The sequence below is a fragment of the Galleria mellonella genome, unplaced genomic scaffold, assembly GCF_026898425.1.
Source record: "Galleria mellonella isolate WM207_F2 unplaced genomic scaffold, CSIRO_AGI_GalMel_v1 utg32, whole genome shotgun sequence".
Taxonomy (NCBI): Eukaryota; Metazoa; Arthropoda; class Insecta; order Lepidoptera; family Pyralidae; genus Galleria; species Galleria mellonella.
In genome coordinates, this window is record NW_026442075.1 from 6,858,782 (window position 1) to 7,002,960 (window position 144,179).

Consider the following 144,179-nt stretch of genomic DNA (forward strand, 5'->3'; position numbering starts at 1 on the left):
AAACACAACCGCTATATTGTTTTTCGGTTATCGCATTTTGTGTGTTGTTATTGAAGTAAAGAGTAAATTTAACAAAGTAATGTTTATGAAACTTGTAACGACGACCCACAGGCTATATTTTTACCTACTATTACGTATTGGTTGGTTGTTAATATCGTAAAAAAAATACTATAGATAGGCTATCACTTTAAAATATTTTATTATCATCTAAAAATCACATTCGATTAGACAGTATCTGTTCTGTCAACGTCGATACGAGCTCACTGTTTTCTCCGTGCCAGCGCATTTAATAATTTGTTAATCTAAATTATAGCGTGTTAAGAATTGTAGCTTTAATAAATTTCGCCTGGCAACAATATCGTAAAAAAGAAAAAAAAAGTCTTGTCTATTGTTATCGAAAGTGTCGGTAGAACGTGAGTTCGTTGTCGTCGTTCTTGTTTTCGAATATTATTGCGCACGTGCATATATTGCCGCGAATATCGTATAAATCAATATATATCGTTTCGTATCGCTTTTAATTATATAACACATAACCAAGAGGCTGATTGAGAGGAGGGCATTGCACTGCTGGTCAGTTCAAGGCGGTGGGTAGGTAACCCGGATCTGAGGGTAAATTCAAACGAGCCAGAAGTTCTGGGAAGCCTAAAGCCAGAACCGAATTCTGCTAACTACAAAGCTTCAGGTCAGTGGTCTCCACCTTCATTGTCCTCTTGTGTTCATTATTTACCTACCATCATCGTAATAATTTTCATACAGTCCACTAATAACCGTTGCCAGACGATTATTAGTTTATCTTATCTATTATTATCTTATTTTATGAACGGTTAACACAGCGAAAGAAATGTCTTTCATTTGACGCCTATAATTTCAAACATTTTAATCAGATATTTATATAATTATTAAAGTTATTCAAATTCTACGTATGCAAATAGTATTGTGTACATGAATATTCAATTAGTGCGACTTCCATACTTATATAATACTAATTTCCTCCTTTATGTTATAGATTACCGTAGAAAGTCCAAATATTTCTGTTTTTAAAGCGAAGGTTTTAGCTAGAAATAGTAGTTTTACGTCAATAGTACGAAACGAGATTACTGCAGTAAACAAAATATTGATGTATACTATAATTTTAAGCTTGCAGCCTTCGTCTGTATTTGCATAGGTATCTTTGTGTGCATAACTTTTTTATAGGTTGACTTAATTGGATTATCGGTATACATACGTTTGATGAAAATTATGTTAATTGAATGGATACTTTTTATTTATAATAACATGCAGACTAATAATTTACTATATTGACTATTATTTTAAATAGGCATTTTTAAATGAATATCTCGAACAGTAAATAAATTTAGACTTCCAAAAAGTTTAATAACATGTAATTTACCCTGAAATAGAGGCATTTTAATAAACATTTTATTTTATATCTACTCAATTATCATTGAAAAAATACTGAGGCAGTGAATGGCAGTCTACAATATAAAATCAATATTAAATGTAAACTTCGAGTACACTTACAGATGTTTTTGCTTATAGAGTTTACTCTATAGCTACGAGAATAAACGAGCTAAACCTTGTGTCTCTGACAGGCAATTAACGTCGCATCCATTGTAAGATCATCACCAGCGTCTGGACACTGATACAACCGAATGTCGAAAATGACGTTATCGAAAAACAATTGGTATTATTATTTGAAACCACTGTTGGTAACGGTCATAAATGATGGCAATTTTACCTCAAAAGCTTTTAATTGTCCTTTTTATGGTCCTTTTTAATTGGAACATTCAACTTCGAATTGGTCGTTTTAGATTAGGTTTGTGTCAGTTTAGATATTTTAACCCTGTAAGCTATTTTAGAGAAACTAAATAATAAAAAAGAACTGAAGTAACTAAAATAATAGAGTAAAAACTATAATATCTTAAGTTTAGGAGCACTTTTTTTTGTTACAATAACTTAATTAGCTAACATTTTCTTTAACTATTCATTAAAAAATGGCTACTTATTTTTAATAATAATATAATATGGCTGGTTACTAACAACCAGTTATTTTCTTATTATTATTTGTTATCTGTATTATTATATTGGTTACACAATTTTGAAGTACTTTTATATAATAACAAAAATATCTATTTGTATATAAATCTATTTGTAAAATATGTAAGATAGCAAAAAACAAAATATTCCTTTCCTCCTGCCCATTTGTATGCAGAATATAAAACCTGATCCATTTACTACTTTTCGATAAGACCCGCATACACATTGTTGTAGTGAAAATATCAACGTAGTATCTAGTTTCCTTTGTAATTCAACAAGTTCGCACCAGAAACGGTACATACGGATATTTTCTATATCCGTTTACAAATAACAAGATCATATAAATGAAACAAAACACATCCGGTTACGAAATTGGAACATTCGTAAACGGAACAACTTGTACACCGGTAATCTGCTTTGAGGGTACTTTTATACTGCATTACTATATTTTTGATCTCTCGATTACTTCATGTTTATTTAAGCTATGTAAGATAATAACTGTCGAAAAATGTGTATACAAAAAAATATATAAAGGGACTACTAAATATATATTGTTATTTCAATATCTTATTATAACGCAAGCACGCACGCACGTTCGCACACATACACACACGCACGCACACGCGCACGCACACGCACACGCACACGCGCACGCACACGCACACGCACACGCACACGCACACGCGCACGCACACGCACACACGCACGCACACACGTACGCACACACGTACGCACACACGTACGCGCACACACACACACACACACACACACATACACACACACACACACACACACACACATTTTATTTTGTATATTCGTTTTCACAAATTTTAATTTTTTTTTTTTTTGGGGGCCTGGCTTGCTACGTTTTACCAGACCACTTTAATTATACATACATATATAATGGCAGAAAATAAATAAATAATAAATAAAAAGAAAAATGTGTATACAAAAAAATATATACAGGGACTACTGCATCTTATTATATCAGTAGGTTCAGAAAATGTTCATGCATGAATTTTATAATGGAGTAGAACAACAGAAAATTGAATCAGTAGAATGAAACAATAGATATAGCTTGACCGCTTCATTCGTATCACTTTAAATAAAAAAAAATCCCGTGATCTTAGTAATCCTGAAATTTTTGAGCCAAAGTACGTCACTAACGGGATACATACACAGTGCTGTGTATATGGTATATTTGATTATTACTATTTCCTTTAAATATATAGACTTTTAGGAGAACTGTCCAAGTCATAACTATTGAACATAAAGATGATGTATAGAATCTGACTGATACTTATCTTTAGACCATTCTTTTGGACAGAGACAGAGAGACAACTGCAAAAAAGACGAAAAGAAGAGAAAAAATAAACATCTGATAAACTAAACAAGAATATTAAATTTAATATCAAGTTCTTAGTAACACAATAACTTCAGTAAACTCTATTTGTTTTCTTTAATTAAATATTTCGTGTTTCGCAAATGTGTTCTTTTAAATTATACATTTCATACAATTTTCTGATTAACATTTGACATAATTTCTCACAAGTCTCAAAACAAGTAAACCTATGTGGTGAACACATCTAGCAAGGTTAATCCCTGTTTATCGTCTTTAGGGCTTTACCCTTTCAAATTATGTGTTTCAATCAACTTGACTCAGAGCGTAGAATTCTGTTTATAAAATTTATGAAATTAACTGAGTCATTATTTATTTATTTACACTTTACTGCACCAAGTAAAAAGAGAAATAACAAATACAGTAAATATTAATGAGAAGTGATACAAAAGACAGCCTTATCGCTAAGCAATCTCTTCCAGACAACCTTTGGGTAGAGGACATCGAGGAAAAGACAAAAGGTAGGTAGGTAGGTAGGTAGGTAGGCGCACTATTATATAAATATTATCATATACAAACATATATACATACATACACATACATATATAATATATACACAATCAAATATATATATATATAATATATATATATATATATATAACATACACCGAGTAATGATATTCCAAGCTTATCATTATTTGACATTTGACATACAATTTGATATCTATTAAAGATTTGATATCCATATCATTTGATATGATCTAAGATTATAAGCATTCTGTGTTAATTCAAAGTTATAAAAATAGAAGTTAACTCATGTAACAAATTTTCTTTAAATGTATTCAGTTATTTTAGTTTGATAAATTATTAAACATCTAAACAACACTAAGTAACTTTTATAATATCAAAATGGACTAGTTATTTATCAATAATTATTCTACAAATCAGAAACGGTATTGAAAAAAACAAAATTATTTTTTTAAAATATATTGTGTACACGGAGTTGTACATGCTATTCACAATTTAATTAAGCCTAACATTACCACTGGAGAATTGTTGGCGTTTGTTATCTGTATCTCTAGCTTTGAATCCGGGCAGGTCTAAACAAACGGGCGGCAATATTTGTTCGCAAACACAGCATTGACCAAACAACGCCAGACTGTATCTATATATAATGTAGATATATCTGTATATAATATAGATAGTATATAATTGTGTCCAATATATTTAATTAGATGTTACATGTTTATTATATATAAAATACTTAATTTTTAGATTTGATGAAGTCTATGTTGCAACTGTATATTTTTACTATTAAAGCCATCATTATCTCTTCACACCAGAGGGCGTTACTCTTACACGTGGAACGAGCTATAGTAGTCAATAATTATTTCTACGAAAAGTAAATATGGTTAAAAATAAAGTAATAAAAAATGATAATAGTAATAAATAATATATACTTAAACATTGAAAATTAATGCATGATTATCAAATAGAGACGTCCTAACTTTGTTAAAATATGTTATAGGTACAAGTATATAATCCGAAAGATATAGTAAATTGTCATATATTTACTCAACTTACATAAATATTACTAGTTTACTATAAAAAAAACTAGATTTTTATATTTAATATCTTTTCACTATCGCGCCCAAATAAAAGAAAAATACGCTTCACGTAAAAATATAAATACTACCTAAAGATTCGATCCTTAAAGGTGTGTTTATCTAATATCCAGCTACTCGATGTACCTTTTTATTTGTAGATGTGTAGTCAATATCAAGGTTTGTTTATACAGGAGATTGCCAGACGTCTGGTATCCTAGACATATGTAAAATAAATCATAAATATTATGCCCACAAATATTTTTTTAGCTATATTCTACAGTTATACAAATTGAATGAATTTTCGTTCACTAATGGTACGTATTAGTAGGTACGCTGGAGTAGAGCAGCAAGGAACAGAAATTATTGGAAGAAGTTGGAGGAGGCCTTTACCACAAGGCATTCTGTGCTACGAGATTTAATTTGATGGAAATAATAATATATATATATAACATATAATTTTGATAATATAATTTTACGATTTTATTAATTAATTCTACAAAAAAATAATAATACAATTATAATATATAATTTATTTTAGTGAAAAAAAAAATGTATGCATGCAATATTGATTAAAATCACAAATTTTGTATAATATTAAGCGCAGAATAAAGGCTTCTTTATATTTATTTTAATGGTACGTATTTGATGCTACTATTAATATTTACCAGAGGGAGACTTTGTACAAAAGTCGATTGCTTGGGTACCTCTGTCCTTCTCGTGTTTCAACCGTGAAGCATTTGTGTTTGCATGGCTGTGTTTCGGTTTGAAGGGTGGGATATGGCGTGAATTTACTGGGTACAGAGGAATAACACCTGAGTCCTCAGGAATGGCAACGCGTGGGGGGTATCATGGGTGAAATAGTATACTCTGTTATGTCCATGGTACTGCTTATGTCTATAGGTGACGGTTACCACTTTCCATCAGGTGGGCCGTCGGCTTGTTTGCCGTTTTGAGTTGTATAAAAAAAAATATTTGCAAAATAATAATAATAAATATACTCACGACTATAATTCCTAATAGCAATCACAAGTATTTCTTGACATTTGTAATTATATAATGAAACAAGGAAATTTATAATATGGCAAAATAAAATCCTTCTGTATAGAAGTGAAATTTATACGTAAAATATAAATAATTTTATTAAAGAAGGTACTTATTTTCGAAAAGTTATAAAGTATAAGCAGAAATTGCTGTGTGATCCCGGCATAGAATGGGCCATCCCTTCCTTTCCCGTGGGTGTCGTAAAGGCGACTAAGAGAACTTAATTTAATGGTTGAGGAATAACAACAGTGTCCCTTTAAAAACACTACCCAATACCAAACTGGGATTGTCAATCCGCCTGCTAAGTATAGCAACTACTAGCTAAATCCCCTCAATAGTAAACTGCCCTGTTCCCTATGACAGTCTATGGGAGAAGTCTATGTTCAGCAGTAGACAGATAGCTGGTATGATAACGATAAGTTAAAAATTATAATGCAAGTATATTGGCTTCCCACTGATAACATCACTGGTTTAAAATATATTGACATTACTTTATTGTGTTAAAAATATATTTGCTGTAAAAAGTATCATTCACATCAGATGCCTTTGTCACGCTAGTAATTAAACGAAAACAAAGCGGTCCTGTATTACGTTTCACATAAAAATATCGTTCCTTTTATTTTCGTTTTGTTTCATTATATTATATAAATCATTTAATATATCCGTTTGCTTTTGTGAAAGGATAGCCTTTGAAGTTTCATATTAATAGCAATTAAAATACACGGGTTCGGCTTGAATAACGTCGCCTTTTATAAAATTTTCGTTCCATTGTCAAAGATGTAATTTTCGGTTTGTATAACTACATAAATACGTAGTCTCATCTTTTTGGTACCTTACCAAAAAGATGAGACTGCGTATTTGTGTAATGTTATTGTATAAATGGTACTTTCTTTAATGGGTTGAAATGAATTGACAAATCTGTCTCTGCTATAGGTTTACGCTAATGGTGTTAATCAGTAATAAGAAAAGTATGTACTTCTGTAGCAATTAATCCAACACATACTATTTGAATTGTCGGAAGTCATCTACGTATACTTATATACTCATAGTACTGTCAAATAAAAACTCGAAACTATCTGGAAACATATTTCAATATTTAGAATTAATTTTTTTTATTAAATTCCTGGCATGGTGTAAAGCATACTTTATAATTCAATAAATTATTTGGATCAATTTGATCAAAATCTGTAACCAAGTAAATAGAAAAATAAAAACACAACACTTGTTTCATATATTTGTATTAAATATAATTTTAAGTCCGTACAATAAATTCAGACAACATAAAAATTTCATTATTAATATTAAAATGTAGGTCAGTCCGATCAAAACTTAGGCCTGGTAAATGGAAGAATATAAACTATTATTATCATAACTCTACTCAATGTGACCGAAGGCGATATCACACCTGGATCCAAATTACAATTGTTAATTTGATTTTGCAGGCCTCGTAAATACTAGCAGGAATCCAATTAACGGAAACACACTTAAACTTTCAGTTTTCAATAATAATAAGGCCCTATCGGCTCCATCCAAAACATTACGCATCTGGTGACGGACCGAAAAGTCTGCAGAAACGGCAAGTTAAGTACATCTGTGTACGTGACCGGCCGGACCTTAACGAAATTACATGGGTTGAGAGACCCCGTTTACTGATAATAACAAAAACTTACCAAGCATAAATCCACAATGAGTGAAATATTCAGTACGTATTGAGAATGAAGTAATCATTAAAATAATGCATGTAATTAACTAAAATTTACTACATAATGATGAAAGAAATACGAGTATTACTGTCGATAAATCTCTTAAAATGAATATTGGAATTCAGTTCATATGTACCTGTGATAAAAAAATAACAGAAGTGTGAATTAAAGAGAAGAAAGAAAATATTATTTATAAAGAACAATATTTAGAAGAATGGAGTTAAAATCCAAGAGAGACACTTTAATTACCTATTGTTTTTAATATCAAATGACTAGTAAAAGAGGCAAACAAATGAGAAATATCACTAGCAAGGTTATATATTTCAAATATAATACAATAGAATGCATCGGTGCTTCGAGCTTAAAATCAACTGTCAGGAATATATTGACTGCAGACATAAACTCTATCGATCCATCATCTTGGATAAAGCCAGATATCTGGAGAGTTTATATTTAATAATAGATGGATAGAGATTAAAATTTACTATTGAAACTAAATTTCTATATTAATTTTGGCTACATATTTTAGTTAAGACTTTTATTATTACATTTATCAATATATAGTTATTAATACAATTAACATTTTTTTTTTCATATATATCTAGACACCAAGATACAAGTGATATAAAAAAAAGAAATTACTATCATACACAATATAATTATAATTTAATTATAACGTAATCTTTATTGACAATGAATATTATTTAATTCTTTTTAAAATAAACATAGAACAATACAACTACTAGCCTATATATATAATTAGAGATAATATATATATATATATATATATATATATATATATATATATATATATATATATAGATATATATATATATATATCTTTTAGTTTAAGTTTTCAGAAGGGAAGAGGTTCTTGAATTTTAACTACGTTACCTATTATATAAGTTACTTAACATTATGGTCAATATTCTAAACTCTTTTAATTCTTTTTGTAATTTACAAAGTTTACCAGGAGCAAACACGATCAAAGTTGATACCTCTCTTTTTTTCGAAACAAAATCTTAAATTACTTTACACGAACTTGTATTCGTAATTAAAAAAATCTATCAAAAAAAAATATATTTAAATTTAAACTCGCAATAAATTTCTTTTTGTTACTTCAATCTTCCATAATTTTTTTTACCGATCTTGGTAATACATTTTGGTTACTTCGCTGGTTTCATCATATGATAATTCTATTCTATTTCACAGGTTCGATTCAGTTTCATAAGGTAGTGGCAGGTGGACAAATAGGTGTGAGAACAAAGCACTTTATGAGGGTTTCCGTTTTATTCCCAGCGAACAGAACCCATAACGATTTGGGAATTGAAGTTGTGTAACCCGATATACGATAGCGTGGAAATTGTAGGTATTTTGTGTATTATTAAAGGTGTTACTTACTAAAAATATATAATAAATGTTAAATTTAATTTCAATGCCTATAATTTAGTATTTATTTATATTATAAGTAGAGATTATAGTATCAAATAATATGACGTAGATTATCATAACAAAAAAATTAACTTTATTTAATTTTATTATTTATTAAAAAAATATTAGGTTGTTTGTGGCAATTGGTTTTCTGTACTTGGAGATAGACTGGACATATGCTATGAAGCCTTTATGATAAATGGAGCAAAATATTGACTGAAGGATACCCTAGAAACGGGAAACTAAATAGAGGTTGATAACACAAAAGATGGGAGGATGAACATAAACAAACTGTAGGTTACAACTGGAAAAGAGTTACAAACGACAGAAAACAATAGAAGTTGTTATGGGAGGTCTTTGCCAAGAGGCATATCGAACTTTGAATCATATTACAAACACAAAAAGAAAAAGAAATTTCAATAAAAATCACACATACATATATATTATATGAAAGAAACTTCGAGATATAAAGGGTATTTATTGTATTGTATTTATTGAATATATTGCAATAAAATTTTAATTGTATTTTAATAAATAGTAAAAGGTAGTGAAATTTAATAATAACTTGTACATAGATTGGTAAAAGTATATGTTATTACAAAAATTATGTATATGTCGTATAAACATTTATAAATACCGTGTACACACATTATATCTTTCTATTTATTTTTTCTCTATAGTTATTTATGTGAATACCACTTGTCTAGGGATTTAGGCTAAAGAAAACCTTACATAATATATTTCAAGATAAACTCTACGAAATGAAATGTACTTATATTTTATTTTTTAAGATCTTTTTTATTATTATTGTCGAAAAAAAAAAGTCATTGTATTTAAATGTTTAACGATATAATATCTTTCACTGCATTAGTAAAATTACCTGATAAAATTATTATAACCTTTTTTCACATCGGTTCCAGAAAAGTAAGAATGAAAATTCCTGCAACAAAATATATGTTAAAACCATTTCTAAATACGTTGATACTATATGAACTGTAATCTTAGTTCAGATAATAACTATGAGAAATATTAAAAATTTCATGGTATAACCTTGAAATTTTAAACAAGCTACTTTGATATAATTTTACGTGAAATTTTTCCCTCATTATTTGTTGATGGCCTTTTACTTGTGTGTACTGTGTTCATAGAACGTTATATATTTGTAGTATAATACCTATATGTATCAGGGAATTTCTTCTTCAACACAAAAAATAAACTTTTGGGTGGAACTTTCTCAAAAGACTATAAAAAACTAATTCATTAGAATAAATGTATGTACTTCATAATAATAAATACCACTGGTTTTGTCATATCTCCTACTAATTACAATAATCGTTAAACAAGCCGTATGCTTGATCGTCACTGTTACAATAGTTAAATGTTCGTGACAAATTCATAAGAAAATAGTTGTAAGATTTCGAAAATTCTCACAAAATTTAAACAATAGAATATTTATAAAATAAAACAATTAATACGGAAGGAAGCCTAATTAAATTGGCAGAAGAAATACATATTTACTTCAGGACTGGCATCACTAGTTAAATTATCGATCAGTTTAAAAGAAAATCGTCAAATTAAGAACCTCCATCTTTAGTAGCTTAAAAGGTATGATATTCTATGATAATGCTCTTAAAATTTCAATCCAATATTGACAAACTTTCTATAAGAAATCAGAAATGCGCCTACACAGTAACAATACAGGTTAATGAAATACAAACAACCCGTAGAAGCTTTCACAACAGCTTGAGCTGCAGCGTCTTCATTATCACTTCAATAAGTGACTTTAATAAGACGCCGCCTACGGGTGTTTGTGCCACGTTTCACTCAGCACCGACACTTTAATAAGACTTTAAAATACCTAATATATTTTATATTTGTTTTCTATATATTTTTATGGGGTAGTGTAGCAGTTGAACAAATTGCCTCACCTTTTATAGGTTGCGGTTTCAATCCTAGTTCAATATAAATATTTGTATTCATGAGCAAGTATACGTGTTTGAATTGAACTGGATATTTTTTGTATATTCTAAGTATATTACATAGAATAAGTTTACAATTATGGTAATCAGCGAGCTATATCATATTTTTTTAAGTTATAATAACAACATTCTAATTTTAAATATGCATAGATTATTTTCATTAATGGTCATTATAAAATCTGAAATATACTATATTATGATAAAGAAAAGAAGATGAGGAATAAACACATATTTAAGATGTATAGGTAAAATTTAAATATCAAATTATTAGTAAATCAGACTTTTAATGGATACTGTTATTATATTATTAATAAAATATAGAAATTGCGCTAGCTGCTGTTTATATTTTACTATAACTTCAAGGCACTAACTGAATGCTCTTTCTCCGGTAAAAGCGCATCTCTCCCTTGAATTTGCACAATTAAATTTTGTGTGCCAGAACTTGCCAGTATTAAAATATATTTAATAGAATTTATAATTTAAAGTTAACAATAATAAATTAATGTATAGAATAGAAATTTTAAAAAATATATTTTAAAATTTCTATTCTGTACATTAATTTACATACGACTTCTGAATGTAAATAAATATATACAATATATTAAATTCCTTAAATCAGAAAGTTTATTATAGATATAATCATCATCTTCTTACCCTTATCCCAATAATTTGGGGTCGGCGTAATATGATTTTGTCCATATTACAAAAAGATTTGGTTTTTAATTTTACGACCGGCCACCTGCCTGACGTCAACCATCTTTGGGAATTTATTATAGATATAATAAAATATGTTACATAATATATATAATAAAAATAATAAAATATGTTATCCTTAAAAGAAATTTTATACAAAAAAAAAAATAAACTGACAAATAAAATAAAAAAAAAGAAATAAATTGAACCTTTTTAGCCTTTACTAAGCTTCTAATCTAATCTAACCAACTTTGAGTCGGTGCCAAACAAGTAACCAACATAGCTACGGGATCAGCGCCCGCAAGACGCAGCAAGTTTTATAAAAAAAAAAAAAAAAAAAGTTCCTTATGGCATTCGATGTACGGTAATGTTGGTGATTGTAGAATATTCACGAAATGAATGCAGATAAAACAAAAATAAACATATACATAAAATTATATTTCTTTGCTAGTTATTTAATGATTAATATTTAAAAATAATGAAAAACTGATATAATAAAAAATTGCCACTAAAACGTGGCTACGACAATGTTGATAACTATATTTATTTTTCTGATATATTTTTTACTTTTAACATTATTTAAAAAAACGAAAGTAAAATAGTAACAGTATTATAATTGTTATCAAAAACTCAACACTTTTCTACTTTATTGTGTTCTTTACTTTAAGTATAAGTCGACACATTTTAAACCATAGCTAGTGTGTTTTTTTAGTCATTGGAAATCGAAATTTTAGTTAATACTCATACACAAGTTTAAAAATTTGACAGAATCAATCTCGGGACATCTATTTTTTAAAACATCTAATGCATTTTAATAGAATATTTACTCCTGAATATGAAATTACTTTTATTATTTTAGATGTATAAAATTCATCTATTACCTCAATTAGTTAAATGAAAATTTTCATTTTGAAAGATACATGCAAAGCATTGAATTCTGTAGCCGTAATTAAGAAAGTCCTGAGTGATTGAAATCTGTCCAAACCAAATAGGGTAGAGGGAATAAGCCATCATTAAAAGGCGAATTACCTTTTAATTAACGTGGGTGAGTATCTGAAGCTTTACTAGATGCTCCTTTTAATTTAAAAGGGCCCAAAAAATCAAACTTATCTCGTAAATTCCAAGTGCGGTCTTATTCAGTGGTTACAGATACCGACGTGTCCCGAAAACTTATTGTTGTTTACTGATTTCAATTATCCTCAGCCCATTTTTCGGGATCAAACCTTTAGACTAAAGTTTTGTTGAGTGTTTCATAAAACTTTTACTGTTTATCTGCTATTCACAGATCTTATACTGAAATAAAGGACTATAATTCTAATAGAATTAGCAAATTTAGATATTTATTACATTAGAGGAAAAAGAAAGCAAGAGGCTCTTTAATTAATACAAAAAGTATTTCTTATTAATCTTTAATTTAACGGGTAGTTACGGAACATTCTTACCATGAATAAAATGTTGGATTCTTACTGAATTTAATAATTACCTATATATATTTTAAATTTGAATAGTGTTAAGCATTTACTTTGAAATTTTTATCTATAACTAGAAGTTATACTATTTTACTCATATAAAATAACTATGATAATTGAAGTCGTTAAGTAGTATCAACTTAAAATAATTATTAATCGTGGCCTAATATTGAATCACAGTACATAAATTTATCTACAAGTTAAGACTCGCCGCAAATAAATTATAAAATATTTAGCTTACATGAAAAAATTGTTACTACTATTTTGTGGAAATGAAGTCACTTACCTAATATATGCCTTGCTCGGGGAACCAAATGAGAGGCTTAAGGCATACAACATACGACCAGAATGGCCTAGAAATTCATGGTATTATGTAGAGGATGCCTAAATTATATCTCTATATAATTTAAGCTTTCAATTAAATTAAATTCTATATAATTTTAACTTGCTTGAAAGTTGAAGAAAAATAGACAATTATAAAATTCACTATTTTAGCCTCTTAACTATTGTCAGTCAATCATTATTTAATATTTGTTATATCTTTCGATCATATTTTTATTTTAGTTTAAATATCGTAGCAATTTCCATGTCTGTCTATCCTTGCCATTTGATAGAGAAGCATGAAAAGATGAAGAGAAGACCTATGTTCGAAAATGAACACGACAAGGGCTGTAATTTCATTATAATTTGTTGAAAGTAAATAATGTTTTATGCATTTTGTGTATGTAAGAAATTTTATAAACAATTTTACTGAGATATAAAATATCTTATTTTTTATTACCATGATTGAAATCTGTAAATACTCTCATTTCTTATTGAAGTTGCTAGATGCCATTTTTTAACCTTTACTAAAATTTAATTACTTAAATAAGTAGACATAAAGTAACATCCCAAAATGCTAGATTGTTTTTTATCCTCCTGTCACTAAATGAATGATGTATTCCAGCTGACGCGTTGTAGAATTATAAATAGAAATAATAATATAATGGATAAGATAATTTAGGAAAATGACGATATATCTAAAAGCTTTAATTAAAAATGTTGTTTAAGCAATTATATATGTAAATGATTTATACAGAACTACTCCATCTATGAGGAAAAAGAAAAACAACATTTCTTTAATAAAAATATTCATAATTAGGGAATTTATCCAATGCAGATTATATAAGTGTCATAAAATATTTGCCATGTCCGGAAATAAACGATACATTAAAATTTATTATATTAAAAACTCTCCAAAAATTGTGCAGGCATTAGATAGTTCTTAGTACAGAGCTCTTGTTTTTACTAGTCGTCCACTTATTCTTATGCTGTGATTCTGCCATGTCTGGATCAACCTTTGTTACAACCTGATCATTAAAGTTATTTTTTATATTGTAGTGAATGCAATCTCTACACACACATTTCTCACTTTTTTATTTTAAATATTATCTTAAGAGTAATATTTATATCTTATATTTATTATATTTAAATAAATATAATGACAATATTTAATAAATAAATATATTCTAATGTACTCCGTCCGTATCCATATGGTCTGGGCATAAAATAAACCACCCCTTCCTTTCTTGTGGGTGTCGTAAGAAGCGACTAAAGCAGGGCGAGGGATGGGCAGCAGCGTCCCTCTTAAAACATTTCCAAAGCTTAACTGCGGTTACCAATCCGCCTGCTAAGCGTGGCAACTACTAACAAAACCCCCCTAGCGAGAGGCTTATGTTCAGCAGTGGATAGTTAGAAGCTGGTATAATTATGATAATGATAATGTATGCATTCCGGTACCGTTATGGTGTTGTTAATAGATTAATAAAATTGGATTTCAAAAACCAATTATAAATCGACGCGAAATTAGAGTAGGTGCCATAAGCATTACACACGCACAAAAAATACAGGCGAATTTAAAACCTCCTTCATTTTAGTAATACCAATAGCTTTCTCATTTTACATCCGCTATTTTTTGCCACTTTAATACGGTAAAATTGTTATTTTTGTTACGAAATACCCTTTTCGTAACGTGGGCGCGATTCCAGTCCTAAAATACAGCTGTGCTTTTACAGTTGTTTACGTCGTTTTTTAGTTTTCTATAGCGTCACCACCACGGTGTCAGCTTGGGCTGTATGAAAAACACTGCTGTATTCAAAATTAGCCACTGTATACACAGGTCACGAATGGTAGAGTTTTGCGTACAAAACTTGAACAAGAATTTTAATAATATAATAAAATGCTACTTATATGTTTTGTATATTTACTAGCTATATTCGCGGGTAAAAATTATCCTATAAGGTATTAATATTAATATTACATTAAATTTCATACAAATCTTGCTCAACATATAAGTATATTTAAATAACAATTATCCAAATAGATTTACAAACTTCTTCACTACTTTTTATCCATAAATTTATATTTCATTTTTGAAAACATTCCAATTGATTAAATTTAATTTTAGTAATATTTTATACCTTAATCTTATTACATATTATAATATGATACATATATTAGATTATAATCTTGTACATTATGGCATAATTATAATGAAGTATATCTATCATTGACATGGTTTTTTTAACTTGCTTAAAAAAGAAAGAGTTTCTGAATTCTGTTATATATATTTTTTATATGTTTGTTACCTTATAACTCCGTCAGTTGTAAACTGATTTGGATAGGTTCTTTTTATCTTAAAGGAAATACCAGAGGGCAACTTTGTACAAAAGTCGATTGCTTGGGTACCTCTGTCCCATTCGTGTTTCTACCGTGAATCAATTGTGTTTGCATGGCTGTGTTTCGGTTTGAAGGGTGGGATATGGCGTAAATTTACTGGATACAGAGGAATAACATCTGAGTCCTCAGGAATGGCAACGCATGGGGTATCATGGGCGAAACAGTACACTCTGTTATGTCCATGGTACTGCTCATGTCTATAGGCGACGGTTACCACTTTCCATCAGGTGGGCCGTCAGATTGTTTGCCATTCTAAGTTGTATAAATAAGAAAAAAAAAACTTACTGATTGGTCGCATATTGGAAATTTTATCAAAACCAGTTCAGTGATTTAGTTTTCAAATCAAAACAACAAATTTTGCTACAATTGAAGTCGGTTTTTTTGTGGAACACAATTTTATTGTATTAACATTAATTACATATTTAATTATTAACACTTTAAATAATATAAAAATTTTATATGCAATAGAATGTGATGTTAAACATAAGTGTAACCTGTTTAATTCTTATAGAAATAAGAAAATATAAACGTATAATGGAACTTTACCCAACGATGTCATTCCTCTATAAAGCAACAAAGTTGACTGTAAGTGCATAAAATACTCCAAAAAGTAATTATCCAAAAAGCTCTTACGTCTATTATTAAATCTGAGATATACATAACAACGGTCATAGATCACGGAAGTCCGGAATTTCTCGAAAAGATCGTTAAACATATTTTTATTTTGATATTTAAATTAACATTGCTGAATGTTTTATTTATTGAAAAACTGCCACACATATCTTCATATCTAGTGTTAAAGAAATTGTGACATATATTTTACATCGGACTAAATTAGTCATATATAGGTAGAAAAAATTGCAATATACTAGGTATGTTATGGTAGGTATGTATGTTTGGGCATATATACTTTTTTGCACCTACAGATTTTAATATTTTGTTTTAGTCTTCTGTTCGAAAAACAAAAGAGAATCTATTAGATAAAATAATGTTTTTCTTCAGTTCTTTGCTTGTCCTGAATAAATATAGAAAAGTCCCATTATAACAGTCAGTAATCCAGAAATAATTTATTACTTCTCTCCAGGAACTGCAAATGTCGTCATACAAAAACCCGGCACAAACTATGTATGTAGTCATATGACCTATATTATTTGAGATTACAAAGTTATTCTCGTATTAAAATTGAACAATCAAACTTTAAAAATTGACTATCCAGAACATTATATTACATCTAAAACATTATTGACTTTATCTAACACAAAATTTAATTGAAATAAGTAATTATTTAATGCACACCCGAATGACGACAAGCAGGTCTTCTTTTACTGAAGAAGGTGCAAATAAGATAGGTACCTCAAGATAATCTTTTTTATTTCGGCATAAAATTTATTTTTGTAATAATTCTATAGACAGCAATAGGATTGATTTTTGCAGTTACAAAATTTATCACCAACTAGACAAAATGAATGTACAGTGATCAGTTAATAATTTCCTGTGGTTATAATTATTCTGTCTAGAATACATCTGTGTTTTTCTAAGTTTCGAAACATAAAAAATGTTCCCAAAATTCAAAAAACAAAAAAGTCTATGTATTAAATTTTTTTGTTAATTTAATACATAGATTTTCTAAGCGCATCCAGATAGTCAAAGTGACTGTTATTTAGATCTGTAACCGCGTTGTTGTACCAAGTTAAATTAGTACGAAAACGTGTTCTGGTTTTATTATCCGCCAAGCGAAATTTGTACACTGTGTTACACTCGTCATAAAATGTTAATACCGTTATTTCTTATTTCACAAAGTATAATTTATGCTATTGTTTTGTTTAAGTTTTGTAAAGTCCACTACATATTTTATCTTCTTTTTTCCAATTAGTTACTCTTTTAAAGTCAACCACACGATTCCACGGTACAAAAATACAATTTTTCGTTGTGTTCTTTGAATTCTATACAATGTACAAAATTTTATTATTGAACTTTAATAAAACATTTCAATTAATAATATACAAATACACGTGGATTAAGCTTAAAATGATTTTGAGCTAAATCTTAGTATAGTAGAATAGATCTATTGTCATCGAGGCTTTCTCACAGTCACATTTTTCTGTAAGAAAATCGTTAATTATTGTGTTTAATATAATTCTGTATTCTTACTGATCAAACATACTCCTGTTTAAGAAAAAGTATAATTCCTAATTCATATGATTTGAAGCATCTCACCTCAGCTGAATCCGTGAAATAATGAGATTATAAAAAGACGTTACTAAGGATTTTTAACAGCAAGGGAATTAAATTTTAAATTGAAATACGATGTTTATAATGTAAGCCATATTTGATCTTACAACGTTGTGGGTTTATAAATCGAATATACTGCTATAGTTTGCTTCAATATAATATTATAAAAATGTAAACGATCGAATTACTAACCTAACTAAAAGATAATCAACTGATGTTGAATTAGTACTAATAAAAAATCGATTAATTATTTCAATTTGTTACCAATTTCATTTAAGGATTGTTTTTGTATAAATTTTGACTATCTTTTCATTATATAATATTGAAAAACTATACAAGAAGCTCTGAACATATAATATTGAATATAGTTATAATGTGGACTTATTTATCTGTCGATCTTTTTGCCGTATTTTTACGTAAATATAGTATTTTCGACATTATTCATATATCATATTCTTTCAATGTACTTCACAATTCTTAACCTTATTATCCAGCTATGATATTCCCTAGAGCTTTGTATTAAATTGTATTGAAGTTGAAGTAGGTAATTCAACTAGTTTAACAATGGAGTTAGATGGAGGCTGCTCTATACTTAGCAGTGAATGAAGATAATTGGACCGAGAGTAATGTGGCCAATCTAATTAGGTACAGTGAAGGCATTCGAGTACTAGTTATTTTATATTAAATGACTCTTGCTATGAGTTTACATATGTTGGGTTTGGAAAGCTATAGATATCAAGGTTCAAAAGGACAGCATTCTGTAGCCTATTTCATAGTACATTAATTCACTGACATATGTTAAAACTCGTGCATAAGTGTTATTTTAATTTTGTTATGTTACATGTTTTACTATTATGAAGTACGTATGTTTAATATTGCTTAGTTTACAATATCTGCAACGAGGTAAAATTGTATTTTAAAGTTCGAGTGTTGATTACTCAATCACGCACGAACTGGTAAATAGGTTTGACCGTTTGGCAGGCAGATTGATGATATTCTAAATCAGTTTATGCATATTGTGTAATAATTCACAATGTTCTTTGTTCGATATTCGTGGGCAATCTCGCAATCGATAGTATATATATATGTATATTATTTAGAGTAAACAAAAAAACTAGAAAAGATTGTTTATTTCTTAGTATCTATCGGCGAAAATACAGTAGGTATCTATACAAAACAAATATGATTAAAAAACATTTAGTTTACATTATACTGTATGAATATTATCTTATGAGTTTTTATGTTTAGTAAATATTAAAAAAAAAATGGACTTGAAAATACTATCATAGTTTTCATTAGATCTCTATTTTTTATACTACATTGTATGTGAGATTTTAGAATTGAAATCAACTGAAGTCAGTTACACTGTATTGAGTCTTGGATATTTATTACAACAATTAATACTCAAAATAAAAATTGTAAATGTACATTCAGCAATTTTTAAAATTAAACCATTTTATTATATCTACACCCGTGCATTATCCTAATATTATTATTGTAAAAGTGACTTTATTTATTTCCTTATAACACTTTAACGGCTTAACAGATTACTAAGAAATTTGGAAGACATGCTATATGGAGATGGAGTAACCTATAACCTTATAGGTTACTTTTTATCTCGATCAGTGAATACGCGGACAAAGCCACGAATAAAAGCTAGTATCTCTTATAAATAACATAACGATGGAATAATTCATATCGTTACGCTAACAATATAAATTTCAATTTTACTTCATAAATAACCAATTTTATAATAAACATCGTATATAAAATGCAACTGTTAATTAGGCTTGCATATATTTGCAGTTCACACACGTAAGTTAATGAGTTGTAATGAAATAATACGATAAACAAACGCTTGTAAATTGCGAACAAATCGAATTTTATTGATGCGTGGCCAGTAAGTGCTGATTATACTTAGTTGTCCTGGTTTTGATAAATTAATTTGGTATTGTTGGGAGACAGGCATGACAGACATGTATGTATGTAGGTATGTTATTATTTACATCGATTTTACTCTCATATTAACTTTGAAATATCTGACTTCAATTAGTACCATTAAATAATAGTACGTATTTCTTATATAATTAGAAATATTAATTTTATTATTTGATTGAAAATTTTAGTGCAATGTCAAAGTTCTTCTCTAGATGACAATTTAAATATATTTTACATAATAATAATATAATATACTGTAGTTATGTATTAAATTACACACTAATATAAAAACACACACACAACACGTATAAAACGAAAGTTAAATGAACAAAAAATACAACGACAAATTAAAATTTCATTTTAAATACGAGATGACAAAAATATGTAAATCGTAAAATGTTTTTATATTTGATTTATCATATGTATTATTTAACTTGTAACGGAACATTTTTTTGTATAGCATTTTTTACTTTAACTTTTTGTTCACTTTAAACTTCAAATTTGTAGAGCATGGATTTCAACAATAGGAAAACTAATGTAATAGACTACTTCTAGGTGATTTATCAAGATAAAACACATGAGATTTTAAGTTAATGTTCAAGGACACAAGTATGGAAACTGCATCCATTATGAATAGATTTTAGAGACAGGCAGACAGACAGACAAACACAAATTTTGAAAATTATTGTTTTGGTATGTGATCAAATCATCTCGCGTTTTGCCGAGGGCAGACAGGTCATCAGCATAGTTGCAAGCGCACGCGCCCACTGCGTTCCGTAATTTAATTGTCGGGCTAAAGTTTATAGTTAATAACCCAATAATTATTAAAACAGCCAATATTATACAGTCCACTCTTATTTTACTCTGAACAGTATGTGTGGATCTTATTAAAACGCCAAATATTATTTTTTCTTAAAAATCGTATGATTACAATTTTATTATACTTATTAATAACACTTTTAACGATTTTAATCAAAATTATAATAAAAAAGGTATATTCGCTAGTATAGCAATATTTAAAATTTATATGAAATTAAAATTGAAAGCACACAAACAAAATCATATTAAATTTGTTGGGATAAAGATTATTGTATTATATTTGATAAATGATAGCAAGGGTAAGAAATAATCGGTATACTTAATCATTTTATTTCAATTGTTTTGTTATCCTGTAACCAATTGGAATCTTTTATTGGCACTTGGCAATATTTTGAACACAATAAAAAAATATTTATTTATATTCTCTTTTATTGCTTCATAAAATACATATTAGAATTTCATATTTTAATAATACCTTTAAAAATATCAAGAGAGCGAAATAAGTCAATGATTTCAATAAATAAAAAAAGAAACGTTACAAGTGATTTTATTACATAGTCCAAAATCACAATACTTACTTTTTATACAGAGATCAAACGCTGTTTGTTAAATTATTGGATTGCATATATAGCATAATAAGCAATTATATAGCTTGCGTCTAATAAACAAAAAATATCTAATAATCTAAATTAAAATATAAAGTAGATAAGAAAATATGTAATAACAAATTCACGCATTTTAAATAAAGTCTCCGATATGCAAAAGTGAGAGTAGCTTGATAATAAATATGCTGAATATATTACATTTTTTAATTATATAACATAGGTTCATAAAGGATACAACGAGATGGTGAAACAAATACAACGTGGACACGGGAGGAAGCAAATACCTGTGAAGGAGTATGTACTTACCTCATCTCTGGACATAAAAATATTCTATATAAAATATTCATACTCTTTTGGAAAAGTTACATCCAGTAATGTTCGACATCCGCAAATACGAGTACTATATATAAACTTAATTTTCTGATGATTGTTAAAATACCAAGAAACGAACAAATAAATTAACGGGCGTGCGTATGTGTGTTTTACAAGGTATATTATGTACAAAATTTTATCTTTTATTAATTTTATAACAACTGCAACATGTACATGCATCCCTAGTGTTGCTGGCGTCCATAAGCTACGATAACCGTTTACCATCAGACGGGCCACATGCTTATTTGCCATCAGAGTAGCATAAAAGAAAACAATTGATTGCTCTTTTATTATAAAACAAAGCTTTTAAATGGATACTTAAAAGATACTTATAAAATTAAATTGTAAATAAAACAATAAAGTTTTGTTAGCATTGCAAAATATTATTAAGTACTGACAGACTTCTTCATTAAAATAAAAATACATTGCTCAACATAAATAAAATAAAAAATAGTATAAAGATGATATTTTACTGCATATTACTTTGCTTTTAATTTTATAAACGAATTTTAATTAATATTGTTCATTATATTCAGCACTAGAAATAAATGTTTTTGTCAAATGAAAATGTTTTGTATAAAATTATTAAAAATTGCTTAAGAACTTTTGTATGGACGAGTGTCGTCTTTTTTTTACAAAGGTTTGCAATTTTATTTTGAATGCCTTTTAGTATATTATACTTTGTAATACTCTACAAAGTTCAATATATACATCAATAGTAATTTATGTATATATTTCTGATTAACAACGTTTTTGATAAGTAATATCGTAGTTTAGATAATTTAGTCTATAATTATACAAATATAGCGCACTGATCATCTATACGATTATAATATACGACACCCGCGAGTAAAAAATGTAAACGTTATGTTGCGAGTAGCTAAATAGATAAAAAAATAATTATTGGTCCCAACTATACTAATGATAGTGGAAAGGATATAGCTTTTTAAATTATTATATTATTTATTTTTATTTAATTATCAATGATCATTATGTACAAAAAAAAAACAAGCATTTTAACCACTTAAACCTTTCGGGCTTTTATGTGACACTAAATAATATTCACTTTCTTATATTAATAAGAGAAGCACTTTTATCGGTAGAGCTCTTACCGCTACGATTTACAGCGAGTCTCTTCACCTTTTAGTACGACAGAACAGCAAGTTTTTTCTTGATCTACCTGATGTAACTGTGCCTTAGTCTACCCATCCCCTTCTTAACTTTATCTTACTTTCTATTATAATTTTTATAAGTTCCTCGTATCATATCAAGTGTTCCAAAGTTTTCTCCCTTCTGATTACAATAGTTTATGCAATTTGTCTCTTTTCTTTAAATTTAAATAGGACTTTTTCATTACTAACTCAATCTTTCTAGCTGATTTTCTCCATCCTTTTCAGCTCTGTATTTCAAAGGCTTTAAATTTTTGTTTTATACTGGATTAATGTCTAAGTTTCATAAGTAGTTTTTAAATATTTTTTCCTATTTTATCCTACAAAAGGTTTTTTTTATTATTGTTGAAGGCTAGTTTGGCTATAGCTACCATATTCTTGCAACTATACTCGGAGTACATCTGAAGTTATAGTTTTGATCAAACTGCCTAAAAATTTCAATTTATCTACGTATTCTAATTGAGTACTGTTAATTTTTATAATATTAATGAATAGAGGTTTACTTTTAGCTACTGTTATTATTTTGGTTTCTTTGCTATTAATTTTAAGTCCATATTTATTACATTGATTATTAATAGTTTCTGTAACTTTTTGGATTTCTCTGTGAGTTTTGCTATATATATTCTGCTATATTATCTACAACTCCAAAATAAATAGAATTTATTTAATTGTATTTTTTGTGCTTTTTATAAAAATTCTATTAATATAATAAAAGCAAAGGTTTTTTTTATGTGTGAAAATGGAATGATAACCCCGCCTGCGCTAACGGGATACGCTGGCGGAGCACCAGTGAAGGGTGGTCGATGAGGCCAGTTAGCCTATCATGACAAATTTACAAGGAATTAACCATGATAGTTTGCAGTGAGAACCGTGAGTAGGTCGACCTGGCTGGGTATATTGCTAGCAATAGGATTTTTAGTTTCCATCACTAACAATCCCTTTCCCCCCTAAAATCAAAAGTTTGAAACGATGGACAAATAAATGTTTGTTATTCTTTTACGTAAAAAACTACTAAACAGATTTAAATGATATTAGGCACACGAGTAGTTTAAATCCTAACGTAGCATCGAATACTTTATGTACTGCTTCAAGCGGATAGAGCCGCTGGTATCTTCAAGTGGATAGAGCAGCTGGTAATTCAGCTGATATTGAATATGAGTGATGAGTGGACAATTACATTTTCCTGTAAAGTTGATAAATAATTTGCTGTAATCTAATCCTGTATTATTCAAAATTTACATCACTTTTTCAAATTTACGTTGTCGAATGCTTTTCCAAGTCTACAATTTCAATTTGCGTATTCATATCCATCTCCAGGATTCTGTCTATAGTAAGACGTAGTCCTAGAATAACTTCGCATGTTCCTTATTTTATCTAAAAACCATATTGATCCGAACTTATAAAATTTGCTACGAGAGACCTTATTCTATTTTGGATTATTTTCCGTAGTATCCTTGAAGAGTTGTTGTATGTAATATTAAACTTAAGGTTCTATGTTTTTCATATCTTTGTATTTTAACTGTTTTACTAAAAATTATTTTGGGATTATACCAAATCAAATATTCAAAATGTCAAACAATATCTAATTAAATATTATTAAGAGACGTACAATAACTGCCTTTAAAATAATATCTTAATGGAACTGAATATACACGTTTTTTAAAAATAAAATATTATTTAAAATATTTAGTTCCATAGTATGAGTTATAAAAGTTGAGGAAGTTAAATATGTACAAGAATATGTATGATGAGGTCTTTGGCACTCGACTTTCATCTCCTACCCCGCTAAAGTTTTAGCGTGAAGATGGAATTTTCATAGAATATTCATTTCATAGAATTCTAAGCCTAATTTTAAAGAAAAAACTGTAAGTAGTTCCTAAGTATTTTCTATGATCAGACATCAGCGTGTTATAATTTTATTGTATGGATGGATTATTATTAGTGGATTTTTATTGTTTATTTACAGTTTATTGACGTATAGTCTCGTTTTTATTATTCCTTAGGAAATTACGCTTAAGTAAATATGTGTAAAATTAACAATGGTATATTATCCTTATAGGATATATCCATGTTTACTTAGGTTACTTGGATTATATCTACTAACTGCTTAGGGTATTATAAATAACCAATCATAATCAGTTAGTAGATTGTGTTTAGTACTATGGCAAAATCCTACCCCATTACTAATATGGCAAAACGCACGACAGTATATATTTTTAATTTAAAATTATCATTATTTTTTTATGTTATTTGATTGTTTTTGATTTTTACATATTAAGAACACTCGACTGCTATTGTTTAACATAATCAGTATAATAAACAAATTAGTTCAATAAGTGTTATCTCATGTACCCACTTAGTAAAGATTTGATATCAATATAATTAATTGATATTAGAATTTTACTTAATTAAAAGAAAATGCACTACCTAAGTGGGCTTAAAATTATAAAAATTTGCAAAGGAGTTTTATAGAAGTAACAACAACATTATTATCTTTATATATAACAAAAGGAATGTTGAGTTACTGACTAATTGCCCCATATATCGCCGCACAGCCGACACCGCTAAATCTATAATATATAGTACATACTATATATACAGGTTATGTATATATTACCTATACTATATAAATAACCTATATAATTATTCTTATTGTTTAAAAATTTCTTATCGTTTAAGAAATAAACATTGAAAATTCAGCTAATATCGAAGTAAAACGGGGTTAAAAAATTTGTATGAGAATTCGTCAATTTGGAAGTTAAACACATAAAATTCTAGATTTAGACTCTTTGTTCTTAATAAAAAATAAATATTTATTTGTTTTCGAAGATCTCATCCTTAAAGAAGTTAAATAGAGGATAAAATTTAGTATTACAGTTCTGTCATAACTGAAGCTAGAAGTACGAAACTTTAGTTTTAGGCTAGATAGACTAGATGAGAAATAAATAATATGCTTTTTAGCGTTTTCAGAAATTTCACCCTTAACGGAGTGAAATGGGGGGAAAAAATTGTATAGTAATTTTATTGTTTTTAAAGTTCGAAGTCTGAAAATTTGGTTTGATGCCTTTAATAAAAACAAAACGTTTTCTTTAGGGTAATTTTTAATGGAAAGAGTTGTTTGTAGCCCCGGTTTCATTGCTAGTAATTAATTCTGACATATAGACCACCATGCTAGGTGCTTGGATTCATAGACTATGTAAACGCTTACCATTAAGTGGGCTGTTTACTTGTTCGCTACCTCAGTGGCATAAAAAGAAACATGCGATTGAAAAAAACATGACATTCCGATGTGAAATTATGCTTAATTCCTTGTAAATTCATCACAATAAGTCAATTGATCTAACGTCACTTTCTGTTATTATCCTTCACTGCTGCCCCGCTAACGTATTCGAATAACGCAAGTGACGTTATTATTTCAGTTTCATTTTATTAAAAAGATCGAGTTTTTAAATAATTATTTAACATATATTACAGATTAGGAATAGGTATCGAAATACGGTCAACGATAGTAATACTAAAAGTAAAATAATTAATTTTCTATAGCCATGGAAAATTAATTGCTTTTCGATCATACCTTCTGATAGTTACCAAAGTTTAATTCTTGACTTATGGTCCTTTAGAATTCCAAACTGTATTGAATTAATTAATTACAACGATTTAATTAATAATATAATAAATAAAAATGAAATCACTTGGTTAAGAACCTGTCAATTAATAACACCATAAATCTATACAAATAAAAATAAAACATTATTATATTTGTTTGACATTTAAAGTTCATCTATTTAAATGGATATACGAATATATTACGTAAACTAATGGGAGTCATGTAAAGTATATTGTATTAATTTTGTTCATTTATCTCTATTTATATTATTTCAGTAATTACCTGTATTTAATCTTACGCATGGTCCAATACTTTTCATGTATATAAATACATAATGAAGCCGGATCTACTCATACTAAAAAGAGTGCGAAATAACAGTATAAATATCTATCCAAATCCGATAAGTATCTACTTCGTCAAATGGGAAAATGTTTATATTATATTTCACTAGTCAAACTGTATAATTATTTGAAGTTATATTCTTTTTGTCTATTTATTAGATCAGATTCGATGAATATTATTGTAATTGTGCAAGCCATTCACAAAGCACTTACGGAAAAAGTGTCAATAAAGAAGTCTCCTTATCTGAAGAAATTGGATAGCTCGCACAACAGTCGGAACCACTACCTAATATAGACCCGTACAGAATCGCTTGAAAGGGTATTGATGATAATTCCTGTTTATATCTATCTAAGAGCAGAAGGGAACGGCGATATCCAATTGTTAGATGCCATTTTCGTACTTAAACGACATCCGAAGGTCAATTCTAGCATCAAATTGACATTATCAGCACCATTTTGCGAGATAATGACGTCAATAAATAATACGTTGCGTTGAAAACGATTGTTTCTTGACAGAGCGAGATATAAATTAGATTTAAGGAATCTGAAATCATCAGCCAATACAATGTTGTGATATAATTTGATTTTTTTTTATCTTTGGAATTTAACTGATATATTCACGTAAATACTTTATTAAAACATCTTAAAAAATATAGTTTTAAATCAGTTATCCTAAAATACCACATTGATTTAAGTCTTGTTTTAGTGTTATAAAGGAATAGTGTATTTTGAATCTGACTAGTATAAGTGAACAGATATTGTTAAATACATAAATTTAATTATAGATAAGCGAATAATAAACAAGGGAATTGTTCGGATTGATACCTGCTGCTGACTTTTACCATCGTATAACCCGCTGTAAACTAAAGTTTCATCCCAACCATCTGGATGAATGGTGGTCTTCCACTCTTCGTTTTTAAGGTACTTTCTTCTATGCATAACCACTCTTTGGAATCAACTTACAACAGCAGTATTTCTAAACTGATACGACATCATAACCTTCAAGAAAAGAGCATATATATTCCCTTTTAAAAAACCTGCAGCACATCTGCAATACCTTTGACGTTGTAGGTGATCATGGACAGCGGTAGTCACTTACCATCAAGTGAGCTGCACGCTCGTTTGCCCCATGTGTTGTAAAAAAAGGAAAACATCAATGGACTAGGTATATATAATAAACTCGATAACTGATGGAAAAGAAAGGTCCACAAATAGCGACTCCATACAAGCAAACGATGTGTAAGACAACCCCCGTCTACTCAACGATGCGATGACCTAAGATATGTTGCAGGGAGTAAAGAAGGAATGAAACAAATATTTTTATTCAAATATACTTCAATTTAATCATTTTTTGTATACATATAAATTTTTTATGATCATTATGTATAGTATTAGTATAATTCAAAAATTAAATTATGAATTTGTGTGAATACAGGCTAATAAACATTATCACATCATTATCATATCATAATTGACTATTTTAATAATGTTGTTTTGCTTTATATTGCTTTTGTTTTGTTATTATATAATAAGATAAAAGGTGTCTCATCAAAATTTATAACTTTTTAATTAATATATATATATATATATATATATATATATATATATATATAAATTATGTTACTACGCAAACATGAAAACGATTCATGGCTTAACATAGATATAAATTTGATTATGTATTGACAGTCAGCTGTACGTTTTCCAAATAAATAAATAATAATAATTAAAATATTAGTATATAGTTAAAACAAATTATTTAATTAGTCAGTTGCAGTGACCAGAACAAACCAGTCACTACAAGCAGCACCCGGTCACGAGTATGACGGATGAGTCAATCATGATTTCGCTATCTGAATAATATAATAAATTAGAAATAAAAAACTAAATTAATATAAAAAAATTGGTGATTCTTACTACAGAAATTTTCTTAAAATTTTTATTAATTTTTAAAATTAATTCTCCTTTTCATTATTAGTACATACTACATGTACTAATAATGAAAAGGAGAATTAATTTTTAAAAATAAGGATTATTATTTCTATTATTTCTGTAGAATATAATAGAATAATACAATTTTAAAAATTAATCGAAACATAATACTTAGTAACTTTATTAGCTCAATGAATAGTCTGAAGCCAAAAGAAATATACGCCTCGAGTAGAATATCGGCACTTAATTTTTAGATTTTGGTCCTATTTTTCTGTACAAAAGAAACTGAAATTTAAACTAACTCAAAGTACCTAAAATATTATTTGCAGATAATGTCCAATTAAATGCAAGCTTTTAGTCTTCAAGTTGAAAAAACAATACGTATAAATTGCTACTTAATAAATAGTTTAAACTATAAAATAAAAGAAAATTAAAAACGTTAAAAAAGTGAGAGCACATTTTATGCATTATTTCTATTTTACTTACTACACTTAAAAAACTTTTATCCAATTTCTAACTTATAACACAAAAGTTATGCGAAACTATTCAGGAAGTGTATACCGACCTTTACAAAGTGTCAATTTCGTGAAAGAGACAGTGACAAAGTTACCTTGTAGAAAAATACTACGGGCAAAGGACGCTTCAGCATCGAAAGCGGGCTGATACAGGTAATTTATTTTCAGAAGAAAATTCGCATTAATGTCAGACGCAGGCAATTTATCTTGGCGTAATTCGCGTAAAACGCTTATTGGCTGTCGTGGTCCTACACGGAGATAACATGATTTATATCCGCCACCTAATTATTTTATAGATACATATTTTTTTCGATAACGCACGTACAAAGATGAGGAACCAGGACGGAAAATTTAATTAGCGGCGGATCAAAATAAGCAACGTTTTCATTCTGAGCTATTTAACATGCCAATCATTTTATTAAATGACTGCCACGAAGCTACTTTTCTACTGATTTCAAAGAAGAAAATTCTAAAATCGACTTTAAGTATTTTGTTTATGTTGTAAGTGATTTCTAAATAGAAGCTTTCCTTAATTAGCATGTCTTTTTTACTTAATTACTCTTAAACAACTTAATGGCTTAAAATAAAATTTAGTACATAGACAAGCAATGTCGTAGTTTATCAATTAACATAAATTAATCCAGACTAATAGTAAAATTTTAATAAGTAAAACCACAGAATAGAGCTAATATTTATATGAGACAATATTCGTACTTATCCACAAAGACTACTTAATGAAAGTGATTCTTCTGGAAAAGCATATGCATTTACATAAAGGAACACTTGTATCCAAATATCAAACACAATGACATTTATCGCTAAGTCTATAAAATAAGATTACTCTGTGTTATGAGATACCAGATAAAGAGAATTCAAAACTATAAACGAGGTCACAGACTTGGACCAATTTCAAAATTTTTACTTAAATTGGCATAACCGAGAATCAAATTTGAGATTTCCTTTATAAAGTGTATCATTTGGGCCTCATTTCCATCAGGTGAGCTGTCAGTTTGTTTGCCATTCTAAGTTGTATAAAAAAGAAAATGTCAATTATAGTATTATTATAATTAAATTGTCAGAATTTTACTAATTTCTAAATAATTCAAAAAGTTTCTACGTCCATCTGGTTTTGTTCTTTTAAAGTATGCGATAGATTTTGTTATAGGTTCCTCTGTCATTTTATCATTTTTTTACGGAAGGTTTTACTATTAGTAGATAATTGCATCTATGCAATACGGATGCAGGACTCTATTATTATATACAAATGTTAAAATTTGTGAATATATTTAAAAGTTTGTTACTCAATTACGTATTTGACAGTTGTAACAATAAAATATACATTATGTTCGATATCGTAGCTTATAGATAAATATACAATAAATTGTTTTTATTAAAGTAAATTGCAATTATTTTATTTTCCAAAATAAATGTTGGAGTTTTTGTCTGTTGCTGTTAAGGCACATAACGTAGGCAGTCATAATTGCACATCGTGTGACGTCATACGAGTATTTTTAAACTTATCTCATAAAGATCTACGACCGTCGTAGTAATTTTTATATTTGTATTGAATATGACGTCACAACTCAATTTTGACGTAAACGACTGTTTTTGTATGTCATTTCAAATTAAGATCGAAGAAATATGTTCTCTTTCTTTTACATAACACTTTTTAGAAAACAAGTCATTGTGAGAAGTATAAAATAAACATTAGTAAATTTTAAATTAGTTTTCCCAAAACTACCAAGTAGACAATTATGCAAATGACTAGAAAAAATTAAAGGAACTATATTTTTAAGTATCTTTACTTATATATAGCGTCTTAAGTTGGCTCTTACCAATAACAAATTTTTTTTTTCGTTAATCAACAAAAAAAATTTAATGTGCTATATATAATATATATAGTATGTATGTATTTAGGGGGCGAAGAACATAAGCTTTTAACTCGGTCAATCAATATGTCCCAGTCACGTGGAAGAAGTCGAAAGCACAGTTAGTAGTCAATAAAAAACTTTTGTACAAAATCCGCTTACTAGTATGAGTAACTACGTAATAGATTTACTCAATTTAATATATTATGTGGTTTCTATATTCGAAATAGTTTGTTACGTGTTCGACGCTGAACAACTAATGAACACCGAACAATGTCTAATGTTACCTCGAACAGATCAACTCTTGTTTAGCAAACTCTGATAGCTAGCAATGAGAAAGGAAACCAACGACATGAATTGTACCAGTCAACTGACAAACACTATTCGTTCTCACGTCCACTGGTCTCAGATTTTCTGCTGTCAGCTTTTATTATTTGTTATTAGTCAAAACATTTGTTAGTAAAACTTGTTTCTTATGGCTAAGTGAGTTATTGGAACACAAAAGCTTTTTGTCTGCTAATTTGATTTATGAAAGATAAAATAAGGTATAACAGGCGAAAATACATTTTAATATTCATTTACTGGGTATTGAGGACCTGTGTTATTTAAATTATTGTTTATTTCATAACTAATTTTTCCACGCGACCTCGTCCTAGTGATGATTACGTTCATTGACTGGATTTACGCCAACACCTTTTAAATAATATTTACAAAATAGTTAAAATATTTTTTTTAACTTACCTTACCTTTTTCTATGTTATATGTGAGAATTAATAAAAGCTAATTTACTTTTTAGTTTATTCATATTTGGAATAAATTTAGATTTAGAGTGTTTTATGTGACACATTACCGTGTGACTCCAGCAAAGAATGGGCCACCTCTTCCTTTCCGTGAATATCGCAAAAGGCGATTAAGAGAAGGCGAGGGATGGGCAATAGCGTCCCTCCTAAAAACGTCACCAAAAGTCAAACTGCCGTTGCCAACTCGCTGGCCAAGCGTGGCAATTACTAACAAAACCTCCTATGGGACAGGCCTATTTTCAGTAGTGGATAGTTAATGACTGATATAATAATAATAATAATAATATTAATATAATGTGGCACGTATATAATTTTAGCTAGTTAGAAGTTAATGACGTTTAACTGAAGCAATATCCTTCTTCATCCCAAATAGTATGTGTATACTACATAACGATTTGGTTAAGCCGCTATGGCTCCAAGAATAGCGAACAAATAAATTTACTTTCGCATTTATACTTATTATTTGTTCGAAGTTGTTGTGAATATGCTCATGGATTATCTTTTTGACAGTAATAATAATGGATAACGTTGTGATATACTACTGTAGTCATCATCATCATTATGTAAGTAAGTATTCACTGGTGAACATAAGCCTCCCCCAAAAAAGGGTTTTGCTAATAGTTGCCATGTTTGACAGGTGGGTTAGAAACCGCATTTAGTATTTAGTGATGTTTTAAAAGGGGCACTGCTACCCATTCCTCGATCATTAAGTTCCTTTAGTCACCTCTTACGACACCCACAAGCAAATAAGGGGTGACTCATTCTATGCTGACACCACTCGGTAATCTTTGTGGTATTTTTTCTATATATGTCAAAAAATCAAAATCATTGCTTGTCTAGTCGTCAAAACTTTACAATCAGTAACATATAAGAATTAACACTTTTCTATGACTTTATTAATGTGATTTTTTGGAAATTATTATAATTATTATAATTGTATTTAATAATATTTGTACGTCCAATAACAGAAAAACATAGTGTTCGACTTATGTAAAACAGAAATATTTTTAACAATGTTAAAAATATTATATCCTTTTATAATTAATATGTTTTATTGGAGATTGCGCATGTAATCATTAATTATTTTTTTGATAAAACTCCAAAATAATTTACTTCATATTCACACCTGAAAGGTACCATCCCTAGATCCCGATACACTGCATTTATTATTCTGTTGACGCACGCTGGTTCGCTATCGAGTGCAAAATACACCGAGCTAATAGCAACATGGGTTGAGTATTGCCGGGTATTGCTCCATTCTACGCCCTGTGGATAGATCCATCTGAAAAGTTAATTGCCCGCTCCGCAGTGCCTGTCTAGAGATCCGTAGGGTTGATGGTTTGATGTTATTACACAAAATTAGGTTATTTTTGAGATAATAATTACTTAAATAGATTTATCTGCACTATGAAAAAATCGAAAATTTGAGTTAGAAAGTCAAACAATACAAATATCAAAACTAATATAACTATAATATGATATAAATATATATGATGATATAAAATAAAAAGCTTTGATTGTTTGTTTGTAATGGATAAACTAAAAAACAACTCAACGAATTTCAAAATGTCTTTCCCCAGTAGAAAGCTACATTATCAGCGATATTATATTATATTTCCCATTTTTCTTAACAAAATTTTTTGTTCTATTGCTAAATTCTAATGTTCATGGCACACATTAAGACGTTTTTAGAAACAAGAATTATATTTATTGTTTCTTTAAAGAGCAATCGTTAATGAGTGGACCTTTATGGTTCACCCGTTTTTATAAATTATTATAATATTATTATAATATAATACTATAAATTATTTTTAGTCGTTAACCATATCTGTATTAATATTATGGTTTATCGGCTCTTCACATGTATTATTCAAATGTAAATAAACTATTTACGTCACACGATGCTCTAATTTATCTCACGAGCAAGCTGAAAACTAAATAGTGTGATGATATTACCGGTAGATGTCAATAGTTTCTTTATAATATTATTCCAATATCATAACTACTTTTTGGCATTATGTAGCATGAAAGCCCTAGATTCATTATGACTGCATCGGTTTTTTTAATTTGATAATACATGTTCAGTAAAATCTGGACACGTTTAACGTTGGGATAATAATCATTAAATGTTTCTGACAACCCTGATATTGATTATAGTTGTAAGTTGTGATACATGGAATCAGGTAAGTCTGAAATATCTATATATTGTATTTACTTTATCTACATATTGGCCCAATATATCATATGAAATTAAATTAAATGAAGAACTCTACGGCGTTTGACTGCGTACGCTGGGATTGCCTGTGGGTGGTTCTACGGGAAATGGGAGTGCCTTCGCATTTGGTGGCGTTGGTTTCTGGGCTCTATCAAGACGGAGTTTCAATGGTACGGGTCAACGGGGTCATTTCGCAAGACTTTAAGCCGGAGAAGGGAGTAAGACAGGGATGTATACTCTCTCCTATTCTCTTTAACATATATGGCGAATACATAATGAGAAAAGCCTTAGAAGATTGGGAGGGAGGCGTCTCTGTCGGGGGTGTAAAGATCAGTAACCTCCGATATGCTGATGACACCACACTTTTCGCGTCGTCAGAGACGGAACTCGCCGCATTATACAACAGAGTGAAATATGAGAGTAGAATGGTTGGACTTGATGTCAACAAATCAAAGACAAAAGTCATGCTCCTCGATAGAACCAGCCAACTATCTAGGACTGGTGAACTCTCTGATCTGGAGTTTGTGAGTGAGTTCGTCTAACTGGGATCTCTCCTGACCAACGAAGGAGGAAGCGAGCGAGAAATTAGAAGAAGGACTCAAATAGCAAAGACCGCAATGAACAAATTAACTTGCATTTGGCAGAACAGAAAAATCTCAAATGCCACCAAAATAAGACTAGTCCATACTCTGATTTTCCCGATATTTTTGTATGGAGTCGAGTCATAGACAATAAGAGCAAAGGAGCGAAAAAAGATTGATGCTCTCGAGATGTGGTGCTGGAGAAGGATGCTGAGAATTTCCTGGACAGCAAAGCGCACAAATATATCTATCCTGACGCGACTCCGCATAAAAGATAGGCTCTCGACGGTCTGCTATCGGAGAATTCTTGGATACTTCGGTCATATTGCTCGACGACAGGCCGACAATCTGGACAAACTAATGGTTGTAGGCAAGATAGAGGGAAAAAGACCACGCAGACGATCGCCTAATCGATGGTCGGACCAAGTAACCGCCGTTACGGGACTGTCGATTGCAGCTGCCCTGCGAGAAGCTGAAAACCGTGTAAAATGGAATAACATCATAAGAAAGGCAACAGACACCTTTCAAGGACACGACCTTCAGTAATGAAGAGGACGAAGAGAGAGAGAGAGAAGAACCCTATTTAAATATATGTACATGTGACTGATATGGACAATATCAAAATGGGTGTTTTCCCCACTATCACAGTCCAGAGGAACCTAATACATAGATAGCGATGCCGATATTATCCATGCCTAGATTAAGGTACTCATATCTAAATTTATGTACAATACGGTATCATGATGTGCAAATCAGAAAGTTGTCATCAACTGAAAAAATATTTCATGGACGAAAATAACATCGTGAATCAAAGAGACCTATTCTGTACGCAAATTTAGGTGACATATTTGGCATCCCGCCAAAAAAAGGGAAATAATAAAACTTAAGAGGGGCGGTTTTTTACTGATAAATTCTCGATTGTTTATTCCGGATGCGTGGCATAACGATGCAAATGATCCCTGAATTGTTTTCTTGGTTCACGGTTTATTTCAAATGTTCTCAAAAATTACTTGTGCTAATAAATATACATTTGATTAATAAATAATCTTAGGGATTATTTAGTTAATGTAAAAAAAAAAAAACTCATGGACTGTTTTTGTTTTTTTTTATTTATATGTTAAACGTTATATTAAATAACAGATTTTTTTTTCATTGAAACGATTTTTGTGTTGGTTAAATATCAATTTTATTAAGATTATAACATGTATTTTATATCATTGTTTTCTATTGTACTGCTATAGAATTGGTATCGTAATTATATTCACAAAAAAATAAATAAAGCAATCTTTGAAAGAAATCTCTGCGATAAAAGAAAAGATCAAATTGAATATAATTCGTCAATTCTTTTTTTAATGTATAATTCTCGTAGAATAACAATTCCACAATGTCAACAGTCATGACATGACCTCAATTAGTATTCACTATGTTCGCTTCATAATTATTCCGAAACCGTGTTCAAGTCACAAAACAAACAAGCGCAATAGGCAGTGGGTCCACTAATTTTATCCAGTCAGTACTCTGATAAAGTTAGTTGTATCAGAAACTGTTGAAACAGTAGTATGTTATATAATTCATTTTTCTAAGATTGTTGTAAAACAAGCAAGTTTTTGCCCTTGAAAAAAAAATGGCGATTTCAATGGTCATTAATACAATAAAACAATAATTAATATTCACTAGTAATTAATATTCACTTAATCTCATCATCTTCCTACCCTTATCCCAATTATTATTTGGGGTCGACGTAATATGGTTTTATCCATATTACTAAAAGATTTGGCTTATAGTTTTACGACCGGTCGCCTGCCTGCCTGATGATGATGATACTTAATCTCACTGCACTTATTTTAAAATAATGAAACACGTCTCTGAATGACGAAATGATTTGTAGATATAAATTTATATTACATTTATAATATCTAATAACATATTTTTACATATATAATATATTTTAAATTTAGGACGCGGAATCGTGTGCAAGCGGATTTTAATTCACAACCAATAAAAATTTATAAAATATTTTGTCTATTGAAAAAGAATTTATTAAATATATATAATATTGAGATCCCATTCAATTGGAAGTCGCTTAAATATAAAATATAAGATGTGAACATTTGTAAGTGTCGTTTGATGTTTAATTATAGACACGTTGAATAAGAAACAAGCATATTTTTTTTATGCAACTTTGAATGGCAAACAAGCTGACGCCCATCTGATGGAAAGTGATAAACGTCTTAATAATACATAACAGAGTATATGCTTCGCCTATGATACCCCTCATGCGTTACCATTCCTGAGGAATTAGATGTTATTCTTCTGTACCCTGTAAGTTACAAGTACTCTTTAAATTTTTACCATATCTCTATCTTTAATAAACTCGGGCTACATGACCGCTGAAAAACGTTTTTCCTTGCAGTAGGTATCTATAAATCACGTGCGGTTTCAACGGAAAATGTAGCTAACAACAGCTCTCACTTCTATAAATCTGAATCCACAAATTTTCAGCGCATATTTGTAACACAGATACATATAATCTGCCCTTACTTTTGTGTTTAATAAAATAATTTTGGCATTATATTTAACAATAAATTACGAAAAAAGTAATCTATAATAATATTATTTAACTAAAAAAACTTTTTAAGCGAATTCCAAACGTATGAGATTTGCATTTCTTTTACGAGTTACAAAATTAAGTCGAAACTTTTCCACATCCTAAATAATCAATAAATGTAAGTAAATATCGAGACATTCACGATAAAGTCACTGTTATTGCAAAAAAATAATATGCACTATTTTTACCTCAATTGATAAAAATACATGACAAGATGTTTAAAAAATAATGCAAATAAAAGGAAAAAAGAATATACCTGCATCTTTCGATACAGAAATAATACCTACATTATAAAGCAGGTTGTGCGCTAAACAGAAAAGTGATACAAACTGCATTGCGGGCTGCAGAAGTGCATAATTGTGGGAAGCAAACTCGACCAACCTGGTCCATTAATGCACGTCACTTACCTGCTCTCGTTTGTTGTTTTATTAAATTGAATTGTTTTAGTTGGGTCTCAAATATATTACGTAATTATTTCGTGTAAAATCAAGTTTATTATTCAGAATGTTTTAACTAATCCTATTGGATTAGTTAAAACATTCCATTCTGATTTGTTATTACAAAAGCACCAGGTATTGAAATAATACTAAATATTTTGTTGAATTTCGCGTATGGGTCCAACATAGAATAGGCAACCCCTTTCTTTCCCGTGGTTATCGTACGAGGCGACTAAAGGAGGGCGAGGGATGGGCAGCAGCGTCCCTTTTAAAACATCTCCAAAGCCTGCGGTTACCAATTCGCCTGTCAAGCGTGGCAACTACGTGGCAAAACCCCTTAGGGGAAATCTTATATTCAGCACTGATCAGTTAGAGACTAATATGATGATGATGATTTTGTTGAATGCCAGTGGTACTTTCAATTTATTTACAATTACAGTAATTTTATTTTTATATTATAGCGCCTAACAAATTTCGAATACAAAATTGGATGCAATAACATTTCCAAGCCCATTTCCAATATGGAATAATAAATTAAAAAACAATAAAGTACAATTGCTAAATATAGTAACTAATACTATCGACTGTAATACTCATGGTGTACTTAGAGGCATTTATAGTGAGCTTGACATGCTATTATAGCGTTAAGAAATTTGATGAATCCAAAGGGACCACAAGAGATAAACCGTATATGCCGTGTTTTATAATGATTATTGTATTATAGACCTAACAAGGTCCTTAAATAATTAATGAAAGTAAATGTGTTTGTTTTAACTTCACGCCTTAATGAGTCAACCAATAGTCATGAAATGTATATACAAGTAGTTAAGGATATAAATTAATTTTTATCTCGATCAGTTAACATAACCCTGACACGTGGACAAAATCTTAAGTAAAAACTAGCTTGCTTAACTAAGTTTGTTTGTTACTTCTTAACGATTTACCGGCTAAACTACTAATCATGAAATTTTAATAGGTACGCATACTATTTTCTTTTACGAGGATGTGTTATTTTATAAATCGTTTTTATTTTTATTGTTAGCGAGACAAATAATCAAATGGATTTAATCTACGATAATATTATTAATTTCATATAGTGTAATTATATTCACACATCACTGACAAAGGGCATCAATAATTATTTTTAATGCGTGATTATGCTACACTTATACTCTGTAGATTTCGATTACAAATTATTGGTATTTCGAGTTCTCACGAAAGAGGCGCTTAATCAAAAAACTTTATTTGACGTTTTCGTTCGCATTTAAGAAGACCTTTTCAGGGACACCAGTTTATTTAATGACATTCAAAGACTTTTTTTATTCTGAATTGGAAATAAGCATTCATGATTATTTGCCATACTCAGTATTAGATATTTTATTTAAGAAAATTTTACTATTTACTGTTTGTTATAATTAATTATTTCTTTGAATTAATTACTTAAGTTATAAGTGACACACACGCATGGTGAGAATGTGCATTTACCTATAACGTATTTAGACCTAACCTAACGCTACTTATTAAAATGATCAACAGACTAAATTGTCAAGTGATCAACTCTACGAAGTATGGCTACGAGAACATTATTAGAGAGGTGATAGAACGAAATAAATAAAGAACATACGCGGAAGACGAAAAGATTTTTTTCAACGGACATTTCGTTATGATTTTCTATTTATTAAAATGTACAAAATAAAACTTAACTAGCTAACTTCTTTTTCGTCGATCTAGCTAAAATCTGCTAACGTAACCGTTGCTATATATTTAGTTCGCCTGCAGTTTGCGTTGTCGACTATCTCAATCCGTTGCAGCCATAAACATTCCTATTAATTACTCTAATATATTTATAACGCTGGTTAAACTATCCCTTCAAGGAATAAAATTGTAAGCAAAGTCAATCCCAATTGATAAATAAGACATATTATAACTAAGATGTGATATTGTAACAACCCGTATCATTCGTTCACGAAAACTAAATTAACGTAATTGACATGCATTCAGACGGACCACTGCAAGTACGTCAATTAAACCTTAATCCATTGTTGAACCATCCATGAGACCCATTAACCATCTTTCTGCCCCTGTGTTTATCTATTCTGCTCGTGTCAGTCCTAGTGCAGACTATTTGCGAGAAAATTAAAATTAATAATTATAACTTAGAATTTGAAATATTTGCAAATTAAAAACTTTTAGAATTTTAAATATTCTATTTTTGGTATTTATAAAACATTTAGGTGATGATTTTTTAAATCATAATAATAAACTTATTGAAATTGATTTCAAAATAATTATTAACATAATAATTTATAAAATTTTGGGTTATCACACTCGTACTTTTTAGTCATGTACGTTAATTGGATAAAATTTTAAATAGAACAATAGGCAAATACATTGACAAAATAGGTCTGGTATGCAGATTCTAAGCCTGCTGCGTCTCCATACTAACACTGGATATAATAGAAATCTATTCGCTTAAGAATTATATTATCGACCATCCAGTCTCGCCTCGAGAGCCCGCCCCGCTTCCCGGTCTTTGCCTGAGTCGCCTCCGCGCCCCCATGTAACCTCAGAGTTTTTATGATAAAACAGAAACTAAACCAAAGAGCCCTTGTCTCAAAAAATAAAATAAATGATGTCTTGTCTATAATAAAGTTATTAATTTATTAGTTTCAAATCGACAATCAGCCCACGTCTCCTTGAGAAAGGAATGTAACATCTGGTCTGTGTTTACTTTTTCTTTTTGACCATTTAAAAACTAAAGAGGTACATATTTAAAGACATTGTAATAGAAATACAAACGTTCACGAGGTACTTTTAAGGATCAAAAATATACAATTATAAAAAATAACAACAGTATGATTCATCTACTTGATGTAGCAGTCGATACACCCCAGTGATTATCACAGTTAGTACATCGACAATTTTGTTTAATTTAAAGACTTTTGTATTTTGGAATAAAAATTATGTTATAAATATCTACTACTAATTTTTCTGTGATTCGTTGACTAACCACGATGAAAAATAGCTTATATCTTCTTCCATCCCAATTAGACTGTTTATGCCAAATTTTATGATAGTTGGTTAAGCCACTTAAGCACCAAAATGTAAGAAACAGATTCATACTCATATTTATAATATTTGTAAGAATCTGTGATCTTTAATAAATATATCTTATTTAACATAACATCATGTCAACAAAGAGAATAAATACTCTTTATTTTGGTAAATCAAGCACCTCAAAATTTGTAATAAAACAATTTTACGTAAGCAATAACAAAAACTTATACAAGATTTGTTTCAAATCAGCCTGTTCTACACAAGCGAAATTATACTTTTCTTACTAATAGCATCGGTAATATTTATTATTCACAAAAAAAAAGGAAATTAATAAGTTTATTATAAAAATATGCAAACATAGTGTATGTATTATATGAGGCGCCCACATATATGTCACGCCTGTCTTCTATTGAGTTAAAAAATAATCGAATGCCACATATTTCAAATCAAACATACCTTTTTTACTTCCTCCAAATTCATCACTCTGTTCATACAAGTTTACCATTTACGGAAATTTTTATTTTGGTTCTTTTTTAGCATTGCACCTTTTTGAACATGTGCTGAGTAATATGTGGGTAATTCTCATGAAATCTCGAAATTCCAGTCCTAGTAGTTTTTACAATAAACTTAACAGACTTAGGATGGTATTTTATTTTTTCAGAAAGAACATGATAAAGGCTAAAAATTTTGGTAATAACTTTGGAATCGTACGGGCATTTATGAGGAATAAAAAATATATAGTACATTTTATGTCCCAAACTACAGATTAAAACATTGTATGAAGTTATTATAGAAAATTTCTCAAAAAATCTGTTTGTAATTATGGCTAGTCTCTTGTAAATACAACAACTTTTTAAAATTTCTCTGAATTTAAGATCATAAATCATCAACAAGTTCTCTAATGTTGACTCAACATGTGTCCCATGAAAAATAATCATTCCCTCATATCATTATCAACAGTCGATAAGTAGGTATATTTATGATGACTTCAATAACATTATCATTAGTTTTTGATAGTTGGTAGTACGGTCACTTGTTCGGAATGGTGAATTGTCACTTGTTGGAAATAAATATCCATGAAGTTTTGTAAAGATTATATTTTAAACAATCATTCCATCACAGTGTAGAATAAACAAGGTAATTAAAATATTTGAATATATTACACATGTTTTTGATTCTATAGAAATGTAGAGAAAACAGTTAGATGGTTTATTTATATATCAAATTTTTTAGGTTATGGTTTATTTTGTCATTCCCTCATCATCATTCCCTCATTTTGAATAAAAGTGAGGGAATGATGATTTAAGGAACATGGATAAACATCTTTACAGATTACAAATTTTTAAGTTAATATAATATTAATTCTAAATGTATTTAAAAAATAAATGATACGATTTCATATGAGCAATGAATATAAACATCATTTCTCTCGATCAACGTCATCATTTAAATATTCCATGTTCATAAATTCGTTCAAAAATTATTCTGGGGACCACGATATTTTTCACTCCTTATTACATGAATAATATAAATTTAAGAGAAAATGAAGATCAATTAATTCAAACAATTTTCATTAATTTATTATATATATTTAAAACGTGGAACTCGTTCTAGAATCCAACGTGAATTTAATATATTTGATTCTATAATGTGTCAATATGTGATGTGGTTTATTTATATATCAAATTTAATTTGAATTTCTTCCGACGTCTAGACGTGATAAAGTAAGGAACATATAAACATCTTTACAAATTACAAATTTCACTTTCATAATATTAATAAGATTTCGGAAAATCAAGCGATGCCTCGGGGTAATAAAACAATTTCTCCGAAACGTATCAGAGTGATCCATGCAAGTGAAATTATACCGTTTTAATATATATATATATATATATATATATATATATATATATATATATATATATATATATATATATATATATATATATATATATATATATATATATATATATATATATATATATATATATATATTTCTATTCTTATGAATTTAATTTTTACCTAGTTTGTCCTAGAGAGTAGGAAACAAAAAATATCATATTTAAAAAATCTGAAATCGGTCACTGATTGTCTATTTTTTATAAAGATAAAAATTATTTCTCAGAGATGTGCGAAAAAAGATGTGTGGTTAATGTCTAAATGTATATTTTAGATTTTTTATTTTGTTAGATAACTAGCTTAAGTAATATATAGGTTATAATATATTTTTAAATGACTTTAAGATACAATTTCCATGAATTTTGCTTTTGTAGTTTTAACGTGTTTTGCCAAATTTTACCATTTTTCGTGTGTTAATATATTATTACAATAAATCAATAGCTATATTGAAACTGTTTAATAGTTATTTTTTATTTTGTCATAGACAATGTTAAACGTTGCCTATAGACATAAACAATATCATAAACATAACAGATTATTACCATCTAACTGTTTCAATTTGAAAGACAAATTTTGAAATTCTGAAACTAAAAATCAAAATAAAATTCGATATTATAAAAGATGTGTCTTTTTATTTGAAATACAAATGATGTTTTAGAGGAAAATAAATCTTCTCGATAAAAGGTTTTACAAAGAAAAACTTAACAACTATTTTTAATATCGAATCCGAGACGAAGTCGTTAGCGTGTGCGATATTGAATGAAAAATAATACGGCACTGGTGCATGCATTGTGGCGTACTCGCTATGAAATAAAATAAATTTAACGATATAACTAATGTCTATATTATAAATTATTATAGGTAGTCATCATAATAATAATGCGCTCAATCATAATGCTTTGCTTCCTGTGTATAAATGAATGAGTCAATTATATTCTTTGTATACCACTGAGGTGGAAAACAAGCTTATGGCCCACCTGATAGTAAGCGCTTACTGTAGCCAGTAAACTCCTGCAATACCAGAGGCATTACACGCGTGTTTGCGACTCTGAAGAAACCACTTTACCCCTGTTTTGAACGACCCTATGCTGTAGTCTCTTAAAATTTTTGCATAAGCATTATTTATGGTCTACGTAAATACGATCTCGTCTCCGCTTATATAACAAAATTAAAATGGCTACCAATTCCTGCCTGCCGAATGTACCCTGCCGTTTGACGATGTCCTCAAACTCCCTCAAAATTTCTCCTCACTTGTCTACGCGCTATAGCAGGTCCTGCTAAATATTAATGCCTAAATATTTTTAAGAGTAGACTTGACGAGCACTTTTCATGCTTATGTACATATTTTATATATTTGTATGTATGGATATATATATATAAGAAGAAGTAAGGTTTTTTCGTCCCCAATCCAGCTAACGTTCTGTCGATGGAACAGGGGACATTGCGTATCAATGTCCTCTGTTCCATCGACAGATCCGTATAATAAGCGTTTGCTTACCTTTGTTTTTTTATATTATTATTGTGTATAAACAAAGTATAATAAATAAAAATATTTACATATAATAAAACCATAATGAAGTAATAAACTTTATATTATATAATTTTGCAAATATAGTTTATAGACAAATAGTTCACGTGATACTGAACGGAAAGCAATGTGATGGGGCGGCGTGTAAGTAGCTACTACATATAGAGACTTATCTGATCTTATAGGTGTGTTTTTCTACAAACTGATATAGTCTCCTGACTACAGAACAACATATACCCATAAAACAACAGTACCCACTTACCTGTAATCCAATCCACACGTACCGGAACCAAACTGATGGACGTAACCGGCTGCAGGATATTGAGACAGTTTCTTGAGGAAAATATAATAAACATCACACATGACAATTCTCAACAATTCAATTATTTACATTGCTATATATTTATGAAACTTGCGTGAAGACACATTAAAAAGTATGTGTTTTCATAAAAACAAGGTGAGAATATAATATAATGTAGGGCAGGAAAAAATACATATATATTAATAATAACAAACGACGAATATATTTTTTGAAGAAGACAAAGAGAATTGTTTTATTAGTGGCCAGTCATAATATAGGACTCCAGTATGTATCTCGACTGGAGTACTTGGTCAATAGGTATCAGTTGTCATAAAAGGTATTTGAAGTATATCAGACAAAAGAATATAAATTTGTGGAAAAAATATCTTAGCGGCCTAACCACGACGGTTTTTGAAATTTTTCTAATTCTGTGTTTATAATTTTTTTTTGTGTGTTAGAGGTTAACCTTTCACGTGAAAATGAATGCGCTAATTATCATTAAATTTTTACAGTATTTTGAGCTAAATATATTTAGGCTATAGAAAGTCTAAAAAATTATTCCCTAAAAGAAGTGAAGTAATGTTATAACTCAGAAATCTAAATAACGATGTACAATGCAAATAAAGACGGCATGACTAGTGTTGCTGGCAAATTCATTAACAAAACTTTTTTATAGTATTGATATTTCTTTTCATATATTCTGGTTGACTTTAATTCGTTAGCAGTTTTTTTTTTTTTTTTTTAACTCATATTGTTCGCTCGTTGAAGCTTCTATGAAAAATATGACTGGAAGAGAAATATTTTAGCATTAAGTATACATGTACTAACGAAATATGAATAAATAAATAAAAAATATTAACTACGTATTACCTAATATGTGTTTAATATTATTAAGCGATTTCTATAAAAAGGAATTTCTCTATTGTTTTGGCAAACAATATTATTTACTATTCTTCTTTTAGTAAGGTAAAAATAATTATGGAATCATTTTTAGTTCAAAATTGATAATTATTATTATATTAATAATAAATAACAGCCAAAACTTACAGTGTACGCAAATGAAAATGGCGACCAATTTTTGTTGCATTGCGCGTAATGCAGAATTTGCAGATTGGTAGCTATTATTTCATTATATTAAATTTACTGACCCTGACTATATGACAAACGACGTATATTTGTAATTTTATTTTATGTTAATTTAATTGATTACTATGTCAATATTGTAATATTTTATTAGAGACAGACTATATGCGAAACTATTACTTCTCATAATGAGAAATATTAATCAAACCCAAGTATAATATACAGTTACTAAAAGGCACATCAACTACTACAAAGCCGGTTATTATATATTCATAATTTTTTGCAGTAATTTACAGGTAAAATGATATTTGGGTTAGATAAAGTAGCAACATCAAATATATTGTATGACGTCAGTTGATGATTTAACTCACTGTGTGCTCTTATAGCTCTTTATAGGGAGAAATCTAACAGTTTATGCGAGAAGTCTATTTAGCAGTGGACAATGAATGCATGTAATACGATACTTATGAAGAACTATCACTACTCAAAAAGTAAATTTGATTGAATCTACAATAAAAGTTGATCAAGAAGGAACCGAATACGTTCTAAATTATTAATTATATGTTTGCTAGCTGTAAGTTACATAAGTAAATAAATACTTGTCAGTATCTAATAATATAAAATTATTTTGGACATTTCCACTACCATACACTATTTATTTAAAGAGTGCAACTTGGAGTTCCACCGTAAGCGCGTTACAGTTCACGTCTCTCATTGAGTTATAGACGCCCGCTAAAGAATATGAGCTAAATGGATACTCAGCGAAACTACTCTAATTTTATTATTATAAATGTGAATTTGTTTGTTTGGTACTTCTTGGCGCCTTAAGGACCAACCAATCGTAATGAAATTTGGTATATATTTGGTACTAAGATGGAGAAAGGCATAAGTTTTTATTTATCGATCCATTAACATATCCCGGTCATGCGGACAAAATCTCAGGGTTAAAGCTAGTAAATAATAGCACTTACAATAACACACAATTACATACAGTATAATTTTCTGTCTGTTTGCTGAATTATATCACCCTCTTTCCAATTCAAAATTTGACCAATCAAAAAAGGAACGCATGACGCTCTACACATAGACATTTGCTGTATACGTGTAAATGTAATCTATTTAACATATGTAACTCGTAGTGACAGCCAGAGATTACGTCTTTTTCATAATATTCCGATTTATACCCGAATACTGGTTGTAATAGAGATATATCGTATCAACCAAACAAAAACCGGCCCCATACTTTATATAAATAAAGTGATTTGAGTGAGAACCTGTAAATTACCGATAAAATGTAAAGTTTAAAATACGTAGGTCCAATTGTACGAAATAACCTGCGTTTTCTTGTTAAACTCAATTTTTTTTTAATATTGTATTTATTCATATTTAACTCTTATAAACTTTTAACGTTATTATTATCATAGGTAAGCATTTAGGTATTTAAAGCAAAATATACCTACGTATAGTATGAAGTTGGAAAATCTCGTATGACTCGAAGAACAACAGTATTCGAAATAGGTCAAGAGAATAAAACACTCTGTGGCGTCTTTGAAATTATTCCGCTCATATATATTCTTCTTTTCTTCATTTCTATGTGATTTTGCAATAGTACATTAATAATATATTATTAATATTTTTTGCACGTACACAGCAAACAAACTGACCGCCCAAGTGGTAACCGTCGCCTATAGACATGAGCAGTACCATGGGCATAACAGAGTATACTGTTTCTCCCATGATACTCCCCATGCATTGCCATTCCTGAAGACTAAGGTGTTATGTCCATGAATCCTGTAAATTCTCTACCATATCTCACTCTCCAAACTGAAATACAGTCAGGTGAACATAACTGCTTCACGGTTGAAACATGAATGGGACAATAGTATCCAAGCCAACGACTTTTATAAAAAGTCTCCCTCTAGTAAAATTGTATTGTATTATGTAATATATTGAATAAAAAAAACTATTACTACCATTATTATGAATTATTTAGCACCAGAACAATTTTAGTACACAAAGTCAAACTTTAATAAGGTAAAATAATTTTCAGAGAGGCTCTTCCTACGAATATTTAGACAAGTATGCCTTTTTTGAATATAACTTAACTTTTATTTAAAAAGAAGATATTGTGTTTTCAGAAATGTGTACATATTTAGAAAATAATTAAATATTTGACCATTCAATAAGAAAAATGATGCGTCATGAAGAAAGTGGCTGGCTGATTGTTTTTAGGACGCTTTTTGACACTAGCCACCTATCTAGGTATATATAGTACTGTGTCTCTTGCTCGCACTAAAATGTAACCTTCCTCAAGAAATAATCTATCAAATGAAACAATATAATTTCTAATTCTGACTTGTATATGACAAGATTATATTAGATTCTTACATATGAAATTAAGGTTTTGTCGTACTAACCATTTGGATATGAAATATCTCCTCTTTGATTAAGAAATCCAAATTCAAATTTATAAATTCATTTAGCTGATACATTTGAGTTTTGAAAACAGTCATTCATTTGTTTTTTTCTCAGTATTTTTATCTTGGCATATATCACGATAGAAAACATGAAATATCGGTATATTTACAGGTACGAGTACTACCGTGGCACAAGTGCTGCAGAAACAGCTCGAAGGATTAATTATGTGTACGGCGCTGGTGTCGCAAAAGAAAGCACGGTACATTTTTGGTTTCAACGTTTTCGATATGGAAATTTCAACATTCAGAACCAACCCCGTGGACGGCCGGAGACCAGTGAAAAATGAAGAATTAAAGGCTATAGTGGAAGCGGACCTATCATAAAGCACTTCAGAGATAGCTGCAGGCTTCGGGATAAGTGATAAAACTGTATTAATCCACTTGAAGCAAATCGAGAAAGTAAAAAAACTTGAAATATGAGTTCATGAATTGAGTGAATCGAACTTGCAAACAAGCGTCGACTGCTGTGTTACTTTGCTCAACCGACACAATAATGAAGGGATTTTAAATCGAATCATTACTTGTCATGAAAAGTGGATACTGTACGGTAATCGGAAGTGCTCGTCGCAATGGCTGAATCCTAGAGACCCAGCCAAATCCTGCCCTAAACGAAAATTGACTTAGAAAAAGTTGTGAGTGTTTGATGGACTAGCACCGGTGTCGTTCACTACAGCTTTCTAAAATCTGGCAAAACGATTACGGCAGATATATATTGTCAGCAACTGTAAGCCATGAAGGAAGAACTAGCTGCTAAATAACCGAGATTGGCCAATCACTCAAGACCACTGCTGCTTGACAACAACGCAACAACACCACTAAGTTAGATGAGCTACAATTAGAATTTCTGCGACATCCACCGTACTTCCCGAGCCTTACTCCAACAGATTACCATTTTTTCCGGAATTTGGATAACTTCTTACAAGGAATAAAATTCAACTCCGCCGTGGTAGTCCAAAGAGCTTTCAAATAGTTTATTGATTCTTACCCCCATGGTTTTAATTTGGATAAAACAAATATCACAATTTAATAGAACAAAAAATTTATAATTTCTATGGCAGTTTATAGGAGAAGCTTATGTTCAACAGTGGAAAGATACCGGCTGATATGATGATGATAAAATATTAATATTAGACCAAGTTGCACATAAATTTATTTTGTATAAATAAATGAACTAACCTGTTCGTTTTAGCTGCAGCAGTTGATGCGACAACGTTACGGTCAATAATCAATCTTACTTAGAACCAAATTAAAAATACTCTTTTAAACTTACTTCGCAATTGCTTTCAACTTTATATATTTTAAATCGACTTCAAATACGATTGACTCGTGAACAGGATGTTTGTAACAGCAGCGTCGAAATAACGAGGGCTCAGAAAAATAATAATACAATAGTAAATATATAGTATCGGTTTCCATAATTGAATAGAAAAATGTAATTATACTAATACTAGACATTTTATTATAATTGTAGTAATGTGTGTGTGTGAGTGAGTGTGTGTGCGTGCGTGCACGTGCGTGCGTGCTTGCGTTTACGCGTAAGCGTCTATGCGCGTTTGTGCCTGCGTGCTTGTGCGTATGTGCGCGTGTGTGCGTGTATGTTTTTACGTTTGGATGTAACAAGAATTTTATAAAATTACTATGTTTGTGATGTATGTTTGGCCAAATAGTCCCAACATAGAATGGGCCGCCCCGTTCTAAATGGTAGGGGGCTATTTAAACACTACCAAAACCTAACTGTGGTTGCCGACCCAGCTTTCAAGCGCGGCATATAAAAAACCGATAGGAGGGGGGGGGGTCTAATGGAGAGACCTATGTTCAGTAGTGAACATTTAAAGGCTGGTATGTTGTTATGTTTGTCGTTTTTGATAATAATTTCGACTTCTTCCAGAAGTCTTCCTCGGGATGGGAAAAATGAACATAACTTTTAATAATAATTGTAGAATAATATAATAATACTTATAGATAACTGTATAATAGGTTTAGGTATAAGAGGTATTTATGAAAATTCAATTTCCTTTACTCATATCGAATTTTTTTCATAGCTTACTTCACCCACAAAATCCAGTTTTTCTGATTCCAAGTACAAAAACGTTTATTATTTGGTCTACAGAGAAGGGAAACTTTGTAAGGGAATGTAAGCTTTGAAAACTGATGCGGGTATTCTAAACATGTCCAATGTGGCAGCCCACTTATCAAGCTGAAACCAGAAAAATCTCATAAGTGATAGACGTTTGCAAAATGCCTACTATTTTATTAGCGAGTTAATATCCTGGATAAATTTTACTCGGCTAATAAATAAAGGAGGGTAATGCTATTTTAAGTATATGTATATTTCTTTAGGATATTACGGACTAAACTGCTTGACGAATTTAGCTGAAGAGGTCTTGTCAGTATGTATGTGGTATTGTACAAGATGAAAATATTTTTAAAATTTAACCAATGTTAGTGGTAATTTAAAAAATATTATGATAAAATAACCTCTTAATAATTGAAAATTTGAAAAGATTCGTAACCGCATCTATCAGAGTTAGTTAGAGTCTGTTTCTAATTACACCATGGAAACAATGCAAAAAAAATGAAGGTAGTAAATTTTTCAACCTCTTTTTAAATATTTTTTTTTCTACCTACTTAGTATACATTCATTCAAAACACAACATTTAAGGAAAGTGTAATTAACTACAAACTAATAAGCTGAAATAGATTAATACATAAAGAAAAATAAAATTTTTAGTATTCTTTGAAGTAATTAATCTTGTGAACATAGCAGTTTCAAAGAGAAAATATTTTCATCAGTATTTTCATTGAAAACATTTACCATTTATTGCAATTACTTTTTATCAAGGTAATGTTGAAAAAGCGTGTTTTGCGATAAATGTTCTAAATAGGGCATTGTTAATGTTATTATATGTTTTCATACTATAGATAATCTACAAGTTTTTAGTTTGTTTATTTTTCTTTTATCTTAACGATATATTGTATATATGTATAGAAATTTGAAATTTTTTTGAAAAAAAATCGTTTAGAAAATTACGCGACAATATTCATGTACATATTTGTTCACTAAAAAAATTTTAACTTTAATATAATATGTCAATGTATAAACAATTTTTATTTGTAAAATAGTCATTAAAATCGGTTTACATTTAGCGATAATCAAGAAAAATACAATAGAACTGAAGTTCTCAAGTATACTATTATTTATTTCTTTAAACTTCAATGCATAATTATATACGAAAGGGTACATATGGCGAACTTAGCACCTAATAGCGTTCTCTACCAGTCAATCAAGCAGAAAATTAAATTATTATATATTATTTAAAGTAGTAAGTAATAATAATAATAATAAATTATTGCACCAACAAACAAAAAAGTACAATGTTAATTAGACAATTCAAGTGAGATACAGTTGCTTAAAGTACAATTTACAATATTTATATTGAAAAAGATAAAAGTTTGCATTAACATCAGTCCCCAAACTAGGCTAATTTGTCTAATAATATATGTTATTACGTATATATTGTGTATACTTTATTTTGATTTTGTCATTAACAAATCATTAAAATATAATATTACTTGCTAATCCCCAAGAGGACTATTATAGCCTACCATTACCAAGTTGGCCTAATGGCTTGGTAAAATATTTTATTCGGAATTTTCCTTCTCTTGCCTCATTTCCTTAGAAACCTCTTAGAACATTCTAAGGTGGAGGATGGTTAACACGTTACATTCTTACTACTTCACCGTTTCTTTTGTGAAGTTGGTCAAAAATTTACTTCCTATTGGAAAATCATAAAAACACGAACGGTAACATCATTTATCTAAAGTCAAAAATAAACGAATTATTACAACAAGACCATCGGTACTTGGTTGGTTTTCGTGTTGATGCGTCAAACCGAACCGACAAGATTGATGATTCTCGCTTTGCGATTTCCAAACAAATATTCGGCAAAATGGATAGGTATAATGTAGTTGGAGTAGAACTCCTTTGTTGCAATATTTCTTATAATAACACTATGATACCCGCGACTTTATGCTTGATCTGCATGAATTTATCATCTAGTTGTTGATGTCATACCTACACCCATTTATATATATAATGTACCTATTATCATAAAAGACCTCAGATCATTATAGTGCCATAGTACATCAAAATAATTTCAGTGACTTAGCCATCAGACTACACAATAAAGAAAAGACTATTTATTTACTTAATATCAAAATATTCAATCATACTTTATACAACTGTAAAATAAAATTGAAAGCTCAAAAATTAAAGAAATAATCGATAAGTATCTGCAGCCTAAGATACCGCCGCTAAATTCTGCACACCTTTTTAATGATACTTAATTTAAATGAAAGATGCGTCAAAATATAATGAAATATACTTGCGCTATCGTATACGTTGGAGGGGAACCTATGAAATATGATAGATGAGAATGAAAGCAGGTTAGATAGCCCCTTGTAACGACTTTAACAATAATTTACCAGGATGTTTCCAAGGGAACCGCATGGAGGTCGACCTGATAGCGTGTATTGCTAGCAATGAACTAATTATCCCTTTTCTATCGCCTACTCTGAGTTAGCTGCAACCAAGATGCCAAGTGATAACTCGCTTACGCCTATTTTTCAAAAGTAACCCTATGTTGTGGTTTACAAAAAAGAGTATCTTTACTATAGATTTTATCAAAAAACCAATCTCCTGTAACCACAGAACTATCATTTAAAATAAACCTTTAGATGCTGACAACTCTTACTTACAAACAAGAATACTTACAAACAATAACAGCATCACCAATTCCTAATTATTTACAATTCCCGAAGATTAAGGTACAAAAGGTATATTTATCTTCAAGGTAAATACCACCAAAAACCCACGAGTCCCAAAAGTCTTACGTACCTTATTCAAACTTAAGTAGAATAAATTAAATTGTCTGTGAAATATATTTACTTGGTAACATTATTTCATACAATTTATTAAATCCCTTATCAAACTTGAAGGGTATAAATGACGAATGCCAAAAGGATCAAAAAAGGTATCCGAATGTTAAACATGGTACGGAGAGTATATTTTGTTGTTCGCGAGGAAGTTGTTCGTGAACGTGAAGCAGGCTAAATGTTTAACCACCCCGCAACTTTTTAAACCGAATTGTGGAAGGGCAATAGAGAAAGAATACGAAATAAATGCTTTTTCATTTAGCAGCTCTTTTGTGTAGGTACGGGTTAAAAGCAGAGAGCGATGTATAGGGAACATTAGATGAAACAATGAGCCATTGTCCTAACTTCCTATGTGTTTGTTGTTATATATAAAAAAACTTTTGAATGAGAATGATCGATTGCTGAACCTTTATCATCATCTATTGGAAATTTCACAAGGTTGGTGATTGCCAAATTAAAGACAAAATTTTTTGAATATGTATTTAAATATTTAAAACGACGTATCATCTATACTTTAAATAACATATGGTTAGAGAAAACGTGTGCAAAAATGTTAACAATCGTAGGTATAATACTCATATTTATTTAGATATTAATCCTAAGTTCCTACATGTTTATTATATTAGCCATTAACTATCTGCTGCTGAACATAGCCCTCCTCCTATTGGAAGAGTTTTGCCAGTAGTTGCCATGCTTGGCAGGCGGGTTGGTAACCACAGTGAGGTTTTAGTGATATTTTGAGAAGAACACTGCTGTTCGTTACATATAAGAAGGACATAATATGATAAGGATTAATATTCAAATAAAAGTATCTCCATGGACTTCATTTACAAACATGAAACCACGTGATAAACTACCGTTAAATTGTTACCAGTATAGAAAGGCTGGTAGTATTTTAAAAATTCAATCGTTGTGAATTATTACTATAGCAAAATGCAAACTCTATTTTCATGAACCGTGCAAGTAAAAGTTTAAATTTTTAGTCAGCTTGCCGGGAACTATTTCGAGAGGTATTCGTTTAATAAGTTCTCGATGTGACTTTCATAAAACAATTGTAATTACTCAAATATTGTTGTATTATATAATATTCAAGTATAGAAGAGGTACAATAACTCATCAAAGCACAGCTAAATCAGAAGAAAAGAAACTCTAGAAACAAAAAAATCTGCATATAGTTTCTTATAAATATAAATAAATACCACTTGATATAAGATTGATTATATCTAGTTGGTCCTATAGAAATTTTATCACAATCGATTCCGCAGATAATTTTTAAACCAAAATAACTAGTTTTGCTACAAATGAAGTCGGTCATTTGAAAGACAAATATTACTAGCAAAATTTTAATAGTTTCTATAAATATTAACATGAACTTCAAAATATATATTCACATATAATTCACCAACAAATTAAATATGAATGCTTACATTGATAATCCCATGGCAGAAGTCAGGGAAATTGAAACAAATTATGGTTAATGTGATGTTTACACTAATGGCGGCATGATGAGCCGGGTCGTTGGACTTTCTAAAACACGAGTATGTTTGAACGCAATGATGGCTGACTCATCCGTCATACTCATGTATGAATACAGATTGTATAGACAGGTCTGTAACATTTAGTGTTTGTGTTATTTCAATCGGTTCATAAATAAGACAGTTCATATCAATCTAAAGAATCACATACAAAATGCTATAAAATAACCTATCAGTTGAACTGGCTGAAACTTTATGAAGGCATTAGGTACGTAGTTATCATTTAAGTGTATAATACAATATAAGACTAGATTCATGAAGAGTTCCAATGGAGATAATATATGAAAATTACATAATTAGAAGAAGGCAACGCCGCGGGACTAAGCTAGTACTTAATTAACAGTGAAAATTTATAATCGCAGTGTCAAAAAATAAAAATGAAACAGAATAGTTACAAGAGAATTGACAACAGGCAAACAGCCGGTTGTGGAATCAAAAAACAAAACCTTATGTAATATGAAAGGAAACATGTTACACCGACTCCAAATAATTGGAATAAGGGCAGCAAGATAGTGAAATATAGGTTTATTATCTTTTTTTCTTGTCATTGTCATCATTAGACTTTCTTTAAAAAGGACATTATACTATCGATATTTTGTATTTGATTGCATATATACTAAACTAATTGTGTCTCTCGAAATGAGACACAGATATTGATATGCCCAATTTTATTAAATTTTTTAGCGGTTTTCAGTTATTTAAGCATCATTGGATATAACAAATAATCAAATGTCTTTAAATATTCACAAATTTATAACATGGCACTAGGATAGAAAAAGTTCATTACCTTCAACCGTATGTTGTAGCTTATCATCTTTTCAGAAATGCGTCACTTGCTACTGAACCTTTTTTCTGTAAAGTTTAGTTTAGTTCTGAATAGTTTCTTATTAAAGAAACTATTCTAGGTTATCATAACCATTAATACCTAATCTGTTTTATAGGTAACTTATTTGTAAACAATTCTAGCACAACTTTTTATTACGTTTAAATATGAAACAGACAGTATAAAAACCTTTTATTTTAGTTATACTCATATTTTAAGCACTTTCATTACTATAAAAAGACGTCATGCTAAGATTGTTTACCAAATATGCCAAGTATAAAAATAGATTATAATAGTAGGGGGTCGTCATTTGAGAACCTTTTTCCTCGACAGTATCATTAGGAAGTTCATCGGCCAGTTTTGTTTGTAAAGAGAAAATCCTAATAATCATAATAAATAGAATAAGTATTATTATTTATTAAGGATTGTTACATTCTGTTTTGTTCAACAACGAAATCACGCAGTATCAACTAAACTCGAATAAAATCATAACATTTTGTTTCTGTATTGATCTTAATAAATCGTTATTAGTGGATACACGTTTCAATTTTTACATTATTAATTTAAATAATATATTGAATTGTCTTATTTTTCGTATACACTTTAGAATTAATTATTCCTTTTTAGTTTATATAAACAATCTTGTAATAATTGTAATATAAGAAGGAAAAAGTCTTTTTTTCACTTATATCATGATGGTTGCAAAAAACACATAGCCTGATGGAAAACAGTCACTATAATCCCTACCCTAACCCTAAAGAAACCTTAATATAATCTTTTTGAAAAACTCTCTATTGTAGTCTCTACGGAAAACCTGGACAGGAAGCTCATTCCACAGCCTGAGCGTTCACGGGCGAAAACTCCTTTAAAACAGCAATGTACATGATTATTTATGTAAAATAAATAAACAAATAAATATATTATAATATATACATTACATTAGAACATATTATACTACTAAAATAGCTACTATATTATTTAAGTATTTGTAACTATTTTTGGTAACGTAATTCTAATTACATAATATATTAGTAAATGATATTATGCTTTTTACAAACGCAATAACACTGCTCTGAAATCCATAAAAACAGAAATAAATAAATATTTTAAGGACTTAAAATTTTATTTCACAAAAAAACCAACTTCAATGAAAGCAAATTTAGTACTATCATCTCAAGAGTAAACCCTATTGATCGTAAAAAAGAATCATAAAAATTGGCGCAGAATTTATATAGATACCAGATATCCGTCTCATACACAAATACGATCAAATTGAGATACTCTTCTCTATTCTTTAAAACCGATTATATCGCTATGCGTATTTCATAATCTACTATCTAAAATAGAATTTACAGCGTAGAAACATAAGCAAGCAGAGTAAAACGAGGACAGTAATGCTGCCGCAACATGAAATATGAGCTCGAGAATAAAAGTTTGAAAATGTATACTCGTACAGACGAAACTTCAGTGTGGTTCTGTCCAAGCACTGATGTTTTATTTTAGTTTATGTAGAGTACTCGTACCCACACTTCGAACTCTGTTTCAGCACTCAATCTCGTTCTTTTTTGTTTTCCGCCTACTTCAAAAAGGAGTAAGATCTTAATTTAATTGTACTACTTTTTAAGTGTATTATTCTATATATTCCTTATTTCGTAACGGTTATTGCGTATAGATTCGCGTGGATTTTGATTGGAATTAATTTGATATAGTTTACTTGGTCATATACCGGTACCAATAATATTATAAATGAGAAAATTTGTGAAGATGGATGGATGGATGTTTGTTACTCATCCACACAAAAATATAATATTGAACGGATTTAAATAAAATTTAGTACACGGGCAAGTTATATCCTAAATTAGCACATAGAATACTTTATATACTAATTCACGCAGGCTAAGCCTCAGGATTCAGCTTTATTCTACAGCTACTCTTTCCTATATTGGTCTTATTAGTTTAACTATGACTAAAGTTCTCGTTTTTTACATGAAGAGTTTATTAAAATATACCGATATAGCAATGTACTAATAAATAAATTCTTTATAAACGATTTTCGTTGTTTTTTTTTTTTGTGTAACTGTTTTTTTTTATACCACGAAGACGGAAGGCAAGCATACAACCCAACTTATGCCAACCGGTCACAGTAGCCTACGGATGCCTGCAATACTATGGGTGTCACGTGAGTGTTGCCAACCCTGAAGGAACCTTAATGCACCCTTTTTGAAGAAAGAAATACCCATACGTAGTCACTAAGGAAAACCTCAGAAGAGTGCTTATTTTACAGCCTCACGACTTTATTAACGGAAAATTTTTATGATTATTATTAAAATAATTATACTTATTGTCAGGTTTCCAATATTAAGTAATAAAATTTGATCTACATTTACTAATATAGTACGTCGTCTTACAATATTTTTAACTTCATTAAAACTGCTTCAAGTAATATTATATAACGAAAATTACTTATAACCTTCGTAAAAATAAGAATTCTTCATAAGAATAAATTGTGTAATTATTTTTGTTCTCATTGTTCCCTAGGTAATTTGTAAACTTATTTATTGCCTACTGATAAATAGTCGCTTCGTATATTTATTACACAAATATATTAATTATATAAAAAAATATTCATATAATATCGTTTTATTCAAATATATAACATATTATTTTATTTTATTCATTATATTATATTTATTATTATTTATATTTACATTATATTATTTTTATTCATTATATATCACTTATACTTTTCAATAATAAATTATATGACCTAAAAGTTAACTGACAATAAAAAAGCTATTACCGTTTGTCTCCATACAACGAACCACCATAAGCAGCAATTCACGCAAATAACATTGACGGTGCCCTGTAAAACAAGGGAAAACAATATGTCTGGTGAAAAGGAGCGGATAGTTTTCTTTTTTTCACCCAGTTGAATAATATAGAACGTATATTAGAAGGAACGGCTCGTAATAGAATTTTCGCTATATTTATTGCAACTATAGAAAAAGAAACAATAACGTTCTGTTCCACAAAATAATAATGATCAATATAAAAAACAATTCAAGTAATCCACATTCTACTAATATCGTAAATGTGAAAGTTTATAAAGATGTAAGAATGTTTAAATATTTGTTACTCAATTACGCTTAGACGACCGAATGGATTTTAGGATATACTTTTTACACGGGCAAATTATATCCGTTATATGTTAAGTTACACAAAGGACCCTTTATATACCGTATAATAGTTAATTTTTAATAAGTATTTCATTAAGTTGAATGTATTCTAATTTAGAACTAGGTATTGTATAAATATTGATGAGAAAAAAGCTATTTTACTCATTAAAAACTATAATTCAAATTATCTTAAAAATAATTCCTATTGAATTAACACAGGATAGATTACTCCACACATATAAATTGCAAAGATAATTTTGAAATTAATGAAATAACTGAAATCTATTCAGAACCATCAAAGTGATCATGTAAAAAAATTACAAAAGATATAGATGAATTAAGTTGAATTAAACCTCCTGACAATTGTTATAATATAATCATGAAATATTCTTAGATAATCACTATTAAACTATAACTACCACAGTCTATATAGTTTACTGTATTATTTATCCATTGTGCTACTACTAAGAATTTATAAAATTACAACTTTTTTAATTAACTCAAGTTTTTCATGTAATTTGCTTATTTTCATGTTTCTTCTACTATATAATAATTTTTAATTGGAAATGTCAACTGTTAAATGTAACTACTATCTACTTTGTGGGTGCTAATAGAGGTCACTCAGTACTGAGAATTTATATCTACTCGATATTTATATTATGTACAGTTTCTTTTGATAGTATAAAACAAAGTCGTTATTCATGTTGAGTGTAATACGAAGTGAACACCGACCACTGATGTCAAACACATACGAATCACATCAATGCGTTTGACCCAAAAATGCCAGTGCCATGTTCGTTACATAACATGAACATTAACACCTATATTTCTATAATAATTGTAACTCAATTATAAAATGTAACGGGAAAAATATTTATTATTTAACTTTAACACCAACCGCAACCCTTACGTAATCTAACTATTAATGTCTTACCGATACTCTGCTTACTTTTAAACCATACAACGAACTTTGATACAATTTTCACTATTATTAAAATGCTTTTTGCAGAAGTTTTACAGGTGCCATATGCAATTTGCACCAAAATGAAGCTTTCGCTAGTTGTAATAACTATAGGACTTAATGTCGTTACGTATGTTTAAATACATGAAACCGCTCAAGTTGATAAGACACTATATGGTCAATCATCCAAAGGGTGCATAACCGTACTTAGATTTTTGGATTCTATTAGTAAACATTAACAATAACAGAACCCTGCCTAATAAATATCAAGTGCCGTTATTTCACGCACAAAAAGCATATATATATATACAAAAAAGAGACAAACTAAGAAGAGTTTCTATTATAAAATCGGCATCAGAAGTAAACAACTAAATAATTAACCCAACTGTAAGACAGTCTGCTGTTGTCCAATATCAGTTCAAATCAAAAATCAATTAATTAACTGAATGGTTCGTTACTAATTTCATTTAGAGAATATTTCTATAATAACTTTAACAAATCTTGGCTGTCTTTTCATTAAATTCTATTGACACAGGCTATACTAATTTGTATAATACAAGTTTTAGTACAATAGTTTTTTTTACAGCGCAGGAGACAAACGTGCATGTGGCTCACCTGATGATAAATGACTACCGCCGCCCATGATCACCCACAATACCAACAGGATTGCAGCTGTGCTGCCGACCTTTTAAAAAGGAATATGCTCTTTTCTTGAAGATTATGTTGTTGTATCGGTTCGGAAATACTGCTGCTGGAGTGGTTGTGCATGGAAGAAAGTGCCTTGAAAAACACACGGTGGAGGACCGCCACTCGTCCAGATGGTTGTAATGGTCCCCCCCCACTACAAAAATTTTTTGAAAGAAATATAGGCCATCAACCCTTTTAAACCCTAAACACGTACATATAATTAGATCATAATAGTAAACACTCGATCATTTGGCCAAATTAAAAATGTGTGATCGTCTAATAATGTAGGACCCGTTGTGTGTGTAATAACCAAGAGGTTCTTTAATTGGTATATGACAGGAGTTAAATAATGAAGATGATTGATAAATCTTTAAGGATTAAAAATACTTAATGAATTATACTCATATTTCATGAAACTAGAAAGTTATGTTAATTTAATATTAGACCAGTAGAAGACCTTCCAACTATCTATAGTTCCTCCTCCTGAAAAGACAGGGGTATTGAAGATGCATAATGCACTGGGTAGGTAGGGAGGTACAGAGTTTCTCAGTGAGGCTAATGATCATACTTTACGCAGTGTCAATAACCTCCGACTCAAATTTCCCACTCATTCTTCTTCCTTTTATTCTAAATCCTTTACTGTTCAGGCAGTTCGCCTATGGAACTCACTACCTGCCTCTATTCAGTGCGCTCAAACTCTTACTAGCTCACTCAAACTACTCAAAACTTCTGTTAAATCCTACTTTCTCTCACTTTAGTACTATTTTCCTGTATTCTCTCTTCGTTTTCCTTCATCTTTTTTTTGTCTGTTGTATGTGTGCTGTTAAGTATGTGTATGTTATGTATATATTTAATTGTGTATATATTATATATGTATGTGTATGTATGTATGTATATATATTTGTATATGATAATATTTATATAATAGTGCGCCACCTACACTTTGTCTTTTTCTCAATGTCCTATACCCAAAGGTTGTCTGGAAGAGATTGCTTAGCGATAAGGCCGCCCTTTGTATCACTTCTCATTAATATTTACTGTATTTTTTATTTCTCTTTTTACTTAGTGCAATAAGGTGTAAATAAATAAAGATTCCCTATGTGGCCTGACTTGAACTTTATACAGTTTCAGGCGGTCTTCCGGCGTGAAATACCGTCTCACCCTATTGAGCACTCCCAACTTTTTGGAAGCTATCTTAGCTTTTTCCTCCAGATGACTGCAAAACTGGCGTCGCTAGATATATTGATGCCAAGAATACCCAGACTCGACCTATTATCGAGGGAAGTACCCTAAAAGTGAGGAGATACGACGAACGGAGTCTTTTTGCGGTGAAAGCACAGACTTGGTTGAAGTGTACAAGATTACGTCCACCCCAGATCGAAACTCGATCGAGTGAAGTTTCGATTTCAGAAAATTAGTCCAAATTTGAGAAATTATCCCGTTTAATTATATCCAACTGTATAAAATTAAACGGGGCAATTTTATTCAATTTTATTAAATACGAACAATTTTAAAGCCTTCTAGGCTACCCTTTGCATCTAAGCTCTTACCCTCCTTTAATTGGCAGTTGGCAAATACTGTTGTTTAGATTAAATACTATTATAATTTACCTTAGTAAGTAAACTACATTTCTACTTTACTACTCCTACTTATATATATATATATATATATATATATATATATATATATATATATATATATATATATATATATATATATATATATATATATATATATATATATATACGTTGTTATCATTAATTTATATTTAACTGAATAGTAGATATATGTAAAACACAATACCGAAGAAAATAAATGCAAACAAGCAGCTGCAAATTTATGAAAAAATAAGTTTTATTTGTCAAGCGTAAAATACGATCACTGGATTGGTAGAGCATGAAAATAACACTGAAATAAATACAGTAAGTACCGTGCAGAAAATACATTTATTGCATTAAAACTGATAGTTAAATATAGCATTTCAAATAATGATGGATAAGCTCATTGTCAACTAACCGAGAAGTTATCTGCTCCACTCCAATTATAATTTTCCACGGCAATAACACTCAACCGCAAAATGCGCAACTGGATGTGTTTAAATTAATAGGCTTAGACTAAAACTCTCTACTACCCACGTACTTTTGAGGCGTACTTAATTATCAGATACTGTTCCTTATTGATGACTACTACCCAGAATTGCTAATACCTAATGGAATAATACATACAGAATAATAGCTAATAATACCTCTAATATAGGAATTATTTTATAAGAAACAACAATTTTATTGGAATGAATCTATGTTTATAAAACAAGATATAAATAATTTACTGGTTTCTAATCTATTTGTATAAGATTATATTTTTATTGTTTTTAGTTACAATCTTATTTCAGTGTTTATAATTGCCTATTTCGGTTGCATAATAAAAATTATTGTGTATTTTACAGTACTCGTATATATTAAAGGGATATTGTAACAGTTATTTATTTAAGTACGCTAATCCGTAACCGTGAAAATCTAGTATATAAAACAAAGGTATTACATATTATTAATACTAAGCACTTCTTGCAACTCTAAAAAAATTCATTCATTAATTATTTTATGGCAACAACTCTTAAAATATCTGCAATATCTTGTATCAGTTTACTTTTGTAATTTTCTTTTTCTAGATATTATTTTTTTTGCCATTAGGATAGATGATGGAAATAGCGGAGTTTTTAGATCTAAAGTTAAAATTCATATATTGGTGTAATTTTCGTTTTATAAGTATTGCTGCTAGTGACCCTTTTATGTACATATTTGTACTTTTGTATTATTCTTTCCCATATTTTAAATTATATATATTTTTAACACTCTTTTTTTAGTTAATTCCAATGTTATACTGTTTACGTATACGAATGTTTTATTGTTCCTCTAGTCACAATGAGAATACAATAACTGAAATGCTTTATGGTGACGTGTTTAAATAAATACAACTACTACTAAAAAATAGAATTGTGGTTTTTAACATTCTATTTTTATAGTACACATATTATAATTATATTTTAATAAAACCTTTTACATTAATAATATTTAATACGTGTAAAGCAAAAGAGATGATTCCTAACATAAAATGCCATTTTTTTTACTACAAATTCGGATGTTTTTAAATGAATTGTCACTTGCTTCATGTTTTGAAGGATAGGTAAAGTCATCGTCTGTTGAGCCACGTTAGAGACCTTCGTGTATAACGCAAGCGACCTAGAAACTCGTGACACCACAAGGCCGAGTATTAGTAGTAGAAAAGTAAGATGAAAGTAAAAATTAAATTAATACCAACCAGCAGTATTTTTCTTTTAATACAAAAAAAAATACAAAACAAAATTGAAGATAAATATACTGACACATTTATCTAAACTCTCTTTTCTTACGTAAACTCTTTCTCTTTGTGTGTAAACACATATATTCTCTTTTAATTTTGTTTTCAAGGAAGGTGGTGCATAACAAGATTTTACGCTCGAAAACTTTTGTTGTCGACTTTCGGGATACCTCCGCTTTACAAAAGATCGCAGCCAAATTACGAGTACGTTACTTTGTAGCATTGTTTTAAGTTGCCTGAGCTACTTAGGAAAAGAATTTCAAGTCAGCAATGTTCGCATCATCACAGATATCCATACATTATTATAACTAGTTCTAATTAGATGTACCGTACAGTATAAAGTCAAATAAAATTTAATAAAATCTCTATTAAGTACTTTATACATAGGTACATACATACGTAAGTACAAGAATATGCGATCTCCTTTCTGCACTTGGACTTTATAATTATAATAAAATTTAAGCACTTGGAAACGTAATGAACAAAAAATGTACATATTATAGTTCCTATCGTCAATTATGATCAATTGAAAATTATTACTTAATTCCGGCTTTCTAAAAAATTTGGTAATTTATTTTTTCTTATAAAAAATAGAATAAAACTATTACGAACTTAAAAAAATATGCTTTAAGAGTTCTAATCATTTTCTAGAGGTTCCTAAAAAAATATTTTAAAAGTACTACACCAAATTAAATGCGGTTTTCACAATTATATTCCTGAAGGCATATACGACATATACAAGTGATTTATTTTATTGATTTTCCTGCTTCTGAAATCAACGAGAACGAAGTAGTAGACAAAAATATATTATAATTTGTAGTAATAACATAAAATATATTTAGTAGTCTGTACTCAATATAATTATCTCTCGTCATAATGATGTTGAGGTTTGATCAAAGTCAATTATTTTTTTAATTTCTCTTCATTATATTTCTTTGACTCAATAATTATCAAATATAATGAAATAATTTATGGATATGGCTTTACTATATCTACTTATAACAAAAAGTCGCCAAGCGGGTACCAGCTACGTGCGAATAGGGTTTCATAACAAGTACAATCGTCTTTTATGATATCCAGAGGCATATTGTACATTTGCTCTATCACTACACGAATTTTTTACATCCATACTAAAACAAAGATCATAAAAAGGAAGGAGAAGGGGATTATTGCAACTATGGGGGCTTGTATCTCATAAAGGTGGTAAATAAAAAAAAAAAGTGCATGAATTCAAAGTTCCTTCAATAACGTCACGTTTTCTATATTTCAATAAATCGAGAAAAAACTTCATCCAAACATTTGATGTTATACTTTAAGAGAATCGTCAATATATTCATCTAAGATTTTTTTTTTTTGATTGAAAAATATCAGACAAATGGACGGATAAACACATGATCAAAATGATGAAGTTTCATAATAAATACTTGATTACCAAACCCAAAAGTCTTTGTAATTTATAAAAATTAACGAAAATATAAATTATAGAATCCAATTCTGTAGTAAAAAAAATAATCATTTCAATTCTTTATAAGTATACTTGATATTCAGAAATAAAATTATTATAAAATGAATATCGTCTTATAATTACAATATTTAAGAATATTCCGTTTATTTTTCGTATTCAAATGATCTTTCCGTTGACGCTACAATGCTGTCTACATACAATTCGGTGTGTGTACACTGAAAACGACTAAAAATATTAGTTGGTACCAATGAAAATGAAAAATAAACCGACGGCCCACCTATTGAATAATGGTAATCATTGCCAACAGACATAAACTGCACCATAGACATCACATAAAATACTGTGACATCCATAGTAAATTATATCAATACTAGTTATAACCGGTGGTTTTGCTCACTTCAACTATGTTAAAACTTTCACATGTATATATATATATATATATATATAGCTAAACTATTGTACATTGATTGTGTAGGATTTTTTTTTTTATTTCGATACATCTGCTTATTAAAACGCAATAATTTGTATATGAAACAATTGTTTTTTGTTATTAATTCATTACATTTAATTTCAAACTCAATAATGACAATTAAACAGCAGTGTAAACAGATGGAACCTACCCTGATGTCAGTTCGCTCCCACTCGCTCCCATTTCTAGCCAGTACCAATTCAGTACCACGCAGCCTCTCGTGGAGGTAGCATCGTACCGCGGCAATCGAAGCCACCCCTAGTATAGACTTTAGTTCGATATAGAACGTTTGACGTGTGGAGTGCAGTGTATGTTAATCTTAGTGCACCTGTTTATTTATGAATGCCTAGCATTGCTGCTTTTGAGTTATGAACTTAAAATGTAAGTATAAACTTAATTAGATATTTTTGAAACAGATTTTGACTTAAATATATATTTATACCTTTATTTAAAAAAAATGTGCACTCAAAATTATTGTGTCTTATATATTAATCATGTCTTTTTTTAATGTAAATATACTGAAGAAAACAACTGGTTAAAATTAAAAATATAATAGAAGTAATAATATATAATAGGTAGAAAATTTCCGTAAATTCGGTAAATAATAATTGTGGGCGTCAATTATAAATCAATATTGTGCGTATTTTTCAAATCAATATTTTATTTAGATACATCCATTACCCATTATTAAAAAATAAAAGTGTCCTCGATTTATCATCTTTTTGCCGACGGAGGACGTATGAAACCTCAATTAAAGTGAACCCAAAATATTTTCCATCACATTTGGTTCCATTTATGTATTTTTTATAACTGACAAATCCTTCTACATTGGATTTTACTCATACTTATAAAATATGAATGAAAAAAAAAATTACGTCATTGCAATATTTTTATAAAATAATACCGTATTTATGATTCGAAAATATAAATATCTTTGATTTATAATTACGGTTACTCAGATTCAAATAATAAATGGCCTATTTTCACGTGCAATATTTTATATGCATCGTGTTTTATACCGGTTTTTTTTAGAATATCATTTATCTTAATATTTTTGTTAAGAGTCCAAAAAATTAATTTAATTTTTTACTACTTATTATAGTTTTTTAATAAATCTTTTCGAGATTAATTTTCAATAAAAGCCTACGCTCTACTCTACTAAAATAATATTTAGTATATTTTGTTATTCACCTCAGATGAAACAAATTACTTTAGCATCGGATAATTATCTAAAATAAGTTATTAATTTACTGCCAAGCCACAGTGCAGATGATGGTATTTTCCTTAATTATATAATTATTTTCTTCGAAATTATATCTTCTTCTTGGAAAATATATTACTTTTAAACATTAAACACATACATCTCTCAGAATCAGCTAGTAATAAATAATAATATGCCAAATGCCAGTTTTTTTAAGCTGTGAATCATGGTTCGTATTTCTTTTCAAAATAATATTTTTATATATAATACAATAACATAGTTTTACTTTTTCCGATTCAATTTACGTCAAAGTAAATAAAAGTAAATAGCTTTTATCTACAAAAACATTGTTGAACAAGACAATTTATCAGACGCTGTATTTATACAATTGTATGTTTCTGTATATGAAGTAAATGTTATTTTCCTTAAAACACCATTGTCAATGTAAACGAGCATATAGCTCATCGTATAACACGCAATCATCATAACCTGAAAATATTAGAAACTTTCTATTAAAGAGAAAAAAATATAAATTTAGAAAAATAAAAAATTATGTACGAGTAACACTGTATACTTTATTTGTATTTATTTATGTAATGTTATTCCAATAAAAATTTTAATAAATTACTTAAGCAGTTCACAAACTGCTGGAGTAAATCTTTCTCAAGCTACCTTAGGGAGCCTTTGTATAAAGTCATCTGCATGGGTAACCCTATCTCCTTTATTAATACCTCCAACAAGTAGCTTGCTTACTATGTTTCAGTTTGAAGAGTGAGATATTATTATAACACTGATATTAATATAACTTAAGATTTTCATATGATAAGGGTCGACAACGCTTGAGCGATTCTTCTGTTGTTGCAAGTATGCATGAATTGCCCGTTTACTATTAATACCGTTTGCTTGAAAACCTCTTTTGCTAATAACTTGGTCAGCCAATCTCTTTTTATTATTGTATTTTAATATACTTTTTTATACATATATTGTTTGATATATACATTTTTGACATTGTTTCGTGTGTGTGGATTTCTTTTGACGGTTTTATTTAAAATAATATTTAAGTCTCATCGCCCCTGTCTGATAAACCTTGATAAATGATAATTGTCAGGACATTTTTTATTTATACCAAAAAAAAGCTTCTATATACTTCTACTTGTATATGGATGATGCCCACTGATGTAAAGAAAAAAAACCTTTTTTAAATATATCTCTCACATTGCTTAGCTGACAATGGCTTTATATGTACTGCTAAACATGAAACAAGTAACAATCAAATAAAATGATCCTAAAATAAATATTAAATATTTTGAGCTTTAAGCTGAGGTTCGATATTAGAATCTCCGGATCGCAGTCAAGTTTTACAACTGAAAAACTGTCACTAATAATATCTAGTTCTAATAAGTTCGACGAAATATGGGTTAGTCAAGCATACTTAGCCACAACGATATTAGTTAACAAATTGGTGTATCCTGCTTGTTTCTACCTCGTGCAACTGGGTTATGGAATGTGCTCCCTTCTTCAGTGTTCTAATTATAATGTAGAATTTTTCAAAAGACGTGCTTACAAACATTTAAAAGGCTAATGACGTATAAAACAACTCCCCTCATATTGCAAGTATTTATGGGTGACGGTAACCGCTTACCATCGAGTCCTCATCTACTATCAGCTCGTTTGCCACTCTAATAATAAAAAAAATTCGTTTGACTATTTCATTAAAGTTGAAAGTCATAATTCAAACGACTTGATAGAAAGTTAACTCACATAAACGTAACTAGTAAATGTCATGTATAAGCGGAAATACTCAGAAATTATAATAATTCTCAGAATACTGTAGCGCATATAGCACGCTACATACATTTATAGTATACAAGCTTATATATATACTTTTATGCTAATATTATAAAGAGGAATGATCCGAACGTTATTTCTTGTTTTGTTTTTTGGAAAATTCATTCCCTAAGCTACATTATCAGCAAGTAACACAGGCTATTTTTTTTTATACAACTTAGAATGGCAAACAAGCTGACGGCCCACCTGATGGAAAGTGGTAACCGTCGCCTATATACATGAGCAGTACGATGACTGTACCCAGTAAATTTACGCCATATCCCACCCTTCAAACCGAAATACAACCATGCAAACACAACTGCTTCACGGTTAAAACACGAATGGGACAGAGGTACCCCAAGCAATCGACTTTTGTACAAAGTCTCCCTCTGGTATATAGGCTATACATTATTTAAAAAAAATCCGTCTACCAGTGCGAAACATATCGCGAGTTTCACATAAGACTGAAAATCAAACATAACCTATACAAGTTTGATGTATATGGTTACATGAATAATTTCGATTACTAATTCACCACTCATGGGAAGGTAACTTCCCATGAGTGGTAAATTAGTAATCGTAAGCTATTATGGCTTTCGGTAGATTTTTCTTCTTCTGCTTCCTGCACTCTTTCCATATCTATTTTGGATCGGATTAATATATCTCTCTTTTTCTTCTTCTGTTCATATCTGTTTGTAGTCATCTCACTAATCACTCCCTTTCTGGTCATGTTATATTTTACAAAGTTCATCCGTCTTTTCTGGGTCTTTTTTACATTTGTAACTATATTAATACGTGATACCTTTCTTATTATATTCTTCTTCACTAGGTATCTTATGTCCATGCTCATTGTTGAGAGATTATATTCTATAACAAAAGCCACAATATAAGTAGCTTATCTTTAGATACTTTACTGGAGTAATGCATCACAGAAATAGGTAAAGGAATAGCTATTTTTGAGATAAATGGCATATAATGCTATCACCAATATATCTACTGCAATTTTTATTATATCTCCTACTTATATCTCTATACTACATTTTTTTTCTTTTTAAGTAATGTGTAAACTTATTATATTTCGACATAATTAATTTTAGTAAACAATTATTTCGTTCCTTTTTAAGTTACTACATGGAGAACTTTCCCTTTTTTAAATTTTTTTATTATTTTGAATTTGGAACACATTTATTATCCGTACGTATTCATTATAAATTACAATATAGAATGGGGTATTAAATAAAATAGGATTACAGTGATCGAACGGACCAGTGATATGTATTTTCACAAAATAACACCTAATTCAGTAAAATATGTGCAACTTGCCAAAGTCGAATAATTTAGAATAGGCGACCAAATTAATTGTATTCGAGAAAATGACGAAACTACATTGTGATACTTGTTTATCTGTAATAACAACTGTGAAATCCAACAATAAGCATGGTTGGGCATGTTTTCGATATAAAATTTTGTTAATATTTGCGACATATCTAGGATAGATTTTATTATTAACTTATTTCTATGCTTCTACGACATTTTTTTTAATTAACTGTTATTATTTTTAAACTTAATCGTCCTACTGCAAAACAAATTACTTTCTACCTCCCATTTACTTCAAAAACAAATTTGAAAATTTATTTGACTAAATATATATTAGATTAGACACTCCAAAATTTGAGCTAAGTATATAGTACTGGACTGAATTATTTCATTTTAATAATGTATTTCAAAGTTAATGTTTTTTATCACCCTCATTATGATGAAGATGATGAAAAATAAACTGACAAAGGACTCGATGGCAATAAATTTATACATCGCTTTTGAATTTTTTTATTTAATTAGCATGCAAATACATAAAAAAAAACTATGCATTTTTTAGTACCAGTTAAACCTCTTGGGTCTGTGTGTGATACTTTACATGTCGTTCTCAAATGTCAATATTTACATTGATATTCTGTTGTTTTAGCAAGGTTGGACAGTAAATAAATAAGCTTTTACTTTAAGCTATGTTTTTAACAGTGATATTGCTTCGTAAGTCGGTAGGTAGAGAATTTACTAGTCGCGGTATGAGGTAGGCGCTCGTTCGCTCGCCATAGTAGTTTTTTGCTCGAGTAGTGACTAACATGTTTTGCGCAGCGGAGCGCATGGATTATTTTTGTTTGAATATCCTATTTAAAGGATTGTTCTTTTAGGAGGCAATATTTTACTTTATCATGAATAGGCAGAATTCGATAATTAAATTTGTTATGGGTGTAAATTATGTACATAATTTAGATTTATACTTACGACTTATAAGTTAAGTTTACTTTCTAGAGTAAAATTGTAAAAATTATCTAAATTTTAATGAATTGTTAGGTACATGTTAAATATTTGCTAAAGTATATTTAAAAAATATCGAAATATAGTTATCTTTGTTTAGAATTCGAAGTCTATATTTTTCTATATTAGACAAGTATGTCCAGTTGTATTTATATTGCTTATGATGGACTTTTTACAGTCAATCTTGTACGCCTCAGAAATATGAACTAAACCATGCGCGCACACCAAAATAGATACATTTAATGATGTGGTTCTTTAGCCATAACTTGCTATAAGCTACAAAAATTTCGCAGTCTGATAATATTATCGAAACAAAATAATCTATATCATATTATTTCCATAATAAACTTTTGTAATTTAACTAAACTTTAGTAACATTACTCAAGAGACTTAAGGAATTACCGTTAATACTCGAAACCACAAGTACAAAGTGATCACGTAAAGTGAAAAAGTTTCGTTACTAAACCAAGATTTTCTTATATTTATTGATATACATAATTCCAGACTTTTCGTTAGGTAAGGTTACCTTTATTACTATGCTTTTAGACTTTTTATTAAATGATAAGAAAATAAATAAATGATAAAGAAGATAAATGATAAACTGTTATGTGAAATTTTTATTCTATTTTTCAGTTTTGACAACTTGTCATCTTATTTATCATAAAGACGCTTATTGTCAAAAAGAACTAAAAAGTTTTAAAAACTCCACAAAACGAAAAGACAAAAACAGAATTCTATCATGAACTTCAATATTTTTAAAGTTAAATAAGTTTTATACCTACCAAAAAATATTAATAACAAGTACGTGGGAAATTAAAAAACTGTTAAAAAAACATCACACGTATTAGGCGCATAATTCATAATATTTAACCACAGCGCATCACAAAGTTCATTAAACAGTAGGCTTCTTTTATGTCATTGAAATCCAATCGTGATTAAATTTGGTGAGATAGGTAGTTACTTTCGAATTCTGGGTCACACTAAGTATTTCCACAACCCCTGTTACGAGTTTCTGAAGAAGGGATATTTATCTAGGTGTATGGTTCCACTATATTAATGCAGGGTCTTCAAGCAACAGTCCTATCGCAACTTGCAAGCCGTTTCTCAAAGCTGATAGCCTCGGGGCCTTTTCAAAATATATCCTTAGGAAACTTCAATCAACAAATACCAACTATTAGTCCGGTTAAAACTACTGAGCAGATATCTCTCAGCTTACAAAGTTTCTATTTTTAACAGTTTAAAAGTACGTATTACTATTTTAATTTTAAGTTATATATAGTTTATACTTTTAATGAAATATCCGTTAAACGTCCTCAAATTGATATCTTCAACTCGCTTCTGAATGCTTTCCAAAGCATTTTATAAACAGCCGTCAAGTCCCATTGAGATGTTCATATTTTTATATATTTTTGTTATTTGCATTGACCTGTTCATTGTTATTTAACACATTCATATCCTCTTTATATATAGTTTGTAAGTTAACATTGCCAATTGCTTTAACCATGCTGTGTGTAAACCTGTATGGGTCTCAATCTAGTTTATACTATTGTCTTTCTATAAATATATTTATAATGTTATTGATTGTAACCTGTTGTGTATACCTTTTTAAATGAATAATAATAATTTTAAACATTTTAGACTATATGTTTTTAAATGAAACTGAATTGTTAGTCACTAAATAAAACTTGTTAAGTATGTAAAAAATATTTGAATATTACCATTATTATGAAAAAAAAACCAAATTGCAAATAAATTTAAATTACACTTACTTAATACCTCACGAGCGCCTCTGATACGTTACTATTCCTGAGAAGTAAGATATTTTACTGTTATAATTTTACTAACATATTCCAAACTTTAAACTAAAATACAGTCTTGCAAGCATGTATACTCAGTAGCAGAAATATGAGAAGAATAAAAATACCCATGTCAACTCAGTGTTTTTTCATCGGTATATAATACTAGAGAAAGACAACTTAAATTTATAGAAAAGATAGAGAAAAGTGTCTTTATAAACAGCTGGTTCATTTAATTCATTTTTTTTTATATTGCTTACTCTTTCTACTTTGAAAAAAAATTTTGTTTAGCTAAACTAGTTCTTCAATCACTTTCTTTAATTTAAATAATATAACATAAAATAACAACATGTCTACGTTACAGAAATGAACACTTGTGTTTTAAATACACTGAATAACGTTATTATGTGAATAAAAGCCTCAGGCTGGTAGCAGAAACTCTCACTTTATGAATAATACTCGACTACTACGTCCTTAAGTTGGAAGGGTTTTATTAACAAACTTCTAAGGTCTCACGCGATGTTTATCTTTTAAAGTTATTGGCTATATTGTAAGATTATCTTCTGTTAATATAGAGACAAAGCTACTCTATTTTAGAGTAATCTTGTAGAAATGTTTGAAACAGCTAAGTTGCAAAATTGTAACTTAACATAGGTTTACTAAAGTTACTAGCAGTAATCCTATGTTAATCCAAGATATAGTCCATTTAAGTACAAACTTCCTTTCAAGCCAATTAACCATGTAAACATGACTAAATAATAAACATCCAAACATATAAACGTAGTAGGACAATTTCAGAAAATATTGTACCATTCATAGTATGAGATAAATAAAATATGTTTTATTACAAAAAAAAAATGTGTTTATAGATAAATTGAAGAAATTATATCTAAGTAGTTGCAAAGGCTTACATATAATAATTATCTTTATTTCGGTTTTGTGACTTCGTCTACTTTTTCTAAAAATGTGGCTTTTCTAAATATAATAGTCGTACTGTAAATCTTTTTGACCGCATAGTATTTAAAATCTAAAAAAATAACTAAAATTCATAACTTAAATCTATTAATGTGAAGGAAAAATTGATAAAATGGACTCCTAAGAGTATTTTTTTTTTTTTTTTTTTTTTTTTTTTATGCAACTTAGAATGACAAACAAGCTGATGGCCCACCTGATGGAAAGTGGTAACCGTCGCCTATAGACATGAGCAGTACCATGGACATAGCAGACTATACTGTTTCACCCATGATACCCCCCATGGGTTGCCATTCCTGAGGACTCAGGTGTTATTCCTCTGTACCCTGTAAATTCACGCCATATCCCACCCTTCAAACCGAAACACAGTCATGCAAACACAACTGCTTCACGGTTGAAACACGAATGGGACAGAGGTGCCCAAGCAATCGACTTTTGTACAAAGTCTCCCTCTGGTAAATTAAGTATATTAACACAATGCCAAAATTATCAAAATAATGCTTAAGAGCATAATTTAAAATACAAAACTAAAACAAAATTAGTAAAACAAAAATTATGTAAATGTATATTATAGTCAACGTTTTCTGTTACAATACGGAACGTTCCAGTTAGCTTCATTTATCGATCATTTATTTACATTTATTTTTAATAATAAAAATGTTGTAAAATTTTTGATACATTACCCTAAAAAACTCAACCTTCAAATATTATATATAAAATATTGATAAATTATTTAATTTATGATATTATATTAAAATAAATTTGTGACATATGTATGTTTCTGTTGCAAAAATAAAAGATTGTAATAGAATTAAATAATTACTTGAAAAAAATAATCAAAGTCTACGGACAAAGCAAAAACCGAGGAAACATTTTTTTTGTAATTGCTCAGAAATAATGTTTATCTATTTATTACACGTATATTATTTTCTTCCACAATATTCTATGTTACTACACTACACTACAATTATTATAATTGAGAGAACAATATAACGTATCAAATAATTATGAGAGCATTTAATTATTGTTCATTTGTGTCACCAGACTTGTTCTAGCTTAATTATCAGTATTGTTGTCCAATAATTAGTGTAAAATTGTGAAACTTCATGTATTTTCCAACATATGTTCAAATATAATTAGAAGTGTATTCTGTAAATAGCACGAACTTAGAGTATTCTTGAATGATTATATATTAATAACGAAATTACTTGTAAGTATTTACAACTATCATAGCCAAATCAGGTTGCTGATTGTTCAACATCGATAAATAATAAGCACTTCTTCTTATTTTTAATTAGCTTTTTTTTCACCAAGTCACAGTTTCTACCAGATATTGAAAGTAATATAATTTACTTTATCATTTGCCAAAAATATCCAAACTAAACATAAAATTTACTATATCTTTAATATATTTACTGATTCTGAACCAATTTTTATTATTTATTGCGTAAACGTCAAAATTATCTCCTTTGTAGATTTCATATAACCAATATGGAACAATATTGATTATATGAAATCTATATATATATATATATATATTCTTTATTGCACTTGTAAGTTACATATAAAATAATCTATTTATAAATGTTGTAAGCAAGGGTGGACTTATCTCTGACAGAGATCTCTTCCAGTCAACCCAGTACAGTAAGAAAGCATTTCGTTAGCGGGCAGCTGAAGTGCTACAACTATTAATACATAAACAAATATACAGTTAAATAAAATATTAAAATATATAATAAAATATTACATAAATACATACACTATAAATATATACAATACCTACCTACTTATATAATTTATGTTAAAATAAATTAATATACTACTTACATTAGAAATTTCGTTTAATGATTTTAAGATTTGAGAGTTCAATTAGAAAAATACAAAAAAAAAAAAAAAATATTACTCAAGGGAAAGAAAATGTGATTTCAACCTCTTCTTGAAAGAGGTAATAGAGGGACTCTCTTGTATGTGGGAAGGGAGTTTGTTCCGTAACTGGACAGCTCGATACGAGAAAGAGTTGCCCATAAAGTGTGTCCTACACACAGGAAGTTCAAGCATCCTGGACTGCAGTTGACAGGAGCGTTTAGGACGGACTGGTGGTAGTAATAATTTAAACCGGGAGCGGAGGTACGATGGAGAATTGGGGTTATTGAGTATGTTATAAAGGAAAGAAAGGATGTGCATATCACGTCGAAGTCGGATAGGGAGCCACTTTAACTGGTTGCGAAAGGCAGACACGTGATCGTATTTACGAAGACCAAAGATGAACCTAATAGCTAGGTTTTGTAAACGTTCCAGCTTGTTTAGAAGCTCCTCAGTCACATCCAAAAAACAGACGTCGGCATAGTCAAGTATTGGGAGTAGTAGAGATTGTGCGAGCATAATTTTTGTGTTTACCGGGAGAAAGTATTGGAGTCGCTTGAGAGAGTGAAATGAAAAGTGCATGCATGAGATGAAATAAAATTATATTTCATAAATATAATTTTATTTCATCCCCATTTATTCCATAAAATAAAATTATAAATGATTATAACTTAGCGTCGAGTGGACTACTTGCTGCGGTATATTAGTGAAATATATAAACTATCTCCTTGATCTCCCAATGCCAAACTGTTTCTTGCTTGCTGTTATTTATATTGCATGCTCCGAAACTTCTGCAATCATAAAGTTATGCACCAGCCAATATCAATGAGACCGCAAAATTAAAAAATAATACAAGCTAATAAGATCCATCTAGTCAAACAAAAGACATAAATATCACGTCTGTAGGTATTATTTTATTTATTTGTTTTATGATTTACTGCATACATTACGATTACATATTTACAAGATAATTTGAGCAACAATATGTAACAGGTGTGCTGTTAAATTCCGTAAAATTCTTTTTTTTTTTTAAAGTGATTTCAAAAACAAGAAGATCAATTCTGCTGTATATTTTTTTATGTTTGTTATCTCATATTTCCGTCAGTTGGTAACCAATTTGGATTTTTTTTTTACTGAAAGGATATGCTTAATAACTGATAAATTGATAAGATATAAAATTGATATACAAAATACCCAAGATGCAGAATAATGAGATGATGATGAGAGAATAAAAGACGGCACTATATGACGCATTCACTCATGTGCTCATTTTTTAACGTTCAGTGATGTTTGTAACCAAACAAATCTAATTGTTGCTACACTCGAATTTTAAAACATGACGTACTTATTTATAAAAACTTGATTTAAATAATCAATTTCATTCTAATCCTGGTCAATGATAACTACTTATTTGTTTTAACTCAGAAGTTTTCCAGCTGTAATGTCTGTATGCTGAGGTTTTTTTTTTTAATAGGTGATAATGGAATGGTATCCCCATCCGCGCTATCGGTATACACCGGCGGGGCACCATTGAAGAATGATAGATGAGAATGAAGCAAGTCAGTTAGCCCATCGTGACGAATTCAACAAGAATTGTTCACGATGGTTTCCAGGGGGAACCACGTGGAGGTTGACCTAATAGGGCATATTGCTAGCAATGGGGTTGTCAAACTCCATTGCTAACAATCCTTTTCCCCCTGTATGTTGAGGTTAATCTAGATTATTTATATTTATTAATACAGAGTAATAATGGGTGTTTTTCTCAAGACAAAGAGCATTATACTCCACGCATACCTGTATTACGAGATATGACGTTGAGTGTCATAATTTTAAGATGCGACAGATGTAATTACTGTTTAGTCAGTTTAGTTAGTTTATCTACTTGATGAAATCATAAATTATAAAGAAAATTTTACACGGTAACGGTTTTTTTTATTTGCAACTTATAATGGCAAACAAACTGACGGCTTACCAGATGGAAAGTTATAACAATCACCTATACAGATAAACATTACCATGAATATAATAGAGTCTATCTATCTATCTATCCCTTCCAGTAATCGCACATTGTAAATCTGAATAAGAGCCCTCCCGATATTTATCTTTTTGAATTCAATGTGCCACAAACAACTCATAATTTTGCTATTATAAAGCAATTAAAAAATAAGATCCCATAAATCACTAATCAATAAAATAAATTAATCAATACAATTAAGCATACAGAGACAAACTTCTACAGATGAATGGTGGTTATCAAGATGAAAACGTGAGTTATCTTGACTGCTCCGCCCAAAGTCATGTCAAATCAAATTACTTATTCAGAAATAGCCCACAATGGGTGTCCCTCTATTCCCGTCATACCCGTGTTTGTACCGTGACCTATGACCATTTTACAACTGACAATCCAAGTAGATACAGGTCATTGGTTTTTGTTCTATCAAGGAACTTTAATCGGGATAGAGAAACTAATTTTACTCTCGAATATATAATAGAACTAGTTCTATATCATTAGATTTCTTATAAACGTATAGATAGTTTTTACTTATTTTGTAAGTAAAATATAATTTAAGAAATTTAACATATTTTCTGTTGAAATTTTCTTGGCTAATATAACATGGGAGCCTTCAAAAAGAACGCAATAAAGATTCTGAAGAGTCTGCAATGCACACCTGATATACCAGGCATAGCAACCACCACATTGTGATATAAAAAATGTTATACCTTTCAGGTGTTACTATCCCATTCTGAGTGTTACCGTTAGTTAGCTAACTAATCAGGTCAATGTAATCCAATAATAGTTAACGATATTCGAGTATAATTGTAAAATCGTTTTCCAATGTCAACATTAGAATTTTCAAATCTAAGAGGGAATAGTTTTTTTAAGTTAGACTTCGATAACAGAATTCAAATGTATATCTATAAAATAATTTCACGATTAACAAAGGAGGAAACTTATTCAAATTAAAAATTATAAAAAAAATATTGCGATATAGGTTTGAGTTGATTTGAAATTCTGGTTCTGGTTTGAATGGTGCAAAAGTGAAGCAAGTACTTTTTAAGAGTAAAGCAAAATATAACAACATGATTTTTAGTAGTTTTGATTATTATTGTTTCAAAAATATTGCCTATCTCTCCTTGGGAAGTTCTCAGAAACAAACAAATGCCAATGATCATGCGTATGTATAATCACCATGGTTTATTTAATTTTATAATTATTATTTTTTCATGCATGCACGTCATTTCCGAAAACACTTAACTCCTCTTTTTAATATATGAAACAATGTTAAAAAATGTAATCAATATTAAATTTAAAGTAATAATTGTCTAAATACATAGTACAGTGACAGAATTATAAAAGTGCGTAATATATTTTTTGTAAAACATGAGCAATAAAACTTTTACAATTTCATCGTTGTCTTTCCACTCAATATGGACAAGCATAACAAATGGGTTTTTATAACGATTATTTATTTGGGCGCGCTGATATTTTGACCCTTTCATAAGAGTCATGGTAACGGCGTAGAAGATGAAATGCGAGTATAACTTAACGGCAAACTTTTTTGAGCTAACCTTCTTTTTTCGTCTTGTATGTTTGTTGAGAACAACACTACTAATTTAAGAACTAATTGTAAACTGACACTTTTTACAATACTATTATTAATTAAAAATTATAATTTTAATTTAAAATGTAATGACCGTTTAGCACTGAACTTGACATCTTAAACCTATCTTTATTATTATACTTTATTCTGTTAATTATGTAACGATGTTAAAAAAAATAATAATATCAGGAACCCTTGTTTCTTGTTATCACCTAAAATTAGTCTCATTAAAATTAGGGTGCCACGTTAGAAGCCCTTTACATACAGTTTAGCAAAGTCATTAAGGCTAGCACGACACACGACACCGTAAATAATCTTATTTAGGTATATGACACGCAACCTAATTCTGATTTCATTGATTAATTTACAATTTAGCATTTACGAAATTTATTTAGGTATCAAACAGTGTATTGTGTGCATATTGCTTTAAATAATAATATTACATGAATAATTGTTACTGTGACTGAATAGAGAACAATTTTCACATATACTGTATCACCCATTATACATGAACATTTCAATAAAACTTAATGTAGGTGCAAACAAATTAATAATTTACCCAATAATAAGACAATCTGCTGAAATCTGCTACAAATAAAAAATTTAATATATAGTTATACTGCAATTAGTAAGTAAATAGACTTTTTTGTTCTAATAAACGTGAGCAAAGTTACGTAATACGGATAGTTTAATATTTTGTTTGCGATAATTATTTTTATACTTTTGCCTCAACATTTACTACTTTTCAATAAAAAAAAAAACTATATTTGCAATTGTAAATCAAAATTTTTAAGCAATTCTAAAAATGAAATATTCAGATGCTGCAATTTCAATAGTCGTGGATGAACGCTGATTCAAAATCTATTGACATTAATAAAACATCCAACTCTCAATAGGGAAAACGGCTTGCGACTATTTAGCCCCTGGGATCCTATCTTATATTCAAATCACAGCTTATAATACTTATGTTCACAGATTTGTTTAACGTCTTTTTATATACCGTATTTCCATATATTTTTTGATAATAATTTGTATTCTAGTGCCGGGTACAAATCGCTACAAAATAATATGAAATATAAGGAGGGAAAAGGATTGTTAGTAATAAAGATCTTGAAGCTCTATTGCTGGCAATATATCTTATCATGTCACCTCCACATGGTTCCTCCTTCTATCGTGGTTAGTTCTTGTTGAATTTGTCATAATAGACCAACTGCTGCACGCACCACACGTCCCAACTGCGCATTTGTAACATTTAACCTCTCGCATTTATTCCCGTTAATCTACATCCAACAACACCCGTCGTCGTCTATACTCTTCACTCCACGCGTCATCAGCTTGTCTCATGTTGTATGCATAATATGAATAGTATAAAAATGCTGCCTACACTAATATCCCGTGTACACTGCATGCCCCTTTGTATTCATCCGAAAAACCAACTCACAAATCAAGCAAATCACAAATCGCTTCGCGAGCAACTCGTAATGTTCAGAGCGCGCACGTAAGATGTACAATTCGCACGCGCAAGGCATCTATACTATGAAAATTTGTTGGAAAGTGAATATTTCGCGATACATTGCAGCAATGTAGACCTCAAATTATTTCAATGCATGTCACACTTCATGTTACATTGCACAGGTCTATATCGGATATAATATAATTCACTATTTGTGTTGTGATATCTTGATGGAACCTCTGTATATTGTGAATAATATGTCTGAAGATAATGTTTCAAGACTGGTAGATTGATATGTAGATCCATAAATATTAAAAGTATTTTACTATAAAGATAGTGCAACAGAATATCGACATTTTAAATAATTTTAAATGTAATTAAAATCTGGACTTAACGTGATGAAAAAACCTTTGCAGGTAAATAGTAAAGTGAATTCCGATTGTATTTTAACATGTAATGTAAACAACACAAAAGTTTAAAATTAACTATTCTAATAAAACTCCAACTATACTCAGGAACATATTGTTTCCTCACAAATTTTGCATCGGTAATTTTTATTCATACTTACATACTGTTATTACTTATTATTATAATATTATATTATAATTAATCCATACATGTTTTTATACTAATAATATTTATAATTATTATACAGTACTCAACATTGTTATTATTTCATTTTTTAAAATAAATAATTGTAATCCATTCAAAAAAAAAAAGATATATGCATGGAGAGGCTGACACGCTTCACTGTGAACAAAAAACTGTTCGAAAACTTGGAAACAACCGTTTCTGACAACTCGAAATGTTGAGAGTTTCTGCTTATTAAATTTTCTTAACGAATAGATTTTATAAACAAACCAAAAATATTGTAATGTGCATATGTATATTATCCAGTTAGTTAAAAAAAAACAGTTGTAGTTAAGAAATAAATCTGATAAGTGAGTCGAACATTTTATAGAATATTTAATGAAGCATTCTATAAAATTGATTAATTCTGCAGCTTCATTCACGTGAATAGTATTTAATATATTAATCTAGGAATTAGTCTGCATATAATTTTATTTAAATTTAATTAAGCATTCATACATGGTAGTAGAAATTCGAACCATATTGCTTACCAATGTTGTATTTCAGTTTGTTTATATTTTATATATACAGTTATGTACATAGTCAGTAAATTTCATATGATATTAAAGCTAACTTCATCAAAGAGATGCATTAAGTGTGAGATTACGCACATTTTGCTTCATAATCCTAATCCCGTTTTAATTAATAAACTCTTAACCAACAAAGAACTCCTAACCTTAAGTACCTAAACATTTGTTTGAAGCGGTGACTGATTAAATGGTTAAATTAAATCCCACTTAATATTATAAAAGTGGAAGTTTGTAGGTAAAGGTATTTATATATTTCAATGTTTATATGTTTGTTACTCAAGTTGAATTTGAATATATTAGTTAACATGAAATTTGGATCACAGCCTATTGCCGCAGGCATTATGTTTACAAACTTCCGTATAATATTTTTAACAGATTTTCTTATAATAATTATGACTACATTTAATTGTTATCCTAGTAATATACGCTTATTGCTAAAAATCCAATAAACGCATACTCACTTTATACATTCATGGCAGTTAATTTCGTCCCCCAATTAAATCTGTACGTGAGCAGTAAGTAAGAAATAACACCTTTATCTATTATTATTATATTGCTAAAGGCGACGTAGCATGAATAATTTTTGAAAAATATTTAGCAGAATATCCTATATTGGATACCACAAAGTCATTGTTATAACGGAATAGGATTACTTTGTATGTAAATTTATTATCTGAGTTTATCCTTACCTATTACCTCTCACTTGTGCTAGAGTATACCAAAAATGCTAATACGGAGTTAACATTTCAGAGTATCAATTTTTAAACGTTATAAAATTTAAAATGGCTGTGATTCTATCATAGAAAATTTAGTTGAGAATATAAAATATAAATAAATAAGAAGATATGTTATTCTCTTCTTAATCAATATACTTACCTATAAAATTTTATTTACTATGTGTACTCATACTTAGCAGAGAAAAATTAATGAATTGTTATGCTATGATCTGATGATAATAATACTTACTAATATTACAAATGAGAGTATATTGAACAACTTAACTAATCGTCATAAAATTTTGTATACTAATACGTATTACTTGAGATTGAGAAGAACATAGGCTATTACTTATACCGGTCTATAAATATATCCCAGTCACACACAGAAAAAATCGCGGGTAAAAACTGGTTAAATGTAATCAAGAGAGTTCATTCACCGCAATACTTCATCAACAAAATAAATATATACAGAACAGTATATTATAAGTATGTAATATAATTATATTACTGAAACTGGCTATACCAGAAACAAGGTAAACATTCGTTGCAATTTCAAAATATGTAAATCTTATGTAAACAACATTTGCTCGTGAGCTGAGAAATAAATTGACAATAAATAAAAAAAAGTAATTGTATGATTTCAATTGTGAGACCAGCGATAAGAATAAAAGAACTTTAATATACAATTCATCATAAAATAATATCGTTATAGGTATATATTTAATATTTGAAACTATATTAATTTATGAAAATATTACTTTAGTCTACAAACTAAATTCAGTGAAGGAAGTCTTTTTAATATAAATCAAGTTAATTGGAAATCTGAACATTATAACCTTTGGTTTTGCGTAATATTGTTGAAAATAATAAATGTGTTGTAGATTAATAATTTGAAGAGATAACTTTTTTATGGATTTATTTAAGTAAATACATTATTTTTATTATCTTGATAAATCGCCTATTCATCATGAAAATTGTATCATAAAATTGTAAATAAATTTCCCTAGGGTCATATCAATATCACATTCAAATATTAACCACAGAAATAGCAGACTTTTTACGAATAAAATGAAAATTATATTATAATAAACTTTAAAAAGATTTTTAAATGATCATTATCAACTTTAAAAATTATTTATATTTAAAAATGGATAAATGAATAATAATAATAACAACCTGTCAATCCTTCGTCTATGTTGATAGATAATGAAAATATTATTTGAGCGTGGTAGAGATAAAAAAATGTACATTTCTTATATTCTGTATGATTTCAGTATCAGTACTACAAAACATGGCGGATTCACAATATAAGAATCAAATATATTCAGCTGAAATATGGTCAAATCGAATACTTTTAGTTTTGTTGGAACTGAACACTTCTACTACTTCCACATAATTTATTTTTTTCAAACACAGTTCATTAAGTTCCCGTTATCCAGTTATACGTATGTAAAATGCCTTCTGGGTCGAGCCATTTACATGGTTACCATTACATACTTTGAAACCCTTTTTCCCTGAAATAATCTATCAGTCACCCTTCTTCGTGGAATAATCACACTTAACTCAAACTGCTGTATTCAAGTATTCCTAAATTTTAACTATACATATACTTTATATATGTAGCTGTACTGATTGACTAAAAGATAGATAATGTTGTGATTTAACTGACATAAAAGCAAAAATTTTAATTTTGAAATAGGTGTCTTTCATGACACCAATATCCACCATAACACAAAGATTTTCACAGAAATAGAAGATAATGTGTCCATACTATTGTTTTTTTTTTAAATACAATGTATTCAAATATCGTTATAGTTAAGAAGTCATTTAATCGATAGTTAGTATTGACATATTACTTATTCGCCAATAAAAAAAATCAGTTACGTATATATCTATTTTACGCTAAGAAAAGCAGAGAAGGAACACAAATAGTTTCAACGGCTGAGTCGATACGATAACATTGCAGTTTTCATTATGGGAATCGATAAGGTTTGATACTGGATTCGAAAGACGGTTGCAGGACTTCCGTTATAGTTGAAGTTGTAGTTAGTTTGATTTAAGATTCTCTTGACTCGTACCGATGAGTAGTTGGTTGATAGATGGCGATTAAGTTTTGATTACAAACAAGTGTCTGAAGTTTGTTATGAGATTTTTGTATGAGAGTTACTTTTTCTAACTAGATCCAGATATCAAGATATTATTAACTAAATTGATTGTATAAATTCCATATGGAAAATTAAAAGCACATAAGTTAAAACATAATACATTGATATTGTAAACATTATATCCGAACAATAATTTGATACAGATTTTTTATACCTGCCGAGGAGGTCGGCAACACGCATGTGATACTCCTAGTATTGCAAGTTTTCATAGGTTAGAGTGTCCATTTACCATCATATATGTTATATATCTTGTTTGCCACCTTGCTACAAGAAAATATTATGTAAATAATAGTAATGTGTAAGTCCATTTTAGTTAGATCTAATAACACAATATAGAGATACTGTGTTATCAAAATATAGTGTAATAAATTAATATAAAATTTTTATGCGACTCAAATCAGACAAATAAATAAAAACACATCCAACATAGTTATTGCAGGTTATAAAAACAGGGACGTTAGAAATTACTTAATTTTTTGCCCTCCGTTTCCCCGCACTTATACGTTTTTTTTTATTAATTATTATTTGTTCTTCAACCGTGATTGAGTGAGTGACGAAACGTTATTAAAATTATTATATTTAAATCTCATAATACTTCAAGAATGCAAAAGACATACAGATAATGTTGGCTTGACAACTAGATTCCACGGAACCCTGAAATTAAAACACGAAAATTGGTTTGGTTTTCATATTTTTTTCCTCATAAGGGCAGTAATGAGTTTCTTTGCGTTCTTTGTACCAAAGTAGTAATAACTCACTTTCCAAGTAAATGTATTAAAAATAAATTTAATCCAATTCCCGTTGTTGTGAAGTAAATATTTTTCTTATGATTTATATTGCTATTTAAAAATGTAAATTGAATTCTGTAATCGGTTGGGATGAATGCTACGATTGCTTAGATGGATTTATAGATATCATATAAAAATATGTTCACTCCAACCTATATTCCAATAATATTTCAACAATACAATACCATTCACAACGCACAAAAATAAATATTATCTAAATACAATTCTCGGCCCCTGTCTATCATGATTTCAAAGAGATTTACACAATGTATATTATGGCAGTGTAATCCAAATGAAAAATAAATATTTGCTCTGAAACTTCTGTAATGTCCACAAAGTAGAATAATTTATAAAAGGTACACTTACAAGTTGGTATAAAGTACCTATTGTAAGCTCAAATAATATTAAGACAAAAGAATTATCAAGAAATTAAATAATTCCTTAGAAAAATACTATTTACAATAACCAATACTTAACTAATTAGAGAAAACAGTGAAACGGAAATAAAATAAACTATTGATAATAGTTTTATAAGTTTAAAAGTTCGTTATTAAAAAAATTTAAGTAAATATCTTCTTTTAATTTTAAGAGAAACTAAGCCATCCATAGGATTAGAACAAAATTACATGTTTCAACTTTCATGCATTAAAAAAGGGCGAGGTAAATAAGGATTTATTGAGTTATCAAACTTCTTAGTATGCGATGGAATTTTTATAAGATCTCATTTCGGAGTCTGTTTTTATCTGAAATCAAACATATTGAGTACCTACGCTTGAACGACATTGAATTTGTACGAGATTTGTTACAATGAAAATTCGTCCTGAATTAGTCCTAAAATCAGGGATTTGTGAAGTAACAAAGTTGTAGGTAAATAAAGAATTATATTTTCATTTTAAAGGCGTATAAACTCCTGAATTTGCGTGTCAAAGATATAAAATATTTATGCTGTATAAATTGGGTTACAGAATTTGTCTTTAGTATACTAATTCAGCTTTGAGTTATTGACGTTATACTAGTGTATAAATTTTAAATTATATACTTTATATTTTACGTAATTAATATTTTTTTCCTAATTATAATTAAATGTGCTTATTTTCTCAAACAGGCCTATTTTGTGGCCTACCCTTAATTAAAAAAGAGCATATTGCATAGGGCGTAGATGTCAGTGATTTAGGGCTTTAAAAGTAATCGAGCATTATCGACAAAGTAAACTTTTCTTTTAATTTAATTGTAATAACTTTATATCACTTATTATATGTAGATGTCGCTATTTAGAATCAAAATTTGTATGTCTATATTCTAAATAAATACAAAACGTAAAACACCAAAATAAAATAAAACTGCCTTAAAAAATAAACGCTATTTACTACAAAATTCTAGTAATATACATGCTTATTTATGTTTACATATTTTACATAACTATATATTTTTTTAATATCTCTATAGTAAAATTTTTCTCTTCAGACTAGCACAAAATATAGTACTATTTGTAGTGATAAAATTTAATTTATAACAGCTAATAAGTAGATAAAAAATCTGATAGAAACTGACAACCATCCTCTACAGACATGAACGCATGAACGCAAGGCGTCATAGATATCATCGAATTAGCCGTCCCATCCTCATACTGTACCCTTTTTATAAAATTTGGAATAGCATCGAGCTAATTGTCTACTTGACGGAAAGTTGAAACTGTCGTCTTTAGACATACATTGCTCCACAGATAGTACAAAATATCTTATTTTACCCGTGGTGTCATAAATCTTTCTTACTTATACAACATGTAACTCTGTTAAGACAGCATTAATTTTGCGTCTACATTGCTCTTTGTTTTAAAAGATTCCCGTAGGTGTCGTAAGAGCCGACTACGGGAATTTAATGGTCAAGTGATGAAACAGCAGCGCCTCTTAAAACATCAATAAAGTCGAACTGCGGTTGCCAATCCACCTGCCAAGCATGACAACTACTGGCTAAACCTCCCGAAGGGGAGGCCTATGTTCAGCAGTGAATAGTTAACGGTTGATATGAAGTTGATGATGACAGAAGATTAAGTAACTCGTATATTCAATTTATTTTGCTAAAAGCTTCTTTATATAACACTATAAAAATATATAAATCAAAACTTACTTTAGAAATACGTCATCTGACGAACACAAAACTACACCATCATTATATAAATAGACCCTGTATTGAAAATACTCTAAGTTGAACCTTGAAGAAATATACTATTTGTATGAATAGGTACTTTTGTTGCTATTTCAGTCGAAATATTAGTTCCTACCCGTATGAAAAGTTTATCCTATTTCGTGGAACTCAACATTTGAACGAGACAAATTACATTAGTAAGTCTCAAAATACCAAGCATATTTTATTTCAAAGTAGAGGAATCTTTTGAGTGAACAGAGAATGCGTACCGGAATTACATTCCGATGTTTTGAATACTCAAATAATACGAATGGCAAAGATAGACAATTATATTCTTTGCCTTTTCCAAATTAATTTGTTCTCAGAAATAGTTTCTTTTTATAACAAATAGTAAGTAAACATAAAAAGTACTCACACAATATCCACACTGTTACGTGAAGTTATATAGAATCATTCAACTCTAAATAACAGACAATGAAATCGTTATCAGAAAAGTAAAAAAAAATATTATCATTTGTTTTAAATACTTTTTTGTAGCTAATAAGCTAAAATAAGCTTTTTAAAGATAGTATTAGGCTATATGTTATTTTAGTCATAAATTTTAATAAGAAAACTAAAAAAAAAAGCAGAGGAAGAAGACGAAGACTAAGAAATAACTACATGGGACTGATAAAGGAAATACTGCGTATCATGTCGTACAATGAGATCAAAGATATGACCTGGAATAGAGCTGGCTGGAAGAGAATGAATTTAATGCTCCAACAAGAGGAAACTTACAAATAAAAAATAATTAAAAAAGTATTTATATTCTATTTCAATTTCTTCTTATTTCTATTTTCTAAACCATGAAGCATTTTGGTATTTTAAGCGGTTAAATAAACGTACAATATTTACATGAATATTAAAACAAATTTTTGCATGACTTCCAAGTTTACAAGTTTTGTATAAAAAAACTGCAGTCGTAAATAAAATACACTGAAGAATTACAAGATGACTCGTATTACATTGATAATATACAAGAAAGAAAAACGACACATTTAATCGTCACAAGATTAAAATAGGATCAACACGAGAGCAAACCGTCAACAGCAAAAACATTTTTTACTAGAAGAAAAGATAACTAAATATTTAAAATCACAATCGCGAAATATATTCGCAAAAAAAATAATTCGAATGAATTGAAATCCTCCTTCGCTTTCCTTAAGTCCCTCAAAAAGTATATCCCACAAAAGAGCTCTTAAACATTTCCAAGGATCAAGATGATACTAACTGGCTTCCTGTAATCATCGCTTGACATTCCATTGACTCGATATTAGAAAGCAAATTGATGCCGAAAAATCCTTTGAATGTAATTCGACACATAATGACGGCAAATTCTACCTGTATCTTTTTAGCAGCATGCCATACTCGAACTGATTAACGTTATTGCCATACAAAAATCTATATTTTTAATGTAGATATGGCGACAATCAAGCATACAGATCATAAACGGTTACCATTTCCTATGGACGCTTGCAATACCAGAAATATAAAATGCTCTTTACCGAACTTCAAAAACCTTACCTTATCTTTTTGAAGAATCTCAAACTAAAATCTATAGGAGAAACCTCGGCAGAAAAAAAAATTCATGAACATCACAAAATATAGTTGGTACTAGTACATGCTCATGGTATCTTTCGTAAGTTGCTATTCCTGAAGATAATGGGCTATAAAGATACTTTGACCACTCCTTTAAATTTTGTGTTTAATATTCCACTATGTATTTTACATTTTAAAAGATAAAAATAAGAGAGATATAAAAAAAGATACCACAGCTACCTTTTATTATCTCACTGCCTACCCTCGACAGGGAATTCATCTCACATGCTAGAATCTAAATAATCACATGCAATTTCAGAGAGTTCAGAGAGTTCTCCCACGAACGCTTATTCTGATATTATAGGGTTCTTCAAAGGAGCGTATAAAAGTTTATTTAAGATCAATGCGTACATAACATATCAGATGCTGCACATGTTAAGAAACTGCAGTGACCGTTAAACTTCAGATGAACTGTATGCTTGTTTACCCCTCATGTAATATAAAGAAAAAAGACAATCGGATAAGACGGAGATTGTATTTCAAAGAATTTTAAGTTAAATGTATAATCATAATAAAAACAATTTCTTCGTAAGATGAACAGTTTGGTTATACCGACACAATTTTAATCATATCGCAGATTAATATTCATTTTTATTAAAGAAATTGAAGCTTATCTTAAAACACCGAATTTAAGCATGAAAAACGTTTTTGTTTGAACAATGCGACCGTGAAGCTTTTATATTTTATCTTACCCTTATATAAAGATTTACTCGTTATATAAAACAATTTTAGGTCAATGAGTAGCTATAGTCTTCATTAATGAATAATATTATATTGTATTTTAGTTTATTTGGTACGTTGTCTTCTATAAATCCTATTACCTAACTTTAGTATTAGCTACGCTTAGTACCAACATCACTACCGCCTATTATTCTTCATACTGCTATAATGTATTTTTATAAGTACATTTTGACGTTCATTATATGATGAACTTTAAAATTAATAAGTATGATTCATAAAAATGAATTATTAAAAATTGTGTCCCACAAAAAAACTACTTCAATTATGAGAAAACTAATTATTTTGATTTAAAAATTGTAAACTATTTTTATAAAATTTCTATAGAGCTAATCTATAAGTATATTCTTTAAGATAAAAAAAAAATCCAAATCGGTTTACAACTGATGGGGTTATGTGATAACACACAAAAAATAACTGAACTGAGAATCAATATAATAATATTATACCTTGATCAATGAAAGAATATTTTGTTCCAGCACGTTTTATTTGTAGTTCAATCTAACATAATAATGTTAGATTGAACTACAAACTATGATAATGACACTACTTGTTTAGATCATCATTACTCTAATCATGACAACTAGACTTTCATTTTGTAACAACATCTTGAGAAAAATACATAAATATAGTTTTTTATATAATCGAATAATATTATTTTCAGTATACTTTACAGACCTGTAACATGGGCATCTTGTAAATTTGACAAATACAATATCTTATCTACAATGTTTCTGGCAAATAAATTACATTTCGTTTCATTTCATTATCAGTCTATACGTCATCGAAAGAATACTTTTATGAATAACGCTTACACAATTAAATAGATTTAAATTTAGTACACAATAAAACTATATCCTAAATAGATACATAGGGCACTTTATATAGTCATTAATACAATCAAAGCCATAGAATATTACTAGTGTCATAATATATAAACTTTTGTTGGTTTCACTTTAATGAAATCAAGTGCGTAATTAATTTTCCCTCTGCCATTGCGGTCCGTAGGCGTACAAACTGAAAATTGCGTAGGTTAATTATAGAGGGCATTCGAAACTATTAAACCACAGGGTCGAAACTTCAATTTTCCGGAAAGCATGTCTTATTCAAACACGTACAAACCAATTACTTCTGCTTAAAATATGTATTATATTTAGATGGAAACCATCTTCAATGGATAGTGAGGTGAGACAAGTTCGGATTAAGATACGATATGCAAAATTGTATCGATATTTTTACTTATTTTTGAAACTTAATAAGGCCTGATTACTGATATTGTTTTGTGACGTTCAAGTAAAAAATAAATTTAAATATTAAGTGTCAAAAATTAAATAGTATCGATATTACAATAATTGTTATATTATTTTATAATCTATCCCGCAGTACAAAACTCGGTCTAACTGAGTAGAATATCCGGAATATCCGGATAGATAGCTCTTTTTTCAGATAGACTGTGAGGTTTCTACTGTAAATAATACATAATTTATCTGAGTTATGCTGGTTTTTAAAGTTCTGACTTCAAAGATATCAGATATTGGTGTGTATGCATGGCATGCATTATGAAAGTAGATGCAATTAACATCTTTAAGAATAGAGAAAATTAGCATTCGATGACTTGGTTCATAAGAGCATCACAATTTGATTAAAAGAATTTAAATTAAATTTTATAAACATTATATATTCTTGATTAATAACTAAAATATTATAATTCGTGCAAAAATACAGGATACAGCTAGTATTGCAATAAGTATTTTCATTGTGTATCAATAATTATACATTGAAATATGACTGAAATAAAAAAATCGGACAGGATAAAATTTCATCCATACCTTCCCAGAATATTAAGCAAATAATGTTTTTCTTTATTTTTGTCGCTATAAATAAAGATATAAAAGACAGTTTTCTCTGTAACAAAATACATTATTTGGCATTTGAATTATGGCGTAGTTAACACGTAAGTTAAAGTGAGTTAATAATATGATGAATTCTTTATCACCAGGTGAGGGGCGAGCGTGATGCGTCGGCACCTGTGATGTGCTCTCTAATATGCAGTGGGACAGCCTCTACTTCGTCTGTCTAGCATTATGCTGCCTACATACTGCATCTGGTAATTATATAGATTGTGTTCACTATTTAATAAAAATGAAACGGAATTTTGAATTCCATTTTCAACATTTGAAAGTATCTTTAGTATTGCAGAAGAAGCATTAGAGAAATATCAATTTCTTAGAGACGTGAATTCTGAGAAATAATAATTTAATATTAAAAAGGTCATAAAAATAGTGTGAATAAAGAAGCATATAAATATAAAATGGTAGTGTAAAAAATTAAAACGGGAATATTTCGCTGGTTGTTTGTAATGTGTTATTATATATATCGAATGCGAATGAAGGAAAATGTTCTATAGGGAAAGCCCTAAACGGATATACATCCACAAAATAGGTAACAAACTAAAAAAGGGCCAAATAAGAAATATCTTGTACGAATAGACTAATGAATATGGAAGAAGCGAGAGATCTGGTTGAATCGGTCCTTTGGAATTCTATGTTTGCTGTATATTGCAATAATATATAAGTATAATTTATAGATATACGTAGCTGTATAATGTAATTTTATCCGCGTAAATTAAGATAAAGTTAAATTCAATAATTGAACTGGTATTAAGGAGCAAATAATAAAATATTTTTAACAACTTTCATGTTGTAATTTACACTACTATTCGAAAGCAGAAACCACAAGTAGTTAAATGAGCTATAGACACTACTTTACCCGGAATTTGGTTCGCTACGTAATAGCGTTTAAATGGTGATATCTGCAAAAGTTCCAATGACCGATATAATTTGAAAAATAAACTAGCAAATATGCCAATAGATCGACCTATAACTTAAAGAACTGACGAGGAAGAAATATTATTCAAGGACTACCTCGTACATGCAAATGTAATATATACACCATTAGATGGAACTCGTTGCTCAGGAAGTCTTTGAACTTAAGTGACACAAAACCATTTATAAGACAACCACATGTTCTGTAGTTAACGCTTTTTTGCCAATTTTAATCTCGTTTTAAGATATTCAAATGTGGTATGAACATGTATTTTATTAACGATCTACTTATCTGTCAAATATTCTATTTCCCATCTCACTGAACACTAAACTGTAATTAATTTAAATTATAAATGTTGTCACGTTAATGCATAATATTTCGCTGTTGATTTATGTTGACAAGCTGTCATGTCAGTTTCACGAATCTATGATTAACTAAGTAGATAAGCAATTAAATCATAATGTAATTGCATATCTATTATTATATCTAAATATTAAATTATTATTCCACATGGATCGTCAAATTATTTAGATTGAAGCCAGAAAAATCAATGTGTAAATATTAATTTTTTTTTTAGTATTTTATATTTTAAGGTTGGTTTATAAAGTTTGTCACATCACACAAGTTGATAGCTCATTTCATTTTACATAACTATATTGTATTGCTCTGCCTTGAAAGATTTTTTAGAAACAGTTCTGTAATTCTAAATTCCTTCCAAATTACAAAAACAAATGGACGTTATTTATTTCTTAATATAAATAGGTACCGACAAAATTGCTCTCATTATGGATACCACAGGTTTTGAGTTTATTTATTTATATCAATCAAGTAAATGATACGATATTTTATTACTAATCTTAAATGATGTTTTATGCATGAAATAGGAATCTAATTTAAAGACAAATTTATAGCTAGCAAACCTAACAAAATCAAAATAGAAATGGTCAATCGCTATAAAGGCTACGCCTCCATAGTCTAATAATAGTAGTAATTAACTGATGGTCCGAAATAGATTGTGTTTTTTTTTTGATGGGTGAAAATGGTATGGTAACCCCGCCTGCGCTAACGGGATACGCTGGCGGAGCACCAGTGAAGGGTGATAGATGAGAATGAAAATAGGCCAGTTAGCCCATCATGATGAATTTATCAGAAATTAACCATGATAGTTTCCAGGGAGAACCGCGAGGAGGTCGACCTGGTTGGGTATATTGCTAGCAATGGGATTCTCAGTCTCCGTTACTAACAATCCCTTTCCCCCCAATAGATTGTGATTAGATTTTTGTTAAATTTTGTTGCTGGAAACTTGACATAAGTCAAACAATGACCACTAATGTAGGCAACTATATATTATTTGTAGGTTTTTATAGAAATAACTTCATTCTTACTTATAAAAATACCTACTTATAACAGTCGCAAAGGTCATGTTCGAAACTATCTTTTGCGGTCTCTTTGACTAGTTTTCTCATCAGCTGTTTATTAAAACATTCGACCAACAAAAGACGGACTGACGACGACAAAAGAAGGCGACAAAAATAAAGGAATGAAGACACAAAAGGAATGAAAACATATTTAAAAGGCCAACAACACACATGCAACTCCTCTCGTGTTGCAGGTGTACATTACATAGGCTGCTTACATTAGCTGCTTTCCATCACGTGGATCGTTTGCTTCCCTGACAATAAAAAAAAACATAGTTTACTGAGAGAGAATGTTATATATGTACTAAGCCCGCCTATTTTTTTATTTTTTTTTGTGTTGTGAACAATAAAAAATAATTTATTAATTATTAATAAATTCCCTTTTGATTTACAACTAGATATCTGGTCCGGCTTTACACGGGTAGATAGAATTTTCAAAAATATATAATAGCCTATATTACTTGCTAATAATGTAGCTTTAGTGCTTTTAAAGTTGATTGAGTAATTTTCGAGTCATTACAAACAAAGAATTAAATCTTACTTTTTTACAATATTAGTATAAACGACCGATTCTCATTTATTACTAAGAATTTTGGTGTCAATTCAGAATTATTAAAATTATAAAATTTAATCTCAGGTGATGTAAATGCCGTAAATAAACCAATATTTATTAATTAGTAGATGCTGATAATTTCTTGACTAATATATTTCTTATAAATCAAATTGTATTCATTAATACGTTAAAAATTGCAAATTATTAATATACTAGCTATATCTTGCAAATTTGTCCACATGTTATTAATTTATTAACAATACGATTACATAAACAGCAAAATTTTGTAATATTTGTTGTTTATGAGTATATAATTATACTTCTTGAATTCTCTAATTTACCGTTATTACTTGCGTTTGTTATTAGATCTCTACTTTTCCAGTAGTTACATACTACCATATTCTTGTTGTGACAGCCTGTAATTAAGACAGTACCTCTAATGCAACCCTTTGAAATGTATCTTAACAAGTAGTTTAAATCAATAAGTGTATGTACGTCTTACATAGAAATGCTTTATTGGTTGTCATGTTCATGATGATAAATAAAGAACATTTAATTAATTATTGTGTGTAAAATATTAATTATAGAATGATACTGAAACAAAACTTTCTATAATTAATAATTTACAAAAAAAAAAAAGATAAAAAATAGAAAGAGAAAAATTAAATGATAAATATAACGATCTTAGTTTTATAAAAATACAAATCAAAACATCTCGACATTTAGGGATACATATATAGATTTTCAAACAAGGAATAAAGTAGGAAATGAAAAAGAAAAGAATATCTACTAAATAACTTTAGTTTTCTTATTATTTTTTTTATTAAATTCTCTTATTGTCTCTCTTATCCCAGTAGTGGGTTAATACAAAGGATGTTAATGTACTCGTATTTGCTTTAGAAAACCTCCCTATTACGCTTATAATATGTTCGTTTTACTTTCGGAACTGAGAGAGTTAATAAGAAAATCCTTAATGTTACATACCTACGGCTATTCAACCAAATAAAACTTGGATGCTTGGGTGCCTTCGCTCTTTATTTCTCTTGATTGAGTTTCTTACTAGTTCTGACATATTGTTAGTTTTTCTGGAAAAGTTTGAGTAAATATAGTTTCTTATAGGCATTGTCAGTGTTACAAAATAGATTGCTATCGATAAAGGAGAGTTAAATTATGTTCGTCAAACTAGGAAAAAAAAATAAACAGGCGAAGACTCGCACGCTCAGTCTTCCTAAATATATAATATTTTATTTCATATTTGGCAATAAATAACTAATAACTAGATAATAAAAATTAGTTACGGTTCAATATAGTAAGTCAGACAGACAGGTAGGACAAACTGGGTAACAAACCAATCTGGTAACGTATTACCAGTTACGTGTTACAGGTAGTAAACATTTTTTGTTAAAATTTTTAAGCTGTTTTTTTAGGTAAACAGAGTCAGGGTTATGTAATAATTTTATGCTTTTAAGTACCTATATTTTAAGCACTAGCTGTTACCTACGACTTCATGCTCTGGATTGAGGTTATGTTGATATACAGGATTTTATATCCTATATATCATAAGTTCTTCATCCCATAGTATGTAAATGCCAACTGTCATGACGAACAGTTGCGCCATTATAACTCTAATATGTAAAAGAAATGAACTAATTTCATATTTTATAATATTAGTGAGAATTTACCTCACTAGCTCTGCATTTCAGTATTTTTTTCTTTAATGTTTAAAATGGAAAATGTCTGTAAATTATTGTGGTAGACGTTTTCCGTTTTCCGATCAAATGAATTACGATTCATATAAGCCATTTCATAACGCCTGATAAAACTTGGCACTCGAAACATGTACACGAAATTCTATCTGAAATTATTACTGAGTTTTCCGAAATGAAAAATCTATAACGTTTCTGATTATATATTTATAATTAAAATAAATATACCAGCTTATAGCGACTTTGTACGTGTGAGTTTTGGAAGTATGTAACTGTATATTTTATCTTTATATACATAAAATATATTTTATTTAATTTACTTCATATCTATAATACTCACTTTTAACAGCAAATACTGCCCGAATAATTAAAATTTCTTTATGACTACTATTACGTAGAATAGTATTACGTATTGAATACTACTACATTTTAACATTCTTTGTAATTTGAGTATGTAAAAAAAACTTGAAAAAGAAAAAAGAATAGAGTGAGAAAGAGGAATAAGTAATGAAAAAAGAGAAAGGAAAAGGAAAATCAATCCCATCGACAAATTAATTATTTATTATATGTTTTCTGTGGAAATATCTTGCGATAATAAGTAGTCACATTGAAGTAAAATATGTAGTACCAAATTATAAATGAAATCTTTAGGCAAGCGACTGTGAAAACCTTAACCAATTTGGTGCAGTAGTTTTTAGATACGAAATGTAATGATAAAATATACAAGCAAAGAAACAGATAATGAAAATTCTAAACATATTGCTTCTATTGCTTTTATTAAGACCCTTCATATTATTATAATTTTTGATATCTCCTATGTACAGATATGATCTAGTTAAAATTCTATAAAAACAACGAAAAAAAGATCACTTCTATATGGCGTATTAAGATAAAATGTATACCAACCAGTTTTTAAATTAAAACTTCAGAAATACAAATATAGAAATTGCGTCCAGTTTAATTAAGGAGTTTTTGTTTGAAGCCAGAACAAACATATGGACAGACAAATATTCTAAAAATCATTGCTTTAGTTTCTAGTACTTATATTAATATCTCTCACATTTTTTTAAATATGTTCTATGTACATATATCGTGTAATTACAATTTTTTTAAATATAATAAAATACTCGTATATATAAAACTAACCTTATAAAATGGAAGTTGTCGAGTTGTGTGTAAGACGATTGGTCAGGACTCTCGAAAACAGTACGTAGACGCGATTCAGAAGGGATATCCGTCTATAGTTCTTCAATAGGATATTCTCATCTTTCTTGAAGAACAGGACTACCGCGCTTATGGTCCACGCCTCGGGTATAACACCGTTATGAATGACGAAATTAAATAGCTTCTGAAGAACTACAAGTACCGGTTTTCCACCTTCTCTTAGAAGATCTGCTGTAATTTTGTCCTCCTCCGGTACCTTGCCATTTTTAAGCTGTTTGAGAGCCATTTCAATCTTCTACAAACTAACGTCCGATATATCATCGATAGTGTCGGGTGACTTTAGCTTTTTGATCGTTATTCGCATTAATTTACATTCGTACACCAAAGTTGGGTATATCACCAGTTCATATTTAAAAACATAAAATTAATGTATGTATGTACTTTGGCTTTCTAACAGGATAAACCATACCTCTTATCTGTCCATGCTCAATCGTGTTTTCAACTATACTACAAAGAAATAAATAAGAATAGAATAAGTTTTTACATAAAACTAGCTATTGCCCTCAGTTTGCGAGAGTGTAGTATCGTATGCTGTATTGCAGTATCTTATGTTTTAAGTTAGGTATATCCTAACTCAAACTCAAATCCACTAAATAAGTATCGCCACAAATAGATCATTTAAAAAAACCTTAACATAGTTCTTACTTTGTATAATAGATTCAATTTAAGATTTTTAAATTTGGGTGTACTAAGAAATAACTAAAACTAAACCGCTGTCACTACGTACTATTATTATAATTAAATAATTCCATTTGAATGCATGATAACGTAATTTAAAAAATATGAAAGTGAAATTTTAGAAATGAATCTTAAGGTCGCCATTTGAATATTAAAATTTCTTATTTCCCACTGGTAATGAAATTCCGTCATACTTAATTTCCGAATATCATTCCAATTCGGATACCTATCGGTTACGGAGTTTATTGATACCTACTGAAATTATATTCAATTTTGTATTTGTAATCATTAACTTAATTACTTTGTAATTACAACACTTCGTTAAAAATATATTACTTACAATCGCTGCTTATTTGTCTACTAACTATAAATATAAAAATTTTGATAAAAATATACGTATTAATTTAGGCAACACTTATTCAACGGTCCATTTATGTAATAAATTTCATTCAAATCCGTTCATCTGTTCATCTTTACAAATCAATTCATTTATTTGATCATGAATACAAAATTGTTTTTAAGCAGCATATTAAATATGCCAAACATGTCCTATCATTTCTGGGATATAAATTATAATTTAAAATTTGCATTATGAATAATTATTGTTACATCTGAGGGCTTGGCAGCAGCGTCCCTCTTAAAACATCACCAAAGTCTAACTACGGTTACTAACCTACCTGCTAAGCGTGATACTTGCTGGTAAAATCCCTCAATAGGAGGAGGCTTATGTTCAGCAGTGAACAATAACAGCTGATATCATCATCATCATTGTCACTACGATATATAATTAAGCTGCTTATTTATTTTGTTATTTATATAGGTATTCCTTTGTTATATTATATTTTGATAATAATATTTATATTATATTTATAATATTTTTAAAATAGCAAAACAACTTGAAAAAGTAATTAAGGGTTATTTATTCAATTTGCAATTATTATTCATTTAATAAATTCGAGACAAAAATGCTGATAAAATTACGATTAAATTCATTTTAAATACATTAAAATATTTTCTTATTTTAAGTAGATAGTAGATATCTATTATGTATTTATATTCTCAAACACAATAGCCCAATCATGAGACTAAAGCGTACTATTAGATATTCTGTGGCTAAGTGCGGAAATATTTGGATAAGGTAACTAACTTATGCATTTACGACGATCTTGGTGGTGTAGAGGTTTAACATAGTATGTATATATATGTACTATATGAAACCTCTACACCATAGGTACGTATTTATACATATGTATATATATATATTTGGAAAATTCTTTTTATCTGCAAAGATATACTTACAGATTAGTTCTATAGAAATTTTATCAAAATAACTGGTTTTTTGTCACAATTGAAATTGAAATCAGTTTTTGATTTGTGGACAATCTTTAATCTTTAATTATGATCTAAGCATTTCCTCGGAATTTAAAAGAGACTAACCTATATCTAGTATAACGAGAATATAATATATATTTAGTAAATATAGTGCAATTTCTACTTAATGCATAACTAAACGGCGTTGTGTAATATTTTGCTCAATGTTTAAATGGATGCTTATTTATTCAGTTAATTACATTTCCTCTAAATGTAATTAACTGATATACTCTCTACTATATTTTTATTATTAGAAAATCTATGTGATAATAAGAAACTTCTATTACACATATACAATAATGTTAAAGCGGTTTTATAAGAATAAAAGCATTATAATTCACATCGCGTTTCGGGATCAGCCTTGACAGACGGCGACGGTTTCCGTCATTTTTCAGGCTCACTTATACGAGAAACTAAAAATATCTTGGTAGACGAAATACGCTGATTTTATTTGCGTGTTTTACCATTTTTATAACGAACGCCGCTAAGCAGCTGTGCTTCGATTCGAAGGGTGGGTAAGATGATGGTGGAATGGGAACGCTTGAGTGATGCTATAGATATTATGATATATGAGTTTTCAATGATGACCATGTTGCTGTACATGTTTAAAAATGACGGCAACAACAATGAGCTGACAGCGCTTTTGCCATTACAAGATGCATAAAAAAAACCAGGATTACCATACCGTACCTTAGGGTACGGTACCTAGTCACATGTAAATTTTTCGTCTTTAAATTACACTTATCTTTATATAGTCAATTTTTTATTGAAATGGTAGATAATATAAATGGAGATTATTAGAATGTTACTTACATAAGTAACTATTAGTAACAAATTAATACTATGTATTTCACAAACTTTTATTTTATATTTAAATTAATAAATATTAATAATTTTCTTTTTCGTCGTTAATCATATCTAAACATTAAAACAAATTTGATTTAAAATTCGTTCGCATACAGCCCAAGACCTAAATTAACACATAGAGTACTTTTAGCCCAAAATTAATATAATTCCTAAAATACCTAACACTTAATAAGTGAGCTAAATTCAAGAAGAGCATTGATTGCTACAACGCATTCTAATATTCTCGACGAGATGTCAAATTCTACATTTACTGCAAATAGACAAATTTCTCTAATTACCTTTTAAGGATTATCCGAGTAGTCGTGGTTATATTTTCTTTTTTTTTATTTCTGTACAGAACCACTGCGATTCCCAGAAGATTACAGAGCGAATGTCGCCAGGAGACGTCGAAGCGATGAGAAGGATAGCCTGGCACTATCCAGGGAGATATTTAGAAACATTAGCAAGCAATTACGGGAGAACATCAAAAGAGAGGGAGCGACGGACCGTAACGACAATTTGTTACAAGGTAGGTATAATGATTATAATTTATAGTATCAAATATTCCAATAAGATATTGAAATTTACATAATAGAATCTTAATATTTTCCTTAAAATATTGTATATATTTATTTATTCTTTTTTACCACATAAAAAATAATACAAATATATTTTTGTATTATTTTTTACGTGGTAATCACTAATAAAGTACAAAAGGCGGTCTTATCGCATAGCAATCTTTTCCAGACAACCTTTGAGTAGGTGAACAAGGAAAAAAGGCGATAGCTTTTTAATGCAAAAATTAAAATTAAAAAGATAATATATAATTTACATTATATTTATATAAAAAATTATGAACTACTAGCTGTGCCTACTACTTTTTCTACATAATAGAGGCACTATTACTAACTCATAAGACGATAGTAGCCTTTATGCCAAGAGTTTCTAGGCCCCTCTCGTTGTACACTTATCTTCGGAGAGATATTTATTGACCAGAATAAAAGTCACTTAATAGTATATTCTTCCCCGTTCTTAATACTACTTTTATGCCAAAATTTATGACGATTGATGTAGTCTTTAAGGCGCCAAGAGATGACAAATCTCTTCTTTCTACCCTGTATTTATAATTACAAACACAACAAAACAGACTTAGTCACATAGATGAAGCTGTTCTGATGTATGTTATGTACTTACATACGTTCAGCAATCATTTTTTATTTATATATAATAGATACACCTAAATACGATTGACTCTATTCATTTACTTACACTTTTTGTTTTAAAGGAACGACGGTTATTCGTATTAAAATTCATATATTTAAAAAAAAACTACTTCTTTTCGAAAAAAGTCACAACGCCTTTGAAAGACAGGATTATATTTCATGGAAGTGTATTCCGGCATATCTTACAAAAAGGCTCGTCTTTTCAATGAAATAGGTGCACATAAGGTCGACCCATAAATCTTTATAGTATTGATCTTCAAGAAAGTGTGGTTTCACGTTAGTACGTAAGTGGAGCGGTGCTCACTGACCTGTTATTTACGTTTTAATATAACGTATTGGTTTTATTACGATACGAATTATGTAGCTAACTTGTATCGAAATACTATATACCTAATTTATCGTAGTGGTCATCTATTTTGACAAGATGGGTGATTATTGAATAATAATTGCAGTGAATTTATACATTATAAGCATTTACACGGGTTTTTACTCCCGTATTATCTTAGGAGTTACCTATCGAGTTCAAAGTTAAAAAAACCCCGAAGTGTCACCACTATTTTTTCCATTGAATTACTATTTTAATATAATAATAGATATAATGTATTTATATTTAAAATAGCCAATTTAAAACAATCTATGGACAATTTAAATCCTTTGTTCTGACACATTATTCTTCTGCAAAATTAAAATTCATGATTAAATTTGCGGGTCTATTCGTACGTATCATTTGAATAATAAGACATAATACATTATTCATTTCAAATTAAGAAATAACAGTCTTATGGTAATAGCACAGACAAATTTCAGAGCCATTAAAAAGTTTTTTAAACTACGTACAAGACAATTTTATTAATACCCGTCATAATTTCAGAATACACACAGCAATAAAATAATTTATTCATTAACTTGAAACTGATAACAGTTAACTATTCTCATAACGGAGAATTACTTTTGAATAATTATTTTAAAAACCGAGACTTGTTGGTTACATTGACGGTAATACTATGGGGTTGTAATCTTATTATACTGTGTGTAATGCAATTTCTTGAAACAAACAAATACATGGGAGGTATCTTAATAAACAGATATATCTAAATATCCCTTCAGGTTAGTATGCTCTTCGTCTTCGAATTGGCCACCTTATTCCGCTGATGTCGTAAAAAGGCACTAAAAAGATAAGAAACTGGAATATGGGAACATTATTTTCTGTGCTTTCAAAACATCATGAGTTGTCATATAACATACAGAAAACTTATATATTATGAATTTCTACATAAATACATGGTTAATTAAAATTTGGCTGTCTTATTCATAAAAATTATCGTGCCATTATAAGTTCTCTATAACAAAAAAATAAAGTGTTTATAAAAAAATATGTATTAATATACACAATAACTATGCTATAATTATTCAATAACAATGTTCGTTATAAATTATCTGTAAATGCATTATAACCCATATCATAAATCTGTAATATTAAAAAAAATTTATTCATGAATATAGTATAACAAACCAATAAGGTGAAAATATCAAGCGGTCCTATAAAGTCAAAATGGCCTAATGACTACTATAGAGATATTTTAACCCCAAAATGGGTTTAATAAAGAAAAGTATTATGCTTATAAATGCAATATATTTATTTTCTATGGTCTAAAAAATTAATCAGTTAAAACCTGTGGTTAGTTATGAATAACATTATTATAATATGATATGCACACCCATTCCAATGACGTGTTAAATCAATACTGTATTTGTTTAATCTCATCCATGTGCATAATATTTTAATGTATATAAAGATTCGTTTTTAATTAAAATAGCTATTATTATATTTTTATAATTATTAATATAAAAAATAACAATATTTGTCAAGATTTTTTTTTATCAAAATCTGGAAGAAATCTTTTAGAGATAAGTTCGCCTCTGCTAACAATTAACTTTTGACTGTATATTTTAGCAATAAAGAATATATAATAATAATAATACTTTTGACAGCTGACTACAGCTGGCCGTCTATGATATACGAGTATACTCGTACAACTCGACATGTTTGTTATTGAGTTGTGAGCTCTTTTAGTTATTGAACAGTTATGAATAACACTCTATTACATATATGTTCAATAGAATTATTTGACATTTTCGCTAAAGAGCTCTTTAAACCTACGATAAGAATTTTTATGAATAAGACTGTGAGAGTGCACACACAATGAAAAGACAAAGAAAACATACATTTTACAAACGATAACATCGTATGTGAGTCGTATATTTTCTTTATCTTTCATATTTTCAAATTTCATAATAATATTATTATGTAAAGGCAAAAGAGCATTATACCGTTATATTCTGTAATGACTCTTTACGATGAACTCCTTGAGCTAAAAATGGCGCAACGGAAAGATGCTTGATCTAATTTCAATGTTATAAAATAAAATAACAGTTTACTTTCGTATATTTATACAAAGAGGTATTAAGGATAATTTATGAAACTATGACATTATAGAAGGTAGGCAGAAATTGATAACTTATATTAGCATATACAACAAACCAATCAATCGTTACAAACAATTGTTAAAATATTTCCTATAAATGTGTTTTTTTTTTTTCTTTCTTAATACATAATTTATTATATCATGCATCTTTGATTACTATATTTTATTTTAATGACAATTACATTTACTTACTGATATGGATTTTTCCTCTTATACCATAGGAAAGGTAGAAGAAACTCGGCATTATGTACCTTACCAAAATTATCATGATCACCATCATGAACATCATTGGGGGCCATATTTTGAAGACGAGAAGTATTCGCAAGTAACAGCTCATGTCGGCTCTGAAGCATTGCTGAATTGTAGAGTTGTTATGCTAAAAGACAAAACAGTAAGTTAGTCATGTTTTTATTTATTCTACTGATTATTTTAGACGTAACTAATACTAATATATAGTTAAAAAATATTATATTGTTGCTAAATAAATTCAATTCGATTTACTCTGTCTGTTACAATAAGATTTCAATTTCTTTTTTAACGTTTACATTCATTATTACGTTTGCGCAATATTACATATAGACAATGAAATTAATATTGACAATAAAATAATAATTTCAGTTATCAAATAATATGTTATAGTTAATATACATTGCATATCTCAATTTTTCTTCAATACAAATTCTGACAACAAAATAAAATATTACCAGAACTAACGTGGACCATTTGCGCACAGGTGACTTGGATGCGGAATTCAACAGATTCTGCACAACTATTGACAGTTGGCCCATCGCCGTACACAGGCGATAGTCGGATAGCTGTCAAGTTCCAGTATCCTAATAACTGGAGACTCAGCATGAATCCTGTAAAGCATTCAGATGCCGGGAACTATATGTGCCAAATAGCAACCCACCCTCCCAGGACAATATTTGTTAATTTAACTGTATTACGTAAGTATTCTAAAATAGTCAGAAGTTGCTTTACATAATATTGATTGCGAAATCATTATGCACTTATTTAATTCTGCATACCATATATGTTAATAGCTAATATCATAAACTAAAAGCTTAAAGTCTATCATGACGTTTATGGTTATCTTATCATGATATATTCAAGTTTATATTAATTTATAACATAATAAACCAAAAATTAGGGATTTACTCGTAATTTAGTTTATTTATTTCTGATATGACTGTTTTTTGCAATGGCAATTATAAATTGCGATTTTTTTTATAAATAAATTACTATTGAAGCCTTTGTTCTTGAAATAATTTTTCTCGAAAAAAAAAAGCCGATTTTGTTTTTTTCTTTAACTTAATGTAAATGATAATATATGAAAATGCTACGACTAATAATAACGTCTTGAAATATTATAGGCCATTAACAATTACTTTGCACAACATTCATTCGTTATCCAAAAAGCTTTTACATTACAACGAACAAAGGATTGCTATCGTTTATAATCTTGAAGCGTAGGTAGTAATGTTATATTTTATTTTTTCGCATCCCCACATCGCGTATCAGATAAATCTAAAGCTCTCTGAGGACACTAGCACGCGTTCAATATATTTTTATGATGAGAATTTTGTGCGTTTTACTTACAGGGTTTAACCGATATCTATCATATGCTTACTGAAATCTTAATTATTTAATGACTTCAGAGATTTTAATTTTCTTTTTAAGCTTTATTGAACACAAAAAGTTATGAAACAAAAAAATATTTTACTATCTAAAGAAAAATAAAAAAAAAAAAATGGTGGATATTCATGAGACGGATTTTCAACAAAATGAATTACTTTTACGTTGGCTTCTAATTTAAGAATTTGTAAATTGATCCATTTTCATACCGGGTGCATGGTAGGCAAAGAGCCAAAAAACACATCCGTTTCTTTATCTACTCTGTAAATCTTTTATTATACGACTCAGAATATTTGATTTAATATCCAGGATCCAAAAAAGCTTTTCCCATAACAGCGCGCTTTATACGAAGGATTTTTTGTTACCGATCTACGTTCTTCCTTGGGGAAAGTTGAGTTTCATGAATGCTTTCGTTGGGTTTTGTAGAATTATAGCCTTTTTTATTATACCCTATACAAATCTTTAAGTATATTATATTCATGATAATAAATTGTTTCAGCTCCTGTATTGACTATTAACAATGATCAGTCTCATGAGGTGAAAGATAGATTTTATAAAGCTGGCAGTTCAATAAAACTAACATGCATCATATCAGAAGATTACGTTTCTTCATTACCAACTAAAGCTCCTGCCACAACCCAAACTCCTACCACTACGCCTACAACTACTACTACAGAATTAACAACAAAGTTGAGCACTGTTTTTAATAGAATAGATTTAGTAATGAATAAAAGTTGGAGCGTCGAAACAACGACGTTAAGTTCAACAGTTAGTATAAGTACTACTACCACTAAAGCACCAGAGTTAACTACTGCTGTAGTCATGACTATAAAACCCACTACTCCACCAGTTGTGAATAACATCTATGGAATATACTGGAAAAAACATGGGAAATACTTTTATGATAATGTCACATGGCGAAATATGAGGTAAATGTTACAAAAATAGCTTTAAAAAAGTAGGATATCAATAGTAACATATAAATAGTAATTCACATTAATTGTAAAAATAATTGTGAAATTTGTTTAAAACTGGCAACGACATTACTTAATGTATGCAAATAAAAAACATACAGATACGAATTATAAACATATATACTCTTATATTTGAAGACAAGATATACGTTCGATTATTAAATCTTATTGTCGTTAGTATACACACACTTCTATCAATTCATTCATTCATGTCTTCATTTAATATATTCGTTTAATTTTAAAATAATGATTAGATAGTATATCAGAAGAATAAAATATTAATAAAATAAAGAAGGGATTTTATGACACCAATATAATGTAAATGCAAAAATAATAATGAATTTTATTAGACAAAATTTAAAATAGGTGATTTTAAGAGATTTCTACCGACCTCAAAGGTGAAAATATGCTAATAATAATGACTAGTAGGGTAATGATTATGACAGTGCAATATGTTATAATATTTTTATATAATTTTCTTTTCAGTGCTACAATAAGTGTGGCATCTGCATCACAAAATGACAGCGGAACATACACATGCCTTTTACAAAATCACTCACAAGTAATCGTTAACGTGCATGTTTTAATTGGTAAGTTTGTTATATTAAATAATTTTTAAAATACAATTTACAAAAATTTTGTAACCTAAAAAGAATATATTTTAGACAAAATACTAGATTTTCAAACATAATAAAAATTATTATTGTGTGCTTGAAATGGTTTTACACCTCAACGAGTTTGCGAATCGAGCTGAAATGTTCAAATAATTTTCAAGAGGACGCTAGAATGGAGATCACTTTAGCCTATTGGGAAATATGCAGTTTCACAATAAGTGTTTCAAATTTTACGATCAGAAGAATTCTTGGACTAAAACTATTTTTATCTTTATTTTACTAGTATTTTTATAGTAATTGCGGATGCAAAAGTACAAATTATATTAATTTTACTAACAACGTTTTTATTTATTTTATTTACATCGTTACAGTAAGATTTATTTGAAAGTGTAGTTATAATTTTATTGTTAGCTATATTTTATTGACTACCTATACAAAAAAATCTATTATTACGATCAATATTAGTACGACGGTAGTAAACAAAATCTAAATTCAAAGTTTTTATTAGACAAGAGGAGATTTGACATACTAGACGATCCTTTCTCTTGTTTATGTTCAACTCTATTACTGTTCGTACTGATGTATTTACTTACCAAAATACTTCTTTTGCATCACAGAAGGTATCGGCTGTTTACATTACCATACTATACCTACTTCCCATTTAATCAACGATGTATTTATAGTGGCTGTTAATTCTGTCAGTTTAACTTTATTAATATTTATCGTTATTATCCATTGTTATATAAATCACACATTAATTAGAAGTTTAAGTATAAACATGTCTTGGGCCACGTATTTTCAGTTGCATAAGTCTTAACACATATGTATGGAATGAAAAAAAGACAATAAAATTAATACCTATGTGCGTAACTCAAAAACACTACTACAAAGACCATTTCATTGAAGTTCAGGAAAAAAATAATTAGATACGGATAAAAACTAAAAAAGTTGGATTTGCAATCAATAGCATTGTTAATATCATTGATAACATGCATATTCGAAAATAGCATAAATAATTATTTCGTGGATAGTAGATTTACTCTTAATATTTCTTTACCAGGTGAGAACCAAGCAGCCGTTCATCATGATACGTGGAACAAAGGAACACTTTTCTGGCAACCATTAAACTTATCTATAGTTTCTCTTATGGCTTTACTGCTATATTTGACTTGAAATATATATTTCTAGTAATCGGTTCCAATAAAATTTTGTATTAAAACTGTTGTTCTTTTCCCACAAGATTTGAAGTAAAAAAAAAATAATCTACCTAAATAAAAAAAAGATATAAACTGTACTCGTATACAATTTCACAGTAACTTTTTTATGATTAAGGGATATTTTAGAACAATTTACAATTCAAAAAATATAATCCGCTTTATAATCATAAAAAGGAAGGAACCGACATTATTATGTAATTTTATCATTCAAAGAAAGAAAATCTTTTATTTATAAACTTTTGCTATTATTCAAAAATATTTTAATGTAATATTAAAGTGGTATGCTTGACTTAACAAAATAAATTGATCATTTATATTTTGGGTAAATTTAGAAATGAGTAAAGGTTTGTTAGAATTGATTGGTAGCAGGCAGTAGATTGAAAACAAAAAGGTAATTTTGTCATTTATTATTTTTTATTTACTTATAATAATTGCACAGGTTATGTTGAGCATTTCATATAAAACATTTAATTTATTATATTAGATCTAATTGTTTACATAAAAAAATAATTATTTTGTTTATATTTAATACACAAATTTTATTGTAGTTTTAAACTGTTATACTAGTATTTTTAATTCTTACAATATAAAGCAATACTCGTAAAGACAAATATTAAACTATTACCAATTACTGTATACAAATATATAATAGTAGCTACCAAGTCGTAATTTTACGCGATTGGTAAAAAGTTGCTATACATATTTCAACACATATTTTGCCATTTATATAACTAAAGTTTACGACCACTTAGGAAAGTAAAGTTCGTAGCTGTACGCTAGCTTTTTCCTCTACAGTGGTTAGAACGTGTACTACACGGCGTTTGTTTAGATATAAAAGAACCATTTATTATAATAATAATTATAATATAATGTAGACTGTACATATTAAGTTTCTTAATCATTAAACAAGTAATATTCGGTGTAATGAAAATAATAAGATGGAAATGATTCTTGTAATACTTAGAGTAAAATTTAAATACAATTCTGTGTATTTTAATACGAAATGTACAGTAATAAGGCTATTAAATGATTGTTCTAAGAACTTAATAGGATTTTCTTGTTTGTATTATAATAATAAATAAATGATTAAGATGTTATTGAAAAAGCAAAGCTGAGTAAAACCTACTTTTATCTATAAGATATATATTTTATATGTTGTTGCACACTTTTGTTAATATTACACATATTTCTCATCTGTAAACAGAAAAAGACTATGTTAAATAACTGTAAAGGTATAAAATAAACTTAATAATACAAATAAAATAATATAAAAACAGTGTTTCTTTCTTTGTTATTTCTAAATACGAAGCTAATAACATATTTAGTTATAATAATTTATATTTTCGTATTACGTAAATATAAATTACATAACAATAAATATATAATGTTTTATTACTCGTATTTTATGTTTATATCATAATATAGTATGGTAAAATATAAATTCTTTCAATGAAAAAAACTATTTTTTTTATTGGAAGATTAACAATAAAGTTGTAAAAGAAAAAACAAGTTAGAGCATAATAAATCGCGATTATCTCGACACTACACAAATTGAATTATTTAGTTTTCTGCCTATACCAACAATGTAAGAGAAAGGATGTTATGTTTTATCTACATAATAAGTAATCCTACGAAGGAGCTTTCTCCAAAAAACATTTTCAAAAGGCTCAAGTCAATGCAATATAGCTAAATATTAAAGGCTGAGCTGTGAGGCGCACGATATCATCTTCACCTTTCACAGAGAAAATGGGAAAGGGGGTCGCCGATGTAGAAAATCAATTATACAGCTGACTTCAAAGGGTAATAACGAGTCTCGATGTTTCTATTAACAACAGAAAGTAAAAACGTTCAGTACTCGCGGGATGTTTACATATATTAATATTCTAGGAAAAAATCATATAGCCTCAATATCTGTAATAGACAAGAATATATTGCGCTACAAAAAGCAACTTCAATCGTGAATAGCTACGTACTTACAAGCTACTCGATAAATTATGACCTATTATATAGATTTAAGGAATTGCATGTTTATATATAGATTTTTCTTCACAACAAGCAATTTTTTGTTCCACAATAGAAAACAGCTGCTGCAATAGTCATAAAATTGGAATAGGACCAACATAGGAATAAACCAAGTACATTATAAAAAAAACTATGAAAATAGGTTCAGAATTGATTACGTAATCGAGTAACATTGTCGCAAAATAATATAAACTAATTGAGAACCTTTTTCTTTTAGAAGTGGCTTAAATATTTTAATATCACAGGATATCAATCATAGACTTAATATAACGTACTACGTACATTAATATTCTATCAAATTATATTATAGAGGTCATTGATGTATTTATTAAAAGGAACTTAGCAAAAATAAGCATTTTACTTTGTATAAATGAGATCCTGGATTCTGTTCCCAGTAAGTAAAGTTTAAAAAATATTTTTTTTCTGAATTAACTCCGGTCTGGCTGTTAACGTTGTATCACCGGATATTCGTTACCTGGTCCTTCATAACACATCATAATCTACGCGTATCATAATGTAAGGACCAGATAGTTGGTGTGATTGGTCTAGTTAATCTCAATTAGTCCATCTAAACTAATAAAGAATATAATAAATCAAAAAATTTGATTATTGTAAAATTATTTATTTATTGTAAAATTAATTACTAACTTTAAAAAAAAAACTACATTTATTAGTTGAATATAGTATCTATAAAGAATAGGTGAATATGGAACCATCTACTTATTAAATAAGAACTTTATGTCACTTATTCAAAGCAAATAAAATATTCTGGTTTAAATAAGGTAATTCTGATAATTGAAAGAATTTACCTAGACTTATTTACCGTATTTATATTAAGAAATTTCCAGACTAGTTTTCAAAACCCATCTTCACCAATTAATGTATTTTAAAATCAGTTGATCCTTTATTAAATAAGAAAGCATTAAACAATAAATCTCTCAGTAGTGTTTAATCCAAAAGGGAAAATGTAATGATTATTTATTTTACTTGTTAAGTTGATGATGAAGATGAATTAATAATAAATTAATGTTAATTGAAAGTAAATGGAATATTTTACTTTAAATGAGTTTTATTTTCTTATTTTCTTTAAGAGTTTCATAAATTATGTAGATTTACAATTTATTAATCTATTTAGAAATAATTAAAGTTTCAATATAAATATAATTATATAAAAACTAAACGATGTACTTTGATATAGTCGTTATAACAATTGAACAAATATTCATATAATATTAAAATAAAGTCTCAATACTTGAAATATTCATAAATTTAAATTATAATATTAAAGATAACGGCAGAATAAATGAATAATAAAAAAAATACTCAATACTTGAAATAAAAGCACATAAATTTAAATTATATAAAAAATTTACAAAGATAACGGCAGAATAAATGAATAATAAAAAAAAATACTTATAATTCTTATGAATCGATCTTATAGATAAATTTTATTTTAGATTTATCTTTTACATCTATTTCGCAGAGAACCGGATTTATTGAAGTCAAAATATGAGTTCTGTATAAGATAGTCGCCTACGTGAAAGCTAATACACGTCACATACTCGTACAAGTAGTAGACAGTACCAAAGCATTAGCTAACACACTACGTGTTTCCAGAACATTAAAGCTTCAGGGGTTGACAAGGTAAACGTATAATATTTATAGAGGTGAGCTTCTGATTTCAGCACATGTAAGTAAGGATTGCGAGACACCTTCATAAATATTGCCTGCAGGGAATTTCATAGTTAGATAGTGTGACGCTTCAATGAGAATAGTTAGCCAAACTACTTTATTAGTACACTGTAGTTTCAAATAGAAATTAATGAAGTAAAATTATAAATAAATAATGATGTATGACATAAAATATACTCAGTAAAAGTCTTTACTAATAATATATAAAATATGAAAGTAAGCTCGGTGTTACTTTTTACCATCTTAAAAGCTTAAGCAATCTTTATAAAATTTGCTATACAGACTGAGAAGGATGTATGTAGTATATACTTTTTGTTCTGATCAGTAAATGTATTATATATAACGATCATAAGGACGAAGACACGGGGAACATAATAAAAATCAGGTGTGTAACTATACTTTTTACCAGTAATCGCGTCGCGTTAATTTCCGAAAAAAAAAATCAAGTAATGTTATTTCATGAAGAATTCATCATTTAATGAGTTTTATGTACACCTCAATAAAAATAATAGTTCCTTTATATTGCAATTCATTATTAGTATTATATCAGCCTTAACTGTCCACTATTAATCACAGGCCTCTTCCATAGGGAGGGTTTTGCCAGTAGTTGCCACACTATGCAGGCGGGTTGGTGTCCACAGTTAAACTTTGGTGATATTTTAAGAGGGATACTGCTGTACATGGCTCATGCTATATATATTAAAAATTCCAAACTATGAATAATACTGGAAACTGGATAATTGTTATGAACTTATCAAGAATTAACCACGACAGTTTCACACGAGAGTCTATCTGAAAGAATATATTGTTCAACGTCTCAGTAAGTAACATCTTTAGTTCCCAATATTAACAATTCTCTCCCATTCCAACCAATAATGCTACGAGAGCCTATAGAAAATTACAACTTATTGCTTTACTTTAGTAGCAATTTTTGATAGAAAATAAAATTATTCCTGTAATATTTTAAATAATTACATATATCACTATTACAAGAGAAACAAACAAGTAAATTAAGTCTTGCATTATTTCTTTACTGTGAATAAAAGCATTATCATAGCCTTAAGAACTAATCCCTACACTATGGCATCACTAAACTAAATAACAACAAAAAAGATAACAGAAAAAAACAAATATAAAATAAATTTAACCTCTAATTTTTAAATATTAAGCGTATTATTTTCAGTATAAAAAAGAGCTGTTTTAAGAATTCGCATAATAATTGAATATCATACATCGCTATTTTGATGTATATTTTTGATGTTATTGTACCCAACAATTTCTTTACCAGTTTTACTTTTAATTTCAGATATAAGTCTTAAGAAATGCTAAGAATGTACATTACGAGTACAATACCAAAAAAGACCTCAATCTATTTCTAAATTTGCATAAGTTTAATTTCACAGAAAAGTCAATTGAATATTCATTGTTTACCTACCTTTATACCTTAAACATTCACTCCCTTGAAATAGTTCATAGTTGACAATCGGACAAAAGGTCTTAGTGAATTCCAGGGATACTAAAACTTACTTCAGTTTGGCAAACTATTGCAGATTAATGTTTTGCCTTTATGCCTGAGCCGCAGGCTATTCATCTGATAGTAGGCATGTCAGCCAAAGTTTGTAAAAGTTTCCTTCAAGTATTTTGTGTTAAGTTACATCTGGAATTATTAAGCCTGTAAGATTACTTACGAGGTTTCAGTAAAGTAGAATCTTGTTTCCTAAAAATATTTAGAATGAGATCATTGTTATAGATATATCATACAGTCATTGATCTTGATTATTTTTTAAAATAGTAACGGCAACGTCAATTTTAATTAAATTTGGAGTGCATAATTAAAAGTACAATAGTAAAAAACTAAAACATTTGGAGTTTAGTACAACACTCCGAAGGAAACAAACTTATATATTAGCTAAAAAAAAATAATTCGAACATTATTATGGGCCATAATACTGTATTATGTGAGACGAATGGTACAAATCCTTAATCTTAAAATTAGCACCTGTTAAGAATTTAATAAATTTCGCCTGACATCAATATCGTAAAAAAGAAAAAAAAAGTCTTGTCTATTGTTATCGAATGTGTCGGTGGAACGTGCGTTCGTTGTCGTCGTTCTCGTTTTCGAATATTATCGCGCGCGTGCATATATTGCCGCGAATATCGGGAGGGCATTGCACTGCTGGTCGGTTCAAGGCGGTGGATAGGTAACCCGGATCTGAGGGTAAGCTCGAACGAGCCAGATTTTCTGGAAAGCCAGAACCGAATCCTGCTAACTACAAAGCTTCAGGTCAGTGGTCTCCACCTTCATTATCCTCGTGTGTTCATTATATTTTTTACCTACCATCATCGTAATAATTTCATACAGTCCACTAATAACCGTTGCCGGACGATTAATTTCAATTTGTAACATCTTATTTTACGAACGCTTAACAGCACCGTATAAGTGTAACAAATTATTTCTTCTAATATTTCCATTTAACTATTTACAATTTTAGTTCAAGTCAATGATCGTTGATCATTACTGTTCATCAAATGAGAATTGAGTCGTGATGTATTTTAATAAAAAGTAATCTAATACACACATAATATTATATACCCAATGATTATATGATACCGCCTTGAATAAAATACTTTACAACATCATTATACCTGCATAAATATACAAATATATTTAATATGAACAAATTATTGAATTATTGATTGGTTTAAGTTGAGATTTTGGATTGATTAAGAATATAAACACTGCATAACTCTAAAATAAATGTTGTGAGTCGAAGCGCATCGAATTGGACATGTGCTAGCTGACTGCGTTCGTTCGAAAAACAAAATGCACTATATTCGAAGTGTATATGCATCCGTTGAAAACCATCCAGTCTGGGCAATAAAATGAACGTCCGCAGCCAACTGTAAAGTTAAAATAATAGAAGTATTTATATTTTGTGAAAATATTAAGTTACTGTGAAGAAAATTTTATGTTCTTTACCACACTGAAAAATTCATTCTATTGCTCGCCGACTTGCATCCTTTTCTATAAATCGTGCATTAAAGTCAAATAGGTACTGTTTTTTATTCGCAGTACTTAGTATGAGAAACAATTTAAAAAAGGCTGTAGGAAGGATATAATAAATAAACACCAATATACATTTATTTATTCTTAGAAGTTTATCCCAACAGTAGCCTAATGTAGGTATTTTTTGTCAATAGAAATAGTATGCCTTTTTCATACCTACCTGCATTACTTTTTACATTAAGAAGTATACTAAAAGAAAATGTACTGTTAGAGGTAAGTTCATCTTTATACCTACATTAATCGATTTTTTTATACCACTGAGGTGGCAAACATGCATACGGCCCACCTAATAGTAAGTGGTTACCGTAGCCTATGAACACCAGCAAATACCAGAGGTATTACGCGTGCGTTGTTAATATATATATATATATATATATATATATATATAAGTAAATTTATCTACACTAAAGAATAAAAATGAAATATTAATTATCATTTTTTGTATAATGCAGCTATGTTTTAATAATACCTAATAGAGATTAGAACGTCTATATGAATGTTTATTATCATCAATTCTATTATGAAATGACTTGGTTGATAGAGTTATGTACATAAACTCTGTTCGAACCAACAAGATGTATTATGTATATAATAGTATGTATTTAAAATAATGTTATCAAATTATATATAATAATAAATCTAATTGTACATACATATATACATTCTCCTGTTTGACAGTGTAGAATAAATCGATTCCAATAAACCTTTTTCTCCTTTCCTACATTCATTAATCTATTTATACAGACTCACCGGTTTTTTTAATATGTTATCAATTACTAAAATCTAGTAGTGTTATATATTTAACAAAATTTACTTAAACATAAATCTACTAATACATCACCGTTTAGTGTATTTTATATGATAATTCCTTTTTATTCATTTATAGGAACACCAAGCATATTGCATTATAACACATACCTATAACAAACAATAAATACAATATAATATTAATGCACATGCCATTTTTTTTACAACACAGGGGGCAAACGAGCATGCGGCTCACCTGATGGTAAGTGACTACCGCCGCCCATGATCACCCACAACACCTACGGCATTGCAGGTAGCACACCTGTCGGCCTTTTAAAAGGAATATGCTCTTTTCTTGAAGGTTATGTTGTCGTATCGGTTCGGAAATACTGCTGCAGGAAGTTGATTCCAAAGAGTGGTTGTGCGTGGGAGAAAGTGCCTTGAAAAACGCACGGTAGAGGACCGCCACCGCCTTTTTAAGATATTCACAGCATTTGCTTTAACATAATTATATAGTATGAAATAAAATAATAAAATATAGTACCTAATAGTATATATATATATATATATATATATATAGGAATTATTTATTATAATTATTATTAAAATTTAATATATATATATATATATATATATATATATATATATATATATATATAATTCGCTCATAATATATATATTCGCGGATAAAATGTTTTAACAATTTATCCCAGTATACCCATTGATATGCATTATATCAATTTCAGGTAATTTGGCATTTATTTCATTTCAAATCCTGACCAGAGGTTGGTGCAGTGCAACTAAATACTCTAGTTATAGGGTGCAGAGGACAATTTAAAGGTACTGTTAATTGGATTGAACTCAGTAAATCTGCACAATGAATTTTATTATTGAGAATGTTATGAATAAACATTAAATTTGCAATCATACGACGCACCTTAAGAGAGGTAATGTGAAAGAAAGATATTCTCTGACTACAAGGTCTTATAAAGACCGATTGAAAATTATTGTTGTCCTACATTACTCCACAACCGAAGTGAGACACTAGGTCTATTGTTGCATAGAAACTGTGTATTATAGGGAAAAGTGGATCAAATATATGGGTATATTTTTTATCGTTTTCTCAAATAAACTCAACACACGGTAGGTCGTTATCGTGTATTCCACATGTGTACGTGATGAGAAATAGAGACGAGGATAGTTTCCGGTCCAATTTATTTCGTATATCATTTTATAGAACGTATTTTCAGATATATTATCACGAATAACTTATAACTACTACGTAATATATTTAGGAAAAGTCAATGATTTTTTTTTTAGTTATTTATTACAGTACACGCTAATAATATAGACGAGTTTAATTCTGCAAGTTTTTTCTTTCAAAAACTCCAGAATAGTGTAAAAAGGTTGTTATGTCATAATTAGGAATCAACATTCCATGCATTACCTGGAAAATGAACGTACCCACTGCCGCTTGGTGGTGAGGGTATTAGGAACGTATTATTACAGTAATAAAAAAATTACTAAATGCATATTAAGTGAACTATCCGCACCATACGATGAGTTACAAACTCTGGTTTGTGACTATGAGGCAACCATTAATGGACTAGTTTTGTAAAAAGTGTGAGTTAACATTACTTAATTTTTTGTCATAATTTTAATTGCAAGATATTTTCTTTTGCTGTAAAATACTTTCTATGTATTTATCAAATAATTAAAAAAATTGTTAAATGTATTAATTGGTAACTTCCTAGATATAGAATAAAGAGATAAGAGTAGGAACTTATACACGGTCTTATGATCGTACCATTATTTATGATAATTCATAGAATTATTAATTCCTTTTTTTTTTGGAAAGCTCTTAGAGACGGTATTTTATTTTCTATAGTGTTTTCAATTATCAATATGTAATATATGTGCCCTACGAACTCCTAAATACCAATATTTAAAAGCAATATTAGCGGGTATAGTATGGTATAAAACATATTATCATAATAATTAAAAAATAAGATAAAATTGTAATCAACTATGCTTTATGCATAGTTGATTACATTTAAGTTTATAAATACATTGTGTATTTATATATTATATGTGTGTGTGTATGTATGTGTTTATAATAATCCTAATCTGGCTAGTCGGCGTCGTTTGTCGATTGGTGTCTTAGTAAACATAACGATCATCATGTCATATTTTGCTGAATATATTAAAATACAAAGTGGCAGAGCCGAACTTGCCACAGGTGGTACCGCATCATACGTGATTAATTCGTTAGTTAGCAGTGTTATTCATACAAATATTAGAAAAGAAAGTAGATATAAAATTCATAATAATGTTCTGTAATTGAATCAAATTGAAGATAGTTATTGTTAATTACTTCTATTTAACTATAAATTTAGATTGGCGTTTGTTAGGTTGATCTAAAATACAATAATATATTTTAATTATAATAATAACTTTATACATTTTGATTACTATTAGACTAGAAGTATTTACATAAGTACTGAAATATTTGCTTACGTTCTTAAAACGTCTGAAGTATGATTTATAACGACTCAAAATTAGACATCGATTGTTTGCCGTGAGCATTCTAATTTGGCGTCTTATTGAAATGGGATGAAACCAATCAATTCTGAGAATTTGAAACTGATCTCATTAATTTGTCAGCTAACACCTCAGATCAAAGTAAATCCCACAGTGGTTCAGGTGTTCTATCAAATGACGAATATCAGCAATTCAGTTTGATCTGACTCACATTACATGCGAATTATTTACATTAATTAATTTACGCTCAAATATTAGTTAGATAGATTTTTGTTGATACTCTTATATTAATACTAAACTAGGAAAAAAAAATTAAAAAAAAGTTTAAAAATCAAAACTTATTACTTTTATCATCGAAAATAAATCAAATGCTTCTCTAAATAGACCGCAAGAAAATTCTAATAAGACTTATAACTGCAACATAATAAAATATACTCCAATGTAGATTTGTGGAAAAATTAATTTTATATAACAATGGAGTAGTGTTTTAACATATTTTTTTATCCATCATCACATGTTTAATCATAAAGTCTAAATCATAACATATAACAAGTCCTTCTATTACCTTCTTCAATAAAAAAAATTTAATTACATTTTCGTTTCCTCAATTCGTAATCTTTATTTTTCTTATAACTGTATTAGCTACTTAATTAACAAGTGCAATAAATATATATATATATATATATATATATATATATATATATATATATATATATATATATATATATATATATATATATATATATATATATATATATATATATATATATATAGTACAAAAGCACTTCATCAGAAATAAACACATCTGTATATTATTGTAATGTACGCATTAATATGACGATTAAGACAAGTAGACACATCATGAAAACTGTTTAGTTGAGGTAATCACTTAAAAGTGGTATGTATAGCAGCCTGTTGTTACAGACACAGAGAGAGGAAAAGATGTATTTATGTAATTACGATATTATATTATTTTTATACAGATTAGACCAGATTCTTATACGACGATCTGATGGTAAGTGGCTATTATAGCTCTTAAAAGCTTGCACTGACAGAAGCGTTAATTACGCACTGCCAACCATTGTGACAGGGGAGAAAAGGGATTGTTTATAATGGGGTTTAATAGCTGCATTGCTAGCAATAAACACTATTTGGTCACCCTCAACGTAGTTTCCCCTAGAAACCATCGTAGGTAATTCTTGTGGAATTCGTCACAATGGGCTGACTAACCTGCTTTCGTCCTCAATTATCATCAGTCACTAGACCCCGTCAGTGTATACTGAAAGCGGGGTTAACATCCCATTTTCATCAAAGACCCTTCTAAGTGAAATAACAATCTATAAGTCAAATTACGCGATAATTTTACCATCATAATAAGAGCAACAACTTTCATCTTGAAAAAAAATCTGCATTAATCGGTCTCGGCTGAAATAACCAGAAAATTGCTTTACTAGAATGTTATTAACGAAAGTCTCTTCTACGAGTATTGTCTTGGATGATTAACAGAAAAACATAATAATTAATGCATTTGAACCGAAACACATATAGTATACTTTGCTATTTTCTCTCTTTAAGCAAATTTATGAAATTTTACAGAGATGAATTTATATTATATTTAAACCTTTGGACATCACTTGATTTATATTATACATTGGTATATAAGGAGACTTCAAGTTTCTGAAAACAGCATGCACAGGATCTGAAAATGACTAATAAAAATGTGTGCGAAATTCTCACGCGATTTAGTATAAAAATACGGATGATAGTTATCTCCAAATATATTATTATATTATTCGCATTCACAGATGTTATATTTTAGAAATCACTATTTTCCAATAAAGGAAAACGTTTCACAAAATTGAGCTCCGATCTGAGTTGAAATATCCAACATCTGGCTGTTAAAGTCACGTAGATACGTTCCCACTATAGAACAAAATTTCGAAACATAAAAATCTGTATTATTCAGTGCATTCTCCATGTTCGTAAGGAAATAATAAATGGCATTTTGGAATGTGATTTTGAATTATCAAAATCAAATATCGAGTCTCTTACAATTATTTGGTGTCATGAATATCGTGTCGGTAATGTTTTATCTTCCGTTTTCATCTCGATTCAATCATACTGCTTATTAAACTGCATTTATATATTTTTAAGCAACTTCAAATGGAAGGGAGAAAAGTTATTATTTAGGCGAATTTTTTGGTATGTGTATTTTTAATTTCTGAATCGAATTTGATATATATTTTGTAGTCAATAGAATTTATTCGTTTAATGGTCCTATATTAACATTATTAAGATTTACGTTTTTACAGAAAAACAATAAAATCATAAATTAATTCAAAATTATTTTACTGTACTAGGTGTTTTCTTACAGAAGTCTATTATTATTATGCGAACATTATACTGCGAAACTAAGGTCTTCTCCATAAGAGGAGTTGTCAGTGCTTGCCACGTTTAGCAGGATAGTTAGGAACCACAGACTTTGGTGATATTCTAAGAGACACGCTACTGCCTATCCTTCGATCATTAAGTTCCCTTAATTACCTCTTACGACATACACATAGTCCATATTACTGGTTATTAGATTATAATTATTTTGTTTTATTATACTACCACTTATATGTACGAATGCGACTGCCAACACTCAAATATTTACAACTATTCTTATTACCAGAAATTTTACAACCTTCCATATTAGCCATCAATCTCTGACTGCCATTTCGTTCAAAAACGTTTTGCGTCACGTGTTTCATCTGTAAACGATACATCTTCAGGCAATTTAATAGATCGCTACTCGGAGCCTAGTGTTAACTATTCGGGCATCTAAACTACAAATGACAATTTTTTATAAAAAATCTCTTAAGAATATTAAAGTTACAAATAATACATTATAGACGTATATGAAACTGTAAATTAATTCAGGATGGAATTGTAATTCTATCCAACATGTAACAGAGTAATATAGTGGTTTCTTATAATTGATAACGGAAACACTTATTACCTATATATTATTTATACTATCTTCATTTACAAGACTGTATACTTAAGCTGACGTATAATTACCAGGATTTAGTTGAACACTGAATATTTATCACCCGCTGTCACTCGTCTCATGAATAGTCATTAGGTTATTAAAACATTTATATGTATTTTGCATACCTTAGTACATTAATATTGTGTAGATAGCGGGGAAGTGCAACATTGAATAGTAATTGTAGAAATTTAACACACTTACTCAAGCGATCCATAATTAGCTTTGTACTGAAAACTACAATTATTTTAAATGCTTTATTATAATATAAAAGTATAATACATATTATGAGACGTATACTAACGATATATGGAAATTTGAAGGAGTAATCTAGTTCTCAATTTAAAAATGGATCCATAAACTCTTTAAAATTTGTCTTTATTTCGTATATCTATCTAAAATATCAGATACAAGAGTTTATATAAAATAACACCTGCAATTTCAATTTCAGTGCAATTATAGTAACTGTTTGTTTAAAACCAATTTCGGCTTTGCAAATCATTCAAATCATATTCTAACTCACGATCGTTATACATAAGTTAGTAGGGATCGCTATTGTTGAATACCACAGGTAAGGTTATATACATTAGGAATTTTCAAGTCTATTTAGGTATTTATTCTATCTTCTTTTAGTATTAATGTGTCTAAATTTGATTGATATAATCATAATATAATAAATCAAATTAAATTATAATAAAATTAATAATAATCAAAATCTTATAAAGAGGAATAATATGATTGTTTCTGATAGGTAAATTCAAAAAATACTATATCGAATTTTAATATAATTTCACATATAGAAAATTATATTATCAGTGAGTTACATGAGCTAAATAATATACTATTTTCTAAAATTATGTCTACTTGTGCGAAGCCGGACCGGATCGCTAATTTATTTATAAAGCGAAGCGGTGGTTAGAAGCAAAATAAAAATAAATTTTATACAACTTGGAATAGCAGATAGGTCACCTAACGGAAAGTGGTAATCGTCCACAATGGGCATGGACAATACCGAGCACGTCGAAGAATTCACTGTCATATCCATAACACACAATGTGTGTTTTTTAATGGGTGATAATGGAGTAGTAACCCCACTTACGCTATCGGTATACACCGGCGTGGCACCAGTGAAGGATGATGGATGAGAATGAAGGAGGTCAGTTAGCCCATCATGATGAATTCAACAAGAATTGTTTACGATGGTTTCCAGGGGGGACCACGTGGAGGTCAACCTAATAGGACATATTGCTAGCAATGGGGCTGTCAAACTCCATTTCTAACAAACCCTTTTCCCCCACTAAATATGTGTTGTCACTCTTAAGGACTAAGATGTTATATGTCTCCGTACTTTGTAATATCATTGTCATATTCCACCTTTCAAACTTAAACATATCTGTGCCAACAAACATAACTTCTTGCATAGATATGTCAGCCTGTAATTAGATATACAACATAGCATAATATAGTATATATAGTACCTACTGCTGATTTGGTATAAATAAAGATATAGTCATATACTATCTCTTTTCTTGTCAGTAAACTCTCAATCACGAGGACAAATTTACAGGAGTTACAGGCGACTATAGGCTACAGTAGTATTGTTCATATAGAATGATATTATTGAATAGAGATAGTAATATTATAATAAAAGGCAACCCCGTTAACACATAATAGTATAAAAAAAAAATATACACCCACAATAAAAATAAACATGTTTATACTTGTGTGACTGAATTTTTGTAAATTTAAATACTAAGTATTACAAAGTAAACAAATATATAAATTTGTACATTGTATATATTTTTATATAACATATTTAAAGTTAAAAGTTTTTCAAAGTTTGACAAAAAAATACAAGCTAACAATTATTTTTTTATGTAAACAGTAAGTGACAATCATCATCATCATATCAGCCTTTAATTGTCCACTGCTGAACATAAGCCTCCCCATTTTTACCCCTAATAGTTACCATGCTTAGCAACCGCAGCTAGGCTTTGCAGATGTGGTGGCCTATTCTATGCCGGTACCATACGATAAACATACAAACACATAAAGAAGTTCCATGCATAGTCCTTGTTATTATCAATCAAAGTAATCAGGTGAGGTGGAATGATACTCTATCAGACTCATACCGATTAAAATGCGGAGTAAGGCAGGGTGGGCTGACTTCACCCAACTTGTTTAATATGTATGTAAATGGCCTAATTGAGGAGCTCAGCGGAATGCATGCTGGGTGTTATATTGATGGAGTAGCGTCAATAACATAAGCTATGCCGACGACATGGTACTGCTGAGCCCCTCAATTGGAGCTTTAAGAAGAATGCTAGCTGTGTGTGAAGCATACGCGAAAAACCATGGTCTGGTATATAATTCTAGCAAAAGTGTAATCATGACATTTGTATCTGGACATAAAAAACCGAAGTATGTGCCTCCTATATCACTTAATGGAAATGTACTTGACGTGGTAACTGATTTTAAATATCTCGGTCACATTATTGCAAATACTTTAAAAGATGACCTGGATATAAAACGAGAAAGAAGAGCATTGGCAGTTAGAAGTAACATGTTGGCCCGCAGGTTTACTAGATGTACAAAACAAGTAAAAATAACCCTGTTTAAAGCTTTATGTCAGGTGTTCTACACAAGTAGCTTGTGGGTCAACTATAGTCAAAAAATTTACAATGCTCTTCGAGTCCAATACAATAATGCCTTCAGGGCACTGTTGGGGCTACCTAGTCACTGTAGTGCGTCACACATGTTTGTACGGGAGCGTACAGATGATTTTTACGCAATACGACGCAAACGAATTGTTTCGCTGTTGGGTAGGGTGCGTGTTAGCTCAAACAGTGTCCTGAAGACAATTGCTGATAAAATGGACTGTCCCATCCTAAAATATTGGGTGGGACAGGTTATCAATGTAAGAGCGTTATGACCGCATATAACATAGGTTAAGTCAATTTGTAACTAACAAAATGGGCCTTATGTAGTCTAATTAAATAAATATTATTATTATTATTATTATTATTTATATGCAGTGTACCCTCTTTCTCGTATTTTCACTTTAATAAACATAACAACCCCTATAATTTCACCTTTTCAATTTTTAAGCTAAAAATCTTCCACTATTAGTATATTATTTGAAATATTTAAAGTTTATAATTAGCAATAAAACATTTATCGATATCGACTAGTTTAATAATATAATGTTTTTATATGTAAAAACAATAACAAATATACAAATAAAGCAATTTCCTTTATATTTGTTTTGTCTTGTGCTTTCCGTTATCGTTATTTTGGGAAAAGTGTGAGTGGTTATATTAAAGTGAATATTCTTTCACTGCAATATAACCACTCACATAGCTTCACCCAATTCTTAGGCTAAACAATCTTCTAGGATTACTGCCGTGAAATATTCGTTTGTCCAAATCTCAGTGTGCACTGCAATACGCGGCTATTATGCCATGAGAGCGTTTGGCCATTTCTTTTTACAAACCCACTTAGCATCACTTCTCTTTGAAAGAAAAATTCGGGCTTTGAATAGAAAGAACCAGCAATGTCAATAACTTACAAGGATTCAACCTAAGTAGGTGCAGACAGTAACAAAAGTGGCTAAAACATTTCGTTGTAATATGTTTGATCCTTCATATTTTATTACGTTTGAAGCTTAAAAAAGAGCTATATTAATTCTCTCACGAATCACTGTTTTTTTTTTCGGAGAAAAATTTTAGGTTATCAGATAAATAAAAAATGTTTTAAATAATGACTTAACTATTTAATAATTTTTAATAGAAATTATTTGCTGCGATTTAATTCTATTATGTCATGTATATTTAGTACAACTATTATAATTTTTTTAAACAAAATATAATACCGATAAATTACAAGATACGAGTGTAATTAATATAAAAAAAGTATGTTGACTGCAATATTGTGTGAATATAATTGGATTTGACTATAGACTGACAATGACAACCGTGACAAACCACTCATGTGAGCTCTTTTATTTGTTAGCATTATTGTTATGTATATATACATAAATATTGTAAATGGTATACTAAAATATTAAATATTACTAGACCGTACCCAAATCAAATGACAAATGACAAATTTTGTTCAAATAACAGACTAACCTCTTAACTTATAATGACCAAACAGACCATGTTTTATTTAAAGAAGAAATCAAGGGCCCTTTATACAGGTATGTATCCTTTTACTTGTTCTATCACAATACTACTTGCTATATAATACAAAATTGCTATATAAGAGATATTTGTATTATGTAATAAAATTATTCCAAGCGTGCCAATTACTGGCCAAACCCCCCCTTATGGTGAAGGCCTATATTTAACAGTAAACAGTTAACGGCTGATAGGGATGGGAGGATACATTTTATCATACATTACATCAATAAGACAAATATGACTATATTAATTTACTTTACTATTTTATTAGAAGATATTGAGAAAATATATTGTTGTCTGCCTTCGTCATAACAATTTATTTATTATTTAAAGTAGACGAAAATTGAACCAATCGATACTGAAAAAAATATATTTAGAACAAATCGATATGAACGATTATCATTTATTACTTTAAGTATATTTTTAAGTTATACCTACATATTTAAACTGTCTTCATGTAGATTTATTTATAGTAAATGAAAGAACATTATACAGAACTAATAATATTTTAGTATTTTTCATTATCTTCCATATTTCTTTATTGTGATATATTTTATTCCAGATTTATAATAGATATTTTATAATAGATTTTGTATACTTTGTAACGAATCGATTAATCAATCAATAGTTGTGATTGTTGACACTTGGTACACATATTGATATTAGAACACTTGTACTCTTCTATAAAATAAATATATTATAATAAATGAAGTCATTTTTAAAGATAATTTATATTTCTTTGTATTTTTTTTTATACAACTTAGAATGGCAAATAAGCTGACGGCCTACCTGATAGATAGTGTTAACAGTCGCCTATAGACATGAGCAGTACCATAGACATAACAGAGTATACTATGCCTATGATATCCCCCATGCGTAGCCATTCGAGGACTCAGGTGTTATGTATTTAACTTAATATATAACAATAGTCGCACTACTTTTCAAGAAACAAAATGTAACCGGCATGAAATTTCTAATTGATTTCACAAAGAAAATAGGATTTAATTTTGATTCGACGAATATATTTGTTAATTGTTAACTAACTCTATTATAAAAAAAATATCTTTATATGTAATTTTGTGTTTATTATTTATAGATACTACTATATTACTACTATACTAATTCATTCAATAATAGATTTAAAGCTTATTAATTATTATTCAACTATATAGTGTTACCACATTGCCTGAGAATACAAAGTATGTTTACCACATTTTTTTCTTTTTCTTTTATATATGGAATATTGAACGTAAACGTACCATTTATTACTTTTAAATTTCTTAATTTAAAAAATCCCAAACTCGTAAGATTTTATATTATTTCCTTTTATAAAAAGTAGAATGACTTCCTTGATTTTATATATAATTTTTTTTAACTATCTTAAAGTTGTTTTCGTTTTATCTAACAACTTTTAATTATTGGAAGTTACACTTAATAAATTACATTTAACTTGTAAGGTTATTAAAATACGATAAGTAAAATAATTAATTTAAACATCCACATCATTTAAATTATAGCAAAATCCAATTCGAACAATTTGCTAATTTAGAGAAACCCACTCCCAAAGTTCAGTGTATTCATTATACTTCTGTAAAAGGTTATAAGATTTAGAAGAAAAGAATAATGTAATTTAATTTCCCAAATTCGGCTCAAACAGTTTGAAAGTTCAAACGCAATATGAATTTTAAGCTCAGAATTGTCTTGTTCCGAAGTTAATGTATACATCATAGAATATCCATGGTATGGTACTATGCATAATCAACTCAAGTATTTTACAAATCGTATGTGAACTATAACAAATGAATAAATAAATAACATTAAACTTAAAACACAGCGCCCTCTAGTCTAGCGCACACTAAGCAGAGTGAGTTTGGAATTATGTTTATATATATATAATATATATACACAACTTAGAATGGCAAATAAGCTGACAGGCCACCTGATGGAAAGTGGTAACCGTCGCCTATAGACATGAGCAGTACCATGGACATAACAGAGTATACTGTTTTGCCCATGATACCCCCCATGCGTTGCCATTCCTGAGAACTCAGATGTTATATATATATATATATATATATATATATATATATATATATATATATATATATATATATATACATTTAGACCTCGAACACACAAATAGTATTAAACGAAGTACTAAATGAATTCATTTTTTAAACTAGCTACTGAAATATTAACCAATTCCTTATATAAAATTGTAATAAACAACAAACATCACATTTTTTTATTATATTGTGTTATACACACAGTTATATTGTGATATTCCATATGTGTTTCAATCCTTTAGGCCTAGAGTGTTATATTTTGGATATGAATACATGAGTGTACAGTAAGAAAATCTTACAAAATAATAAATGCAGTCAGTTAAAATATGCCGTCAATACATCTCAGTACTCGTACTTGAGACGAATAAACGAACGACATCACAAATAAAAAAATATCCATTTATACACATCAATGAGTTAAATTTAATGAATTCCCAAATATCTTATTGTAAAATCAAACATTTATTTATATAAATAAATGAAGCAATTTATTTTAACAAGCATGACGAATGAACTCGGCATTAATTATTTTTACAATATTTTTGGGAGCTTAACAACACCCATCACGCCATCACCTGTCAAAATTTTATTGAGCACGAACTACTGTAGTCTATATTATTTTTAATTATATGGACTACCGTGTATCATTAGAATAGAAGCATGAGACAATCAATAGATAAATCACTTACCTACTCCCGTCTTCCCTTACATCACATACCGAAGACAAATATGTTATCCATCCTTTTTGACAAATATATGTAGGTATTTTTGTTTGTGACCTAATTTTGTTTATCATATTATAAAGTATATCATATATCTTTACTTCTATCTTACACAATAATAAAATTAAAGAACTTTTAAATTTAACAACTTATATTGAAATGATATATTTAACTGTCACGAAGTATGACGAAGTGAACGACAAACAACAAAAATCGCGTTTTCCAAAAACAAACATAGCACACGAAAAATAAAAGTAGAAAAAATTGCTGCAAACTTGAAACTTACTATAGTTATTTTTTAGGTAAAGATGACCTTGTAAAACAAGATCACTATTAAAAAAAAAACACTTTTTCCCTAATTATTCAAAAACTACTAAACGTATTAAAATATTTAAAAAAAAATCTAGCTGAAATAATCCTGCACATTTCGATATTTTTAACTTTCTAGGTGAAAAATTGACCAGGATATAGTAATTTTATATAGCTTGTATAGATATAGACAGGATATTATTAAAATTTTAAAATACTGTCGAACGAAACATTTTCATGTGAATTGTTTTTAATTAAAATTATTTTACATGTAAGTACCGTAATTTTATCATTTTTTAACTAATTAATATCGAACACTACTATGAAACAAAAACATAAAACTTTATAACATTGTTATTCTAAAATTCTGTAATAAACACTATATAAAAAATGTATACAATATATTGTTTTTGTCTTTTTTTTATTTTATAAAATTAATACTTAATACAACTTTATTTTTTGACCTGCTAAATACTTTGTATATAACAAATCAGAAACACGTTTTTGAAAAATGATATATATATATATATATATATATATATATATATATATATATATATATATATATATATATATATCTTTATTGCACTTGTAAGTTACATATAAAATAATCTATTTATAAATGTTGTAAGCAAGGGTAGACTTATCTCTGACAGAGATCTCTTGCAGTCAACCAAGTACAGTAAGAAAGCATTTCGTTAGCAGACAGCTGAAGTGCTACAACTATTAATACATAAACAAATATACAGTTAAATTAAATATTAAAATATATAATAAAATATTACATAAATACATACACTATAAATACATATAATACCTACCTACTTATATAATAAATGTTAAAATAAATGAATATACTACTTACATTAGAAATTTCGTTTAATGATTTTAAGATTTGACAGTTCAACTACTTTACTACTTAATTAACAAATATAAGCGTTTATATTTATATATATAATTTACTAATATTAAAAATTTCATTTATAAAATGCATGTATTTTATTGAGTATACAAAATTAAAATAAACAAATCTTATCTAAAAGAAAAATATTTGTCTATATAAATTTGTGGTTTATATAGTTCTATTCTATATTATATGAAAAATATTTATATTAATAAAGGAATAAAATTAAATGAAAAAAAATGTATTTAAATTATATCAAAATACTGTGTTGTTATAATGTTATATATTTTGACTCGTAACTTGTTAGTTACATGTAAAAGTATATAACACTTTTCATTAATTTTCACTAAGAGTCTGCCATTTAAAAAAAAAGGCATGAATTGATCGTAATTATAAATTTTAAATTTAAAAATGTCTATTACGGGTATAAACATGCGTAAAAAATTTCTGCCATTATATTTTGATCTCAATTTCAAAAGTTGCAATTAATTAAGAATCTAAACTTATCGAGCTCGTTATAATCGTGTTCAATTTATCTAATGCAAAAGTTCTTAATATATTTACACGATATTATGAATATTGCAATAATATTTTGTATAAAATTGTATGAAATTTGCTAATTTTTTTGTAACGATATTTCATTTTAATAATTATTTTGTATTAATGTAAGAAACTTCAAACTATTTTAAACGAGCTATAGTTCATTAAAATATTGTATTTTACTTTACCATATCTTTTTGTCTTATTTGGATTTTGAGAAGTCATTTGAGCGCCCCCTATCTCAGTACAGAATATGTCTAATCTGAAATAAAATTTTGTATAAGAACCTTTATTTATCGGTCTTCCAATTAACAAAAGTAGCTTTGTGTCATTTTAATCTATAAAATTATAAACGTTTCAAAAACTAGATCACAATGTAACAAGAAAACATAGGGCTACATGGAAAAGTATATGTTTTCATTTTCATAACTTGGTCCAATTTGAAAAAAAAAAGAAAATTAATTTCTTCAGTGGCATAAGTAGATGTTACAAAAATTAACAGTAAAAACAAATTCTAGTCACTAAAAAGGTTCTTATACAAAAAGTATATTACCTTCCATAAAACCCTATATAAAGAGTGGTGTGTGCAACACTGAATTTAAACAACAAGCAACAATACGACAAATATTAGTATTAGGTTAACAAGTGATATGGTAAAAAAAATTTTTGAATCTGTAATTTATATAAGTTGACATAGTCGCCAGTTATCTGTGAGACAGAACATGCTTTATATTTTTTCTGTATATCTAGAAGATACTTTCTATAATTACATCTGAAGGAACGAACAATAGTACTTTAGTCTAAGATGTTGAAAAATATATCAATATACGCAGAATTTCTTAAGTTATTATACAACTTCTTCTTTCAGTGTTTTTAATTTGTTATATAATTTTAAAATAAATTATGAAGAATGGAGTTTTTATTTTTAAAACCCTTGATCCAGCTCTTTGGCCATGCCAAGTTTCAGATATGCAACAATTTATTCCATTTTTATTTATTTAATTTATTTCCACTTTTTAATTTTGTTACATGTTATATTATGATAATTAAGACAAATTTTTAACAAAAGTCTATATAGGGAATTCCTCTTTGCCCTTTGCACCCACGCTTCACTAAACATCGTTACTTTGAGAAAAATATAGGCAAATTATCTGACTGACTGATTTAGGATCCACAACTGCATTCTTCATTCATGTCATTTGGATACTAGACGATGAAATTTATGATAACTATCAACTAACTGTACTTGGATAAAATAAATTATTATTATTATAAAAACTATAACCATATTAAATTGTTCATTTTCCACAGGAAAAGCTGAGCTTAACTTTTAACATAATAATAACTGTAGTTTAAACATTTATATAGCTAATTAATTACTCGTAATTTAAAATTTGAAGACCTATTAAAATTACATATAATATATGTATATTTATGTAACCCATAAAATTATTCGTGTAAATAGTAATCATTTTAATTAAATGTTAAACTACAGTAACAACTCAAACTGGCACTCGTAAAAAAGGTCGACAACGACTGGTATAGAAAGCTAAGTACAGTCCGTAACTAATGAAGCTTGTCAGCCTAGAGGTCGCAACCAAAAGACAAATTCCATTGGGACGACGTATATGTACACGCCTGTCTCTCACATAGTTAGTTTTTCGTTCCTACTTTTTCTCTATTTAAAAGGAATATAAGTTAAGCTGTTAGACCTTCGATGAGAATATATGGCAGTTTTTATATTCTATTAAACATTTTTGACATAAATATATTCTTTATCTTTTGTTTTATATATCACTTACGTCACTGCTAGCTTTACGTCTAAAACTAAGAATCTACCCAATAAAACATATTGGTACAGAAATTTCGTAAATAAAAAATTAAAAAAAAAAGAAACCTTTGAGTTTTTCATACAAATTCAACAATGACACGACCCATGCCCAAATTTTTTTATCATTTTTCAATCTCTGTTTCTTTGATGAAAATATTCAATTTCGTGGATAAAACACCCTATACTTATTTATATTAAACTAGCTCTATCGCATCGATTTGCCCGACTGAATCAATGTATACGTGGGGCATATCGAAATTATTAGAAGTAAAAAAAAATAAAGTATAAGATTTAACAAAAATATGTTGCATTAATTTTGGAAGTACGAAAGCAAAAGTTTATAAATTTTAACGTTAATTTATTTCAAATCATCATCAATACAGTAAAATTATATAATAACTAAAAAAATAAGCTTCTGCTGCTGCTTCTGGGTCGTAAAACAGTTAACTATGTTATAGATATTTGATTATGGTAAATGTAAATAAGTTGTTAGAGTTCGAGTCGAGACTTTACGAGGAATAGCTCATAAACTCAACATTCTCCTATTTCAAAATATCGATCGTCTTCTAAGTAGTGTAGAAACTCGCATTAACGTATTGTAAGATGAAGTGACGTTTCGGATTACCTCTATGGAATTCGGCCAACATTTCTGGCAAATAAACTATGGTGTATCAATTAGCGGAAACCGCTTTGAGTTTCTCAAATGGAATTGTGGCAAATTGTTCTATTTTTGAAACGAACGAACCGACCTTTTTATTTTTCGTTTCCGCAACGCACAATTTTTGTTAGTTTAATTTTATCTTCGAAAATCAAACTGCCAATTGGTGTTTTCCTTGTAACTCATATAAATATAAATAAATCAATATTTGTCACCTAAGACATTGCTGTGTACGATATCTGACTTTTTCTACTTTCTAACAAGAAATCTTGCCGAAAATTTCCAGTTAATTATAAAAAAAATTTAATTATTGACATTCAAATGCCTATATTTAACCAAATATGTTCACATATCAAATATGAGTGCCAATTGAGCTGCCGCCTAGTATAAATTGTTACCGTCGTTTTTAATAAAACTTTAAAAATGCATAAAGAGGCATGATAACATCCTAACTCTGAACACCAGCTACATTTTATAGATTGACTAGATACTTTAAACATAATAAAGGAAAACAAGTTCAGCGAAACATTCTTCGTGATAACTCTCAGCGAAAATTGTAATATAATTGTGTCACAGAAATTCTCGCACGTCAGCTGTGGTAAGAACATAGACACAGTCTCTCTAATCTGTGGTAAGAAACCGATATATCAAATTTAATTTTCTTTTTATTAATATTGTTTTTGACTTATTTTAACCATATTATTTATATGATTATAACAGGTTCTTTTTCACTTGATACAAAAAGTTTTATTCTAACTTAAAATAATGTAAACGAATATTAAATTTATTTTAGAAACAATATTTTATTTCTTTTTCTACATCTATATTCGCTATCTATATAGATAAATGTTTTGAACATTTAATAGCTACCTATAAAGATAGCGGGTGACCCGTAATAGATTCTTAAAATTGAACTACATTTATTATTTGTCTAGTACAATATATTTTTTATGCATATTTGGGGCCAACACTTTAAAATATTATTACAATTATAATAATCAATCAGAAATGAACACAGGTCTTCTCCATGCATTATCATAAGGAAAGATAAGCCACGAGATATATTTGAATTTATGGCTTCAGCTAGAGAACTGTTGCCCAAAAAAATACATTTGTCTGTACGATGTCACTAATCGAGAAGCATGCTCTTTTATCAAACATTGGTTCACCAACAATAAACTAAAGAAATCATAGATCAGCCATATACCTTGTATACTAAATAATCGATACATGACCATTTCACAATGCATGTCCTTTACTATTAGTTGTTTTACGAATCATTTGGAATTCTATGCTAAAACTTCAAGCCTAGCCGTTTTTATAGTAACTTGGAGTTTACAGATACGATTAGCAATGTAAAACCATGTTTTAATTCAAAAAGTCATCACTAAAAACACAAATAATAAACTTGAGGTATGTTGAATGCAAAAATGTGCCTTGATATTGACTGCCCTGAGTAAAATTTTAATACTGTAATAACTTGAGTATAAATATTGGTCAAAGTTACTTTAAACTAGTCTAAGAATTTTTTCCTGTCGTATAAAGTATAATTTATGATTTTACGAATATTAATAAGCTTTATACACAAAAATAATAATATAAAGTTTAATTTTCAATATGAGAAGATACTTATACCTTAAAAGTAGGTATATACTAACCACATGTCAAGAACTAGGATAGTTTTAACAAACAATATCAAACTTTCAAATACATAGTTAATTTATTAAAGCCTAAATCATAATATCTATCTTGAAACCACCAACTTTGTAATACAGGGGTGCTTCGTTGGTTGTACTTGATTTATAATGAAACTCAAACTTTCACGTAATACAGAATTTCACGAAGAAATTCCAAAATGTCCCCAGAGGGAAACAATCGAACGGGAGGGTTATTTGCATTGAATTGTTCCAACAATAATTGTTATATCTGTTTTCATGTAGATTTCTCTTAATAGCTTCATCTGGAGCTTAAATAGACTTCCACTAATGAATGGCGTTTGTAACTATTGTTTGTTTAAAAGTTAATGCTTATTGAATTGTTATCTAGGCTAAACAGTAGATAAACAAGATAAATTAAAGAAATATAAAAATATCAAAAATAGATTTATTCTAAAAATTATGATAATAATATTACTCTAAAGAGAGAAACTTGTACTAAATGAATAGTTCTAACTTTATGTATATCTAAGTAAAATAATAATAAAGTAGAAATAAAAAGTTTAGTTAATTAATATAACATGTATAATAATAACTAACTACATAAATCACAAAATCCGCAAAATGTAACAGACAAATTATCATCGTTTTAATTAAGGTACGTTACTGTACACTCAGTAGAGTGAGACGGTATTTCACGCCGGCACGTCGCTAGCAATTACACAAAGCTCAAACTCGACCACACCTGAAATAGTATTCTCAGCTTCGGGCTACTGTACCACTATACCAGCCCCTTTCAAAGAACCGCATTCAACACCGAGCAGCTTAGATCATCGATGATTAGCTTTCTGTGTTCTATTCAATATATTGGTAATGCGTAGATTTTTTCGCATTCCTATATCAAGCTACTGAATATCATCCCCTATAACTCGTCGCAAATTAAAGTTCCATCGCGTCAATATAAATAAGGGACAGTCTTCCACCGTGCATTTTTTCAGATACTTTTCTATGCGTGACCACACTATGAAACAAAATTCCACCGGCAATATTTTTAATCAAATACGATATCCAGACCATTGAGTAAGAAAGCATATCCTTGCTTTAATTTTTTTTAAAAGACTGATAACCACATTTTCAGTTCCTAAGGTATTTAGAATACCTATAGACAGAGCTAATAACTTATAGTAAGTAGGTTGTATGCTCATTGGACTCCTGTATGTTAAAATTATTTTGATTAAACAAAAAAAAATGCGCAAAATAAAATCAATGGTAACAGTAATAGTAATAAGTTCCACAGAATTACATTAATCGTTCAGTCCTCGAACTAGAACAACCTGTCTTATGGAGAGGAAAGGGATTGTTAGTAATGACGTCTAACAGCCCCACTGTTAGCAATATACTATATCAGGTCAACTTCCACGCGATCCTCCTGGAAAACTTCGTGGTTAATTCTTGGTGAACTCGTCACGATGGGCCAACTCTCCTGCTTTCATTCTTAAGCATCGTCTCTCCCTGGTATCCCGCCAGCATGTAACGATAACGCAAGCGACGTTATCATTTCATTATCATCCATTTAATAACCTGTGTTATCAGAAACCACGCAGTGAACGTCTGGGACACAACTCGGAACATTTTGATCCGACACAAATTCAATTTAGTTCGTTTCCTAAATTAGCTGAACCCCGAATCTTGATATTTATTTATTTACTCATTAAATAAATAAAGATATAATTGCAATAGAATAAGCGAAAAATTGTCTGAACAAATATAATAAAAATAAATTTTACACAAGTTTTAAGTGACTGCAACAAAATAAACGTAATTGCACAATTTGTAAAGTGAACAATTCGTTTTCCATACTCAATTACGTGAATACCCGTGTATCATAAATAGCGCATTCAATAGGTAGTACTATTTATTGGAATACGGTACTGTTGTTACTAGCTTTCAGCTATTTAACACTTGTTAATACCTGTGGGTTTACACGTGTAAATTTCGATTAAGTATTTTATGTGTTTAAAATATTTTGGTTCATCTGCTATGTATATCATTCTAAATACAGTATATAGTACAGCGGTGTGTAAAATTTCAATATTATATTTGTATATATATATATATATATATATATATATATATATATATATATATATATATATATATATATATATATATATATATATATATATATATATATATATATATATATATATATATATATATATATATATGGACATACAGAAATCCAGAGATGTAAAAACATTGGATAGTGCTCTCCAATGTTTTTATTTGGATTTCTATTTACGTTTGCAAACAACACTCTAGCTCGGGGTTTGGGTTGTTTCACGTTAAATGTAATGCTTGATTAGACAGAAAAGATACGACGGGATAACGAATAGCTTTCTCTGTAGGTATGTTTCTAAGAAATTCCGATACACCCTCGCAAATATGTAATTTCAAAGATCCAGATCGTCTTTAGTTATTTCAATCATAACAATCACCAGAGTAAATTATTACACTTTTAATGAACAATTCATTATGAGGTTATTGTAATGCCGTAATTCTGTAGTATACATAAACATTCTTATTTATATTTTTTTAATTAATAGATACTTAAGCAAATATGGATTCATTTCAAATATCAACATCGTTTATATTATAAAATTTTCTAAGTGAATGAGAAATAATTATACTTTTTATTAATAATTCATCATAAGCTTTCTGTAATAACTTAATAAAAATTATTAAATAACTAGTATTTTATTAATTCCAGAATGATCACATAACTATTTTTTATAACATAGACGGCAACCAAGCATGGGGCCCGCCTGATGGTAAGTGGCTCACTCTAAACTCTTTAACAATAAATATAAGCGAAACTTTATATGAATGAGGTTTCTAAAAGAATAAGGAAACACATATTTATATTTAAACAACTTAGATATGTAGCAGATAAAAAACCATAAGACCAGTATAATAGGCATTGGTCAAATCAGTTTTAACTTACTGCCTAACTTCATGGAGTAGTTCTGCTAGATCAAAATTAACAAAGATTGAAAGAACACAAAGACTTATCTTAAAAGTAGATATGTCTAACCCAAAATTATTTCCAACTACATGATTACATAAGGAGATGAAAGTTTTGCACGTAAGACAATTATTTATTCTATTGACATACTGTCAACATTCTATTAAGTAAGTATTCTAAGAAACTATAATGTATGTAAATTGGAGTCCTTTAAAACAACCTTTGTAAAAAAGTATTTTTGTTGATGTGGTATTAGATTAAATATGTTAATAAATTTCTGAACATTTATCATTGCACAACATATTACTGTAAAAATATATAACTGGATGGTTATTATAATTAGATTATGAGGATACAGAGAATAATCATAAAAATAATAAGCACGTGTGCGTGAATTGTAATATAATATGGTTATATATATGTAGGGTAATATGGTTGTAGGCGAAATAATAACAATTATTATTATTAAAAAATATTTTTAATAAAGCCTATATTTGGATGAAACAATAAATCTGAGATATTAAAAATTTGCGACGACAAACCTTTAATATATTAAAAAATGGTAAGTAAAAGATTAATAAATACAAGGAGTATTTATATTTTACCATATTCACCTCAAAAATATTACACGCTGTTCAGAATGCTGCCTCACTGAAGTAGGCCACGAACACGTAACGGTTGGAACTTAATTTGAATTTTAAACCTCAAATACTAAAAGCCGAGGCAGTTATGTTACTATATTAATTACTAAATGCACAACTTGAATTTGGACCGGCCTCCCTGCCGAACTCTATTCAAATTAGTTCAGTACTTTAGCCGAGTAAATAATGATTACGAATACACTCACGTTTACATTTAATACTTTAGTGAAAATTACTTACGTAAAAAATATATTAATACATTGAATATAAAATTTTGTAATAGGTATATTACTTTATCTATTTTATGTATATTATTCTCCCTTTTAAATAATCAGCACCTCTGTTATACTTATATTTCTTTAGTATCCTGGTTTAAAGATCGGATTAGTGGAAGGAAATTATAGAGTACATAGATTTAGACAATATCCCTGGTATTGCATCCATCCATCCTTTACAGGTCCAAACCAGGCAGACTGTATGCATGTTTGACACCTTTATGGTATAACTATATATAAATCACCTAACTCCAAGACTGTCAACCCCTAAAACGACCATGATCATGATTGTGTCGCAGTATCCATAAATGGTATTGTATCTAACAGCGCCATCTACATTAATTAATTAGTATAGAAGAGTGTATTTTTTTACATAAATTAATTGTAATAAACATAGAAAACTTTAAAGTATATAAAAATCTCATAATAAAGTAACAAATAATTAAAAATCCAAATATTGTAATGTTAGACAATTAATTAAAAGCATAAAACTAATCATATTTTTGATTAATTTGTATAATTTATTCATAATACCAAATTCATCAGATCAAAAAGTAATAAAGAAAACATTAAATATTTAAATTTTATTACAAAAGATTTACTTCAGGTTAATCTATTTGAGTAAGTTTAAAGAGTACTAAATTTGTACAACAGACTGCAACGGTGAACTGAAAAGAGTTAACTTTATCTATCGTAGCGTTTATTATATTCATTATATTCTCCAAGAAAACTCCAATTAGCTTCCAGATAGAACTTTGATAATAATCTACTTCGAACTTACTTTGTCCGTTGTATTTAGGGTTCTGTGGTGAAATTACTTCGACGGAACCTTTATAACTTCGTTAGGATATAGTCTGGCCATCTGCTCGTATCTTATGGCATTTTATCTTTTGAAACTTGAGTTCCGTATTTGGAAAACTTTAGAGCAAGGTGTATAATACTGACTCTCAGAAAGTTATAAAGCAATAACAGTTTATATATTTTTATGTCGTCGCCGTAAATCTAATATTCTGGTTTAAAAAGAGTACCTACTCGTCGAATACCGTTAGCTATTTTTTTTAGATCCAAATGTTTGATTCAAATGAGGATATTGTCCTTGAAAAAGAGTTTTTTACCATCAAAAATGTTAAATGTATTTTTATGTACGAGTATTTAAATAATAAATCGCCTCTTTCTACCCTTTTCCGTGAATATATTGAAATAGGTTGATTTTTTCGACAAAAATAAAAATATCTAAAGTTTAGAAATAAAATACAGGAGTCTTTATATATCTTTATATATCTGTATATATCTGTAATAACCAAACACATCAGTAATATTACTTCTAGTACCTAAACGCAACATTCTTACTAAGTATTAACCTTTATCCTATAAAGTCGGATAAGGTAGTATACCATTAGTTATTCTCAATCAATTTTTAATCAATTATTTATATCATATTCACATGGAAATAAAAAACTAATTTGTATTTTTTTTATATGTATTTTTTTATATTAAACGATTTCTTCGCTATTTCTGAACAGGTATTGGTATTTCTTTTAGAATTTTATTAAGTTTATTCCTAAGTAAATTTTAAATAAATTTTGTCCTGATTGAAGTCGCTGTTTTTGTGGTGCAAGATGTTAAATTATGATATTTGAATTTCTGACTGTATCAAATCAATTTGGTTTAGTTAATATTCATTTTGATGTTCACCCAATAATATTGTATTTTATTTCGGGTTATAAACATTTACAACACGCCGAAAATAAAAAAGCCTAAAATTATTAGACAATAAAGAAAATATGAGTTTATTAAGCGTATAAAGTTTTTATTAAGGCATTAAAATCAAATCATTATCAGTATTATAACAACACATTATGGCCCCACTGCTGGTTTCGAGTATCTTCTCACAAAAGAAAGATATTAGCAGTCTTCTGTTAAGACATCGGCTAGGTGTATTAGTATAGGGTTTTATTTCCAATTTTCTTTCACTGATTTTTCTTATGACAGCATGGACTTGAAAAGAAATGACGAAACATGTTCTTACTCTATGGTCAAATAATAAGTAATTTATTCAATCAGTTTTATCCGGCTATTCATAAATCTATACAAATATTATTTAAACAATACAATGCAAACAACAATATTATTTATTAAAATGCACAGAAAAGCATAGTGATTCTAATCCAGGTGGGCAAAACTGCGGAATACAGATAGTATTTTATAATTCTATTATTGTATGTAACTAAGATTAAACACACTAATTGGAATACTTCATACACATTACGTAGGATTCTGTAGCCTACACATCGTGTATGCACAACGCACCAAGCGGTCTATTGAAATATGTGAATTAATCAAAGTGTCAGATACATGCCTCTGTGAGTAGTATCAATTTCAGTATTCCGCATTATAATTGAAATAATTTAAGATTATACTCCGTAAATAGCTTATTTAATTGTAAAACAATTTCTATGGACCAATAATTTGTACGGACTGCAAAAATATTATTTACGCCACTTCAAATAGCAAAGAATCTGACCGTCCACCTGATAAAAAAATAATAACTGTTGAATAAATACGAATTCTTCGTGGGCTACACTAAAAGTTTATGAATAAAATAAGTTAAAATCGATATATTACATTTTTTATCTTCTTTTACAGTTTATATTTTAAACACTTTTTCATCCGATCGAACCGTTTTTTAAAACACAAGCGCCATTCATCTAAGAGTACGCTTGCCACATTTTGATTGAAATCCATGATTTTGGCATAAAGCCGATTCTGTCCTAGAAACATTTTGAACATACATTGGCTAAAAACTTCTTTCAACTTTGTGGTATTCGGATGAGGTTTGACGTAGTGTCTCGTACGCTACCCAATTAAATTGTATTCATCGACAGACTTCTTAATCGATGTTGTATTTACGTTGTTCGAATAATTGTCCAAATTATTCGGATTAATTTGGGCGTAAATAACGTCTTAACTATTAAAACAGTATTTATGTAGCCAAACATTATTTATATACTCCATAGATTCGTCAACGATTCTCCAGTTTTTTTTTTTTTTTATCAGCAACACGGAAATGTTACATGTATAAGAAAACAGAACTGAAAGACTGATTATCAATACAAACTACTGGATTTAAAAAAATGCTTGATTTTATTGTGTCCTTCCCTAAACATGAAAGTGAATTTTATTATTTCTAAGTGTCTGAACTCTTCAATAGTCATTGTCATACACGTAATATGTAGAATGACAAGATAGAAGCTATTTTTTGTTGTTTGTTTTATTGTAGGTAATTTTTAGTGCTTTTAGTATACCAATGAGAAAGGATATTTTTTTATAAACTTATATCAACTTAGAGTAACAACAATGCTAAGAAATATCTTATTCTAATTAATGTTATAATTAGTATTTTATGAGAAATTCATAAATAATATTTTGTAAGAATGAAAGATTCGCCTAAGTAATTAAATGAATCCCGAAGAAGTTTTACACAAAACCAATTAAAACGTGATATAAGCTACAAAAGTAATTTCCATTTAATAAATAGATTATTAAGGCGGTTTCATCGATTCGTGGAATTTTATGCCGTTGATATCAACGTCTGTTTATTAGGATGAACTTTTTGATAAATATAATTTAATAACATTTTCGTTTGCCCAACAATTTACTTGCGAAATACGTAACTGTAAAGTTTATTCTGAACTTTCAGTTTGGAATTATAAGTAACTAGCAACCCGCCCCGGCTTCACACGGGTGCACATTACATCACATCACATTAGAAATCTATAAAATTATAAGTGTTTCTCAACTAAACTATGCATGTATTATACATATAAACCTTCCCTTTGAATTACTCTATTTATTAAAAAAAAACATCAAAATTCGCTGCGTAAGTTTATAGATCTGAGCATACATTAGGACAAACAGACTAGAAGCGAATTTGTTTTATACTATGTAGTGATTATCATCATACCATTACTCAGTATCTGCTTAAGAAATCAATATTCTACTAGTTTTTAACTAAAAAAAAAAACACGTCCTAATTCGGACGTATTTTTTATGTTTTCTACCTTATAATTTCGTCAGTTCTAAACTAATTTTTTTTTTTATTTAAAAGAACATACAGATTGTTTCTATATAAATTTTATCAAAATTGGTTTAGTAGTTTAGTGTTTATATCAAAATAAGTAGTTCTGTTACAACTGATGTTGGTTTGTTTGTGAAAAACTGTCTTTAGTTATTATCCTCAACTTCGCCCGCATAATTGGTATTCTATCGGTAAACTGGGATAAAATGTAGCCTACGTCCTTTTCTATTCCAAATACCAAGTGCATACCAAAAGTTTATGACGATTTCTCGAACCGTTAAGGCACCAAGAGATAACAAACAAATTCACTTTCACTTGCATAATATTAAAATACAAAGTAAATATATGTATGTAAAATGTTTTTACAAACTTTAGCAACAATGAGTCTCGTACTCATTGTCATAATAAGTCTACTAATTGAATAGTTGACTCAACATACCTTTGACCATACTAAATACAAATAAAATCTACGGAATAAGGCAAATGTTGTCGACATAGGATGAAATACTATTGATTTTAAAAATAATTATCAGTCTGTTTTAACTTTTGATCTGGTTTAATTCTTAATTGCCTCATATTTCTTCCAACACTAAATCAGCATGTGAATGAAATGAAATATTTAAAATTGACAAAGACATCGCGTAATACAGACATTAAATTTAATATTTACTAAATTTAGTGATAATAGGAGATTAGAGCCATTATATTCAAAGAACTGAATAATTTTTCTCTCTGTCAACATTAAATTAAGTAAGTGACATAGTAACTGGCTGTGACAAATGTTCCAATTCCTTAGGGAAATCAGAGCTGAAGTAGAGAGGAAATCTAGAATTGCAACATTACCTCGTAGTAACAACATTGCAACAAAAGAAAATTAGCCTTGAAAGTACAAAGAAACAAAATGATTGTTCTGTACCTTCTAAATTGTTTTTGTAGATAACAACAACTGCTGTTTTTTTTTATAAAGATTTTCTTACTCGAAAATATCGAGTATTTAATATATATTCATGAAACGTAGAATGGCAATAAAGCTGACGGATAGGCGGATAGGCTGCAGTGGATATATAGAATGACTATTCGCCCATTGGAACCACTACCAACTAACATACATGCTACAACGCAGTACCTACATATGTAAATCATTGTAATTCTATAGAAAAATATTGGCTATTTTTATTAATTTGTTTTATAAAAAATAGGAGTAAGATAAAGACAATCGAACTTATCCTCCTTA

At 28.9% G+C, this 144,179-nt stretch overlaps 1 protein-coding gene across 2 annotated transcripts; it reads left to right on the forward strand.

The window, feature by feature from the left end:
• The first annotated feature begins 249 nt into the window (after nucleotides 1-249).
• LOC113510806 (uncharacterized) lies at nucleotides 250-111,303 on the forward strand. Of its 2 annotated transcripts, none has more exons than XM_026894342.3 (8): nucleotides 250-682; nucleotides 92,189-92,296; nucleotides 101,170-101,340; nucleotides 104,742-104,911; nucleotides 105,254-105,467; nucleotides 106,655-107,084; nucleotides 107,616-107,719; nucleotides 108,804-111,303. In XM_026894342.3, the coding sequence occupies exons 2-8, from the start codon at nucleotides 92,236-92,238 to the stop codon at nucleotides 108,914-108,916; spliced, it is 1,263 nt and encodes a 420-aa protein (XP_026750143.1). In that variant the 5' UTR covers nucleotides 250-682; nucleotides 92,189-92,235; the 3' UTR covers nucleotides 108,917-111,303. The 2 variants fall into 2 exon arrangements, with proteins under 2 accessions (XP_026750143.1, XP_031763111.1); XM_031907251.2 differs by lacking the exon at nucleotides 250-682 and adding an exon at nucleotides 66,020-66,187.
• The last annotated feature ends 32,876 nt before the right edge of the window (nucleotides 111,304-144,179 follow it).

Coding starts and splice junctions, on each gene's coding strand:
- LOC113510806 (XM_026894342.3), top strand. CDS start 92,236: ATGCAGTGGGACAGCCTCTACTTCGTCTGTCTAGCATTATGCTGCCTA. Junction 104,912..105,253: donor TTATGCTAAAAGACAAAACA/GTAAGTTAGTCA, acceptor ATTTGCGCACAG/GTGACTTGGATGCGGAATTC. Junction 105,468..106,654: donor TGTTAATTTAACTGTATTAC/GTAAGTATTCTA, acceptor AAATTGTTTCAG/CTCCTGTATTGACTATTAAC.